This window comes from Grampus griseus (genome assembly GCF_964374135.1).
Source record: "Grampus griseus genome assembly, chromosome: 15".
In the NCBI taxonomy this organism is placed as follows: domain Eukaryota; kingdom Metazoa; phylum Chordata; class Mammalia; order Artiodactyla; family Delphinidae; genus Grampus; species Grampus griseus.
Window position 1 is genome coordinate 64,234,927 of NC_139009.1, and position 144,179 is coordinate 64,379,105.

General features: G+C 36.8%; 2 protein-coding genes across 5 annotated transcripts in view; one reads left to right on the plus strand and one right to left on the minus strand.

Moving 5' to 3' along the window:
• Nucleotides 1–4,692, plus strand: part of MRPL19 (mitochondrial ribosomal protein L19) — an 11,211-nt gene extending 6,519 nt beyond the window's left edge. Inside the window, exons 5-6 of the mRNA XM_082672513.1 lie at nucleotides 73–254; nucleotides 382–4,692. Of these exons, the coding sequence (XP_082528639.1) occupies nucleotides 73–254; nucleotides 382–603 (404 nt within the window). The 3' untranslated portion in view covers nucleotides 604–4,692. The remainder of the gene's footprint in view (nucleotides 1–72; nucleotides 255–381) is intronic.
• An 18,879-nt stretch (nucleotides 4,693–23,571) lies between these two features.
• On the minus strand, nucleotides 23,572–96,498 carry GCFC2 (GC-rich sequence DNA-binding factor 2; the record flags this gene model as incomplete). 4 transcript variants are annotated; one of them, XM_082671818.1, is made up of 17 exons in its annotated part: nucleotides 23,572–23,729; nucleotides 24,560–24,684; nucleotides 27,760–27,906; nucleotides 29,862–29,928; nucleotides 31,405–31,481; nucleotides 37,519–37,643; nucleotides 43,441–43,591; nucleotides 45,281–45,480; nucleotides 46,242–46,354; nucleotides 46,828–46,909; nucleotides 47,906–48,029; nucleotides 50,459–50,645; nucleotides 60,613–60,728; nucleotides 73,946–74,046; nucleotides 75,157–75,378; nucleotides 91,693–91,791; nucleotides 96,210–96,498. In XM_082671818.1, the coding sequence occupies 17 exons, from the start codon at nucleotides 96,496–96,498 to the stop codon at nucleotides 23,612–23,614; spliced, it is 2,343 nt and encodes a 780-aa protein (XP_082527944.1). In that variant the 3' UTR covers nucleotides 23,572–23,611. The 4 variants fall into 4 exon arrangements, with proteins under 4 accessions (XP_082527944.1, XP_082527945.1, XP_082527943.1 ...); XM_082671819.1 differs by having other exon boundaries at nucleotides 75,268–75,378; nucleotides 91,693–91,818; XM_082671817.1 differs by having other exon boundaries at nucleotides 91,693–91,818.
• Nucleotides 96,499–144,179: the final 47,681 nt, after the last annotated feature.

Genomic DNA, 144,179 nt, shown 5'->3' on the forward strand with positions numbered 1-144,179 from the left:
GCTTTTTTATAGTATGAGGTGTATGCAGGAATCTGAATTTAGATTATAAGAATATGTTTTCTTCTCTTTTAGGTGTTGAGATTTGCTTTGAACTTTATAATCCTCGAATCCAGGAGATCCAAGTAGTCAAATTACAGAAACGGCTGGATGATAGCTTGCTATACTTGCGAGACGCCCTTCCTGAATACAGCACTTTTGATATGAATATGCAGCCAATAGCACAAGAACCTAGCCAAGAAGTTCCTGTTAATCAGGTATAAGTTGTACATTTGGAACTGGAAGTTCAAGTATAAACTAAGAATCATCTTAAAGAAAACTTTTAGAAGAATTTTTGCTTGCAACTGTCAGCCTAATTTGTTCCTTTCCTTATATCTTCCTTAGCTGAAAGTAAAAATGAAGCCCAAGCCGTGGTCCAAACGCTGGGAACGTCCAAAATTTAATATTAAGGGGATCAGATTTGACCTTTGTTTAACTGAAGAGCAAATGAAGGAAGCCCAGAAGTGGAGTCAGCCATGGCTTGAGTTTGATATGATGAGGGAATATGACACTTCAAAAATTGAAGCTGCAATATGGGATGAAATTGAAGCATCGAAAAATTCCTGATCTGAGAATGAGTTTGGTTACTTGCAGAGGATATACTGACTCTCAGAGGATTTATTTAGAAACGAATTTAATCTCATATATAAGGACATAGTCATTAAATCAACCAAACATTCATTATTTTATGAATATTATTTTAAAAATTAGCACACCAGTTTATTACTTTAAAAAGAAAAATGTACATGCCAGGTGGTCTGATGTCCATTCTCTTAATGGAGGCAAAGCTACAATAGAGTCAAACTGTTACCAGAATGGTCTTCATTGAGCTTGGAATCTGAGCAAGGAAGTGGATAGGATGATTTTTTAAATTTGTGAAGTAAATTATAAATTCAAAAAGCATATGATTTAAAGAGTAATAATAAAATGAGCATTCATATACCCACCATCAGGTTAAGAAGTGAAACATTTGTAATATCTAAGAAGGTCAAGAAATAGAGCATTTACTAGAATCTAAGAAGACTCTTGTGTGTTGTAATTGCATCCCTCCCCTCTTACAGATGTAGGCACTATCCTGACTTTGTGTTAATCATTCCTTTGCATTTCTTTTATTTTATTACATATACATACACTCTTAAACAATATATTTACTTCTGAAAAATCTGTTGGCAGGTATTAAAGGGCAACATTGTCATTATTACATGAAAGCTTCAGGGAGAGCATAATGAAGTCTTGGGGTCATAGTCTGGCTTCAGCTTCCATGAGAGTTTACAAAAGTCACTTTTGAGGAAGTTCGTGGCTAAGGTCATGAGTGAGTCCTGCTAAATAGAAGGCTCACCAGAGGGTATCTGGAAGGGCCTATAGTGTGCACTGCCTAATTGATGGTCTGACAAAAATGTGGTCAGAGGGAGTAGACTTCTTTGTATTTACTGGTTCTCAGTCCATGAGGAATTAAATTCTAGCTCAAAGGAGTAGGTCAAGACAGTACTTCCGTAGGGTGATGTGAGTGTCTTTGCTGATCCTTGTAGCTGAGATGGAATGGAAAGCTGGCATGTAATCATACATGGTAAAGACCAACCTACAGATAATTAGGACCAGTTTCACCTGGGCATGCGCAGTTCCTCAAGTTTAAGAGTACAGTACTAGCACTGATCTTGATGAGTGTAACCATTAACCTGTCTCTTGAATCATTCTGCTTAAATCTATGTTCTTGTGCCTAAGCTTTTGGGATTTGCATTTACTCTTCTCCTGTGCTGATCTGTTTTCTGGATTTTTTTGTTTTCCATTTTATTGGCTTTATTGTTTTCCATTTTGGTGAAGCACACCCTTTGTTAGCTTCTAGAGAAAGTATCAATATATAGGTAAATTTTTTGACCTTGCATATCTATCATATTTGATTAATATTTTATAAAATTCTGGGTGGGAGATAATTTTCCTTCAGAATTTTGAAGGTATTGCTTCATTGTCTTATTTCCAGTTGTGTTGAGAAATCCAAAACCATTTTGATTTCTGCTCTTTGAATGTGACTTGAAAGCTTTGTAGAATACCTTGGTTCTCAGGGTAGTGCAATTTCACAGCGATGTGCCTTGGTGTGGGTCTATTTTTATTCATTATCTTAGGTGTTTGATGAACTCTTTCCATGCGATAGCTCATATCTTTCAGTTCTGGGAAACTTTCAGTGTTCATTGATTTCCTCTCCTCTGCTTCTCTCTTTCTGGAACTGATATTTTGATGTTGGATTGGATCTCTGTTTTCCTACCCTCTCTCCATCTCTTCTTTAGCTCTTTGATTCAGTCTTCCAACTCTTTGCTATATTTTTAGATCTCAAGATCCCTTTATGATTTCTGAAAGTTCCTTTTCTTATATAGTACTCAGTTCTTATTTTATATTCTTGTCTATGGATTTGTTCTGTTACCATTGACGATGTTCGTGATAGTGTTTGTGTTTGTTTTTAGTATTTATTTATCTTTATTTTTTTTGGCTGTGTTGGGTCTTAGTTGTAGCACACAGGATCTTCGTTGAGACATGCGGATCTTTCGTTGGCAGTGTGCGGGCTTCTCTCTAGTTGTGGCACAGGGTCCAGGGCCTGTGGACTCCGTAGTTGTGGTGCGTGGGCTCTGTAGTTTGTGGCACGTGGACTCTCTCATTAAGGCACACGAGCTCAGTAGTTGTGGAGCACGGGCTTAGTTGCCCCATGGCATTTGGGATCTTAGTTCCCTGAGCAGGGATTGAACCCACGTCCCCTGCATTGGAAGGTGGATTCTTTACCACTGGACCACCAGGGAAGTCCCTATGTTCTTTCTTTTGAAATTGTTTTTCTGTAGAATCTGTTAACTCCAAATTTCTTCTCATGTATTTATTTCTTTTTCTATGTTTTAGGCTTTTCTAGGACATCTGGCAATCCTTGGCTGTCTACTTATGGTAGACATACAGTGGACTATAAAGCTGATTAGAAGCCTTGGACTTGTGGAAGGGGTTTGCTTTAGGGTTATCTGGGTGGGCTTTTTTTTGGTGGGCTCCTCCACATGAATATCTTGCTTTGGTCAGATTCTCCAGAGTAGAGGTTTCCAGTTTCCTTCCTGGAGGCTAAGGGTCTGTCTGCTAGTGTTCCAGTTGCCATATTGGAGAAGAACAGGCTTTCTGGCACTCTACATTTTTATGGCCATCCTGTCCATCCCCTCCCACACATACACTTTTGGCTTAGTACCCAGTGCCTGCAGTCCAGAAAACTGCTTTAACTGCTCTAGAGAATAAACCTCTGGACTTTAGCTGGTGTGGGGGAGGGCCAGACAAGCAGTGGTGGGGAGTTGGGAACGGGGTATCAGGAATATAACCTCCAAATAGTTTTCATCAGGTTCTCATTATTTTAGCCACTGTCCAGTACCCCCTGAGGTACTGCATCTGCCGACTGGCAATTGTGAGAGGTGAATTGGGTTGATTCTCATCTTTCTCCACTGCTGGCTTGATTTGCCTTTCTTGAGTCTGCCAGTCCATGCATATGCTTTTTCAGCTTTCAAAATTTTGTTCTGCTTGTTTCTTGTTCTGTTCTCTGTTGTGGTTTTATATCTCATCCATATGTTTCTCAACATTTTGTACTACTATCATCTTGTCCTGTTTTCTCCTTCCTTGAGGGTTTGTCTTTTTCCCTGTGGTATATTCTAGTGGTTATTTGAATAATTCATCTGACAAATTAACCTATTTAGCCACTTTCCCCAGTAATAGATTTCTTTTGAGAGAAATATTCAGATATTAACGCTTGGGATTCTTAACATTCAGTGCTACCTTGCTCTTTCACTAAAAATTACACAGCCATCTAACTATTTTCAAAAAGCAATGAATATACCATCATACACTTATTTAGATTACTTGCGGAGATAGCCTCTCAAAGTAAAATTTTAACAGCCTATATCCTATATTTTTCTTCTGTTTAACTTGTCAGAAGAGAATCATTAAAGCTTGTTCATTTTTTTACCTTGATAAACACGCTGCAGTCTTCTTGGTAGAAGGGCAGATGAATGGTACATTTCGAGATCTAAAGCTGTGCAAATGTATGATTGGCTCATAAGTACATGTGCTCATAACAACAAAGCAAGTCATGTTTTTACTCTGTAAGATTCTCTTTAAAATTCTTGTGAATTTTCCCTCAGAAAAAACAAATCTTAATACATTAAATTTTTTATTGTGGTAATATATATGTATATTTTACCATAATAAAATTGTTATTAAAAATGTTTAAATAATATATATAACATAAAATTTATCATTTTAACCATTTTTAAATGTACAGCTTCAGTGTCATTAATTACATTCACGTTGCGCAGCCATCACCATTATCTTCAAAACTTTTTCATCACTCCAGAGAGGAACTCTAACCAGTAAGTAATAACTCCCTATTCCTCTCTCCCCATCAGCTCCTGGTAAGCTCTAATCTACTCAATTTCGATATGAATTTACCTATTCTGCTTCTTATAAGTGGAATCATACAATATTTGTTCTTTTGTGCCTGGCTTATTTTGTTTAATATGTTTTCAGGATTCATCCATGTTATAGCATGTATCAGAATTTCATTCCTTTTTATGTCTAAATAATATTCTATTGTATATGTATGCCATATTTTTGTTATCCATTCATCTGTTGATGAACACTTGAGCTATTTCCACCTTTTGGTTATTATGAATATGCTGCAATAAACACTGATATACAAGTTTCTCTTTGAGTTGCTTTTTTAATATTTTGAAAATATATACTCCAGATATATACATACCTTGGAGTAGAATTGCTGGATCATATATTTTGAAATTTTCCTTATACTTTCTTCTTTGACCTATTGGTTTTTAAAGAGTGTGTTGTTTAATTGCCACATTTAATATGCCACAAGTGAATTTTCCACTTTTCCGTTTGTTATTGATTTCTAGCTTCATTCCATTGTGGTCAGAGAAGATACTTAGTATGATTTCAGTCTTTTAAAATGTACTGAAAATTGTTTTGTAGCCTAACATATGGTCTATTCTGGAGAATGTGCCTTGCGCCCTTGAGAAACGTATATTTTATTGTTGTTGGGTGGAGTGTTTTATATATGTCCATTAGGTCTAGTTTGTTTATAGTGTTATTCAAGTCTTCTGTTTCCTCATTGATCTTCTGTCTAAAGGTTTTATCCATTTTTTGACAGTGAAGTATTGAAGTTTCTAACAATTCTTATAGATCTATCCAGTTTTTAATTCTATCAATGTTTGCTTCATATATTTTGTGGGGGGCTCTGTTGGTGCATAAATTATATCTTCTTGATGAAGTGACTTTTTTTATCAATATGTAATATACATTTTTGTTTCTTAAAACAAGTTTTGGCTTACAATCTATTTTATCTAATACTAATCTAATACCCACTCCAATTCTCTTTTGGTTACTATTTGCACAGAATGTCTTTTTCTATCCTTTCACTTTCAACATATCTGTGTCTTTAGAGCTAAAGTGAGTCTTTTATAGACAGCATATAGCTGGATCATTTATTTTTATTTCTCTTTTATCCATTTTGCCAATCTTTGCCTTCTGCTTGGAGAGTTTAATCCATTTACGTTTAAAGTAATTAGTATGGGACTTCCCTGGAAGTCCAGTAGTTAATAATTCACCTTCCAATGCAGAGGGTGCAGGTTCAATTCCTGGCTGGGGAGCTAGGATCCAACATGCCTTGTGGCCAAAAAACCAAAACATAAAACAGAAGCAATATTGTAACCAATTCAATAAAGACTTAAAAAAAAAAAATTGTCCACGTCAAAAAAAATCTTAAAAAAAAAAAAATTAGTATAAGGAAGAACTTCTGCCATTTTATTTGTTGTCTTTATGTCTTATGCCTTTTTTGTTTCTCATTTTCTCCATTACTGTTTCCTTCTGTGTTGATTTTTTGTGGTGAATGATTATGATTCCCTTCCCATTTCCTTTTATGCATAATTGTTAAATGTTCTTTTTGTGGTTACTGTGGGGATTATAGTCAACATTATACAGTCTAATTTGAATTGATACCAATTTGAATTCAATAGCATACAAAATTGCTACTCCTATAAAATTTTGTTCTCCCTTTATTGATGTCACAAATTATATCTTCATATATTGTGTGCCTGACAATATAGGTTTATAATTATTTTGTATGCATTATAGATTTATAATTGTTTTGTATGCATTTGTCTTTTAAGTCTTGTAGGAGATAAAAAGTAGAGTTACAAGACAAAATTACAACAATAATAGCTATATTTTCCCGTGTATTTATCTTTACTGGAGGTCTTTATTTCATCACAAAATAGATGTAGATTCAAGTTACTTCCTAGAGTCCTTTCACTTCTGCCTGAATGACTCCCTTTAGCATTTCTTGTAGGACAGTCTAATAGCAATGAACTGCCTCAGGTTTTGTTTATCTGGGAATGTCTTTATTTCTCCCTAATTTTTGAAGGCCAGTTTTGCTAATAGGGAATTCTTGGTTGACACTACTTTTCTTTCAGCAAGTTAAATATCTCATCCCACTGCTTTCTGGCCTCCATGGTTTCTGATGAGAATTGTCTGTTAAATTTTTTGAGAATCTTTTGATCATGAGGGGTTTCTCCTCCTTTGCTGCTTTCAGGATTCTCTCTGACCTTGTCTTTTGCCAGTTTGATTATAATATGTTTTGGTGTGCACCTCTGAATTTATCCTGCTTGGACATTGAGATTCTTGGATTTTCAGATTCGTGTCTTTCATCAAATTTTGGATGTGTTTGGCCATTCTTTCTTCAAATATTCTTTCTGCTCCTTTCTTTCTTCTGGGACATTCATAATGCACATGTTGGTCTTTTGGATGGTGTCCCATCAGTTTTGTAGACAGTGTTCACTTTTCTTCATTCTTTTTTTCTTTTTGCTCCACAGGCATGATCATTATAATTGTCTTGGTTTTAAGTTTGCTGATTCTTTTTTTTGCCTGCTTATACAGGTTGTTGAACTCCTCTAGTGCTTTCTTTTAATGTCAGTTATTATACTTTTCATCCTCAGAATTTGTTTCCCTTTTATAATTTCTATGTCTTTATTGATATTCTCATTTTGTTCATATATCCCTTTCCAAATTTCCTTTTGTTCTTTGTCCATGTTTTCCTTTAGCTCTTTGAGCATGTTCAAGACAGTTATTTAAAGTCTTTGTTAATTCTGATGTCTCTACTTCTGCAGCAATTGTTTCTATTTAATTCGTTCCTTTGGATGGCCATGCATTTCTGTGTCTTTGAATGTATTGTGATTATTTTTGTTGAAAATTGGACATTTAAATATTCTAATGTGATTCTGGAAATCAGATGTGCCCTCTTTCCCTAGGGTTTTCTTCATTTTGATTATTGGACTGTAGTCGTCCATTTGGTTAATGATGTTTTCAAATTATTTTTGCAAAGAACATATTCCTTGTGTGTGATCACTGAAATCTGTTTCTTACCTTGTCTTTAGATAGTGTTTTGATAGGTTTCCTTAAAATTCAGGAGCTAAAACAAACACCCCACTCCCAGTTTTTGCAGGTTGTCACTTTTCTAGGGTACTCCCTCAACACTAAACCAGGCTTGCACTAAGCCTAACAGTTAGCCTGAATTGAAGGCTTAGGATCTTTTGGGTCTTTTTAAAGCTTGCTTCTTGCCCTGTACATTTGTGGCTTTCTAAATTTCCCTATATATGTTTTTGAATATCCTAATTGCCCAAAGTAACTCCCCACCCCTAGCTTTTTCTCCCAGTCCTTAGGTGGTCTATCATGTATCTCAACTGTAATCTTTTGACCCAGGCATTTGTGGATTGTTGGTTTGCCTTACATTCTGGCCTGAGTTTCGAGTTAGGCAAAACAGAAATGAGTGCTTTGCTTCAGTCCTTAAGGAACCCCCAGAGAGGCTAGAATATAGACATATACAATAATTTGTGAATGAGATCTGCTCTGCACCATCCAGAGACAGGGACTGAGGTTCAATGAAGCTGAGAATGAAGCTGTCATTTTCAAGACAGCTGCCACATCAAGGAGGGGTGGGGGAAGGGCAAGTAAAAATGTCACAAAGTTTTCCTAACATTTGTTTTTGTTCAATTTTTTTTCTAGTTTTATTGAGATATCATTGAGCACTGTGTAAGTTTAAGGTATATAGCTTAATGGTTTTACTTTCATATATTATGAAATGATTATCACAATAAATTTAGTTAATATCATCTCATATTTATACAAAAAGAAAAAGAATTATTTCCTTGTGATGAGAACTTAGAATCTACTCTCTTAACAACTTTATAGTGTGCTATACAGCAGTGTTAACTATAGTCATCGAGTTGTATATTTCATCCCCAGTACTTATTTATCTCATAACTGGAAGGTTGTACTTTTTGGTCACCTTCATCCAGTTCCTCCACCTCCTGCCCCCTGCCTATAGCAACCATGAATCTGATCTATTTTTGAGTGTTTGTTTCAGTTTTACATATAAGTGAGATCATACACTTTCTCTGACTTATCTCACTTAGCATAATGCTCTTCAAATCCATTCTTGTTGTTGCGAATGGCAGGATTTCCTTCTTTTTTATGGCAGAATAATATACCATAACTTATCTATTTATCTGGCAATGGACACTTAGGTTGTTCCCATGCCTTGGCTATTGTAAATAATGCTAGTATGAACTTGAGGGTGTAGATAATTCTTTGACATAGTGTTCTCGTTTCTTTGGCTATATACCCAGGAGTAGAAGTTCTGGATCATATGGCAGTTATATTTTTAATTTTTTGAGAAATCTGCATACTATTTTCCATAGTGGCTGCACCAATATATATTTCCACAAACACTGCACAAGTGTTCACTTTTCTCCACATCCTCCTCAGCATTTGTTACCATGTGCCTTTTTGATGGTAGTCATTCTAGTAAGTGTGAGGTGATATCTCATTGTGGTTTTGATTTGCATTTCCCTAATGATTAGTGATATTGAGCACATTTTCATGCACCTGTTGGCATATATCTTCTTTGGAAAAATGTCAGTTCAGGTGCTTTGCCCATTTTAAATTGGATTATTTGTTTTGCTGTTGCGTTGTATGAGTTCTTTATATATTTTGGATATTAACCCCTTATCAGACTAGTGGTTTGCAAATATTCTTTCCCGTTGCGTAGACTGTTTTTTCATATGTTGATCATTTCTTTTGCTCTGTAGAAGTTTTTTAGTTTGATGTCTCAGTTGTTTATTTTTTATTTTGTTGCTTGAACTTTAGGTGTCATATCCAAAAATTCATCACCACAACTCATGTAAAGGAGGATTTTTTCTGTTTTAAGGTTTCCAGTCTTACATTTAAGTCTTTAATCCATTTCATGTTAATTTTTGTGAGTGGTGAAATACAGGGGTCTAATTTCATTCTTTTACATGTGAATATCCAATTTTCCCAGCACTATTTACTGAAGAGACTGTCTTTTCTCTTTTGAGTGTTCTTGGCTGCCTTGTCAAATATTAGTTGACATATATGCATGGATATATTTCTGGGTTCTCAGTTCTGTTGCATTAGTCTTGGTGTTTGTTTTTATGCCAGGACCATACCATTTTGGTTACTAAGCTTTTTAATATAGCTTGAAATCAGGAAGTGTGATGCTTCCTGCTTCTCCTTTCTCCGGATTGCTTTGCCTCCTGTAAAAAATGCCATTGGAAGCTTAATAGGTATTACACTGAATTGATAGATGGCTTTGGGTAGTATGGGCATTTTAACAGTATTCATTCTTCCAATCCATGAACATGGGATACCTTTCCATTTACTTACGTCTTCTCCAGTTTCTTTCATCAGCATCTTAAGTGAGAGATCTTTTACCTCCTTAAGTTTATTCTAAAGATTTTCTAATTGTTTTTGATGCTATTGTAAAGGGGATTGTTTTCTTTATTTCTTTTTCAGATAATAGTTGTTAGTGTACAAAAACACCACAGATTTTTGTTTGTTAATTTTGTATCCTGCAACTTCACTAAATTTATTGATTAGTTCTAATACATTTTTTTTTTGGGGGGTGGCATCTTTAGGATTATAAAATCACATCATCTGCAAATATAGTCAATTTTACTTCTTTCTTTCCAATTCTGATGCCTTTTATTTCTTTTTCTTGCCTGATTCCTCTGGCTAGGACTTCCAGTACTTTATTGAAGAGGAATGATGAGAGTGGGCAACATTGCCTTGTTCCTGGTCTTAGAGGAAAAGCTTTCAATCTTTCACCACTGAGTATGATGTTAGCTGTGGTCTTGTCCTATATGGCCTATATTATGTTGCTATTTGGTTCTTCTGTACTTAATTTCCTAAAAGTTTTTATCATCAACAAATGTTGAATTTTCTCAAATCCTTCTTCTGTGTCTCTTTAGGTGATTTTTTTCTTTAATTCTATTAATGTGATATATCACATTTATCCCTTTGTGGATGTTGAGCCATCCTTACAAGGATAAATCCCACTTGATCATGGTGAATGATCCTTATAATGTGCTATTGAATTCAGTTTGCTAGTATTTTATTGAGAATTTTTGCATCCATATTCATCAGGGATATTGGCCTGTAGTTTACTTGCAGTGTCCTTTCCTGGCTTTGGTATCAGGGTAATCTTGGCCTCATAAAATAATCTTGAGAGTATTGCCTCCTCTTCAATTTTGGGAAGAACTGGAGAAGGATTAGTATTAATTCCTGTTTAAATGCTTGGTAAAATTCATGAGGGAAGCCATCTGGTCCTGGGCTTTTCTTCTTTGGGAGATTTTTGATTATTTATTCAATCTCCTTACTAATAATTGGTCTGTTCAGATTTTCTATTTCTTCCTGATTCAGTCTTGTTAGGCTGCATATTTCTAAGAATGTTTCCATTTCAAGGTTTTTCAGTTTGTTGGCATATAATTGTTCATAGTAGCTTCTTATGATCCTTTGTATTTCTGTTATATCAGTTTTAAATGTCTCCTTTTTCATTTATAATTTTGTTGTTTGAGTCCTCTCTCTTTTTTCCTTGGTTGGCTAGCTAAAGTTTTGTCAATTTTGTTTATCTTTTCAAAGAATCAACTCTTTTGTTAATATTTTCTGTTGTTTTTCTGTTCTCTATTTCATTTATTTCTGCTCTGATCTTTATTATTTCATTCCTTCTGCTAATTTTGGGCTCAGTTTGTTCTTCCTTGTCTAGTTCCTTGAGGTGTAGAGTTAGGTTGTTTATTTGAGATCTTACTTGTTTCTCAATGTAGGTGTTTTTTCTGTGAACTTCCCTCATAACTTCTTTTGTTGCCTGTAACTTTTGGCATATTGTGTTTCCATTTTCTTTTGTCTGAAGATAATTTTTTTATTTCTCCTTTAATTTCTTTGATCCATTGGTTGTTCAGGAGAGTGTTGTTTAACTTCCCTGTATTTGTGAGTTTTCCAGTTTCCTCCTGTTATTTATTTCTAGTTTCATACCACTGTGGTCAGAGAAAGTACTTGGTATGACTTCCATCTTCTTGAATTTGCTTAGACTTGTTTTGTGGCCTAATATATGGCCTATCCTAGAGAATGTTCCTGTGTGCTTGAGAAGAATATGCTGTTTTGGATAGAATGTTCTATATATGTCTGTTAGGTTCATTTGGTCTCTGTTGTTCAAATTCACTCTTTTCTCTTTGATTCTTTGTTTGGATGATCTATCTATTATTGAGTCAGGTGTTAAAATTCCCAACTATTATTGTATTGCTGTTTACTTCTCCTTTTAGCTCTGCTAGTTTTTATTTTATATATTTAGTTGCTCTGATGTTGGGTGCATAAATATTTAGAATTGTTATATATCTTGATGGATTGACCTCTTTATAATTATATAAATGACCTTCTTTGTCTCTTTTACCATTCTTAGTTTAAAATCTATTTGGTCTGAAATAAGTATAGCAGCTACTGCCTTTTTTTATTATTATTATTTACTTGAAATATCCTTTTACATCCCATCATGCTCAATCTATGTGTATCTTATAGGCAGCATATCAATGGGTCTTTTTGTTTATCCTTCCAGCCATTCATTGTCTTTTGACAGAAGAAGTAATCTATTTTTGTTTAAAGTAATTATTGATAGGTGGGAATTACAATGGACTTTTCATTGTTTGTGTTCTGGCTGGCTGTCTGTTTTGTAGATACATTGTTCCTTGATTCTTTTCCTGTTTTTTTTTTGTTTTGTGGTGTTTGTTTGTTTGTTTTTCTTGTTTAATGTCTTTTGGTATCAGAGTTTTTGACTTCTTTATCTTGTTCTTTTGTGTAATCACTACAGGTTTTCCCCCTTGTAGTTATCATGAGGCCTACATAAAAATCTTAGAATTATAACACCCTATTTTATTTTATTTTATTTTATTTTTTTATAACACCCTATTTTAAACTGATAACAACTTTGATAGCATCCCTACAATTTACATTTTGACTTTTCCCCCTCATATTTTAGGTTATTGATGTTATAGTTTCTATATATTTTTTTATATTGAACAGCCAACAACAGGTTATTGTAGTTATGGTTATTTTCACTGTTTATTTTTTTAACATTTAAACTAGAGCTGTAAGTGAATTACATACCGCCATACCATATTACAGAATCTAACTATATATTATCATCAGTGAGTTTTACACTACCTTGTTTTGTGTTCTTTTAGTTCTATTCAAAGTACTCCCTTTAGCTTCTCTTGTAAGGCAGGGTAATGCTGATGAAGTCCTTAAGCTTTTGTTTGTTTGAGAAAGTTATCTCTCCTTCATTTCTGAAGGACAGCTTTTCCAGGTATAGAATTCCTGGTTGACAGTTTTTTTGTTTGATACTTTAAAAATATTATCTCATTCTCTCCTGGCTTGATAACGTTTCTGTGAGAAATCCACCGAGACTATTACGGCGTTCCCTTGTATGTTACCTTTTTTTTTTTTCTACTTTCAAAATTCTTTGTCTTTGATTTGACAATTTAATTATAATTTATCTCAGTGTTGTTGTCCTTTGGGGCTGATGGCTCTGAATAGATATGAATCTCATTTCTCTCCCAAGATTATGAAAGTTTTCAGCCATTGTTGCTTTAAATATACTTTTCCCCTTTCTCTTTTCCTTCTGGAGTTCCTGTAATGCAGATATTGTTTCTTTTGATTGTGTACATAAGTCCCATAGGTTCTTTTCTCACTCTTTTTTTCTTTCTGTTCCTCTGATTAGATAATTTCAAGTGTCTTATAAGTCATTGATTCTTCTGCATGGTTGAGTTTGCTTTTGAAGTTCTCTGTTGACTTCTTCAGTCATTGTATTTTTCAGCTCTAGGATTTCTGGGGATTTTCTTTGGCTTTGTTTTTTGATGGTTTCTATTTCTTTCTTGTACTTCTTTTTCATGTATTTCCCCCCCTAATTTCCTTTAGTTCTTGTAGTTCACTAAATTTCTTTAAGAGCATTATTCTGAAATTTTTTTTTTCTGACAGTTTATAGATCTCCATTTCTTTAGGGTCAGTTATTAGAACTTTATTAGTTCCTTTGGTGCTGTCCTGTTTACCTGATTGTGATCCTGGACTCCTTACATTGGTATCTGTGCATCTGAGTTAGCAATCTCCTGTTCCAGACTTTTTAGGTTTGCCTTGGCAGTCAGCTCCGTTGGGTTTTTGGACCTGTCAACTGGTAACATCTTAGGGCAGGTGGGTCTTGCTATCAGGGTCTATTTTGTGGTGAGGTCACAGCCTGAGATCTGAGGTTGGGGGAGTGCTGGTGGCTGAGAACAGTTGGAAAGGACTGCTGGCTTAGTCCCCTGCCCAAGCAAGGCTGTATAGGTTCTCTGGTTAGGGTTACTAGATGATCAGGACTGGGTGCTATACTCAGCAGTTAGCTTGCCTGATCTGGCAGGGCCATAGAACAGGTCCCAGGTCCTGCATGGTTTATTGTTTGGGGACCTGAATCAGGCAAGACTGTAAACTGAATTCCCTGGCCAGATGGGGCCACTCCTTTTGTTCTGCAGACAGGGAAACCACAGGCTGGCTCTGTGTTCAAGTGCCACTGTAAGCAGAGCTGTTGGATAAGCTATGCAGCTTCCCAAGTTCCCTGGTTGGGTAGGCGAGGCTACAAATTAATTTTCCTGTCAGGCAGAGTGAAATAATCAGATCCAAGGTTGGCAAGGATATTTGTGGTCTTGACTCAGGCCTACCCCTGTGCCAAGTTCCCTGGCCAAATGGGGCCACTGGATTTGCAGATGATCATCTGTGCCTGTCAGAGTCTATTGCTGGGCTACAGTTTTCCAGGTGTTCCAGCCAGGATTTGTGGTTCAGAGGGGCTGGGAGCTATACTCAGCAGTGGGTGAGGCTATGAATTAGCTCCTCTGCCTGGGCAGAGAGGGAACCAGCTCCAACTCTGGAAACGCTCTGTTTGTGGTCTTGAATCAAGCTAACCCTCACTTGCAATTCCCTGGCTGGGTGGTGTCCCTGGCTTTGCTCTGTGGATGATCAGCTCTGCCTACTGTAATCTCTGCTCGAGCATTGTTGGGTTACACAGCTTTCCAGGTGTTCCAACCATGCTTTCCCTGTGAGGTGAGGCCAGAGTGGAACTCCCAAAAAGCAGCCAACAATGCTGGCGGAGCTGGATGTCCACCCTGCGCTCTTTGTTCCCATTGGAGGAATTGTAGGCTCAGTGGAACCCTCTTGGTGTGGTGTTGCCCTTGCCTGGGGGAGGGGCAACGTGCTCCGAATGCAGTTGCTTCTCTTACCCTTCATATGCAGTCTGTCTCAGCCTCTGTGGTGCTTCAGAGATAGAAGCTTCAGTGCTTCAGCCTCACCTCCATGTTCTAAGATTTTCTCAGTGGTGTCTGGTCTATGAAAAAGTTAGTTTAAAAGTTAGTTTAACTTGTGAAGAGGAGTGAAGTCAGGAGCAAAGCCTGGCATGTCCTATGTTGCTATCTTGATGACTTCCTACCATTTAAAAGTTGTCTTTTTTTTTTTTGGATTCAGTGTTTTCTTGGCTGCTATAAAGTTTTGACTGTTTTCCAGAGTTCTGGAAAAGCTGGTTGTGAATGTTCCTCATTTTTTCAATGTTTCTCTGGGACATCAAGATCTTGGATGTGCCCAGTCCATCATTTTTCTCAATTGTGTGCTATTTTTAAACCTCCCTTTAGCACTGTGGTAGGACAATTATTATCTTAAAAGAAATAATCCCCTGAGTCTTTTGTATAACTCGGAGTTCAAAAAGTTAGGTTTTCCTATTATACATAGAAAAATGATTTATAAATTCAGTGTTCAAGGACAGGCTAGTCTGTGTCCCAGTAGAAGGGTTCCTATGTTTCAGACACTGTGCAAGGCATTTCCTGTCTCTAACATTCACAAAAACCTGGTGAGATAGGTGTCTATTTTTACAAATGAGGTAGCTTGGGAGAGGAAAGTAGCTTGTCTAAAGTGGTTCAGGAGATAGGTGATGAGGCTAATGTTAAAACACAGAAATGTCTGAGTTTTCAAAACTGTTTTAAACTCAGTTAAAAAAAAAAATCTCCAGACTATATTAGATTATGATGGGGAAGGTGAGGGATGGATATTCATTTTTTAAAAATCTCTCATTGTGACTCTAATGTACAGCTAGTTTTGAGAACCACTGCCCTTAATGTCTTGCTCCTAAGGAACAGCAGAATGCAGGTGAAATTCAAGGCAGGTCATTTTGTTCTAAATTAGGCAGCTAACCAAAATGTCCACATACTATTTTCAGTGAAGGGAGTAGAGTGGCTAACTTGTCCTCGTTTGCTGGGGACTCCCCAATTTTAGTATTGAAGGTCCTGCATCTTGGGAAATGTCTTAGTCCCAGCAAACCAAGATGGCTGGTCATCCTACCAGCCACATATTTATGGAATTTAATTATCTGTAATAGCCTTTTTTTTTTTTTTTTTTTTTTTGGCTGCTCCATGCAGCATGCAGGATCTCAGTTTCCCGACCAGGTTTCAAACCTTTGCCCCCTGCACTGGAAGCATGGAGTCTTAACCACTGGACTGCCAGGGAAGTCCCTGTAATAGCCTTTTTTTTTTTTTTTTTTTTTTGTATTTTTTTTGTAATAGCCTTTTATAATTTAAAAATCCTACACGTGTTCCTGAAAATTAAAGCACAGTAGGGAGGTGGTATTCCTATGTATTCCTTTATGATTTTGCATAAGAAACCCAAATATGTCCAGGAACATTATTTGCTTTCCAATGAACAAGATATCAGTGTTCTCACATTCTCACTTCACAGAGCCCTTAGTTTTGCAGAAATTTTAAAAGGGTGCCCCATCCCTTATCTCTCCCCACACCCCCTGCCAAAAGATACTTAGTGCCCCTTTTTAACCATTTAGGTCCAAATATTTTCTTTTTTTAAAACATGTAAATTAATTTTATTGCATCCTTAAATCATAATTACTAATTGGGGTTGTGTTCATCTGCTGGCCACTATGTAACTTGCCAAATCTTGGCATCATATTGAACACTACCAACTCATTTCCACATAGAATTTCAGGTGGTATTTGCTTTTTATCACAGCAACTTCTGAAAACCCAGCTTCATAAATACATATCATCTTCTAAAGTAATGTCACATGATCTAATGTTGAAACTGAACAACCTTGGGCTATAATCTCCAGTGGTTCTGACAGGTACTGCTGTTTTCCTTGAAAATTTAAAATGTCCCACAGGGGCTTCCCTGGTGGTGCAGTGGTTAGGAAACCACCTGACAATGCAGGGGACATGGGTTTGATCCCTGGTCTGGGAAGATCCCACATGCTGTGGAGCAACTAAGCCTGTGCACCACAACTACTGAGCCCACGTGTTGCAACTACTGAAGTTCACATGCCTAGAGCCCATGCTCCACAAGAGAAGCCACTGCAATGAGAAGCCCACACACCACAACTAGAGAAAGCCCACACACAGCAACGAAGACCCAACACAGCCAAAATAAATAAATAAATAAAAATTAAAAATAAATGTCCCACAATGCCTCTTGAGTTCACAGTGGTGTCACAGGGCATCTCAGATGACAGTTTGGGAACTGTGGATCCACAGATATTTAATTCTGTCATGCAACAACTACATGAAAATATTCAAATGAATAGTCAACCTTAATGCTCTTTTGACATTTTGTAAGAAGCCTGTAAAACCTGTGTTAACAAACATTAATTCACATTTCTCTGGACTAACTCCATGAAACTTATTCAAGTTTAAGAGAATATCATCAAAAATGTTGTGTTTATGACTATCTTACAGAATCTTCCTGGGGCACTTCTGGTTAGCAGATCATACTGAAATATCCAGGGCAGTGATTCTAAAGCACTATTTTTGATGGAAACTTGTTAGGTTTAGGTTTGGGCAGAAAAGAGGTTAAGAACCACTGGTCAAATGGACTGTGTCACGTTAAAAGCAAAAATGTCTCTGAATATCACTATCAGTTTTCCTCCATTAACTTCCACTGATGACCTTTGAAAACAGTCTCATGAAGTAAGGTCTTCAATGGTGCTCAGCCCATCTGTAACTAGAGATAGTTCACTATTCCAGACAATTGTCTAACTTAACAAGGTATTTAAAAAATTGATCCATAATTAATGTACAATGAAATACACAGATCTTGGGTTTTCTCTTTGAATTTTTAACAACTGAGTATACCCATGTATCCATCATGCAAATCAAGACATAGAGCACTTCCATCACTACTGAAAGCTACCTTGTCTTTTTTCATTCTTCCATCATTTTAATTATGGCTGTTCTTATATTTAACATACATTGAGTCATAATGTATTCTTACCTAACTGCTTTCATTTAATGATGCTTTTGAGGTTTACTTATTGTATACATTAGTTTATTTCTAATGTTGAGTAGTTTTCCATTGTATGAATCCACCACTTTATCAATTTTGGTTACAGTTTTGGGCTATTTTTAATAAGGCTCCTATCAACACTCTTGTACAAGCTTTTCTTGTGAACATATTTTTATTTTCTTAGGTAAATATGTAGGAGTGGTATTGCTGAGTTGTATGGTTAGTAAATGTTTAACGTTAATAAGAAACTGATGAACAGTTTTCCAAAGTGGTTGTTCCATTTTACACTTCCATCAGCAAACTAGGAGTGTTCCAATGGTTTCATATTCTTAGCAGCATTTGTTGATATTAGTCTTTTTCAGTCATTCTAGTGGATGTGAACTGGTGTATCATTCTGCTTTTAATTTGTACTTCCCAGCTGACCTAAGATATAGAATACTTTTGAATAAATTTAAAATTTTGATAAAGTCCAACTTATCCTTTTTTTCTTTCTTTGTTGGTACCTTCTGTGTCCTACCCCCAAAAAATCTTTACCTACTCCAGGGTCAAACACAGTTTATGTTTCTCCCTGCCAGCTTTTGTTTCTGGGCTTTACATTTAGATCTATGATTCACCTGCATGTGTGTGTGTGGAAAGTTAAGGGTTGAGGCTCATCTTATTTAATAGTTATTCAGTTGTTCCACCAATAACTGTTATACTCTCCTTTTCCCACTGTATTAACTTGACACTGTGGTCAAAAATTGATTATATATGTTTAGGTCTATTTCTGGACTCTTGATTCTGTTCCATTGATGTATTAATTTATTCTTATCCTAACATCATAGTCTTGATTACTGTAGCTTTATAGTAAGTCGTGAAACCAGAACGAGCAAGTCTTCCAACTTGTTCTTCCATTTCAAGATCGGTTTGGCTATTTTAAGGTCACTGTACATCTACATAAACTTTATTATTTTTTTTATTTTTTGGTTGCTGTGCACAGGCTTCCTCTAGTTGCGGCAAGTGGGGACTACTCTTCGTTGCGATGCGTGGGCTTCTAATTGTGGTCGCTTCTGTTGTTGCAGAGCATGGGCTATAGGCACGTGGGCTCAGTAGTTGTGGCTTGCAGGCTCTAGAGTGAAGGCTCAGTAGTTGTGGTGCATGGGCTTAGTTGCTCCGTGGCATGTGGGATCTTCCTGGACAGGGTTCGAACCCGTGTCCCCTGCATTGTCAGGCGGATTCTTAACCACTGTGCCACCAGGGAAGTCCCAGCATGTGGGCTCAGTAGTTGCAGCATGCAGGCCCTAGAGCGCGTGGGCTTCAGTAGTTGCAGCTCGCCGGCTCTAGAGGGTAGGCTCAGTAGTTGTGGTGCACGGGCTTAGTTGCTCTGTGGCATGTGGGATCTTCCCAGACCAGGGATCGATCCCATGTCCCCTGCATTGGCAGGCAGATTCTTAACCACTGAGCCACGAGGCAAGTCCCATAAACTTTTAAAATTTTTAATCAACCAGTCTTTGTTCTTTTTTTTTTTAAAGCCTGATAGAATTTTGGCAGGGACTGCATAACTGTTAATCAATATGGGGAGAAGATACCTTAAACAATAACTGAGTTTTCCAATTCATGAATATACGTCTTTTTATTTAGGTTTATTTTTGGCTGCGTTGGGTCTTCATTGCTGTGCGTGGGCTTTCTCTAGTTGTGGTGAGTGGGGGCTACTCTTCATTGCAGTGTGCAGGCTTCTCACTGCGGTGGCTTCTTGCTGCAGAGCACGGGCTCTAGGTGTGCGGGCTTCAGTAGTTGTGGCACATGGGCTCAGTAGTCATGGCTTGCGGGCTCTAGAGCTCAGGCTTAGTAGTTGTGGTGCACGGGCTTAAGTGTTGCACGGCATGTGGGATCTTCCCAGACCAGGGTTTGAATCCGTGTCCCCTGCATTGGCAGGTGGATTCTTAACCACTGTGCAACCAGGAAAGCCTTTATTTAGGTTAAACATTTTTTTTGTCCTCAGCAATTTTCGTACTCCTCAGTGCCAAGTCTTTCTATAGATTTGTTCCTAGAATTTGATGTTTTTCACTGCTACTGAAGTGTTGTTTTAAAAATTTGTTTCCAGTTAAATCACTAGCATGCCCCTGGACTTTGATATTTGTAAGATCTTGGTAAATTCACTTATTTGTTCTGATTGAATTTTTTTTTTTTTTTTGTAGAGTGCATAAGACTTTCTACGTAAACAATCTTGTCATTTGTGAATGTCGACTCTTTTGTTTTAATCTTTATGCCTTTTTCTTGACTGACTGCATGGTTAGGACCTACAGAACAAGGATGAACAGAAATGGTGAGAGCAGACATCCTTGCTTTAATATTTTACCATTAAGTATGATGTTAAGTGTGGATGGTCTTTTGCAGATGCTCTTTATTAAAGAATTTATATTCCTGTTTTTGTACTGTGGGAGGGTGTTGAATTTTGTCCAGTGCTTTTTCTGTAATCATTAAGATGATTGTATGGTTTTCCTCTTTTATTCTGTTCATAGGTGAATTATACTGATTAAATTTTTAATGTTGACCCAAACTTGCCTTCCTGGAATAAACCCTATTTGGTCATGATGTATTAGTATTTTCCTTTTTATACATTGCCGGGTTCAATTTGCTAATATTTTAAGGATTTTTATTTCTATATTCATGAGGAATATTGGTCTATTTTCTTTTCTTGTAATACCTTTTTCAGGTTTTGTACCACATACGGTATTTCTTAGGAGTCATCTATATAAATATTTCGTCACAAGCCTAACAAATCCAAAACTCAATTGTTCTGAGGTATGTTTTCATGGCCATTGAAAGGTTCCTAAAAGCCATATGAAAGAAGTAAAAACAAAAAGTCATCTGTCTGATTCTGTAAAAAATTTACATCCTTTAAGTGAAAAGCTGAAAAAATCCAGGGAGAGAATTGAGATGTGAGATAAACTGCTAACTCAAAGATTTGTTTTTGCTAGTTGTTTTCTCTCCTTTATTCCATCCATTTCACAGTAACAGGAAAAAAGTGGGGGGGGGGTGTGTTGGAAAAGGGAACTCTGCACTGAGGATTAGGCAAGCTTCACAAATGTTTTTGAATATCCTCAGATATAGTATATGATGGATAAAAATACTGAGATTCAAACTCCAAGCATAATGAAATTTAGTTGAAAACTATTGGGAATTTAAATCAATTTAGTTTTAAAAGCAGTTCTAATATTTTCCACTCTACAAAAAGCAAAAGAAATCTCTCTGCCCAAGTTAAAAATGTAAGGGATCATCTAACACACCTTTAATTACAAATGCAAAAATTATAGGGAAATTTCAAATGTACACTTTAACAATTAAAAAGTTACAAATTTCATATACAATAAAGTATCTGCCATTTATATAAAAAACAAAGGTCTTTGTGTGTGTATACACACATACCTACTTTTTAAGTAGAGAAAAGGTCTGAAAGGATAACAAAATGAAAACAGCAGTTACCTCTGGGAACATAATTGTGTAAGAATGCTAAATCCTTTTTAGCAATGGCTTGAATTTTCTAGATGAGATTCTACTCTTCATAATTTGTGTAACCAAAATAAACTTTAAAACACTGTTCATACCAGTGAATCATGAGTCTTCACTGTAGTAGAAATCACACACCAATCTGCTAAAATAAATTACATGCAGCTTCAAAACTAGGGGTGATAATGTCAGAGGCCACATGCTCAAATTCTACACGTAATCAATTTTTTCCTGATTGTCTTTTGGGCAACAATTTGCATAATACATTTAGGATGGCCCTCAAGTTATTTAAACAAATAGATTTAACAAAAATTATTTTAGTAAACTCTTTGAAAAATGTTTTTTTTTAAAATTAATTCTAATACACATAGCATGTTTCAAAGTTTTTATTTTATAGTTATTGAGAGTGCCACAAAGAATTTTTTTTTTTTTTGGCTGTGCTGGGTCTTCATTGCAGTGCGCGGGGCTCTTTGTTTAGGGGCTCTCACTAGTTGCCGCATGCAGGCCTAGTTGCCCCACAGCATGTGGGATCTTAGTTCCCCAGCCAGGATCGAACCTGAGTCCCCCGCATTGGAAGGTGGATTCTTAACCACTGGACCACCAGGGAAGTCCCTCAATTTCTTTTTGATTCAATGACCTTGCCTCACTTTCTTAATCGCACAAATTTTTTATTAGAAAATGAATCACATGTGCTGAATATTTATTTATTTATAATAAATTAATTTTATTTTTATTTTTGGCTGCATTGGGTCTTCGTTGCTGCACGCAGGCTTTCTCTAGTTGCGGTGAGCAGGGACTACTCTTCATTGTGGTGCGTGGGGGCTTCTCATTGCGGTGGCTTCTCTTGTTGTGGAGCACAGGCTCTAGGTGTGCAGGCTTAAGTAGTTGCGGCACACGGGCTTAGTTGCTCTGTGGTGTGTGGGATCTTCCCAGACCAGTGATTGAACCCGTGTCCCCTGCATTGGCAGGTGGATTCTTAACCACTGCGCCACCAGGCAAGTCCCTGTGCTGAATTTAAAATATTTGTTTCCTAAAGTGAGAGAGAGGCATGGACATATATACACTACCAAACGTAAGGTAGATAGCTAGTGGGAAGCAGCCGCATAGCACAGGGAGATCAGCTCGGTGCTTTGTGACCACCTAGAGGGGTGGGATAGGGAGGGTGGGAGGGAGGGAGACGCAAGAGGGAAGAGATATGGGAACATATGTATATGTATAACTGATTCACTTTGTTATAAGGCAGAAACTAACACACCATTGTAAAGCAATTATACCCCAATAAAGATGTCAAAAAAAAAAAATTTGTTTCCTGTCTAGGCCTACCACCAATGACAAAAAAACCACAACAAAAAATAGTAACTACCTAACAAGCGATAACTTAGTACACCAAAAACATACACAAATTTAAAGAAAATGGCAAATGAGGGAAACTATAACATAGCACATTCAAAACATGGGTATCTTTGTTTTGTTTTTGTTTTTATTTTTGGCCGTGCTGTGTGGCTTGCGGGATCTTAGTTCCCCGACCAGGGATCGAACCTGTGACCTCGGCAGTGAAAGTGCAGAGTCCCAACCACTGGATGCCAGGGAATTCCCAGAACATCAGTATCTTTAAAATATAAAGCTCTTACAAATCCATAAGAAAAAGATGAATAGATATTTCAAAAAGAATTACAAATGGCCAAAAGACAAGTAGTCACTCTCTAATAGCCAAAACAAATCATTAAAATAAGATTTTTTTCACCTATTAAGTGCAAGTGAGTTAAAAAAAAGAAAATACCTATTGCTGGTAGAGATTCATTGACCTTTCTTAGACTTTTGTTGGTACAATACATTGGTACACATTTCTGAAGAACAATTTGACAAGCATTAGTTATCAAAAGTCCTAAAATGCCTTAATCAGAATACTTAACAAGTAATTCATCCCGATTAAGATTTTCATTTAAACTCATCTGTAAACAGAGATAGTTAAAATGAAGAGAACTAAAAGAGGTTTTTATGGTTCAGGACAGAAGACCATCCAAGGCCAAAACAGCTATAACAAGCTTCCTTCAACTCCTTTCTTAAGTTGGAAAAGTCGATGGAAAAATCAAATGGAAATGGAAATACGTTAAACTCTTACTGTTCCTGTGTGTCTAATTCCTGCAAACACTGCAAAAAAAAGGGGCAGCCTTTCATGATACCAGAAGGTAGAAGGTGGAAGGAATGGAAAGACAGAGTCCTGCTTTTTGGGTGTTGCAAATCCTCCCCTCCATTACTAGGAATACAGAAGTGGCAACATTTTTTCTTTTTTTCCTTCTTTCTCCAAGCAAAAGAGCCAAGTGTGACTATATTAAAACCTCATTTTAGTACTTTCCTATAAAGTTCACTCAAACTTCTTCAATTACTGATTTAAGATGGTCTAGGTGATATTCTTCTATGAAGGATTCTGCTTGATTCAAAGCTTTTATTTTCACCAGAATAAGAATTATTTCTTTGACTTCATCCCTGAAAAAAAAACAAAAAAGCATTTTCCCTTTTAGAAATGCAATGTGTAAGGGCACAGTGAATCATAAGTAGTTAATCTGAAACAAAAACTTTACCTTATGCCAATATCTAAGATAGCATAAAATATTTAGATGCTACCTTCTCCACATAATCATGAAGTTCCAATACAGACTATTAGTGGATGTATTCTGGCAAATTTTAATGTGAATGACTATAAAAAAGGAGAAAAGCATAGATCAAATCTATCAGAAATCTGACTTGTGGTTTGCTGCTACCAGCAGCTTATATGGGCTATCCTGGCAGCAGTATTTATCCACAGATATCATCAAATGCTACAATTTGAGGTTTTAACTTTTTTTCTTTTTGGAGAGGTGGTTTACCAGAATACCACTGTATGTAAATCCTTAAACATCTAGTGCTGTGAATGAGATATCCAAAACAGAGATCTAGCTACTGCTGGGTAAATGCCAGGTTGCAGACCTGTACATAACAAATGTTAAGATTTTGAAATGGCTAGGAAAATTAAGAAGACATTTAAAACATGCTTGATAAGAGGCTTTTGATTTATAGTTTTAATTTTAAATTCCCCTGTGATACAGTTTTCTGGAAGTGCTTATTTTGGAAGAGATTTACATTTAAAAATATGAACTAATATGCATGAGGTGTGAATATAAAATATTGAGTGATTCTAAAGATCGTACATGAAAATATCTCCTAACTCTTCAGTGACAGTCTTAGATTTTTAAAAGTAAAGTACAAATCTTTCTAAAAATTGCTAAGAATGGAACCCTAAACTATGCTTATGGAGGTACAAATAAAATATGCATTACCTGATTTCACTTGTAGATAATTTACGTGCAGACTGCAGTAAAAACTGGATGAAGTTTTCTAGCTGGGGAATAGATGTTCTCATGGCAGAATTTTGGAACCATTTTTCTGGTAAACATGCTGCTATCTGATAATCGAAACACATTATTTTTAATAATGACAGTTATTATCTAAGGACTTTAGCTAACATAATTTCATTTAATCCTCATAGTACTCATGTTGGTTGAGTATTATTCTTCCATTTTATAGTTCATGGTTAAATAACTTTTGAGAATTTCCCCTTTTTCTGTCAAGGTTTTATACTTAAAAAAAAATCATATTTTGATACCGAGAGCTTAAAATAGACTACTCTTTATAAATACTTCCTAGTACTTGTAATACTTTCAATACTCTGTATTCCTGAGCGATTAAATTGTACAAAACATTTATAACTAAACACCAGAAATGTGTAGACACAAAATACTTTTAGTTAACATACCTACATTTGACCCTTAAACAATGCAGGGGGTTACGGGCAGTGACCCATTCGCAGTCGAAAACCAGTGTATTAACTTTACAGTCGGCCCTCCATATCTGTGGTTCGGCATCCAAGGATTCAACCAACTGTGGATTGTGTAGTACTCTAGTATGTACTTATTGAAACAATCCATGTAGAAGTGGACCCATGCAGTTCAAACCTGTGTTGTTCAAGGGTCAACTGTATAAAATAGGTACTTTTTTTTTTTTTTTTTTCTGCAGTATGCGGGCCTCTCACTTCTGTGGCCTCTCCCGTTGCGGAGCACAGGCTCCGGACGCGCAGGCTCAGCGGCCATGGCTCACGGGCCCAGCCGCTCCGCGGCATGTGGGATCTTCACGGACCGGGGCACAAACCCGTGTCCCCTGCATCGGCAGGCGGACTCTCAACCACTGCGCCACCAGGGAAGCCCAAAATAGGTACATTTAATATGATTTCACAGTAAGAAATTGGGTGAGTTTGTGTATAATCTACATGAAGAAATAAATCAAGGTCATTCTAAGATACACTGAGTGAAAAAAATTAATTATGGTTTTGATTTTCTTGTAATTTAATACATTTCTTTAAATGTCCATGGCAGCATAAAGAGTCAATGTATGTGCATTCATTTTTTTTCTTTTGGGGGGGAAAATAACCCCAAACAACACTTACCATCATCATGTTAAAGGTAATGCATGATTTGGGGAAAAGTTTTGGAAAAAAAGAAAAATGTTAACAAAATAAAAAAGAAAAGAAAAACGTCCTCATAGCAGAAGGAAGAATTATTTTAAAAAAGGAGAGAGAATGGGAGCAAGGAAAAATCTGAGATCATACTATTTAAAGAAATTCTTGGTTTTGCTATAGTTGGTAAGATCAAGATCAGTACGTACTTCTAGAAAGTAGAAAGTTGCACCATATATATATTATAAAATATGTTAAATGAAAGTTCTGGAATGCACTCTTTCTAAAATAAATCTGACTGGTCAACACTGAAAACACAGTTGAGGAAAATGATTTACCCTATTTTTTAATCACCTTTATCAATTATCCAGAAAAAATACAGACACACTGATTGCCTAAGGCAGAAAGTCCTATAAGTCTTATCATGCAAACTGTATCTTTTTAAAGTTTAAAAACCAGCCCTTACTGGCTTGGAATTTAATGTCATTTGCCCTTGCTTTCCCCTTGTTTTGTACCACAAGTCTCAATAAAATTCTGAAGGAACTATCTAGCTTTTCCATAAATGATCCTGGGACTTATAAACACATTGTCTTGGTCTGGTTTTCTGGCCACAAGCTGTGGAGAGAATGTCATATATCCTCTTCCTTACTTCTGCATAGTAGAGCCTACGGTCAAAGAGAACTAAACTGAAACCTGAAACACACATAGGATGGATGATGATTGAAATTTCTGGTAGATAATGTAGTTTAAAACTACATGAAATAAAAACCACAGCTAGAAAAATGGAGGTTGTCTAGGAACTGCTATCTAATATTACATATATATTTATATTTTTAAAAATTTTATTTAAGAATGTAAATATTTTCCCACATTCTTAAAATGTTTTCCTCATGACTTTTATCTTATGGATAGACACTAATGTTTTTAGACATTTAGGTTCTTTCCAACTGTCAGCTATTATAAATAACGCTACAATACTATTCTTTGTACGTAGAAACCTTTATGCACATCTGATTTTTTAACATAGGATAATTTCCTAGAAGTAAAACTGCTGAGTAAAAGGGTATAAACTTTAAAGGTTTTATATCAATCATGCCAAAATAGTTTCCAGAATTGTATTCCTCTTTCCATAGTGCAAAAACTATTTCCCAGAATTGCCACTCCATACGTTCTAGATGAATGGTATCCCTGGAATGATGTGGGGCTGTTGTTTCCCTGCGCTTACGACAATACTGGAAATTATAATGGAAATAACAGCAAAAAATTTGCCAGCATAACAGGTAAAAACAATATCCTTACTGTATTATTTGCAATTCTCTGATTATTAGTATTGTTAATATTTTCCACATGTTTAGAAGTTATCTTTGCATATTCTTGTTTTGGTGAATTAGGCAATTCACCATGTTGCATGTCTTTGGGTCATTTTCAATAAGAATATTTGAATTGTTTACTGCTTTTTAAAAATGTGGGTATTTATCCTCGTTACGCATTGTAACTTATTTTTCTGTTTTTCAACTTTCTTTTTAACTTTTCGTTATAGAAAATTTCAAACATAAACAACAGGAGAAAGAGTAAGTATAGTGAGCCCAATGAACCCATCTTCCAGTTTTAACAATAATCAAATAATCCTGATACATTTTTGGTTTACTGAAGTTTTATATTTTTGTCAAATCTATTATTTTTTCTCACCATTTTTGCTTTTAAGTTCAGAAAGGACTCCCTTAACATCAGGTATAGTCATTTATCTTCTTAGTACAATATTTTATAGTTTCATTTTTTTACACTAAATTCTTTACTTCACCTGTAATTTACATTGGTATGTAGTGAGAGGTGAGGATCTAACATTCATTTTGTAAACAGTTAACCAGTATACTTTTTTAAAATACTGGGTTCTTCTGGGTTTCTAGTCTGTTAAATTAATTTGTTGTTAATGTGAGTACCATAATTTTAATTATTTTGCTACAAAATTGATTTTAATAACTAAATTTTAAAAATGATAAAATTAGAATCAGTTTCTACACAACTTACCTGGTTGCACTTTTTAACAACATCTGGCCCAGGTATGGCATTGAGAAGAGCTATAATAAGATAACGATTCAGCAGCTTCCCTAGTCCTAGCTCTTGCAAAGTGTCTTCTGGGAGGAGTTCATTCCAAAGAAGAATATTGCGGAAGAGCTAAAACACAATAAAATGTCAAGTGAATATGTACCTTTTCTCCAAAGGAAAACTGTAATAGTATCCAACAAACATAAAAAGTTGGTCAAACTCTTTTAAACTCTCACTACAATTGGCACTGTTGGAACTGTAAATTTTAGAATCAACAGAAAACATTTCTGAATAAACACTTGATTCTTTCCAACCTCCATATATTTGTTCATCCTATTTTCATTTTTTTAGGACAACCGCTCAAAATCTATTTCAAATTACCTTGCTGGAGCCTTTCCTGATCAATAATCTTCCTTCTCAATCCATACTCTCCTGGAGGCTCGGGCCATCAGATACAAGACCACAGGACCTCAGGATTCATAAAAGCACTGCTGTTAAAGCCTGTGTTACTGTTACCAATGTGTGACCTTCAGAAATCAATCAAACCTGAGAACCTCACTGCTCTAATATAGAAAATAAGATTAATAATAACCTGTGACTTTGGAGATACCTTGGGTAAAATAACTTTTTAGAAAATCTAATAAAAGTAACATGGGTTGCATTTCCCTCCTCTAAATGCAGATCTTTCTGTGAATTTTATGGTATCTTCCACTTTCTTTCCAGTAATATATGTATCACGCTAGGTGCTAAACTACATCCAATTGTACTAATATGCAATGCCTTTTCACAATGTCATTTTTGATGTTGCTCCCTCTTCTTGAAAAGCCTTTTCCCTGACTCAACCACATGACAAGTATTGATTCACCCTATCAAAATTGTTCTTGCTGAGGTCACCCACTACCTTATCATCATCAAATCCAGTAAAAAAATTTGTCTTCTTTCTAATTCTCTTCAGTGGCATTAACGCTCTGTCTTCGTTCTTGAAGGCCCTTCACTTAGTTTCCCTGATGCCACTCTCTTATGATCATTCTTAGTTTCACAACTCATTCTTAAGGCCTCTCTGAAGACTCCACTTTCTCTGCCCACCTCTTATCTCAGTATCTCCTAAGGGTCTATCCTTAGCCTTCTTCTCATGCTTCACGCAATCTCCTCAGAGGTTGTCATTCATGACCATGCCTCCAAATATTGCCTATATGTGGTTGACTCCCAAATCTCCAGCTCAGATCTGTCCCCTGCAATTCAGAATCATATATCCAATTGCCTCCATTTGTCCCATAGATATTAAATTCACTATGTCCAAAACAGATCTTATCTCTCCTCCCAAACCTTTTCTTCTTCCTGTAACCCCTCCAAGCCCTCAAAGAATGTCATCATAAGTTACCAGGTTGCCAAAGTCAAAAACTTGACTAACACCCTACATTCTTCATACGTAATTAATATCTTTTGAATCCATCTTTTCCTTACCTGCCTTTGCCACTGACTTAGCACCAACTTCATCCTGTATCATTTAGACTAGGGGTGAGACAACTATGGCTTGTGATATAAATACAGCTTACTGTCTGTTTTCGTAGAGTTGGTGAACTAAGAATGTTTATTTATTTATTTATGTATGTATTAAAGTATTTATTTATTTGGCTGCGTCAGGTCTTAGTTGCGGCATGAGGGATCTTCATTGCAGCATGCGGGACTGTGGCACGTGGGCTCTTTAGGTTGTGGCATGCGGACTCTTAGTTGCAGCATGGGAGATCTAGTTCCCTGACCAGGGATCAAACCCCCAGGCCCCTGCATTGGGAGCGTGGAGTCTTAACCACTGGACTGCCAGGGAAGTCCCAAGAATGGTTTTTATAATTTTAAATGACAGTAAAGCTTACTGAACCAAAGACATGCGCTCATTTGTTTACATATTGTCTATGACTGTTTGTACTACAGTGGCGGAGCTGAACAGTTCAACAGAGACCATATGACCTACAAAGCCTAAAATATTTACTGTCTGGTCCTTTACAGAATTTTGCTGATCTTCACTCTATAGTAAACTTTTTAAAAAATAAAAACAATTATTTTTATTTCTGCCGTTTTCTGCTTACCTTTAGACCTGACCAGAACTGTCTTTCTTGGAACTTTGAATGTGGTGACATTCTGTTTTCTACAGCACTAATTTGAAGCAAAAGAAAGAGAAAGAAGAAAATGCAAATGACTGTTCTTCTTTCAGAAACAGAGTTTAAAAACCTGAATGGTTTTGTTTTTTTAAAATCAACCAAACTAAGCCTTAACAGAATATAAAAGGATGTGCTCTGGTGATATCTACTAAAATTACAAATGCATGCACACTTTGACTCAATAAATCCATGTCTGAGAATGCCTTCTGTAGATACATTTCCACATGTACAGAATAATATGTCCGTAAAATTATTCCCAACATTGTTAGTAATGGTTTACTGCTTACATTCTCGTCAATTACAGTACATCTATATAATGGCATATTGTGCAGCTTAAAAAAGACTGAGGAAACAACTTATGTGATGTCATAAAAAGATCTCAAAGATGTACTAAGTCAAAAAAGTAAGGTACAAAACAATGGTTATGACTACAATATACTTACTTTATAAGTAAATATATAAAAAAGGAGAGGAAAATAAGATTAATTCTAATTGCATTATAAGTATTAAAATTCTATAAGTATTTAATTCTAATTGCATAAAGAAATTCTGAAAAGGTAAAAAAAATTACCAACATTGGGCATTCTTGCATGCATGTATGTGTACAGAGAAGGAAGGTCAAAAACTGGGTGGATGGAGGTCAGGAATGGGAGGGAGTAAGACTTTTCCTTTTAAACATAAACAAAGTTTAAAAATACACATTCATACTTTTTAACCATGGGACTATATTACTTATCTAAAATATTACAAACCTTACTGGGGGGGAATTTTTACATGCAGGCATCTCTTCAGGATTCATATTAACTAGCAAGCTTAGAAGTTCCTTTCTTTTCTTTCCATACAGCTCTTCCATCCTGTAAGTACTCTGCAGCTTCAGTTCATGATCCATTACTATAACTGATGCCTTCTTAACAAATGTAAGAATATGCATCAAATACTACTTGTTTGATCATTTAAAGGTAAATACAGAATTCAAAGATGCAGTTTCTGGCCCCTCAGTGATGTTCCAGGCCTTATGCTGGGCTTTCCGTGTCAGGCATTTTTCTGAGCACACTCTTCATCTTCACAATGTCCTGTGAGGTAGGCATTAATGTAATGCCCAATTTTATATACAAGGACACTGATGCACAGAAAGGCCCAAGGTCAAATATCTAGTAATGGTGAATCTGGGCTCCAGAATCTGTGGTTCTAAGCACTCTGCCATGCCAACTGTCATGTTCTTAGGAATATCATTAACCACCACCCCCAACCAAAAAACCCCCCTAAAACCTATGTCCAAGTGCCAGACATCATACACGGCAATATAAAAGGTGACTGAAAAATATTTGTTGAAATCTCAATTTGCATCCTAATAGGTTATGTGTGTTTTGTAAACACTTAATACATTTAGTGTCTTCTACATTACATTCTTAAATGAATCTGTATTACAGGAGTAACTATTTCATAACATCTAGAAATTAGCAACTCTTACCTCTCTGGATATAGAGGAATAAAAACATCATCATCTATTGCCTTCTTCATTCTTGAAACAATGGGTTTAAGTAAATCCTATTTTTAAAAAATTTAAAAGCATCACTGATAGTTATAGGTAGAAATGTGTTTACCAAAAGAAGCAATTTTAACAGAATAGTGCAAATTTGTACACACTCACAGACTTAGGTGTTAAAATAACTATCAACTAGGTACAAGAGAACTTCTTTCATCCATGGTGTTGCATGTTGCAGTAGTTGGTGCCTTTTCACTGCAGCACAATATTCTGTTGCATGATGGAACATTTATTTAGATGGTCTTCAGTTTAGGGGTTACTATGAATCACGTTGCTATAAAAGTTCTTGTAGAACATGTCTTTTAGTATGCATGGGCATACAATTCTAATGGGCATATGTAGAGATAGAACTGCTGGAATACAGTTCATGTTTATATGTTCAACTTTGTACAGAATGCCAAATTGTTTTCTGAAATAGTGGTATGCCATTTATATTCCCACTAGCCATGTATGAGAAATCCTGTTTCTCTACACCCTTACTAAATCCTGGTATTTTTAGGGTTTTTAAATACTTGCAATTCTGGTGAGTATGTAGTCATATTTTATTATGTTTTAATTTTTATTTTCCTATTGAGTAATCTGATGTTAAGCATCTTCTCATATTCTTATTTACCATTTGGATATGTCCCTTTGCAAAGTATCCAATTAAGATGCTTGTCTACATATGTTTTTTTTTTAAATTTAAATTAGGTTCTATCTCTTATTGATTTGTAGATGCTTTATAAATATGGTTTCTTCACTGGTTTGTCAATATCCTTTGACATAGTATATTCACTTTGGCAAATTCATTTTATTGTTTGTATATCAAAAATTGAAAATAACCAAAACATTGAATCATGGGAACTTTTAAGGACATCATGTTATGTCCATCCAGTGCATGAAATATTTAGCTAAAGTTTACGAAGACTGTAGTAACATGCAAATTTAAATGTTTAATATTTAAGTGGAAGAAGTAGGATACAAGTGTACATGTCCATTAGTATTAAAATTCTGAAATAAAAGGTAGGCTGAAAATATCCTACAGCAGTATCAGTCTTTATACTAGGATAAAAATTTCTATAATAAGATACTGGTCTTACACTTAAAAAAGGAATCCATATTTGAAAAATGGAAACGGCATACTACATATTAGAGGGAAAGTTATTTTTTTAAGTCAGTGACAATGTGTGTAGCACAAATTAAGCTGTCATATACCCTATACTAAGCAAGTTACTCATAAATGTAGAATTCAACCAAATATATTTTTTCATAAAAGGTGTATCTAACTGAAGTCCTGTTTCTCTTTTCACTTAAATATCTGTAACATATTCCTCAAATGGCTGCATATCAATATTAACATTAAAAACAAAAACTCAATTTTCTTTTACTCTCTCAAACATTTTGAATTCTTTTTTTTTTTTTTTTTTTGCGGTACGTGGGCCTCTCACTGTTGTGGCCTCTCCCGTTGTGGAGCACAGGCTCTGGACGTGCAGGCTCAGCGGCCATGGCTCACGGGCCCAGCCGCTCCGCGGTATGTGGGATCTTCCCGGACTGGGGCACGAACCTGTGTCCCCTGCATCGGCAGGCGGACTCTCAACCACTGCGCCACCAGGGAAGCCCTCTTGAATTCTTTTAAAATACAATTATGCTTTGATTTTTTTCCACTTAATGTAAATGATTTTGAATCTCAGCCTTGATAAATATTTCCATATTAATTTTTGTTTCTTAAAAATAGTTCTCTAAAAAATGCTATAAAGGACTTTATTGAGTCAAATGACAGAAGTAGAATATGGATGGTAGATTAAGTACTGTTAAATTTACTGAAATTGCTAACTGTACTATGGTTATGTAACAGACTATCCTTAGCAAATATGCAACTTACTCTCAAACTGCTCAGGAGAAAAAAAATTGTGTGTGTGTGTGTATATCTAATGGGAGAGCAAACACTAATGCAAATGGGGCAAAATATTAACGACAAGTCAATCTGGGTAAAAGGCCTATGAATATGCTATTTTTAATCATGAGAGTTTTCTGTAAGTTTGCCATTATTTCTAAATAATTGTTTAAAACAAAAGAAAACTTAAATTCACATATTTTATAACTTGGAGCTCATTAACTTTTCCAAGTAGTAAAATATCTTTGGTGGAAAAACAAAGTTCTCTAAAGCGTAAAGTTTTAACAACTACAGACACTTCTGTACACAGACTTTATTTTTATTTTATTATTTTTATTTTCTTATTGAAAAGTTCTTTAAATTCTACAATGCTTTACAATTTTCAAAAGTTTCACACACATGATAAAAATATGGGATGCTTCATGAATCTGTGTGTCACCCTTGCACAGGGGCCATCCTAATCTGTGTATCATTCCAATTTTAGTATGTGTGTTGCCGAAGTGAGCACTGTATAGAGACTCTAAAACAGCTCTGAAAAGGCACTTAAAAGCTCTGGCTGGTAGTTTTTATGATGCTCTGCATATCCATAGTGATAATCCTGGGTGGCATGGGCAGATGTTGAGGCCCTCAGGGGAGAATGAGAGTAGGTGCTCACCACAGCAAGAGCAGCATTACTTTTGTGTGTGTCTGTGTACAGGGATGTGTAAGACTTTATTTGAAAAGTTTCTGTGGATAGAAAAAGAAATTTGAAAACTACCAATCTATCTAAGCATTCATCTGATGTCACTTTCACATTTCCACTAACCGGTCAACCAACCTATGCACTATCCCCTGAGGCTGTGCATAACTTCGGGCATCTTTTGACTATTAGATTTCAGTTAATGAGAAACAAACTTCTCTCCCCTACTACACCTTCCATACGTTGGTCCCGGTTACTTCTCAGGATCATGCAGAGCAAATCTAATCATCCTTCCCTATGAAAACTCTTCAGGTTTAAGATTGATATCTCACTTTTCTACATTTTCTCTTTCCCATACCATCTTAGACACTCTCCATTTAATATACTTTAACCTAAAATTAAATGCAAAATACCCAGGGAAGTCTTACTTGTGAGGAAAGCACATACAACATTTTTACTCAAAAGAGCAGACACCTAGTAGGATGAACTCCCATTAGTCTTTCTGCTACTCAAGTGACACTGTTGACTCATATTGGGTTTATGGTTGATTATAATCCCTCTCTGTTACCTATGGTTGCTTCAAAGCTTGCCTCTCCCATCTTGTATTTATGCAGTTGAATTTTTGAACACAATGGTAGGACATATGTATATTCCTTTTACATTTTATGTTTTGAGAGTCAGTCCATTTTCTCAGTATTTTGAAATTCTTTTGGATTCTAATTCTTTTATCCATAGATCTATGACAGGAGTATCCATAGATCTATGACAGGTTTATTTATTAGCATGTATTTTACATCTTCATCCAGTTCAATAAAAATACTGAACAGGACAAAGCTGAGAAGATTCTGGCCCTATGGGTCAGTATTCTTTAGGTATACTCTACCAGTTTTCTGTATATCTGACTATACCATATCTTTTCCCATTTGATCCGTAAGAAAATCTTAACATATTTAAATACATTATCTACTGTACCTGTACAGTACCTTATTTATCAGTGAAAGTAACTGAGATAATATGGAAGAATATGCTTTGATAAACAGTTGTTTGTATTTAGGAACCCCATCAATGAAAGATTACAGTAAACACTGCTTTCTTATTTTAAGTGCTCGTAATCCATCTCTGTAATAATCTATTTTAGAACATTAACCAGAATCAAAACTATTCTCACCAGACATTAGTTTACAGAATCATTTGTTTTTCACTTCAAAGTCAGGAACTATGCTGTCTGACTTGTTCTTCTGGAACCTTTCTCATTCTCTTCAATTCTTAAATATCACTGAAACAAATCACTGGCAAACTGTGTTACTAACCTGGAATATTACGTAGTACACTGACTCTCAAGTAGGGATAATTTTGCCATGCCTCAGAATATTTAAAGTCTAGAGATATTTTTGGTTGTCAAGACGGGGAAGTGCTACTGGCATCTAGTGAGTAGAGACCAGGGGATCTTAATGCATAGGACAGCCTCCCACAAAGAACTATCTGTTCCAAATGCCAAGAGTGCCAAAGTTGAAAGTCCTGATGTAGTTCTAGTCTCCTACGAATGCAAAGACCCCATTTTCAACATTCAGAGTGGGATGGCTTCCAGAATTAAAATTACCAGTATAAAGACTTCATGAGTGAATCCATAATACCACTGAAAGACTTTAGTGGTTACAAAGTGCTGGGCCTGCCACTTTAATCTTTTAAAAGTGACTTGGAACTCTGGGCCCCAGCTCCTTCACCTGTAAAATGCAATTAAAGTCAACACATTTTACAAGGTTGTGAGGATCAAATGAGAAAATGTGAAAGTGTTTAAAAAATGGCAAAGCACTATTTACATTTGGGCTATAGTTAAATAATCCCACATAGAGAGCAAATACAGGACTATATAGCTGCTTCCTTGTAGCTCTAACCTACTAATCTTGGTTCTATGCTTTATAACAACACAGAATAAATCTATTCCTTCTTCAAATATAAACACTATCTCTATGCACATCTTCTTTTTAGTTGAATCTCTCTAATTCCTGCATGATTTTCACATGTTTTTATCCTGTTGGGGTAAGTGGAAAATGCCCTTTCTCCATCAGTTGCTACTGTTCAAATCCTATTCCTTCCTTCAGGTCCCTGCTCAAATGCCACATCTAACAAAAATTCTTTCACTGCAGAAAGTAAATTCTCTCTCCTGCCTCTCTTTTGAGGTTCATAGCCCTTTATCTGGGCCACTCATGGGGAGGCAATGTGGTCAGTGAGATGAGCCTGGGCTTTAAAGACTAATAACCAAGGTACAAATCCTAGTTCTGACTCAAGGCTTTACTGTGAACAACTTTTCAAGATTCAGATTCTTCAACTGTAAGATTAAGCTATCACCGTTGTTAATAGGATTGCTGGGACTAAGTGGGATGATACAAGAATAAGACCTAACAGAGTGCCTAGTACATAGCAGGAGTTAGATAAACAAGTGCTCCTGGTCACTCCCACTTACTTCCTATTTGAAATAACAGTTTATGTACATCTTGTTTCCTCTAAGATAACATGCTTCTTAAAGGCAGAATCATGCTGGTATCCCTATTCTCCCTCTTATTTCTTACAACTTCCCTCCTTCATGACAGCAATTTCAAGTGCTAAAACTTACTGGTGTTCAGAATATGAATATGACACGTCTCCTTGCTTTTTCAACCATCTTGGTTATTCCACTCTGGGTACCCTCCAGTCTGTCAGTCTCTCTCTTAATTCTCTTAAAACTCAACGTAAAATTGGTTTACTTATTTAACTGCATGAGTATACAATATTATCAACAAACAGAATTATAAAAAAGAGTACTACAATAAGAGTAAGATTCAACACTCTCAAAAGAGCCTCTAAAAAGTTCCTTCCTCTTTATGTCTTATGTTCAGTGAAACTCAATTCTAAATTATGCTAAGATGAGAATCTATCCTATTGAAGCTTGAATCCTCAAAGAGATTACTGTTCTCAACTTTGGCAGATTATAGAAAACTAGTTAGTATAATGAATGTTAGCCTAGTTTTAAAATCATTGTTAAAGTAAGGTCATAATACTACTACACTTTTGCCAAAAAACAAAGGTAATTAGTATTTTTTTCTTTTAGAAGGAATGAACTTGCACTAATATATTTATGCCTTTTCGTCTCTGCAGGGCCAATGTATATTCACAAACCTGAAAGACAGCTGGCTGGGCCATGAGAACACAAATCAGACCACTGAACAGAGAGAAATAAGCTAATAAGAATGAAAGTAATAATCTGGATCTTATTGAATGTATGTGTATCCTTTTATAAGCATTACCATTCCTGTAAGAGTGTTCAGAAATATCAAGGTGTATTCTTTCATCTTATTAATTATAAAGAGCAAAGAATGGTCAATCCTAAATATTTTTCCCTAAATAGTTTTCTGATAATTACATCTGCATCTTCCGTAAACAAAGATTTATAATAAATTTTATTGATTTACAAATATATCAAGAAATTCATAATTCTAGAAATTATTACCTGTTTGCCTTTACTAATAACTTCATTTTCACAAGTGGAATGTTCTTCAAAAATCATTCTGCTCTGTGTTATTAAATTTGTTGTCTGTGAGGTTGACAAGGGATCCCAAATGAATTCTACAAAGTCTGAAACAAAAATTTTTGGTGGTGCACAATTTAGTTACTAGACTGAGCTTTGCTTGTCACATATAAACAATTGAGGCCTTTAGCAAACACTACTTCCCTCCTTATATGGTTTAAAATCCATGACAATCAGTACCATTATGTATCTGCATACACTCTCTGTTGTTGCAGTCTGGCTCAACTGCAACCCTAGTTAAATCACCTTGTCACAGCATCTGTGCCTGCAACCATGCAGCTAAAACATGGCTGGAAAAAAATACACTTTAAATTGATCACCATGAAACTCCAGTGAGACCTTACTGCTGCCCAGCAATCACATTCTGTTTCCCTGGCCCATTCTCCTTCCCTCTGGCCTAGACAATTATTTCCTGCCTTATCCTTCCTCTTTGCTCTCAGTTAATGGACTCTTCCAGATGACTACTTCTTATGTTTTCTTTTCTCCACACTTGCTCTCACTCTCAGCTGATTACTTCCCCATTTGATAAGAAAAATAGAATCAATCCGAAGAGAAGCTCCACAAGGTCCTCCTACAGCATGTACACAACTACAAGCACCTGTGCTCATAAACTCTAACTTGTCTCCTGTTCCTATGGACGAAGCACTACACTCCTTGCCAAGGCCAACACTTTATTTGTACAAAAGACCCCAACCCCTTTGGCTTTCTTGAAGATCCTGTTCCCGGAATTCTGCCCTCTCATTTCCACTGGATCTTTTCTATCAGTCTACAATTATTTCTCTTGTATTAAAAATAATCCCTCTCTTGACCCTACTTTCCCCTCCAGTGCTGTTTTACTTCTTTGCTTCATTTTATAACAAAATTACTTAAAAAACTTCCTATCTCCATTTTCTCTCCTCAAACTCCTGAATTCACTTCAGTTAGGCCTTACCTCCAACTATTCTCCTAAACTACTCTTACTAAGTCACAGATAACCTTCACATTTGTAAAATCTAATGGTTGATTCTACTCCCCATCTGATTTATCAGCAACAATTGCAACACTTTTCTTTACTTGGCTTCCAGGATACTACTCCCGTTTCCCACCTACCTCTCTGGTCTCCTTTACTGTCTGTTTGTCATCTTGTTGACTTTCTAAATGCTGGAGTACCTCAGGACTCTGGTCACTTACCTTCTCTTTCCTATTTATATTTATACTTTATACAGAATTCAACCACTTTCCAGCCACCTCCACTTTTAACACTCAAGCCTAAGCTACTATCATCTGTTGCTTGGATTACTGCAAAAGTTTCCTAACTGGGCTGCCTACAGTTCATTCTCAACACAATAAACAGAGTAATTCTGTTAAAATGTTAAGGCAGATCTCGTCACTTCTCTGCTCTAAACTCTCCAACTGCTTCTCACTCTTTCACTTAAGTAAAAGTCCTTACAAATGATTATAAGGCCCCATATGACACAGCCAGTCATCCTGCTCACCTCTTCTTAGTCTCCCCCTTGCTCACTCTACTAAAGTTACCCTGGCTTATGTGCTGTTTTTCAAGCAAATCAGGCTAGCTCCTGCCTCAGGGCCTTTGTACTTGCTGTTTCTGCTGCCTTGGATGCTGTTACCTCAGATATTCACATGGCCCACTTCTTTACTTCCTTTTGGAATCTGCTCATTTGTGACCTTCCCAGGAAAGCTTTCCCTGGCCAGCCTATTTTAAATTGCACTACTCTTTCATAATTTGTATCTCTTTCCCTTACTTTATTTTTCTCCTTGGCCCTTTTAACCCACATACTCTAGATTTTATTTATTTATCTTATTATCCTTTGTCTTCTTCATGGAATGTAAGCTCCATGAGAGCAGGGATTATTATTTTGTTCATTGTTGTATACACTGAAGTAACAACTGTGCTTGACCCTTGTAAAATACATGTTAAATAACTTTTTAAATTTTTCTTTGCGGTACGCGGGCCTCTCACTGTTGTGGCCTCTCCTGTTGCAGAGCACAGGTTCCAGACGCGCAGGCTCAACGGCCATGGCTCACGGGCCCAGCTGCTCCGCGGCATGTGGGATCTTTCCCAGACCGGGGCACGAACCCGTGTCCCCTGCATTGGCAGGCGGACTCTCAACCACTGCGCCACCAGGGAAGCCCTAAATAACTTTTAAAAATGTAAATAGGTTAAAAAGAAACATCCCAGGTCAAATATAAAACAGTGATTTCTCAGGCATCTAGAAGGTTAGGCTTGTAATAATCTTAGAAATATTTGGTCAACTAATACTGAGAGCCTACTATGCGCCTAACATTAACGACAGGAAACGAAGCAATAAGTAAGACTAGGTAACTGCCTCTGAACAATTCTGGCTAATGGCAAATACAAACATTTAGGTAAGCAATTATAATTTAATGCATAGATGCCACCCTAAGTATGAGTTCAGAGTGCCACAGGAACCCTGAAAGGTATGCCTAATCCAGTTCCTAGAAGTAATGTCCATACTGAGTTCTGAAAGATGAGGAGAAATTAGCTAGATGAAAGAGGTAGAGTTAGGGGATTTGTCAAGTGGATGGATGGCAGAAGGTATAAAGGCCAAGAAGAATATAGCTTAAGTCCAGTAGAGGTGGAAATGAGGGGAAGAAGGAACCGAGCATGGCAGGAGATGGGGCTAAAGCACTACTAAACAGAGACAAAATCCTGAAAGGCCTAGAAAGCATGTTAAAGAGTTTAGACTTCATCCTAAAGACAGTTAAGAATAATTAAAGTGTTTTACGTGAGGTATGACAGAATCAGACATACTTTAGATAGATCACCATGGTTTTTGTATAGAAAATGGGTTAGAAAAAGGAAAAAAAAACCAGACTTGGCAATTGCTTATATAAGGAGGTAAGAAAAAGGGAGGAGTGGATGACTTGAAAGTTCTGGTTTGAATATGTGGGTAGATGGAGGTACCATTTTCCAGACAAGGAATATAAGAGGAGCAGGTCTGCAGCAAAGATGGCAAGTATGATTTTGCATGTGGAGTTTAAGTTGTCAAGTAGATGTACTCAGAAGATACTTTGATAAGAGAGATCTGGTGCTCTAAGAAGACATCTGGACTTGTTCTTCCAGTTCTTTTTGATTTAAAATGAAGCAGAATAGTACCATCCAAAAGAACTTTCTGTGATGATGGAAAAAAACATCTTACATCTGCACTATTTAATATGATAGCCATGAGTGATATATGGCTACTGAAGATTTAAAATGTGTCTAGTGTGACTGAGAACTGAATTTTAATTTTACTAATTTGAAATTTATATTTTAATAGCTACATATTGCTAGTGGTTACCATACTGAGCAACACAGATATAGATGGCACTAGAGAAGAGTATGCCAGGGATTACCCAGGGAGCTCATGAAGAAGGTCCAGGATAGGACTTGAGAATAAATATACAGTATTAATTTCTCATAATGCTACTTATTTGAGGAACTGTTTAATTGTAAGTGAAATATTTGGAGTTTCCAGATGAGTACTTAAATGAGGCACATATATTCTATGCTATCATTAATAGTGCTTAATAGCTAAAAGCAAATAGTTAAAAGTACTATCTTTCTAAGATACCCATGATTGCACTACAAGTTATATGAAAAAAAATCTTTAAAGTATAGTCAAGTTGGCTGAGAAGCACTATAAAGTAAGTTGCTTCATCTTTTAAGAGTTCTGCAGACTTTGCTGTCAGAATTCATTCTCAGTGACACGGTGGAACACAGCCTTATCAAGTACAATTTCAGATAAAACAAGTCTTCAGACTGAAGCACAAGCATCAATGCCCAAGGGCTTCTGAGTGCTGGTGGCAGATGTGAGGGAAATGTAGTAATGTTTTTTAAAGAAAGAAGAAACACACTACACAAAAATAAACTCAAAATGGGTTAAAGACCTAAATGTAAGGCCAGCCACTATAAAACTCTTAGAGGAAAACATAGGCAGAACAGTCTCTAACATAAATTTCAGCAAGATCTTTTTTGATCCACCTCCCAGTGAAAATAAAAACAAAAATAAACAAATGGGATCTAATTAAACTTAAAATCTTTTTTTGGGCCACGCCACATGGCTTGTGGGATTTCAGTTCCCCAACCAGGGATCAAACCCAGGACATCAGAAGTGAGAACATGGAGTCCTAACCACTGGACTGCCAGGGAATTCCCTAAACTTGAAATCTTTTGTACAGCAAAGGAAACCATAAACAAAACAAAGAGACAAGGCTCAGAATGGGAGAAGATATTTGCAAATGAAGGAACCAACAAGGGATTAATCTCCAAAACATACAAACAGCTCATGCAGCTCAATATCAAAAAAACAAATAACCCAATCAAAAAATGGGCAGAAGATCTGCATAGGCATTTCTCCGAAGAAGAAGACATACAGATGGCCAAAAAGCATATGAAAAGCTGCTCAACATCACTAATTATTAGAGAAATGCAAATCAAAACTACAATGGGGTATAACCTCACACTGGTCAGAATGGCAATCAACAAAAAGTCCACAAACAGTAAGTGCTGGAGGGGGTGTGGAGAAAAGGGAACCCTCCTACACCGTTGATGGGGATGTGAATTGGTACAGCCACTATGGAGAACAGTATGGGAGGTCCCTTAAAAAACTAAAAATAGAACTACCATAAGACCCAGCAATCTCACTCCTGGGCAAATACCTGGAGAAAACCATAATTCAAAATGATACATGCACCCCAATGTTCACTGCAGCACTGTTTTCAATAGCCAGGACATGGAAGCAACCTGAATGTCCATAACAGAGGAATGTATAAAGAAGATGTGGTACATATATACAATAGAATATTACTCAGCCATAAAGAAGAACAAATAATGCCATCTGCAGCAACATGGACGGACCCAGAGACTGCCATACTGGGTGAAGTAAGTCAGACAAAGACAAATATCACATGTTATCGCTTATATGTGGAATCTAAAAATAAGGGTACAAATGAATTTATTTATAAAATAGAAGTAGAGTCATGGATATGGAAAACACACTTATGGTTACCAGGGGATGGGGGGAGGGGTAAATCAAGAAATTGGGATTGACATGTACATACTACTATATATAAAATTGATAACTAATAAGGACCTACTGTATAGCACAGGGAACGCTACTCAATACTCTGTGATGGCCTATATGGGAAAAGAATCCAAAAAGAGAGTGGATATGTATAACTGATTCACTTTGCTGTACACCTGAAACTAACACAACATTGTACATCAACCATACTCCAATAAAAATTAAAAAAAAAAAAAGAAACATAGGGGAGAAGTTACGAGAAAGAAAGAAATACATGTAGTAGTGATGAAAGTGTGCCCCTAATAAATGACTTATAAAAAAGTAACTAATGAAAGTAATGCTAGGGCTTCCCTGGTGGTGCAGTGGTTAAGAATCCACCTGCCAATGCAGGGGACATGGGTTTGAGGCCTGGTCCGGGAAGATCCCACATGCTGCAGAGCAACTAAGCCCGTGTGCCACAACTACTGAGTCTGCACTCTACAGCCCGCTCGCCACCAACTAGAGAAAAGCCTGCGTGCAGCAATGAAGACCCAACGCAGCCTAAAATAAAATTAATTAATTAAAAAAAATAAAAATAAAAGTAACGCTAATGTCACAAATACTAAAGATCCAAAAGTATCAGGAGTTTGATAGCCAATCACTTGCACAAACAAGCATTTTTTAATCAGCTTAAATTATAACATCTATTGCTTTTTACTGCATATTACAGTTGCTGTGTTCAAAAACGTCCAAAAAAATTTGTGACTATTAACAGAAATTAATGATATCACACTTTGCCAAAGAACAATTTAATTTTATCAAGATTACAAAACAGTACCTGTAAGTCGAGGAATAATTGTTTTGCTGATGACAGTAGACAAGATTTTCTTATCAGAACTATCTTCCTTCTTTGAATCTTCCATACTGCTATCTATAAATTCTTCTATAGATGTGAACCATGGCATCTGTTTTAAACCTATGGAATCAAACTTATAAATAAAATTATCTAAGTTATAAATAAATTCTTAAACATTAGTTTATTTTTAAATAGTTAACTTTTTCAGTAATTACCAGAGCTTCTCTAAGGATCAAAGGAGAATAATTCCATATTTTAACCCAATGTATACAGTACTAGACCACCAAGGCTAGGCAGGATGACATGACTAAGACATGATGTCTAGGCAGTAGGACAGAACACTGCGTTTCATGCATTCATTCATATCCAGAAATGTCCACTATGTGTTCAGAGCCTACTACATGGCAGGTACTGTTAGGAGCAAAGTATACATTTATAACAACAGCAGTTAAAATAGCCACGTAATTTATTTATAAAAATACACTTAGCTCACGCAAAATTCACTTCTGGCTCTCTCGAGTCTCACTGGCACAAATATATACTTTGCATGTGGTTTAGCTTATTATTAAACAAACAGCAGACGGCCAATTATCATTTGTTGAATAACTGAATGAACAGATCTTTGCTAGATGTAACAGAGTACTCAGTTCAGCTGGAGTGGTTAACAACTAGGCTGCTTTCCGACCAACTATCTACCACTTTCTTAGGGATAAGCTTGGCTCCTAAACTATGAACACTGCATGGCCCTAACACAGAGCCTAAAGGCATGCATGACTAGAGCGAGGAAGACAAAACGACAAGGATCCATCCTTTACTTTGTTAAATCTTTATTTTCAGCTCTCCTTTCTTCCTAGAGTTTCATTTTCTCATTTCTGTTTGCGTAACAGGCATATCCACGTGGATGTCCCATCATCATTTCATTGTCTATAAAGTTAAACTTCCATCAAAACCGTTTTCCTGTCTGAAAAGTCACCATTTTTATGAATGGAACTACCATTGTACTAATAACTCAGACTCCAAATCTTGAGGTCATCTTTCTGATATGTTGTGTTAGGTTTATTCTCAGTATTTTACTGATTCTTACTTCATAACGCCACTTGTAATCAACACTTTCTTTCTCTTCCCTTTGTCACTATCACCCCACGTGAGGAATTCTTCACCCTGCACTTGGGCTACAGCAATAGCCTTTCAGTATAGACCTTCAACTTTTTCTCCCTAGCCTCCAAGTTAGCCTGTTGCTCAGGGCTTCCTAAAACATTACCTTCATCATGTCACGCCTCCCATTATCTATCAAAACAAGTTCATATCTCTTAATTTAGGATCTATGCAGTCTCTACTAAACTAATATTTCTCCCTATGTACCTTCATAAAATATCTTTTCCTTCCTCTGTCTTCCTGTTTAAATTCTATATATCCTTCAAATCCTCATTTAAATTCCTCATCTTCATTGTAGCTTTCCTAGCCAAGTATTCCCATTATGTCATCTCCAACTTCAGAACTCTTGGTACCTATTTTGAATTTCACTCAAACAGACTCTAAAATTCTTAAGGTCTAATACTACCTTTACTTTTTTGAGTGATCTTAAACTTATCATAGAAGAAGATTTAAAAGAAAAAGTGTTTCCTTTACTGATGTTAAGTGTCACTCAGCCTTAAAAACAGAGTGAGAACCAAGAAAAGATGAGTGCAGACTATTACTCCAAAGCACAAATTATCAATTCCAACTCTAAAGGAATGGTACTTTATAGGTAACCTGATAACTAGAGGATTTAAGTAACTAAATGTGATCAGGATGATTTTTTTCACATGTTAAGCTTATGTACCTTAAGAGGATTCCAATCAATCAACTGAAATCGTATTAGGGGATTTAAAAGCTTCGGAATGCATAAACTAATGAAAGCTTCATAATAAGAATCAGGAAACTTTTCTCGCCATTGTTGAAATTTCAATAAAATATTCTGGATATTACAAAAATCATCGTGTACGTCTTCAAAAATCTTCTTATGATCCCGTAAAATGTCACCTGTGAAGAAAATGAGTCTCTGTATATTATGCATTTTAAGTTTGTGATCTTGAAGTTTGTTTCCTATAAACATAGTTATGTATAACTTATGTAATCAACTGAGCTGAAAACTATCCTTTGACGTTAACATATAAATTAGGTTTTATTAAAAAAACACTTTAGTAACAATTGACACTAATAAAGTCTGCCATTTATTGAGCCCCTGCTATATGCCAAAACATTATAAATACATTACCTCATTTCATCATCATAACTATGTTTCCTGTAAGGTAGGTGTTTCTAGCCTACCTATTTACAGACAAAGAACAAGCAAACAAACAACAATATCAGATATAGTGAAGTCAAGGAATCTGCCAATGATCACACAGACTAGATCCCCTCTTTGAACTCATCTGGTTGACTGTAAAGCCCACACTCAACTATACATATTTTACCTTCTTATAATGCTAAAACTGGGCTTTACTAAATTCAATTATTTTAAATTAAAAATTATAATATAGAAAGTATGCAGTAGAGAAATGAAGCCAAAAATGTTCATGGTTCCTTTATAACAGGAGATGAAAAGGAATACTCATCATGCTCCTCCATTTTATCCATTTTTTCAGAGGAAAGGACAAGTCTTATATGGAAAAAAAAATGTATTCCTTTTTTCCTGAATTTTACCAACTATTTTACATAGCTTAAATAATTAAGGGCAATCACAGCAAAGCATTTTCCAACATTTCAATACTTCAAGACACATTAGAAACTTGATAACTGACCTTGGCTTTTTTGGAAGTCCATCATGTCTGCTGAAGGTAGTTCATCATCACTAGATGTTCCTTCCTGATGAGTACAATTCCCAGAAAGAACCCTTGCTTGTCTTCTTTGTGCCCTATATTTTGCAATAAACCAAAAATAAATAAAAAACAAATAGCTCCTGTTGAAAAGAAATGCTTTAAAACAAAAAGTCATCATTTACTTAAAATACCCAGAAATAAACCATCACATTTGCATGCAATTTTATGCTAATATTTTTGACATTTTAGCTTCATTAATCTGAATTGGTTCTCCCTCTTTTTTCCTGTAAGACATTCCCATAGCCTACCCAGATTTGGAAGAGCAGGTAACAATGTAATTAGGACCGGCTTCTTAGGTATGAGCCATTCCCAGCCTGATAAATGCCATTTTACCCATTCCTTCTGACTGATCCAAATATACCAGTGCATCTTTAAACCATAAATTTTGGTTTTATATCATCCTCACAAATTAATATGCTAGGTTATGGTTATTTATACTATATGGTTAATTGTATTTAAGCAGTAAAAAATACTTGCTCAATGATGCTTTAAGTCTTTATATAGTTACCTTCGAGATTCAATCTCTTCTAAAATCCATTGAGTTTTTTCATCTATAGCCAAGCTTCTATTTGTTGACGTCTCAGCTTTGCCTGTTAATGAATAAAATTAATTTCATACTGCAAATTCTTAAAAGAAATACAGTGAAACACTTTGAAAACAAGTTATATCTTAGGTATATATACATATCTGTATATATAAACACACACAAATAGAATATGCTTAAATTGCATATTTCATCATGCAATGAAATTGCAATGTTACCCTATCACAATATTAACAGTCATTGAGTTTGCTAGTCTAAGAAAATATACCTTGTCTGGTGAATATAGTTCAGCACTTGAGAACAGTAACAAAATTTAATATAAAGTTTCTTTCCCTAGTATTCTTTTTCAGCAGTTTTCACCAGTTTTTTTTCTGTCCCTATAGTCAAATGCTAGAAACATTTGCATTACCAATACGTCATTCATATTATTTCCTATTTTAGCATGTACCGTAATTTATGACCAACTGAATGTCATGTATTTGAGTCATTCTGATTTTGCTTTTATCATCTACTTGATGCTATGGTCCCATTTCTTTCACTATACCCTGACAGCACCTTAACCAATGGAAGACATCTCTGAAAATACAAAACCAGTGTGAGAACTAAAGGGAAGCATCCAAATCTTTTATTAATATAATGAGATCTTACAGATGATTCTATGCTGAACCCACCAGAACTTCTTTAACCTCCACAAACAATCTGTGGACGGGCTATGGAAAATTTATAAAGTTATATTTCTGACACAGTCTATATATTTATTTCAAGTCATCTCCAAACAGTCATTAAATGGTCCTATAAATATTTTGTTTCAAATACTAAGTGATTAGAAGTTATAATTTTCATTTTTTAGTTTTAGACTGCATTTAAGACATTTTGAAGCCCTAGCTTAAATGGTTTGGGAGTTTTGGAAGGGGGTAGGTGAAAGGTTAGTGGGAAAATACTCAAAAAACATTTTTTATACAGGAATAAAAGTATTTTTATCTTTTAGCTGATAATTTAGCTTAATGAATAAAAAATCACATTGAATATGAAAAACACTAACGTGATAACTGTTGTAAATACGCTGATTCATGTTTTAATTCATCTTGCCTGCGTTTCATAAAGATCATGGCTTGTTTTACAAGGAGTGCATGCATGGCTGATTCTATTTCTTGGATGTTGATAATCTGAAATACATATATAAGTAACATTTTGTGGGTCATCCTTAATGAATTATAAAAAATAATATTTATATATAAGCATATTACATGCTCAATTCTCATATACAGAAACATTTTTTATACCATCTCATCTCAATTAAAAGAACACTGTGAGGAACAGACCTAGCTTCCAATACTTTTAATACTAATAAAACTAGAAAATCAACTTACTGTATTAAAACAGCTATAAATATCATAAATAATAAAACCTAATGGGCTGGAGTCAGGAACATGGTAAGAGTGGATAGATAAGAAGGATTCTTTTTTGAGCAAAAGAGGAGGAGGAAATAATGACTGCAGCTATTTTTCACGGACTGACGGGAGGCAGACTGTAGGGAACACTTGAGGAAACTGGTAAAATTTAAAAAAATAGAGAACGAAAGAGACCTAACCAGACAAGTAAGAAAGCTGTCAAGCAGAATTGAGTGATTAGTTGAAACCGGCATTTTTATATTTCTTGGGCAACAATCCCCCCACTCCAATGATGTTCCATAGCTAATGCTATGGATTCAAGCCTTTGACAGTGTAATTCTTCAAGGATGAATGAAGAAAGTTACATTGTAATAGATACTTCAGAAAAGTAACTACCAAGTGATATTAAAGGTAGTCAACTTAAAACAATAGGGGAGAAAATACAATTACTTGGTAATATTTTAAAAGTAAATTAAAAGTAATGCAGAAAGTAGAGTATATTTTTAAAATGATTAGTCTACTTTAAAAAAAGGACAACTTAAGACCCCAGTGTAAGGACTTAGTATGTATAAACAAAATCAGAAATTATAATGGAAAAGAATGATTCATAAATCTGATTAACACAAAAATTTCAAAACATCTGATGTCATTGCTAATTACTAGAGAAATGCAAATCAAAACTACGATGAGGTATCACCTCACACTGGTCACAATGGCCAACATCAAAAAGTCTACATGTAACAAATGCTGGAGAGGGTGTGGAGAAAAGGGAACCCTGCTACACTGCTGGTGGGAATGTAAACTGGTGCAGCCATTATGGAAAACAGTATGGGGGTTCCTTAAAAAACTAAAAATAGAGCTGCCGTATGATCTTGCAATCCCACTCCTGGGCATGCATCTGGAGAAAACTCTAATTCGAAAAGATACATGCACACCAATGTTCACAGCAGCATTATTTACAATAGCCAAGACATGGAAACAACCTAAATGTCCACTGACAGATGAATGGATAATAAGGAAGATGTGGTGTACACACGCACACGCGCGCGCACACACACACACACACACACACACACACAATGGGATACTACTCAGCCATAAAAAAGAATGAAATAATGCCATTTGCAGCAACATGGATGGACCTAGAGATTATCACACTAAATAAGTCAGAAAGAGAAAGACAAATACTAAATGATATCACTTATATGCAGAATCTAAAATATGACACAAATGAACTTATTTACAAAACAGAAACAGACACAGAAAACATATTTCTGTGTCATAGACACAGAAAACAAATTTATGGTTATGAAAGGAGAAAGGGGGTGGGGGAGGGATAAATTAGGAGTTTGGGATTAGTGGATACAAACTACTATATATAAAATAAACAACCAGGTCCGACTGTACATCACGGGGAATTATATTCAATATCCTGTAATAAACCATAATGGAGAAGAATATGAAAAAGAACATACATATACATAACCGAATCACTTTGCTGTATACCAGAAACTAACACGTTGTAAATCAACTATACTTCAATAAAAAAAATTAAAAACAAAAAAACACATCTAATGTGAAAAAACCATTGCAAACAAAATCAAAAGACAAGGCAAATTGGAATGTTTACCTACATCAAATAGGATAAAGCACTAAAATTTTTAAGCAATAAAGAACTGTTCACCATATACTGGAAAAAGAAAAAAGGAAAAAAACCCTACAAAAAACCTCCATATAAACCAAGAAGATAGCAGTGCAAAGGACACAAATAATTCAAAAGAAGAAAAACTACATTAACAAAACAAAGGGTTTGTTTGAGATCAAAATAAATATGTAAAAACAAAAACCATTTTTTAATGTAGTAAACTAGAAACTGATACAACCTTTCTGGCGGATAATTTAGCAATGTTTCGTAAGCCTTAAAAATATTTAGACCCTTTCCCTTAATAATTTACTTTCTAGGAACTTTTCTTAAACAAATGGAATTTTAAAAATTTATACTGCTATTTATAAGTTGCAAAATGATTACAAACTACACCTAACTGTCCAACATTGAGGGAATACTTAATACTCCAGTATGTCAAAAATGTGTAGGAAGAGTCCTAGATGAAATATTTATTTATGGGATTTAGACTTAAAAAAAATCACATTGTAAGGGAATTTCTCCATAAAAAGGAAATGATTACATATTTATAGACATGTACCTTTTTATCAAGACAGTCAATTAAATTCTCCACATAAACTTTCATGCTTTTATAGAATTTAAAATTTAGAACTTGATTTGATGAATTCTCTAGGTTCTGGATGGTACTCTTTGAGCGCTTGACATCTTGTATGTATTTTTCATATTCCCTCAGGTGAGAGCGGTGAGTATCCTGTAGTAATGTTAATCTAAATAAATATAAAATAAAAATAAATAAAAATCGTTTTATATTACAAACTTTTATTTCTAATATAGTAAATAGCGGTCTAATGAAAAAATTTTTCAAATCTACCTTACAAAGACCACCAAGGAAACTGACAATCATATAAACCTGGGTTTATAAGACTTGTAGAGCAAAGGAAAACACCAGGATAAAAGAGGTTTCAAAGGGAAAGGTAGGAAATGACACTTAAAGGTTTTTAGGTGCTGGAGCTAATCATAAGTTAGTCTTAGAGGAGAAGTTAGTAAGTGTGGATTGATCAGATTTTATAAACAAGGTGAGTTCCTGCAATAATCAGTGGTTTTATATTTGAAACACAGGCGTCCATGTGGAGTTACTGTTAAATCAGTCTGTGGTCTTCCTTGCAATATGGGTATCTGAGCTGGTATTAAAACCATTTGAGGGCTTCCCTGGTGGCTCAGTGGTTGAGAATCTGCCTGCTAATGCAGGGGACACGGGTTCGGGCCCTGGTCTGGGAAGATCCCACATGCCGCGGAGCAACTAGGCCCATGAGCCACAACTACTGAGTCTGCGCTTCTGGAGCCTGTGCTCCGCAACAAGAGAGGCTGCAATAGTGAGAGGCCCGCTCACTGCGATGAAGAGTGGCCCCTGCTTGCCACAACTAGAGAAAGCCCTCGCACAGAAACAAAGACCCAACACAGCTAAAAATAAATAAATAAATAAATAAGCCAAGCATTAAAAAAAAAACCATTTGAGCATGTTATGATTTGGTAATTTATAATATTATAAGTATTATAATTATTAAAATATTTAATATTAAAATTGAAATATTTAATATCAACATCAAAATATTTAATATTAAATCTAATATTAAAAATTAAAATTTCAATAACATCTAAATATTAATTAATATTAAATTAATAAATATTAATAAATTAATTAACATTAAATATTACTTTAATATTAAAATTTATAAATTATTTTGGTAATAATTTATCTGTTTCGTGACTCACAATGGTTTCTGTTTTGTCATTAGAATTTGATGTTCCGTGAGGTGGGTGCATTTCATTCCCTCTGTTGTTGCTGTAAACCCTATACTGCTCTGTTGATGTTCAGGAAGCCCAGTTTCCTTCAGCTCTTGTGAACATCACATGTATCAACTGATATAACATAAAAAAACTCTCAAATACAATTCAACATCTGCTTATCTTTTAAAATTCACTTACCCCTTACATATACATGCCAATGGAGGAATAAGAAACACACAAAAAATCTAGAATGTGTTTTACACTAATACTTGACACTGTGAGCACATTAGAATTAGAGAATTAACTAAATGAAATAACAAATTCATAGTATTTGGACTTGAATCAAACAATTAAAAAAAACTAAACTTCTGCTAACCTCCTCTAAAATGAAAACTATTAGTAAGCACTTGCTTAGGCCAAACGTCCTCTTTTCAAGTTTCCCTTGAACAATGACTACTGCATTTGTCTCTGAAAGTCTTTCCTTGCTTTATATAAAAAATAGAGGCAGTTAAGAAATAAATCAAGATAATAATGTACAGCAAGCATTATTAACAAAATGCTTTAAGTGTAGTATTACCAGTTACAGCAGTAAATGTGTAAGTACATATATGGAAAAACAAGGTATGGAACAGGGTATATAAGTGTGCTTCAATTTTGTATTAAAAATGGGGCAATATATAAGTACGTATGTGCTTATACAGACATACATATATATTACTTCTGCAAGGAAACATAAACTGGTAGAAATGGTTTCCTCTGGGGAAGATGACTTCCTTTTCTCTGTATAAGCTTTTGTACTGTTTTTTGACTTTTGTCTTTAAACCATAAAATATGTTTTCTTTTAAAATAAAGAACCCCGTTAATAAAAAAAATAAAGTACACTAAAGTTAAAAATAACATTTATCTGGATAAAGTGAAATGCTAATCTATATCAGTGGTCTGCTATTTTTTTCTGTTCTATTACTCATGCAAGACAACTCTCTCAAACACAATCTCAAAAAAAAAGGTTCTGAGTTATATGATTCTAGATGCAATCTATCTATAATTCTAGCTCTGTATCAGAAGGAGAGTAAATGATAGTGAAAACATTACAAAAATCATCTTTAATCAAGATAATCTCATCATTTAACATCACTACTGAAAAACAATGACCTAGAACAGAGGCTGGCAAACTTTTTTGGTAAAGGGCCAGATAGTAAACATTTTAGGCTTTGGAAGCTCGATGGTTGCTGTTGTAACTCCTCAATTTTATGTTGTAGCACAAAATCAGCTATAGATAATACACTGCACAAGCATGGCTATGTTTCAATAAAACCTTATATAGAAAAATGGGCAGTAGGCTGGTAGTTTGCCAACCTCCTAGAAAACAGAGATAACCTGAAATCTAAAAAATGGTACACCTAAAATTTTCATATATTTCACAATAAAATGTTACAAAAGGTCCTTTTCTGCATTAAACTATTTAAATAAACCATGACCAACATATTTTAGTTGCAATGTGATCAAGGAATGAAGCTACTGCAAACCTGATTTATACAAAAGATACAGGGGGAGAAAATTCTGAACCTATTTGAAGGTATTAGAAAAAAATTCCCAGGTATAAAAAAAAAAAGCAATGAAAATGTTCTTTAAGAATACTTGCTTTGGTGGCAGGAGAACCAAGCTCTCTCCTTGTATTAAATGTTGTAAGGACTAATTAGACTTTTACTGTCATATTTATTCTTTCATATATCTAAAGATGCACACTAGATCCTAAGTAGTAAAACAGAAAATATATAAATATTTAAAACAAAACAACCTATTACGGGGTTTGCCTTATTTTTAACAAAAAATACCATTTATAAATGTGAGATTAATACTATTTAAGAGATAACTATTAATAGCAATAGATAATGAATGGTTAGCTGTGCTTTAGAAATGTATTTGTATCAAGAACCATAAAAATATGTCTAACTTTTGCTGCAGTTAACTTTCCCCGGAAACTTATCTTAAGAAATAATATAACCATTTTGGGACTTCCCTGGTGGCACAGTGGTTAAGAATCGCCTGCCAATGCAGGGGACATGGGTTTGAGCCCTGGTCCAGGAAGATCCCACATACTGCGGAGCAACTGAGCCTGTGCACCACAACTATTGAGCCTGCACTCTAGACCCCGTGAGCCACAACTACTGAGCCTATGCGCCTAGAGTCTGTGCTCCGCAACAAGAGAAGTCACCACAATGAGAAGCCCGTGCACCACAATGAAAACCCAACACAGACAAAAATAAATAAATAAATTTATAAAAAAAATTAACAGTTTAAGTGACTTATAGGAACAAAATGTTCATAATGAACATCTGTAGCATTATTTATAATAAGACACATTTAGAAATCAAAATGTCAATGTCCAACACAGAAATACTTAAATAAATCATGATATATACTAACTGTATCGATGAACAAAATATTACTAATATACTTATTTTTTATTGTAGTCAAAAACATATAACAAAATTTACACTTAACCATTAAAGTATATTACAGTAGTATTAACGATATGCACATCGTTGTATAACAGATCTTTAGAACTTTTTCATCTTGCAGAACTGAAATTCTATACCCACTGATCAACAACTCCCCATCTCCCCCCACCCTTGGCAACCATGATTCTACTTTCAGTTCCTAAGAGTATGACTACTTTAGATACCTCATATAAGTAGAATCATGCAGTATTTATCTTTTTGTAACTGGTTTATTTCACTTAGTCCTCAAGGTTCATCCATGTTGTGGCATGACAGGATTTCTTTTTTTTTTACCACTGATAATAAATACTCCACTGTGTGTAAATACCACATTTTCTTTACCCATTCATCTGCTGATGGACATTTAAGTTACTTCTACCTCCAAGCTATTGTAAATAAGGCTGTAATGTGCAAATATCTCTTGAACTGTTTTCTTTTGAATTCTTTTGGCTATATATCCAAAAGTTGGATTGCTGGATCATATGGTAATTCTATTTTTAACTTTTTCAGAAATTGTTCTCCATAGCAACTGATCATTTTACATTCCCACCAACAGTGTATAAGAGTCCCCTTTTCTCTATATCTTTGACAATACCAGTCAATTTCTGTATTTTTCATAGTGGTCACCTTAATGGGTATGAGGTGATAGCTCAGTGTGGTTATGATTTGTTAATTCCCTGATTAGTGATGTTGAGCATCTTTTCAGGTTTGTTCACCACTTGTATGTCTTCTTTGAGAAATGTCTATTCCAGTCCTTTACCCGTTTTTCAGTTGGATAGTCTGTTGTTGAGTTACATGGGCTACTTATATATTTTGGGTATTAACCACTTATCATATATATGGTTTACAAATATTTTCTCCTATTCTGTTGGTTGCCTTTTCACTCTGTTGATTATTTCCTTTGTTAGGCAGAAAACATTTTAGTTTGATGTAGTCCCACTTGTCTATTTTTGCTTTTGTTGCCTGTGCTTTTTCTTTCTTGGGTCCTTTGAGATTCCATATGAATTTCAGGATTTCTTCCTATCTCTGCAAAAAATGCCATTGGGATTTTGATAGAGAATGCACTGCATCTATAGATTGCTTTGGGTAATATGGACATTTTAATAGTATTGTTTTCTAATCCATGAACGTGGGATGTCTTTCCATTTACTTATGTCTTCAATTTCTTTCAGCAATGTTTTGTAATTTTTGATGTACAAATCTTTTGTCTCCTTTACTAAGTTAATTCCTAAATTTTATTCTTTTTAATTCTATTGTAAATGAGTGTTTTCTAAATATATAGTTTTGGACTTTTCATTGTTAGTGCATAAAAACAACTGATTTTTATGTGTTGATATTTCATTCTGCAATTTGCCAGATTTATTAGCTCTTACAGGGTGTGTGTGTATATGTAAGTGTAGTCTTCAGGCTTTCCTACATAAGAGATCGTATCATCTGTGAACAGAGATAATTTTACTTCTTCCTTTCCTATTTGGATGTCTTTTATTTATTTATTTATCAATTTATTTTTCTTGTGTGAATTCTCTGGCTAGGACTCCCAAAACTTTGAATAGAAGGCACAAGAATAGGCATCCTTACCTTGTTCCTGATCTTACAGGGAAAGCTTTTGGTTTTCCACCACTGAATATGATGTTAGCTGTGGGCTACTCATATATGGTCTTTATTATGTTCAAGTAATTTCTTCCTATTCCTAGTTGGGTGAGGGTTTTTATCATGAAAGTGTGCTTAATTTTGTCAAAGGTGTCTTCTGTATCAATTGAGATGATCATGTGGTTTTTGCCCTTCATTCTGTTAATGTAGTATACCACACTGATTTTCTTATGACTCATTCTTGTATTCCAGGAATAAATCCCACTTGGTCATGTGTATAATCCTCTTAATGTATTGTTAATTACATTTGCTAGTATTTTACTGAGGGTTTTTACATCAATATTCATCAGGGATATTGGCTTATTAACTTTCTTTTCTTGTACTATCTTTGTCTCAGATTTTGGGATCAGGGTAATGCTGACCTCATAGAATAAGTTTGGGAATGTTATCACCTCTTCAGTTTTTTGGAAGGGTTTGAGAAGGAATGGTGTTAATTCATCTTTAAATGTTTGGTAGAATTATCCAGTGAGGTTATCTGTCCTGGGCTTTTCTTTGTTGGTAGGTTTTTGACTACTAATTCAATCTCCTTACTAGAACAGATTTGTTCAAATTTTTCATCTCTTTATAAATCAGTCTTGGTAGGTTGTATGTTTCTTGAAATTGATCCATTTCTTCTTGGTTATCTAGTTTGTTGGTGTATAATTGTTTATAGTATCTTATGATCCTTTTTGTTTCTGTGGCATTAGCTGTAACGTTTCTCTTTCTTATTTTTGTTATTTGAAACTATTCTCTTTTTCACTTAGCCTGGCTAAGGGTTTGTCAAATTTTTTTGATCTTAAAAAAAAAATCAGTTTTGATTTTTCTTCAGTTGTTCTTCTATGCTCTATTATGTTTATTTCTGCTCTAATCTTTACTATTTCCTTCCGATAACTGGGCTCAGTTTGTTCTTTTTGAAGTTTTTTGAGGTACAGTTAGGTTGTTGATTTGATACCTTTCTTCTTTTTTAATGTGTTCATTGCTATAAACTTTCCTCTTAGTACTGCTTTTGCTGCATCCCATAACTTTTGGTGTTTTTGTTTTCATTTGCCTCAAGATACTTTATAGTTTCCATTTTGATTTCTTCTTTGGTACATTGGCTGTTCAAGAGCCTGTTTAGTTTCCACACATTTGTGAATTTTCCCTTTCCCTTTCTGTTACCGATTTCTAGTCTCACTGCACTGTGCTTGGAAAAGGTATGATTTCAACCTTAAATTTGTTAAGACTTGTTTGTGACTTAATGTGGGATCTATCCTGCAGAGTGTGGTCTGTGTGGTTGAAAAGAAAGTTTATTCTGCTGCTGTTGGGTGGAACATTCCATATATTTGTTAGGTTCATTTAGCTTTGTTCAAGATCACTGTTTCCTTAAGATTCTCTGTCTATTTCATCAATTATTTGAAAGTGTGATATTGAGGTCTCATACTATTATTATATTGCTATTTCTCCCTTCAGCTCTGTCAATATTTGCTTTATACAGTTAGGTGCTCCACTGTTGGGTACATATACATATAAATAGTTGCTATATTGTCCCAATAAATTGACCCTTTTATATTACATAATATCCTTGTCTCTTGTAGTTTTAAACTTAAAATTCTTTTCTCTAAGTATTGCCACTCCTGCTCTCTTTTGTTTACTGTTTTCATGGAATCTTTTTGCAATCCTATCACTTTCATCCTGTATGCATCCTTAAATCTAAGTGAGCCTCTTGCAGATAGTATATAGTTGGCTCTTGCTTTTTAAAATTTTTTGGCTGTGCAGCTTGTGGGACCTTAGTTCCCTGACCAGGGATCAAACCCAGGTGCTAGGCAGTGAAAGCACAGAATCCTAACCACTGGACCACCAGGGAATTCCCAGATCTTGCTTCTTTTATTTTTCCCAACCTATTCAGCCACTATATGTCTTTTGATTATAGAATATAATCCATTCACATTTGAAGTAATTACTGATATGGAAGGACTTACGACTGTTATTTTTAAATTGTTTTTTGTCTGTCTTGTAGTTATTTTGTCCCTCTCCCTTTTTTTTTTTTAACATCTTTATTGGAGTATAATTGCTTTACAATGGTGTGTTAGTTTCTGCTTTATAACAAAGTGAATCAGTTATACATATACATATGTTCCCATATATCTCTTCCCTCTTGCGTCTCCCTCCCCTCCACCCTCCCTATCCCATCCCTCTAGGTGGTCACAAACCACCGAGCTGATCTCCCTGTGCTATGCAGCTGCTTCCCACTAGCTAACTATTTTACGTTTGGTAGTGTATATATGTTCACGCCACTCTCTCACTTTGTTGCTGCCTTGCGTTTTGTTGATTTTTTTGTAGTGATGTGCTCTAGATCGTTTTCATTTTCCTCTGCATATCTTCTATAGGTACTTTCTTTATGTTTACCATGGGGATTACCAAAAAACATCTTATAATTCTAGTAATCTATTTTAAACTGACAACATCTTAACTTCAATCACATACAAAAACTCTACTCCTTTATATCTCCCCCTCCACCTCTTGTTATTGATATCACAAATTACACTTAAAAATTTTGTATCCACTAACATGTTATTTTTGTGCTTTTACCTTTAAAATTCTGTATTAAAAGTGATTTTTACACCACTCTTACAGTATTACAGGATTCTATATTTATATATATATTTACCTTTACCAGAGAACTTTGTATTTTTGTATGGTTCATGCTACTGTCTAGTGTCCTTTCATTTCAACTTGAAGGATATCTTTCAGCAATTTTTGTTAAGGCAGGTCTAGTGTGACGAACTCCCTCAGCTTTGTTTACCTGAGTTTTTTATTTCTCCTTCATCCTACTCCCTTCTGGCCCCTGTAATGTTTCATCCTACTCCCTTCTGGCCCCTGTAATATTTCTGTTGAGAAGTCTCCTGTTAATCTTATGGGGCCCTCTTGTACATGATGAGGTGCTTTTATCTTGTGGCTTTTTAAATTCTTTGTATCTAGAAAGTTTGATTATAATCGTCTCATTGTAAGCCTCCTTGTGTTCATCCTTGTTGGAGTCCTTTTAACTTTTTGAAGTTGAATGCCCATTTCCTTCCTCAGACTGGTAAGTCTTTGGCCATTATATCTTCAGATAAGCTCTCTGTCCCATTCTGCTACTCTTTTCCTTCTTGGATTCCCATAATGTATATGTTGTTCTCCTTGATAGCATCATATAAATCCCTTAGGCTTTCTTCACTTTTCTTTTTTCTTTTTGCTACTCTGACTTGGTAATTTCAAATGATCACTCTTTGAGGTCTCGCTTGTTTTTTCTGCTTGATATAGTCTGCTACCTTCAGTAAATTTCCTTTTTTTTTTTTTTTTTTGGTACGTGGGCCTCTCACTGTTGTGGTCTCTCCTGTTGCGGAGCACAGGCTCTGGATGTGTAGGCTCAGCGGCCATGGCTCACAGGCCCAGACGCTCCGTGGCATGTGGGATCTTCCCGGACCGGGGCACGATCTCATGTCCCCTGCATCGGCAGGTGGACTCTCACCACTGTGCCACGAGGGAAGCCCCCTTCATTAAATTTTTTAGTTCAGTTATTACACTTTCAGCTCTAGAACCTCTGGTTCTTTCTTAGTTTCCATCTCCGTTGGTATTCCAACCTTGTTCATGTATCATTTCCCTGATTTCTTTAGTTGTCTGTGATCTCTTATGGCACATTAAGCTTCTTTAAGAAGACATTAAGCTTCTTTAAGAAGATTATTCTGAATTCTCTGTCAGGTAATTCATAGACCTCTGTTTCTTTTAGTTCTGGAATTAATTTGGGCCCTTTGATTGGGCCATGTTTCCTTGTTTATTCATGTATCTGGTTATCTTTTTGTTGTGTTCTGTGTATTTGAAAATGCACTTAAGGGGAGTTTCTCCCCCATATGAAGCTGTTTCCCTTAAGTGCATTGCAATCAGCCTGACTGGAGATTCCCAGTGGTGTTGTGTGGGGAAGAGTGTCTTCTCAAACCTTTCCTGGGGGAGGCACCTTCTCTGGGCTTCTATACGAAATTTCCTAATTATAGAGATTAGTGGGTTTCTTTTTCAGGATTCTGTAGTCTCTTGTTCCCTCTGGTGTTTGTAGTACTACAGACTTTCCGGCTCTGCAACAGGCTGCTTAGCTCTTCCTTGCCCTCTGTGGCCCTCAGGCATCTAACGTATGATGGTTCCCCATCAGTGCTCTGAGACAGACAAGACAGAAACAAGTCTCTTGGGCAGTACCTCCAAAAGACAGTGTTCCACTCTTCTTTCTCCTTCCCAATGGAAAAACTATGACTTGGGTTTTTTCTCTCCATCAAAAGCAGTGCTGGCTTGTGAGAGGGGCTAGATGCAGTTGGAATGAAATGGTTTTTCTTACCCATTACAATGTGGCTATTTTGGGCTTTGAGCTTGCCTGGGGTACTACAACTTCCTGATTTCTGGAGTACTCATAAAGGCTTTTTGGACAGTATGCTGTTGTTAAGTTGGTATCTCTGTGAGGCAACGAGGTCTAGGGCTTCTTATTCTGGCATCTTGCTGCCATCACTCCCGACATATTATTTTTAAATATTAAAGGCTATTTAACAATGCAGATAAATGCTAACAAAAATAGTAAGTGAAAAAAGCAGAACTTGATTTTATTGATTGTAACTATATGATATATACTTATCATAAACACTAAAAGACATATAAAAAAGGAAATCAGTTATATTAATGTGCTAATACAGGTGATGCTAATTTTTGCCTATAAATCTGTTTAATAGTAATATTTAATAGTTAAAAAGATTATAGTGCTAATTTTTTTCACTATTAAATGTCTATCACAAATGTAAATTTTAAAATTAATATTACTTACCTAGTATTTAGTTGCTTCTTTATAATTTCTAAATTTACTGGTGGAAATGAAATGGAAGCATCAAACTTCTTCACTGTTTGAGATTCACTGCTATGAGAAAGATCTATGTCTCGTCCCTAAAAGTAATATGAAAGTTTATATTGTTTTCAACATTCATGAGTCTTGCAAATATTAATAGCATGAAAGCAGACTGGATACACCAAGGTCTCACCAGCTCAAAATTCCATGCCTCTGACATTTTTTATGGTTGTAATAAAATGTTTTTAAAATTTGCACACAGTTTTAAAATTTAGAAATTTAAATTCACGTGCAAGAGGCAAACTACAAAATCTTATTTTTCACGAAAGCTTTGTTCTCAGTGTTTATATAGCTAGTTCTGTTTATGATCTAATATACTCTCAAAAAACCACATACTGGAGGCTCCAATCAAGGTGGCAGAATAGAAGGACATGGAGGTCACCTCCACCCACAAATACATGAAAAATACATCTCTGTGGAACAATTCTCACAGAATACCTACTGAACCTGGCAGATCTCAGAACCTAAAAGTGCAAGAAAGATCTCCATGTAATCGGGTAGGATGAAAGAAAAAAAAGGGAAGCGGGATGGGACCTGTGTCCCTGGGAGGGAGTCATGAAAGAGGAAAAGGTTCCCATATCTTGGAAGGCCCCTCAGGTGGGACAGAAAGGGAGCTTCAGAGGCTTGGAGGAGACAGCAGCAGCCAGTTTGCACAGAGAGGCCAGAACAGATGGTCTGGGCCACTGCCCTGCACTCCCCAGCCTGAGATGCACATCGGCTGGTGCACACGAGGGCTGGGTGCTGATACTCCAGCTTTAGAGGACAGACCCAAGGGGAGGACTGGGGTTGGCTGTGTGGAGACAGCAGGAAGGGGCTGGAGTGTGGTACAGCGACAACTGGTAGGTATACATGGAAGAAGCCTGGGCCCGCCATAGAAGCAAAGTGTCATTGTTAAGGGGGTGTGAGAAGGGAGGGGCGGTGCCTGCCATTAGCAGCCTCACACTTGGCATGCTCACAGAGGGAGTGGAGCTGCCGCTGAAACCCCACTGTTAATGTGCATGTGAGTGAAGGGAGGGGCGGGGCCGCCATAGCAGCCTCTTTCAGCTGGCTTGGGACCACCTCTACAAGCTCTGGGAGCACGCAAGTGCCATGGGGTTGCCCACAAGTGGAGGCGGGGCTGAAATCCAAGTTGATTACCAGGGGTCACACAACTTAGGAAGCAGGGCTGAAATCTAAGCCATCTCCCCACGACTGTGTGATCTGCAGATTTATGCCACGGCCACTGGCTTTGTAAAAACTCAGCGACTTCATGATATCTGAATGGACAACGGGTGCTCCTGCAGCTCTGATGCGTCTGGCCTTAGCATCTGTGGGCTCTGTGGGCGCATGCACATGCAGGCTGGGACAGGGTCTGGGTTGCTCCCATAGCTCCCATGGAGGGTCCAGGTGTGCAACTACTGCAGTCGTGGTACCTGACTTCAGTGGATCTGCACTGGTTGATTTGCGCTGGTGGCTTTGTTAACACAGGGCCTGAGGGACACCAGGGACTACTGCCTGCATTCCCAAAGTTGAGGTGGGGCCAAGGGCATGTCACCAACAGTACACTTTGTGAGCTTGCACAGTGGGTTTCAGGTGACACCATGGAGCGCACTTCACAGTGGATAGCTCTGGTAGAGGAACACTCAGTGGCTCCTCTCTCAGTGGGAGTGCTCCAATTCCACCTATCTCACACCGCACATCAGAAACAGATCTGAGGGTTTCTACTCCAACAACTAGGGGGTAGACGCTGCTGCCAACAGGGCTGTGACAACCACAGAGCAAAGAGGAGGCTCTGCTCAACATTCAGTTCAGGCTTGGGTCACCACGACACCAGTCACAGTCACACCCCCTTTTAAAGGTGATAACGGCCAGCACGCACTGAGGAAAGAGGCAGCCATACTAAAACAGCCCTCCCACCAAATATATTAAACCTGTGCAGGCTACACATGGATACTCCCACATAAAAATAGCCCTCCAAGACCACAGTAGTTAACTGTTTCTCCTAAACTCACAGAGTAAGAGAAATATAAGTAAAATGAAGAAGCAGAACAACCACTCCCAATTAAAAGATCAAGAGAATTGCCCTGAAAGAACAGTGAAATAGACATCTTCATCTAATAGATACTGATTTATTTCAAAAAGAAGATAGTGAAAATACTGAAGGAATTAAGAAAGGCTATAATTGAAATACATATTACTGTAAAAAGGGACTAGAAACTATATAGAGGAGCCAAGAAAAATTAGAAAACTCAGTTGCCCAGATGAAAGCTGAGCTAAAGGCAATAAATAGCAGACTGAATAATGCAGAATGAATGTGTTCTGAAAGAAAAAATAATGTAAATCCCCCAATCAGAACAGCAGACAGAAAGCCAATATAAAAGAAATGAAAAAAATGGAAGCAATATAAAAGATCTATGGGATAATATAAAGCTTGCCAGTGGTTAGAGGTTCCGCTCTGCCAACAATCAGCCTGGCAGTGGTCCTCGCTGCAGAGAGTGCAGTGAGAAGAGGATCGTAGCCTTCTCCCTGAGGCCCTCCAGGCCCTCTGGCCTCAGGCTGGAGGGTGAGCTGGGGGCTCAGGGACAGGCTGAGGGCTGTGTCCTGCAGAGCTCCAGAGCCCTCGCCAGGGCCACCCACTGGTGGGGCCCAGGCCTTGAAGCAGCCCCGAACCGCTCCCCCATCCCCACCTCTGGGACTTAACGGCAGTAGCAGTCTCCATGGGTCACAGTCCATGGAGGCCCCAGCAACTGGAGTACATGGACACTGCCGTTAAGGTAGGATACTTCCGCACTCCCATGAAGCCGGGCACAGCCACATGCCTCCTTGCAGCTAAGGAAGTCTGAGCAGAAGTGACATGTATAGCACTGAGCTGCGGTACTTGACTCAAAGGCTTCTCTTCCCTGCCGCAAGGACCTTGGATGTTCTGACTCCAGTCATGCTTGTGGAAAGTTCTATGCTCTCCTTCCTGCTCCTGCTGCCTCAACAATGTTGCTTCAATTAAAGTTACTGTCCCTTGAAGAGTGGGTTCTGTCTCCTCCAGGCCCACAAGGGCCAGGGCAGGATACAGGCTCCTCCCCAGCCCACAGCCCCACCCACACTTTGGGCAAAGATGACTTGCGCTACAGTTGCTTTTATGTACCAGGAGTGGTGACTTTTAGTATGGTCTGCTGTTTTCTCAACTTTACAATTTTCAATTAGTTCCAAGGGCTTTTTTTTATCACTTCACTGGTTCCTGGACTAAAGATTTAGAAGGCAGTTTAGATTTAGTCCAGACATTTATGGTCTTAGGGATAATTGACTCTATAAATTGTGGAATAAACAGCTTATGCTCATAGAACTGTACAACACAAAGAGTGAACTGTAATAAAAGTTATAGACTTTGGTTAATAATAATGTCTCAGTATCGGTTCATCAATTGCAACAAATGTACCACACTATTGCAAGATGTTAATAATGGGAGAAACTGGGTGAAGAGGGAGAGGTGGGAATGCTGCATATTATCTGCTTAATTTTTTGTGAACCTAAAACTTCTCTAAAAAAAAAAGTCTATTAACTAAAAAATAATAATACGGGCAGGGTGAGTATATGAGGGCATTGATGAAACAAAATTAGCCAATAGTTGGCAATTTTTGAAGCTGAATCATGGTCCACAGAGGGGGATTCATTATATTATTATATGTCCACAATAAAAGTTTTAAAACTCTTAAATATAAAGTGTGCCAATCTAAGCATAATAGGAATTTCAGAAGGGGAAGAAAGAGACAAGGGGATTGAAAATGTATTTGAAGAAATTATGGCCGAAAACTTCCCAAACCTAAAGAAGGAAACAGATATCTAGGCACAGGAAGCACAGAGAGTCCCAAACAAGATGAACCCAAGCAGACCTACGCCAAGACATATTATGATTAAAGTGGCAAAAGTTAAAGATAAAGAGAGGATTCTAAAGGCACCAAGAGAAAAAGGGTTAATTACAAGGGAACCACCATAAGGCTATTACCTGATTTTCCTATAGAAAACATTGCAGGACAGAAGGGAGTGGCAAGATATAGTCAAAGTTCTGAAAGAAAAAAATATGCAACCTAGGATACTCTACTCAGCAAGATTATCATTTGGAATAGAAGAAGAGAGACAGAATTTCTCAGAAGAGCAAAAACTAAAAGAATAACAGCAATACTAAACCTATACTAAAAGAAATAATTAAAGGCCTTCTCTAAATAGAAAAGAAGTAATCTGTATAAAAGAGAAAATAAAAAATGGAAAGTAAATCACTTAAGCCAGTATACAGATTAAAGTAAAAAACAAACATTTTTGTGAAAGGGATGATAAGCAAAATGAACAGAAAAAGGATGAACATGAAGATGTAAAAGAGGGTATCAAAATCATAAAATGCCAGGTAGGAGAGTAAAAAAATGTAGATTTTTAAATTTTAGAATGTGTTCGAGCCTATATGACTATCAGTCTAAAGCAAGTAGATATAGTAATGGTTTAACATATTTGAAAACCATATGGGTTACCACAAATCAAAAAACATACAACAGATTCACAAAAACCAAAAAGAAGAGAACAAGCATAATACAAAAGAAAATCACCAAACCACAAAAGGAAAAAGAAAGGAACAAAGAAAAAATCCAAAATCAACTGGAAAACAAGGTTAAAAATGGCAATAAATACATATCTATCAATAATTACCTTAAATGTCAATGGACTAAATGCTGCAATCAAAAAATACAGAGTGGCAGATTGGATTAAAAAACAAGAGCCTACCATATGCTCTCTACAAGAGACCCACTTAAGAGTGAAGGACACAGACTGAAAGTGAGGGGATGGAAAAAGATAACCATGCAAACAGAAATGACAAGAAAGCAGGGGTAGCACTACTCATATCAGGCAAAATGGACTTTAAAACAAAGGCCATAAAGAAAAAGAACACTATATAATGATGAAAGGATCAATACAAGAGAAGGATATTACATTCGTCAACATATATGCACCCAATATAGGAGCACCCAAAAACATAAAACAAATACTAACAGACATAAAGGGAAAAAGGGATGGGAGTACAATAATAGTAGGAGACTTAAACACCCTACTCATATCAATGGACAAATCTTCTAGACAGAAAATCAATAACGCAGCAGAGATCCTAAATGATACACTAGAGCATTTAGACTTAATTGATATTTTCAGGACATTATATCCAAAAAACCCAATACACAGTCTTTTCAAGTACACATGGAACATTCTCTAGGGTTGACCACATACTGAGGCACAAAACAAGCCTCAACAAATTTAAGAGCATAGAAATTTTTTCAAGAAGGTTTTCTAACCACAGCAGCATGAAACTGAAATCAACCACAAAAAAAGAAACGAGAAAAAAAAAGATTACCTGGAGACTAAACAACATGCTACCAAAAAACCCAATGGGTCAATGATGAAATCAAAGAGGAAATTAAAAAATACCTTGAGACAAATGACAATGAAAATACAATCATACAAAAATCCATGGGCTACAGCAGAGCAGTTCTTAGAGGGCAGTTCATTGTGATACAGGCCTCCCTCAAAGAACAAGAAAAATCTCAAATAAAAACCTACCCTAACACCTAAAAGAATTAGAAAAAGAACAAACAAAACCCAAAGTAAGCAGAAGGAAGGAAATAATAAGGACCAGAGAGGAAATAAATGAAATAGGGATTAAAAAAACAATAGAAAGAAATCAATAAAACCAAGAGCTGGTTCTTTGAAAGGATAAACAAGACAAACCTCTAGACAGGCTCACCAAGAAGAAAAGAGGGGAATCAAATAAACAAAATGAGAAATGAAAGAGGAGAAATCACAACTGATACTGCAGAAATACAAAAACCCATAAGCGAATACTATGAACAATCATATGCCAACAAATTGAACAACCTAGAAGAAATGGACAAGTTTCTAGAAACATCCCATCAAAATTGAATCAAGAAGAAATAGATACTTTGGACAGACCAATCATTGGAAGTGAAACAGAATCTGTAATAAAAAAACTCTGTACAAACAAAAGTCCAGGGCCTGACGGCTTCACAGGCGAATCCTACCAAGCACACAAAAAAGGACTCATATTTATTGATCCTTCTCAAATTCTTCCCAAAGAGTGAAGAGGAGGGAAAACTCCCAAAGACATTCTATGAAGCCGTCATCACCCTGATACCAAAACCAGACAAAGACACTACAAAAGAAGAAAATTACAGGCCAGTATCTTTGATGATTACAGATGCAAAAATTCTCAATAAAATACTAGCAAACTGAATCCAACAACACATAAGAAAGATCATACACTATGACCAAGTTGGATTCATCCCAGGGTCACAAGGATGGTTCAAAATGTGCAAATCAATCAATGTGATACACCACACTGACACAGAAAAGACAAAAACTACATGATCATCTCAACAGATACAGACAAAATTCAACATTCATTTATGATAAAAACTCATACCAAACTGGGTATAGAGAGAACATATTTCAACATAATAAAAACTATGACAAACCTACAGCCAATATAATGCTCAGTGGTGAAAAACTGAAAGCCTTCACGCTAAAATCTAGATCAACACAAGGATGCTCACTCTCACCTCTTCTATTCAACCTAGTACTGGAAGTCCTAGCCACAGCAATCAGACAAGAAAAAGAAATAAAAGGGATCCAAATTGGAAGGGAAGAGGTAAAATTGTCATTATATGACATATGTAGAAAATCCTAATGACCTACAGAAAAACTATCAGAACTGATAAACGAATTCACAAGGTAGCCAGGATACAAGATTAACACACGGAAATTGGTTGCATTTCTTTACACTAATAATGAAATACCAGAAAGGGAAAGAAAAAAAAAATCCCTTTTAAAATTGTATCAAAAAAGAAAATACTTAGGAATAAACCTCACCAAGGAGGTGAAAGATATATGCTGAGAAATATAAAACATGAATAAAGGAAACTGAAAATGATTTAATGAAATGGGAGATATCCCATGCTCTTGGATTGGAATAATTAATATTGTTAAAAAGGCCATGCTACCCAAAGCAATCTACAGATTTAATCTGATCCCTATCAAATTACCCATACCATTTTTCACCGAACTACAACAAATAATCATAAAATTTATATAGAACCATAAAATACCCAGAATTGCCAAAGCAATCCTGAAGAAAATGAACAAAGCTGGAGGTATAACCCTCCCAAACTTCAGACAATCCTAGAAAGCCACAGTAATAAAAACAGCATGGTACCGGCACAAAAACAGACATATGGATCAATGGAAAAGAAAAGAGAGACCAGAAATAAATTCACACACCTATGGTCAATTAATCTTCAACAAAGGAGGCAAGAATATACAATGGAGAAAAGACAGTCTCTTCAGGAAGTGGTGTTGGGAAAGTTGGACAGCCACATGTAAATCAATGAAGTTAGAACATACCCTTACTCCATACACAAAAAAATAAACTCAAAATGGCTTACAGACTTAAATATAAGACATGACACCATAAAACTCTTAGAAGAGAACATAGACAAAACATTCTCTGAAATAAATCATACCAATGTTTTCTTAGGTCAGTCTCCCAAGGCAACAGAAATAGAAGCAAAAAGAAACAAGTTGGACCTAATCAAACGTATAAGCTTTTGCACAGCAAAGGAAACCATAAACAAAATGAAAAGACAACCTACAGACTGGAAGAAAATATCTGCAAATGATGTAACCGACAGGGGCTTAATTTCCAAAATCTACAAACAGCTCACACAACTCAGTAACAAAAAAAACCAACCCAATAGAAAAATGGGCAGAAGACCTAAATAGAAATTTCTCTAAAAAGACATACAGATGTCCAACAGGCACATGAAAAGATGCTGAATACTGATAATTATTAGAAAAATGCAAAACAAAATCACAATGAGGTATCACCTCACACCAGTCAGAATGGCCATCATTAAAAAGTATACAAATAACAAATGCTGGAGAGGGTATGGAGAAAAGGGAACCCTCCTACACTGTTGTTGGGAAGGCTAATTGGTGCAGCCACTGTGGAAAACAGTATGGAGGTTCCTCAAAAAACTAAAAATGGAGTTGCCATATGATCTTGCAATCCCACTCCTGGGCATATATCCAGAGAAAACTGTAATTCAAAAAGATACATGCACCCCAATGTTCATTGCAACACTATTTACAATAGCCAAGACATGGAAACAACCTAAATGTCCACTGAAGATGAATGGATAAAGATGATGTGGTACATATATACAATGGAATACTGCTCAGCCATAAAAAGGAATGAAATAATGCCATTTGCAGCAACATGGATGGCCCTAGATATTATCATACTAAGTGAAGTAAGTCAGAAAGAGAAAGACAAATACCATATGATATCACTTATATGTGGAGTCTAAAATATGACAGAAATGAACGTATCTACAAAACAGAAACACACTCACAGACATAGAGAACAGACTTGTGGTTGCCAAGGGGGAGTGGGGGAGAGGTACATTGGGAGTTTGGGATTAGCAGATGGAAACTATTATATACAGAATGGATACTCAACAAGGTCCTACTCTATTCAATATCCTGTAATAAACTCTATTCAATATCCTGTGATAAATCATAATGGAAAACTCTATTCAATATCCTGTGATAAATCATAATGGAAAAGAATATGAAAAAGAATGTATATATATGTATAACTGAATCACTTTCCTGAACAGTAGAAATTAACACAATATTGTAACTCTATTCAATATCCTGTGATAAATCATAATGGAAAAGAATATGAAAAAGAATGTATATGTATGTATAACTGAATCACTTTCCTGAACAGTAGAAATTAACACAATATTGTAAATAAATTATACTTCAGTAAAATAAATTAAAACGACAAACCAAATACTGGTTTTTCATGATAGATGTTGCCACCTAACTCCAGTCTAATGAAAGGAAAGCAAATGGAAGTCTGCTGGTGGGTTTCTAGGTAAAGCTTTTAATTTTCTTTAAGCCACCATTATTTGGGTTTTCTGTTAATTGTAGAGGAATGTATTCCTAGCTAGTACATGTTGTAACTCAGTACATTTCATATTACTGTCCTCTGGCTCATCGTAACTCACTCATCACCATCATGCTTAGAATGTTGAAAAGGTTCTGAAGAACCTGTTTTAGAAAAGGATATGTGAAGAAGTGGACCAGATAATTAGTCAACTCAATGGCTAAACTATACTTTTTATATTTTCCACGAGACTCCATCATTTCTCATATCAATTCTTACCAAGTCTCCTATCCAGTTCGAATCATACCTACAAATTCCCAAATTAACCAGACCTTTTCAAACGTCATGTCTTCACCCCTGATATCCTCTTTTGCTTCAAATCCCTTACATCATAAACATCTTTCAAAGACTCATTCAAATTTGACCATTTACTTACAGGCTTTTCCAAACCTTCCCATCCACCCTCTCGCCTACAAAACTGACCACTCACTTGTTCCTTTGTGCTATTTCAGAACCCTGTACAGAATTCTGTCACAGAACCTTGTAAGATTTTACTATAATTATTTTGTTTAGCTGTCTCTCCCCTGCAAAGATTGTACATGCTTTTGTCTACCACTGTTAAGTAGTTATAGAGGCTACACGGTGATCCCCAAAAGATATGCCCAGGTTCTAAAATCCCAAACCTGTGAATGAATATTACCTTATATGGCAAAAGATGTGATTAAGTTCAGGTTCTGGAGAATAGGAGCTTATCCTGGATTATCTAAATGAGTCCTAACTGTAATTACATGTAGCCTCATAGAAAAGAAGGAGAGAGAGTTTGGGATGCAAAAAGAGGAGGTGATGTGAAGATGGAGTAGAGAGATACAGCTATATGCCAAGGAACGCCAACAGCCAACAGAAGCTAAAATAGTCAAGGAACAGATTACCCTCTAGAGCTTTTTGAAAGGAGTGTAGCCATATCAACACCTTGATTTTGGACTTCTGGCCTCCAAAAGTGTGAGAAAATAGAATTTGGTTGTTTCAAGTCATTCAGTTTGTAGTAATTTGTTAGAGCAGTCACAGGAAACGAGTACAGTGCCATGCAGTAAGTCTTTAATAAAGAAATCAGTAAATGCACCCACATCAGTAATAAAAATGCAAATCAAATAAACTTGAGATTCCATTTTCACCAAGTGAACTTATACCTAAAGCTGGCAAGATTATGGTAAAACATTCCCATAATAACAGTGGCATTACAGAGTGATCTAAATTTTCTCTAGAAGACAACAGAGAAAAATGTAGTAAGTGCCATAAAAATGTTCATCTTCTTTATTAGTAATACCATGCTTGGCCATTACCCTAAGAGAAAAGTTCAAAAAACACACATCGGAACAAAAGAAAGGAAAAAAAAAAGGAAGGAAAAAAACCAAGCAAATATTTACCAGTTCTTACTAATAGCAAAAAAATTCAGATTGCAAATAACTAAAAAAAAAAAATGGCTCAGAGACTTCTAAATTGTAACTGAAGGCTTACTTTTAGTTAGCTTTTTAGTTTTAATAACATGAAGATCGTACAATACTTTCTTGCTTAAAAGAACAAAAAATCTTTCAAAGCACTCCTATTAAAAAGATTAAAAATAAAACTTGCATTTGTTATACAATTTATAAGCACTTTGACTTAGATTAGACCATTATAACTTTGAGCCTTACAGCCACCTACTCAGGTAGGTAACATTATCATTCCCACTTTATTATTCCCAATTTATTGATGAGAAAACTGAGATTTAGAAAAATGAAATTATTTTCTCAAAGTCATACAAATAATTATTGAGCTCTCACAATATTAGGCATTATGGGATATAACACTGAAAAACGTAGTTAATAATTCTTGACTTCAGGGAGAGTGTATTTTAGTGGTAGAGCCACAACCCAAATCTAGGACTTTCTACCCCAAGTATAATACTTTTTTTTGTTTGTTAGTTTTGTTTTAACCCTCACTATTTATTTGTTTGAACTTCACATTTAGGCATCTACCATATAACTGTAAAATTAAAAGTAAAAAAGATGGTTCCCTCAAGGGACTTGCAATATGTAGAAAGTATTTATAATCTAGTGGGAAAAGAACATAATGTACATGGTATAGTGGGTTGAATGATGGCCTCCCTAGATAGGTCTATATCCTAACCCCTGGAACCTCTGAATATGACCTCATTTGGAAAAAGGGTCTTTGTGGTTATAACTAAGTGAAGAATCTCAAGATGAGATCATCCTGGATTATCCAAGTAGACCCTAAATCCAATGACAAGTATCCTCATAAGAGACACACAAATTAGAGGCATAGAGAAGGCCATGTGGAGAAGGAGGTAGAGACAGAAGTTATGTAGTCACAAAGCAAGAAATACCTGGAGCTACCAGAACTTACAAAAGCAAGAAAGAATTCTCTGCTGGAAGATTCAATGCAATCTCTACCAAAATACCAATGAAATATTTCATGGAACTAGAACAAGTAATTTTGACATTTATATGCAACTATAAAAGACCCTGAAACAGCCAAAGCAATCTTAAGAAAGAACAAAGCTAGAGATTTCAAGCTCCCTGGTTTCACATTATATATTTCAAACTATATTGTAATCAAAACAGTATGTTACTGTCACAAAAACAGACACATAGATCAATGGAACAGAATAGAGAGCCCAGATATAAACCCATACTTATATGGTCCATTAATCTACAACAAAGGTGACAAGGATATACGATGCGGGACAAGATAGTCCCTTCAATAAATGGTGCTGGGAAAACTGGACAGCTACATGCAAAAGAATGAAACTGGACCACTTTCTTATACCATATACAAAACTCATTTTTGAAACCATAAAACTAGAAGAAAACATAGGTAGTATGCTCTTCAACATGAGTCTCAGCAATATTTTTTGGATATGTCTTCTCAGACAAGGGCAATAAAAGCAAAGATAATCACATCAGACTACAAACTGAAAACCTTCTGCACAAGTAAAGGAAACCATCAATAAAACAAAAAGGCACTCTGCTGAATGGGAGGAGGTATCTGCAAATGATATATCTGATAAATTGTTAATATTCAAATTATATAAAGAACTCATACACCTCAATATCAAAAAAACAATCTGATCAAAAAATACACAGAGGATCTGAAAAGACATTTCTTCAAAGAAGATTTACAAATGGCCAACAGAAACATGGAAAGATGCTCAACATCACTAAACATCAGGGAAATGCAAATCAACACCAAAATAAGATACCTCATACCTATTAGAATGGTTATTATCAAAAAGACAACAAACAACAAGGGTTGGCAAGGATGTGGAGAAAAGGGAACCCTTGTGCATTGTTGGTGGGAATGTAAATTGGTGCAGCCACCACAGAAAACAGCATGGAGATTCCTCAAAATATTAAAAATAGAACTACCATATGATCCTGCAATTCCACTCTGGGTAATTACCTGAAGAAAACAAAAATGTTAATTTGAAAAGTTATATGCAACCCTATGCTCATTGCAGCATTATTCACAACTGCCAAGATATGGAAGCAACTTAAGTGTCCATTGATATACAAATAGATAAAGAATATGTGGTATATATACACAACTGAATATTATTCAGCCATAAAAATGAATGAAATCATGCCATTTGCAACAACATGGATGGACATAGAGGGTATTATGCTAAGTCTAACAAGACAGAGAAGGACAATCTCTTTGATCTCACTTATATGTGGAATCTAAAAAATGAAACAAACAAAACAGAAACAGACAATATCGACACAAAGAGGAAACTGGTGGTTGCCTGAGGGGAGGCGGATGGGGGTAGGGTGAAGTAAGTGAAGGGGATTAAGAGGTACAAACTTCCAGTTATAAAATAAGTCACAGGGATATGATATACAGCATAAAGAACATAGTCAATTACACTGTAATAATTTTGCATGGTGAAAGACTGTTACTAGACTTATCATGGTGATTTACTTCATAATGTATTTAAAAGTCAATCACTATCTTGTATACCTGAAACTAACATAATACTGTTATGTCAACTCTACTTCAATTAAAAAAAGAAAAAGGGGGGAAAAAAAGGAAAAAAAAAAAAAAGAATTCTTTCCCAGGGCCTTCAAAAGGAGCACAGCCCTGTCAACACCTTGAATTGAGACTTCTAGCCTCAACAACTGTGAGAGAATAAATGTCTGTTGTTTTAGCCATCAAGTTTGTGGTAATTTGTTACAGTAGCCACAGGAAACTAATACATATGGCATAAAAGATTATTACCTTTGTGATTTTAACTGCTCTTCTCATCTGCTGCTGTTCCCAAATATCTTGATATTTTTTATCTTCTTCACTATCTTCACTTGTTTCTTCATTTCTGGTTGCTTGAAAAAAAAGTTCATGTACAAATATTCCATATTTTTCCATTCTAATAGCAGCAGCAATTAGCAATTGGGGAGCTTATAAATGGCTTAGCAGCTCTTTATATGTGTTAACCTTTTCTTCACAATTCATAATTCACTCTCTCTTTATAAATAAAGAAACTAAGATAACAGGATGTTACATAACACAGTCCTCTATCTAAGGACTGTGTTGAACCTAGGACCTGAATCTAGCAATCTGACTTCAGAATCTGCATTTATCACCAAACTGTCTCACTCAAAACATGATGGTGTCACATATGAAAAAGCTTGGAATGCAACATTTGGTTTTATCAGAGATTCTCAATTCTACCTGAGAATCTAAACATGCAAAAATAATTTCTGGGTTAATAGGAACCAAAAGTCTCATTCTGAAATAGTATTATTTGAAATGACAAAAACTTGGTAAAACATTATTGTTTATAAATGAGAAATGTGAAAATAGTTCTTTGATACCTAAGGATTATTGGTTGAGGAAAACTTTTTACTAGAGCAGGGAAGATTTTAACACATGACACCAAAATCCTACCGATGTTTCCATGTTAAAAAAAAATCTTATAAAGGTGACAATAAAAGTTTTCAATATCAAAAATAGGAGGGCTTCCCTGGTGGCGCAGTGGTTGAGAGTCCGCCTGCCGATGCAGGGGACATGGGTTCGTGCCCTGGTCCGGGAAGATCCCACATGCCGCGTAGCGGCTGGGCCCGTGAGCCATGGCCGCTGAGCCTGCGCGTCCGGAGCCTGTGCTCCGCAATGGGAGAGGCCACAACAGTGAGAGGCCCACATAACGCAAAAAAAAAAAAAATAGGAAACTCTACAAATTTTTTAACCTGTCAAGAAAGATCAAGTGGAGATCAGATAACAGTAAACATTATTATTGCATGTACCCTTTGATAACATTTTGATACAGACATGTATTTTAGAAGACATGATGTCAGTAAATTGGTATTTAAAAAATAAACAACCTTTAGAAAAGGAGATACTACATTATGTTTTTATGGATATTTTTATCATAAATTATATTCTAATGAAAAATGCCTTAATGTTCATTTATTATAAATAAATTAAATATGTACCTGTTGTTTCAGCCATCTTTTGTCTAAGTGTTTGAGGCTTTGGGGTAAATGGTATTATATTTTCATGATCATCAGGCTCACTCTCAGGATATTCAGTGTTTTTCTTCACACCAGAGATGGTGAAGGCATGTTTTACATCCAAAGAAATATAGTCCTCTTGGGCCCTGGCCAATTCACGTTTTCGGTAGGCTGCCTGAATAAAAGCTGCATCAGGGATATTTACTGAAAGAAACAAAGAGGAGGACATTGAAAACAAAATACTAACAGAGAGAAATATTCCTCAAATTTAAAGGAAAAGAGCACCGTTTTTCCAATTTTTTCACTATTTTGATATAATGACTCAAAATCTGTTTCAATAGAAGATAATTATTTTGATAGAGATTAAATATAAATTAAAGAAATGAAACAAATCTAGAAGTATCAGAAAATATTGAAACGATTCCAGTTTATCTTTTTTCTACCTTCTTCATCAGGTGTTTTTGCTGACTTTTTGTTGAGGGCTACTTCTCATTTCCAGAAGCTCTGAAATTATCAGGGTAGGGATGTGGAGAGGGCTGAGCATGGAGTTACTCTTGGAGCATGGAGGGTAGAATGATAAGTGGTAGAGCAGTCTGCCTTATAAAGTAACAGGGACATTCTACTATGACCTGCCCCTCGCCTTTGGGCATCCAGGCACACAGGGAGTGAGAAACAGACTAAAACCCAGCACACATTCAAATCAGCCTCCAAGGTCCTGTGGTGATTCTCACATGAATAAACATAAGTTAAAAAGTATAAAAGAAATAATCAGGTAATTTACCAGGTTTAAAATACTTAAGGGACAACATCTTTTAATAGAGGATTGTTTTATTTTTTCTTCATTTTATTCAGTACAAACTTCATTAATATACGCTCTTCTAACTCAAAACAAGTTTCTTCATGCATGATCTAAGCTGAAATTTATCTCTACACTCTGGAAACAAATGGTTTCTTAAGCAAAATACTAAGGTAAACAAAATAGCAAGAGAAATCATTGTTTCAAGCACTTCAAGATATTAATTAGGAATACCAAGCCACTGAGTAAAATTTTCTATCCTTTCCCACAAATTGGTCCAAATCCTTTGAGAAATAAATAGAAAAGATGCCATATGCCAGGAGATACACAAATACTCTGATTTTTGAAAGAGATAGAGATTTCAGAAATTATAGATCAATATACTTGACACCAGAACTAAGGAAAACAAGTAGTACTTGAATTAATTATGAAGCAGTAAGTGATGAACACTAGAAAGCAACATAAGCTCATTAAAAACAAGGAATATTAAATAAGTGATTTACTTTTTATAGACTAGAATTTCTTGTAGAATAGTACCAGGAAAATGATGCAGGTAAGGTGTCTCTTCATCCTCCCAAAACACTCAGGATAATGGCAGCATTTCTTGACCCTGGCTATATGCATTAGAATCACCTGGGAAGGTTGATAATCTGATAACTAGTCTCCCATCCAAAACACAGGATCTAAATGCAGTTGATCTGAGGTGGAGTTGAGCAGCAGTATATTTTTATAGCCCCCTAGGGGATTTTTTTTTTTTTTTTTTTTTTTTTTTTTTTGCAGTACGCGGGCCTCTCACTGTTGTGGACTCTCCCGTTGCAGAGCACAGGCTCCGGATGCGCAGGCTCAGCGGCCATGGCTCACGGGCCCAGCCGCTCCGCGACATGTGGGATCCTCCCGGACCGGGGCACGAACCCGTGTCCCCTGCATCGGCAGGCGGACTCTCAACCACTGCGCCACCAGGGAAGCCCCCTAGGGGATTTTAATGGGTCACCAGTTAAGATGATACACTTAGGTTCAAATATTCAAGTGTATAAATACAGAAACAGAAATACTTGAAGCAATTCACCAGCAAGTGATTTGGTGGGGTTTAATTAATAAATCACAAGCAATGGGCTCACTAGTGAGATACTAGTGTTACATAAAGCTAATCCTCTCTCAAACTACAATAAAGAAATATAAGTTCAAGGAAGAGAAGAGTATTCTATCCTGTCCTGTCTATATCTAACACCTAGCTCAAGAGTTCCCACATAGCAGATGTTGGTCAGACATGAGATGAATTAATGTTAGCATATTGCTTTATAATAATAAAAACATCATGTTTTTGTAGATTTATAACTCAAAAATAATTTTCACATAGATCATCCTATCTGAGGAGTAGAGGTTATGAGGGGGATCAAGATGGCAGAGTAGGAGCTCACCTCTCCCCACGAACACATAAAAAATACATCTACATGTGGAACAATTCTCATAGAAAACCAACTGGAAACAGGCAGATCTCCCACATAACCAAAGCCACAAGAAAGATCTCCATGTAACTGGGTAGGACAGGAAAAAAAAAAAAAAAAAAAGCGACAGGACCTGTGCCCCTGGGAGAGATCTGTAAAGGAGAGAAGGTCCACACGGGCAGACCCTTGCCTGGGGAGCCCCCTGCCAGCTGGGAAATCTGCTGGGACAGACAGAGGGGCTGCGGAAGCCTAGACTATACTTGTGAGGAGTGCAGGCATGCTGGCTTCCTAACAATCAGGATGGAAAGGGACCAGTGCTGGTGGCTGATGCCTTGCTGCATTTCCCAAGCCTCACCTCACTTACCAATCCGAACCATGTGCCAAGTGGGACCACAAACACGTTAAGTGCTGAATTTTGGGCAGACAGGATGTGGGAGAGGACTCCATTTACCTGTGTGGAGACAGTGGAGACAGCCCTGATGGCCTGGGGTGTGGTCCAGGCTGAAACATGGAGCCCACTGTCAATGTACACAGGGAAGGGTGAGTCCAGCTGTGGCACACTTTGTCAGTGAGCACACCAGGTGGTATCACAGAAATGCACAGTGGCTGGGCATTGAGGTTCGGTGGAAAGGCCCTGGGCAGCAGCATGCAGTGGTTCATTTCCCGGTGAGAATGCTCCAGCCCTGCCCACTCCACACCTCAGCCTGGAGCTGGAATTGGGGTGGACAGGTCCTGGGAGAGGTGTGCCACAGAGGCAGCCCAGGTCCCAGGCAGCAGCACAACAACCTTGATCCTGCAGCCACAGCGCCCCAGCCTCCAGCCACAGCCCACTCCACAAAAGAGCCTACCACTAGGTCTGGAGTGAAACACAACAGAGAAAGGGACACAACATTGCACTGAGTCTGAGAGGAACTGCAGATGCCTGCCTAGACGGTGCATGGGCTCAATGTGACCATACAGGCCCCACTTGCACCAACAGTCGCCTCCTTTGGGGCAGGGCATGCACTCAACGGCAATGAAATCTCATCAAACACAAATTTCAGGGCTTCTACTCCAACAGTTGTGGAGCAGACCCCACTCCCAACAGAGCTGTGATAGCCACAGAGCAAAGAGGAGGTCCTGCCCACCACAGAGCCCAGGTTCTAGACGCTTCAACACCAATCACACCCCCTATCAAGGGGTTAATGGCCAGCAAATGCTAAGGAAAGACATGGCTGGCACCCACACCAAAACCAGCCCACACACCAAAAATATTTGACTCACGGAGTCTACACAGGGATGCTCCCACATAAAAACACCCCTTCAAGACCACAGTAGATAAATGTTTCTCCTAAATTCATAGAGAGAGAGAAAGTTAAGTAAAATGAAAAAGCAGAGGAACTACTCTTAATTAAAAGAACAAGAGAAATCCCCTGAAAGAACAAATAATTTCTGAAACAAACCTCACCCGTCTACTAGACCTTGAGTCCAAAAAGAAGGTAATAAAAATGCTAAAGGAATTAAGAAAGGTTATCAATAGAAATGCAGAGCACTGTAACAAGGAACTAGAAACTATGAAGATGAACCAAATCAAAATTAGACAACTCAACTGCTGAAATAAAAACCAATCTAGAAGCAATGAATAGCAGACTAAATAACACAGAACGTGGAAGTGATCTGGAAGACAGAATAATGGAAATCACTCAATCAGAACAGCAGACAGAAAGACAAATGAACAGAATATGAAGATAACATGTAAGAACTATGCGATAATATAAAGCATGCCAAACTATGCATAATAGAGGTTCCATAAGGAGAAGAGAGAGAAAAGGGGATTTAAAATATATTTGAAGAAATTATGGCTGAAAACATCCCAAACCTTGAAGAAGGAAACAGATATCCAGGCACAGGAAGCAGAAAGGGTCCCAAACAAGATGAACCCAAAGTGACCCACACCAAGATACATCATAATTAAAATGGCAAAAGTTAAAGAGAGGATTCTAAAGGTAGCAAGAGAAAAACAAAGAGTTAATTACAAGGGAACCACCATAAGGCTATCAATTGATTTCTCTGCAGAAACTCTGCAGGCCAGAAGGGAGTGGCATGATATATTCAAAGTCCTGAAAGGGAAAACCCTGCAACCTAGGATATTCTACCCAGCAAGATTATCATTTAGAATAGAAGGAGAGAGAAAGAATTTCTCAGACAAGCAAAAACTAAAAAAATTCAGTATTACCAAACCTACCCTAGAAGAAATATTGAAAGGTCTCCTCTAAATAAAAGAGAAACAAGAATCTATAGGTAAGGGAAAATCACAATGGGAAAGCCAATATATAAAAGGATTGAAGACCACTTAAATAAGCTAGTACATAGATTAAAAAATAATTACAAGTATTTTTGTAAAAGCAATTATAACTACAATGAACAGCCAAAGAATAAGCATGAAGATGTAAAATATGACATCAAAATTAAAAAATGTGAGAGAGGGGGACTCTAAAGATGTAGATTTTTTTTACAATGTGTTTGAACTTGTATGACTATCACTTTAAAGCAAGTATAGTTATGGGTCAACATACTTGAACCCCATGGTAATCACAAATCTAAAACATACAGTCGATTCACAAAAACCAAAAAGAAAGGAACTCAAGCATAATATAAAAGAAAACCATCAAACTACAAAAGGAAAAACAAAAAGAAGAACCAGGAAAGAACTACAAAAATAACCGGGAAACAAGGTTTAAGATGGCAACAAATACATACCTATCAATAATTACTTTCAATGTCAATGGACTAAATGCTCTGATTAAAAGACACAGAGGGGCAGGTTGCATAAGAAAACAAGAACCCATAATATGATGCCTACCAGAGACTCACATCAGGGTGGAAGACACACAGATAGAAAATGAGGGGATGGAAAAAGATATTCCATGCAAATGGAAACAACGAGAAAGTGGCAGTAGCAATACTCATATCAGACAAAACAGACTTTAAAACAAAGGCCATAAAGACAAAGAAGGACATTATATAATGATAAAGGGATCAATACAAGAAGAGGGTATTATACCCATTAACATATATGTACCCAATATAGGAGCACCTAAGTATATAAAGCAAATACTAACAGGCACAAAGGGAGAAATTGACAGGAATACAATAATAGTGGGAGACTTTAATACCCCACTGACATCAATGGACAGACGTTCCAGACGGCAAATCAATAAGGCAACAGAGGACCTAAATGACACAACAGACCAGTTGGACTTAATTGATTTCTACAGGATACTACAGCCAAACAAAGCAGAATACACATTCTTTTCAAGTGAACATGGAATATTCAGTAGGGTTAACCACATACTGGGGCACAAAACAAGCCTCAAAAAATATAGTATAGAAAGTATTTTAAGCATTTCTGACCATACTGCTATGAAAGTAGAAATCAACCACAGACAGAAAAATGGGAAAAGAACAAACACGTGGAGACTAAACAACACACTAATAAAAAACCAATGCATCTACAATGAAATAAAAGAAGTCAGAAAATACCTCAAGACAAATGACAATGAAAACACAACCATATAAAATCTATGGGATACAGCAAAGCAGTTCTAGGAGGGCAGTTGATAGTGATACAGTCCTTCCTCAAGAAACAAGAAATTTCTCAAATAAACAACCTAACCTACCACTTAAAAGAATCTGAAAAAGAACAAACAAAACCCGAAGTCAGCAGAAGGAAGGAAATAATAAAGATCGGAGAGGACATAAATAAAATAGAGATCAAAAAAACAATAGAAAAGATCAATAAAACCAAGAGCCGGTTTTTTGAAAAGATAAACAAAATCGACAAACCTCTAGCCAGGCTCACCAAGAAGAAAAGAGAGAGGAACCAAATAAATAAAATAAGAAATGGAAGAGGAGAAATAACACTGATACCACAGAAATACAAAAAATCATAAGAGAATATTATGAACAATTAATTATATGCCAACAAATTGGACAACCAAGAAGGAATGAACAAGTTTCTAGAAACATACAGTCTGCCGAAACTGAATCAAGAAGATACAGATACTTTGAACAGACTGATCACTAGAAGTGAAATAGAACTGGTAATAAAAAAACTCCCTACAAACAAAAGCCCAGAACCTGATGGCTTCACAGAGGAATTCTACCAAACATGCAATGAGGAACTTATTCTTATTCTTCTCAAACTCTTCCAAAAGACTGAAGACGAGGGAACACTCCCAAATTCATTCTATGAAGCCACCATCACCCTGCTACCAAAATCAGAGAAAGACACTACAAAAAAAAAAGAAAATTATAGGCCAATATCTTTGATAAACATCGATGCAAAAATCCTCAACAAAATATTAGCAAATCAAATCCAACAATACATAAAAAAGATTATATACCATGATCAGGCTGGATTCATCCCAGGGTCACAAGGATGGTTCAACATACACAAATCAATCAATGTGATACACCACATTGACAAAAGGAAAGCCCAAAATCACATGACTATCTCAATAGATGCATAAAAAAGCATCTGACAAACCTCAACATCCATTCATTATAAAAACTCTCACCAAAGTGGGTATAGAGGGAACATATCTCAACATAATAAAAGCTATTTATGACAAACCCACAGCCTATATAATACTCAATGGTGAAAAGCTGAATGCCTTCCCACTAAATTCTGAACAAGGATGTCACTCTTACCATTTTTTTTTCTTAGTCAGTATACATTCCAGAATTTATTCCAATACATTACCAAGTACATGGGTCAAAGGAGAAAAATATATTACCATCTCATAAAATAATCATGAAAGATTTAATTCTGCTTACATTTTAAAGAAATGTAATGATTCTAGGCAGCAGTGCTACGTGTACTTGATTTTTCTACAAGGAATGCAAATAAGAATTGTGTCTCTATTTATTTATTATTTTATACTGGAGTAGAGTTGATTAACAATGTTGTGTTAATTTCAGGTATACAACAAAATAATTCAGTTATACATATACATGTATCTATTCTTTTTCAAATTTTTTTCCCATTTAGGTTATTATAGAGCATTGAGCAGAGTTCCCTGTGCTATTCAGTAGGTCTTTGTTGGTTATCTATTTTAAATATAGCAGTGTGTACATGTCAATCCCAAACTCCCAATCTATCCCTCCCTCTCACCTTTCCCCCCTGGTAACCATAAGTTCATTCTCTAAGTCTGTGACTCTGTTTTGTAAATAAGTTCATTTGTATCATTTTTTTCGATTCTGCATATAAGTGATATCATATGATATTTGTGACATTTATTGAAAAGAATGAAATAATGCCATTTGCAGCAACATGGATGGACCTGGAGATTGTCATACTAAGTGAAGTCAGTCACACAGAGAAAGACAAATATCTTACCACTTCTATTCAACATAGTTTTGGCTGTCCTAGCCACAGCAATTGGACAAGAAATAAAATGTATCCAAACTCGAACATAAGAGATAAAACTATCATTATACATAGATGACATGATACTCTATACAGAAAACCATAAAGCTTCCACATAAAAACTATTAGAATAAATAAATTCAGCAAGATAGCTAGGATACAAGATTAATATACAGAAATCTTCTTTAACAATGAAATATAAGAATGAGAAAGTAAAAAAACAAACCCATTTAAAATCACATCAAAAAAAAAATTCCAAAAAAAAAAATATCCTAGGAAGAAACCTAAGGAGGTGAAAGACCTATATGGTAAGAACTGTATATAAAACAGTGATACAGGAAATTGATGATGATTCAAAGAAATGGAAAGATATCACCTGCTCTTGGATTGGAATAATTAATATTGTTAAAATGGCCATACAAGGCAATCTACAGATTTAATGCAATCCCTATCAAATTGCCCATGACATTTTTCACAGAACTAGAACAAATAATCCTAAAATTTATAAGGAACCACAAAATACCCAGAATTGCCAAAGCAATCCTGAGGAGAAAGAAGAAAGCTGGAAGCATAACTCTCCCAGACTTCAGACAGTCCTATAGAGCTACAGTAATCAAAACAGCATGGTACTGGCACAAAAGAAGATATATAGATCAATGGAAAACAACAGAGGGCCTAGAAATAAATACACACAACTACTGTCAATTAATCTATGACAAAGGAGGCAAGAACAGAACAAAAAAAGACTCACAGACATAGGAAAAAAACTTATGTTTACCAGAGGGAAAAGGGTGTGGGGGAGGGATAAATTAGGAGTATGGGATTGATAGATACAAACTACTATACATAAAATAGATAAACAACAAGGACCTACTGTAGAGCACAGGGAACTATATTCAATATCTTATAATAACCTATAATGGAAAATAATCTGAAAAGTATATATATAACTGAATCAGTTTGCTATACACCTGAAACTAATACAATATTGTAAATCAACTATACTTCAATTAAAAAAAAAGAATAAAGGTTAATATCATGCCCAATTGGTAAGCAGTCTCTGCAACAGTGCACATCTCAAGGCCGATATTCCAGTACTGGATCATTCTAATAGTTCTATCATCTGAACAAAAAAATAAATGCACTCCATCTTCTACATACCAGTCCTTACACTTATCTCATTCCTTCTTCCTCTTTTCCTCTCCAGAAAAAAAGAAAAAAAAACAAAAACAAAACACGAAGTGTTCCTTACAGGAAAAGTTTTCATCTTTCAATCAGTGTTTCTCAAAGGGGCATCAGAGGAGGGACAATTCTTCACCTTGGTAAACTGTCCCACATTCTTTATCTTTATCATCTCTTGCCTTCAGGGCACTACATGCCAGCAACACCTCAGGCACTATGATAATTTAAAACTATCCTACATATTTCCAAACACTGTATTTTCTCCTTAGGTTCCCAATGCTACCAACACTGTCTAATCTGCCATCTTCTACAGCATCACTGTTCAGTACTGTAACCACCAGCCATATGTGACTATTTAAATTTAAGTAAATTAAAAGTCCAGTTCCTTAGTCACACTAGCCACATTTCAAGAACTCTATAGACACATGTGGCTAGTGGCTAATGTACTGGACTGTGAAGATACAGAACCTTCACAGAAAGTTTTATTGGACAGCACTGTACCTAGAGTCTAGACAAAGCTTCACTTGTCTACTAGGCTTCAATTCTTAATACTGGCTTCATCACTAATTACTTCTGTAGCTTATGAACTTGTTTTAGAAAAAAAATTAGAAGAGCTTCTGGTTCCTGTTATTTCACATGTTCATAAAGCACTTACTACTATACTACAAATCTTTAAAAAAATATTTTAACAATTATATTTCAAATTAATGTTTCCTTTATAAAGCTATACATTTTACTTTGTTTTCTTCAGAAGGGGTCTTAGGCTTCATGAGACTGAAAAGAGTCCACAGCACAAGACAAGTTAAGAACCCTTGAGCTAGGTAGAAGGCCAATAAATATTTCTGGCTTTCTGGGCCATAAAGTCTCTGTTACAACTTCTCAGCTCTGCCATTGTAGTGCAAAAGCAGCCAAAGACAATACATAATTGAATGAGCATGGCTTTAATAAAATTTCATTCACAAAAGCAGATACTGGGCCACATTTGGCCCACAGGTGGTAATCTGCCAACCCCTGAACTGGATTTATCTTTCTAAAACAAAAAAATGGTCATGTCATCTATTTGCATAAAATTTTCAGTAGTTCCCTTAAAACCCTGTATTATTTGACTCCAGTCAGTCCCTCTGCTTTCTTTTTGTTCTTCTTTATTAAACTTAAACCAAGTATTTTCAGTCCAACAACTACTTTTTAGTTCTCTGCACATGTTATCTTTCCTAGAGGTTTTTTTTTTTTTGCGGTACACGGGCCTCTCACTGCTGTGGCCTCTCTTGTTCAGAGCACAGGCTCCGGATGCACAGGCTCCGGACGCGCAGGCTCAGCGGCCATGGCCCACGGGCCCAGCTGCTCCGTGGCACGTGGGGTCCTCCCGGACCGGGGCACGAACCCGTGTCCCCTGCATCGGCAGGCAGACCCTCAACCACTGCGCCACCAGGGAAGCCCTTCCCTAGAGTTTTATATATGCTACATCCTATACCTGAAACATCCTCACAGACAAATTCTTCCCATGTTTAGATACTGTCATGAATCACCCATTATAGCACAGTGGTTAAGAACCTAGGCTCTGGAGTAGATTCCCTGGGTTGGAATCCTAGCTCTGCCTCTTATAAGCCATCTGACCGTGGGCATGTTATGTAATGGAACTGAGCAGCCAATTTTGGTCCCCTGACAATCATTAGTAATGACTTATTTGCCCCACACTTCGCTAGAGTTTATTAATAATAAGTATCACTGGTATAGGAGATTGGTTCAAGATGGTGGAGTACAAGGACGTGCGCTCACTCCCTCTTATGAGAGCACTGGAATCACAACTAACTGCTGAACAATCATTGGCAGGAAGACACTGGAACTCACCAAAAATGATAAACTACATCAAAAGACAAAGGAAAAGCCACAATGAGACGGGAGGTGGGGCGCAATCACAATAAAATCAAATCCCATAACCACTGGGTGGGTGATTCACAAACTGGAGAACAATTATACCACAGAAGTCTACCCACTGGAGTGAAGGTTCTGAGCCCCACGTCAGGCTTCCCAACCTGGGGGCCTGGCAACGGGAGGAGGAATTCCCAGGGAATCAGACTTTGAAGGCTAGCGGGATTTGACTGTAGGACTTCAACAGGACTGGGTGAAACAGAGACCCCACTCTTGGAGGGCACACACAAAGTAGTAGGCACATCAGGACCCAGGGGGAAGGAGCAGTGATCCCATAGGAGACTGAACCAGACCTACCTGCTAGTGTTGGAGGGTCTCCTGCAGAGGTGGAGGGTGGCTGTGGCTCACCATGGGGACAAGGACACTGGCAGCAGAAGTTCTAGGAAGTACTCCTTGGCATGAGCCCTTCCGGAGTCTGCCATTAGCCCCACCAAAGAGACTGTAGCCTCCAGTGCTGGGTCACCTCAGGTCAAACAACTAACAGGGAGGGAACTCAGCCCCACCCATCAGCAGACAAGCGGATTAAAGTTTTACTGAGCCCTGCCCACCAGAGCAACACCCAGCTCTACCCACCACCAGTCCCTCCCATCAGGAAGCTTGCACAAGCCTCTTAGATAGCCTCATCCACCAGAAGCAAGAAGAACTACAATCCTGCCTGTGGAACGAAAACCACATTCACAGAGAGACAGAATGAAAAGGAAGAGGACTATGTACCAGATGAAGGATCAAGATAAAACCCCAGAAAAACAACTAAATGAAGTGGAGATAGGCAACCTTCCAGAAAAAGAATTCAGAATAATGATAGTGAAGATGATCCAGGGCCTCGGAAAAAGAATGAAGACAAAGATGAAGAAAATGCAAAAAATGTTTAACAAAGACCTAGAAGAACTGAAAGAACAAACACCTAGAAGAATTAAAGAAAAAACAGACATGAACAATACACTAACTGAAATGAAAAATACACTAGAAGGAATCAATAGCAGAATAACTGAGGCAGAAGAATGGGTAAGTTACCTGGAAGACAGAATGGTGGAATTCACTGCCATGGAACAGACTAAAGAAAAATGAATGAAAAGAAATGAAGACAACCTAAGAGATCTCTGGGACAACATTAAACACACCAACATTTGCCTTATAGAGGTCCCAGAAGGAGAAGAGAGAGAGAAAGGACCTGAGAAAATATTTGAAGAGATAATAGTAGAAAACTTCCCTAACATGGGAAAGGAAACAGCCACCCAAGTCCAGGAAGTGCAGAGTCCCAGGCAGGATAAACCCAAGGAGAAACATGCCAAGACACATAGTAATCAAATTGAAAAAAATTAAAGACAAAGAAAAATTATTAAAAGCAACAAGGCAAAAATGACAAATAACATACAAGGGAGCTCCCGTAAGGTTAACAGCTGATTTCTCAGCAGAAACTGTAGATAGCCTCATCCAGGGGGAAGGAGCAGTGACAATGGACAACCTGAAATACAAAGTATGCCAATAAAATGGACAACCCTCCCAGAAGGGAGGGGCACGATATATTTAAAAGTGATGAAAGGGAAGAACCTACAACCAAGACTACTCTACCTGCAAAGATCTCATTCAGATTCAACGGAGAAATCAAAAGCTTTACAGACAAGCAAAAGCTAAAAGAATTCAGCACCACCAAACCAGCTCTACAACAAATGCTAAAGGAACTTCTCTAAGTGGGAAACACAAGAGAAGAAAAAGACCTATGAAAACAAACCCAAAACAAATAAGAAAATGGTAATAGTAACATACATATCGATAATTACCTTAAATGTGAATGGATTAAATGCTCCTACCAAAAGACACAGGCTTGCTGCATGGATACAAAAACAAGATCCAAATATATGCTGTCCACAAGAGACCTCCTTCAGTCCTTGGGACACATACAGACTGAAAGTGAAGGGATGGAAAAAGATATTCCATGTGAATGGAAATCAAAAGAAGCTGGAGTAGCAATACTCATTTCAAATAAAATAGACTTTAAAATAAAGAATGTTACGAGACACAAGGAAGGACACTACATAATGATCAAGGGATCAATCCAAGAAGACATAAGAATTATAAACATATATGCACCCACATGGGAGCACCTCAATACATAATGCAAAAGCTAACAGCTATAAAAGAGGAAATCGACAGCAACACAATAATAGTGGGGGACTTTTAACACCTCATGTACACCAATGGACAGATCATCCAGACAGAAAATTAATGAGGAAACACAAGCTTTAAATGACACAATAGACCAGATAGATTTAATTGATATTTATAGGACATTCCATTCAAAAACAGCAGATTACACTTTCTTCTCAAGTGCACACTGAACATTATCCAGTATAGATCACATCTTTCATCACAAATCAAGCCTTGGTAAATTTAAGAAAACAAATCATATCAAGCATCTTTTCTGACCTCAACGCTATGAGATAAGAAATAAATTACAGGAAAAAAAACATAAAAAACACAAACACATGGAGGCTAAACAATACGTTATTAAATAACCAAGGGATCACTGAAGGAATCAAAGGGAAATCAAAAATACCTAGAGATGAATGACAATGAAAACATGACGATCCAAAACCTCTGGAATGCAGCAAAAGCAGTTCTAGGAGGGAAGTTTATAGCAATATAATCCTACCTCAAGAAAAAAAAAAATCCCAAGCAATCTAACTTTACACTTAAAAGAACTAGAAAAGAAGAACAAACAAAACCCAAAGTTAGCAGAAGGAAAGAAATCATAAAGATCAGAGCAAAATTAATTAAATAGAAACAAAAAAACAATAGCAAAGATCAATAAAAGTAAAAGGTGGTTCTTTGAGAAGATAAAATTGATAAACCTTTAGCTAGACTCATCAAGAAAAAGAGGGAGAGGACTCAAATCAAAAATAGAAATGAAAAAGGAGAAGTTACAATGGACACCACAGAAATACACAGTATGCCAATAAAATGGACAACCTGAAAGAAATGGACAAATTCTTAGAAAGGTATAACGTTCCAAGACTGAACCAGGAAGAAATAGAAAATATGAACACACCAATCACAAGTAATGAAATGGAAACTGTGACTAAAAATCTTCCAACAAACAAAAGTCCAGGACCAGAAGGCTTTACAGGTGAATTCTATCAAACATTTAGACAAGAGCTGACACCCATCCTCCTCAAACTCTTTCAAAAAATTGTAGAGGAATGAATACTCCCAAGCTCATTCTACGAGGCCACAATCACCTGATACGAAAACCAGACAAAGTTACTACAAAAAAAGAAAATTACAGACCAGTATCACTGATGAATACAGATGCAAATCTCCTCAACGAAATACTAGCAAACAGAATCCAAAAACACATTAAAAGGATCATACACCATGACCAAGTGGGATTTATCCCAGGGATGCAAGGATTCTTCAATACATGCAAATCAACCAATGTGATACACCACATTAACAAACTGAAGAACGAAAACCATATGATCATCTTAATAGCTGCAGAAAAAGCTTCTGACAAAATTCAACACCCATTTATGATAAAAACTCTCCAGAAAGTGGGCATAGAGGGAACCTACCTCAACATAATAAAGGCCATATACGAAAAACCCACAGCAATCATCATTCTCAATGGTGAAAAACTGAAAGCATTTCCTCTAAGATCAGGAACAAGACAAGGATGTCCACTCTCACCACTATTATTCAACATAGTTTTGTAAATCCTAGCCACGGCAATCAGAAAAGAAAAAGAAATAAAAGGAATCCAAATTGGAAAAGAAGTAGTAAAACTGTCACTGTTTGCAGATGACATGATACTATACATAAAGGATCCTAAAGATGCCACCAGAAAACTACTAGAGCTAATCAATGAATTTGGTAAAGTTGCAGGATACAAAATGAATGCAGAGAAATCGCTTGCATTCTATAAACTAACAACAAAAGATCAGAAAGAGAAATTAAGGAAATAATCCCATTCACCATTGCAACAAAAAGAATAGAATACCTAGGAATAAACCTACCTAAGGAGGTAAAAGGTCTGTACTCAGAAGACCATAAGACACTGATGAAAGAAATCAAAGATGACACAAACAGATGGAGAGATATACCATGTTCTTGAATTGGAAGAACCAATATTGTGAAAATGACTATACTACCCAAAGCAATCTACAGATTCAATGCAATCCCTATCAAATTACCAAGAACATTTTTTATAGAACTAGAACAAAAAATCTGAAAATTTGTATGGAGACACAAAAGACCCCAAATAGCCAAAGCAATCTTGAGGGAAAAAAACGGAGCTGGAGGACTCAGACTCCCTGACTTCGTATTATACTACAAAGCTACACTAATTAAGACAATATGGTTCTGGCACAAAAACAGAAATACAGAATAATGGAACAGGATAGAAAGCCCAGACATAAACCCACGCACCTATGGTCAACTAATCTATGACAAAGGAGGCAAGGATATGCAATGGAGAAAAGACAGTCTCTTTAATGAGTGGTGCTGGGAAAACTGGACAGCTACATGTAGAAGAATGAAATTAGAACACTCCCTAACATCACACACACAAAAAAACTCAAAACGGATTAAAGCCCTAATGTAAGACGGGAAACTCTTAAGAGGAAAACATAGGAAGAACACTCTTTGACATAAATCACGGCAAGTTCTTTTTTGATCCACCTCCTAGAGTAATGGAAATAAAAACAAAAATAAACAAAGGGGACCCAATGAAACTTAAAAGCTTTTGCATAGCAAAGGAAACTGTAAACAAGATGAAAAGACAGCCCTCAGAATGGGAGAAAATATTTGCAGATGAATCAATGGACAAAGGATTAATCTTCAAAATATATAAACAGCTCATGCAGCTCAATATTAAAAAAAAACAAAGAACCCAATCAAAAAATGGTAGAAGACGTAAACAGACATTTCTCCAAAGAAGACATACAGATGGCCAAGAGGCACATGAAAAGCTGCTCAACATCACTAATTATTAGAGAAATGCAAATCAAAACTACAATGAGGTACCACCTCATGCCAGTTACAATGGGCATCATCAGAAAATCTACAAACAACACATGCTGGAGAGGGTGTGGAGAAAAGGGAACGCTCTTGTACTGTTGGTGGGAATGTAAACTGATACAGCCACTATGGAGAACAATATGGAGGTTCCTTCAAAAACTAAATATAGAATTACCATATGACCCAGCAATCCCACTACTGGGCATATACCCAGAGAAAACCATAATTCAAAAAGACACATGCACCCCAGTGTTCACTGCAGCACTATTTACAATAGTCAGGTCATGGAAGCAACCTAAATGCCCATCGACAGATGAATGGATAAAGAAGATGTGGTACATATATACAATGGAACATTAGCTATAAAAAGGAACGAAACTGTGTCATTTGTAGAGACGTGGATGGACCTAGAGACTGTCATACAGAACGACGTAAGTCAGAAAGAGAAAAACAAATATTGTATATTAACGCATATATGTGGAATCTAGAAAAATGGTACAGATGAACCGGTTTGCAAGGAAAACAGTGACACAGATGTAGAGAACAAACGCAAGGGGGAAAAGTGGGGTGGGTGGGATGAATTGGGAGATTGGGATTGACATATATACACTAACATGTATAAAACAGATAACTAATAAGAACCTGCAGTATAAAAAAATAAATATTAAAAAAAATCACTGCTATAGAAAAATACTAATATTAGAAATAAAGTTCTTAAACAAAATTCAAAAGTTACCAACCTAGTGATGTAAACTCTTCTTCCAGAGAGCTAGAGCTATTGGAAGATGAACTCTGATCATCTTTACTTTCTGAAGAACGATGTGTTCCATCCTCTTCGTCTGTTGAAAGATCAACCGCTCTGGATTCTAACAGGACGTTTTTTGAATATAACAAGAAAGAGTCAAGATGTTGGAATCAATAATTGAAATTATGAACAACACATGGCATATGTAAAATATGGTGTTTTAATTTTACTCCACATATTTAAAGTAGATATGCAGACCTTTCCTAATTTCCATTCTTTCTGAAATCAATGGATGGTCTAATAAATGTACAAGGACGTATTCTATTTGTGTTATCTACTTAACTAGTAAAATACTCTCTTCATTAAAGAATGAAATGAAAAGAGGAAAGGGAACATAAGAGAAAAAAGAAAATGACAAAAAGTGAAAGGATATTTAAATGAAAAAAGAAAAACAGTGATAGTGAATAAGTAGAAAAAGAAAAGAATACTTAACGTACATTTCCTATATGCTAGAACGTACATTTCCTATATGCTAGCATATATTTCCTATATGCTAGACATACTGAAGTTACGAGATTTATTTCATTTAACATTCACAACGCTATAAAGTAAATGCTATTACTGATGAGAATATTAAGGACTGGAAAGGCTAAATAACATGTCCAATGTCACAAAGTTACTAAATGAAGAAGCTGGGCTTTCAGTCAAATTTCATCCAATTCTGGAATTTAGGCTCTTGTAATATAAATACTAAGTTACATTTCAATGGCTGGTGGTAAGAAGTACTATAATGAGTACTGTAGCCTCAAACCAAATCATGGATCTATTTCCATTGTGTGATTCTGGAAAGGACATAGTCAATTAATCTATTAAACAAAGACAGCATTAAGAGAGAACACCCACAGAGGTATTGTGAGAATCGAATGAGCAAAGTGTAAAGGAATTTATGGTATTATTGACAAAAAAGGACTTGTTAGTTCACAAATATTTTGTAATAGTTGTGAATAACCTTAAGATTTAAGATTACATAAATAAGTACTCTTATATTAAGAACGTTCCTTAATTAGAAAACCTATATAAATTTCAAAAAAGCTGGAGTAAAATCAAGAATTAAAAGACAAAGTAATATATCGCTTCTTGGCCATTTGGCTAAGATCAAGTGTAAAAGACAAGGAATATAGCTGTAGCTTACATCTTTCTTAGCTACTGCTATTTATAACAACTCCTACATCTTCTTAAAGTGAAGTAAAGTTACACCAGAGCAGTGGTTCTCAGAGTATGATCCATCAACGCTTGGAGGTCCCTCAGACCCTTTCAGCGGGTCTGAGGGAAAAGCCAAACTACTTTCATCACAACATTAACTTGTTACTTGCCCTTTCTACTCCGTTGGTGGGTAAAACTGCAAATCTTTTAGTATGAATCATAACAGTGATACCAATCTGCAGAAGCATCCACTGTATTCTTTTCCACCTTGTACTAGCAAGAAAAATAGTCAGTTTCACTTATTGTCCTTAATGAAACAATAAAAAAATAATTTGATTAAATTTTGGCCCTGAGTACACATCTTTTTAATATTCTGTGGATCAAAATAGAAGCATGCATAAAGCACTTCTGGCTCATAATGAAATGCAATGGTTGCCTCAAGGAAAAGCACTTGTGTGATGAGCTGCAAGTTGAACTTAACCACTGTCTTTGAGGAGGAAAACCTTTCTACTTGAAAGAATGACAGACAAACTCTAGTTATTCAGACATGGGTATCTGACAAACATTTTCTTAAAAACGAGCAAAGTTGTGCCTATCACTTCAAGAATTAGAAGTTTCAAGTGAAGTCTATAATTTTGGGAATTATACTACTGTGAACTTGATAGCTTTCCTCTACTGTGAACTTGATAGCTTTCCAATACTTAAAGACTGATGATGTCAGTAGTAGCATTAAGAGAGTTTTTCTTTTGACATTGTAATAAATTGTACCAACACTTGCAAGAACTGCAACTCGGTGAACTACTACTTTCCAAAGAGTCAATGCATGATGTTACCAGTCATGCATGGGTAAAAGAGCCATTCAAAGTGCAAAACACACCGACAGATTTTAATCTAGTGGAGTACAAAAAAATTGACTGATATGGTTTCAGCTTCCTCATGCCAACTAAAAATTGGCACTTGCCTTCTGCATCTACAAGGATTAAGTCACAAACTACTGTAGCTGCTGATTTTCAATACACCCTGAAAGGAGTTCAGGGCAGAGATGAGGAATGAGGTACTCTGTGCTTTGGGAAAAACTGGCAGAACAGGCCTTCAGACAGATATTTTCAGAAGATTTTATGAGCTCAATCCTTACATCTCCTCATATCTGGAAAAGCACTAAAATCATTAATGGTGATGTCTGCTCCTCATGACTAGCAGCAAGCCTGCCAAAATGTGTGTTTGACCGCACAAACCCCTCTTCACTAATATCATATGTAATACTGACCTCTCCCCTACCTCTGTGGAGCAGTTTCTCAAAGCTACCTGAAACGCTGTCTCCTGGGCTATAGTTCTCATTTTGCCCCAAATAAAACTTAACTCACAAACTTTCACATTGTGCATTTTCTTCAGTCGACACACATTGCAAACTAACCTTTAAGAACCTATTACTTTTTGAGCTTCATTGTAATATTAAAGCAGAATACCTTCAATGAACTAAAAAGGCTCTTAAGTACTCCTAATCATCTATCTGTGGTTTTCTTCATACATTCAAACAAAACAACATATTTCAATAGACTGAATGCAGAAATATCTGTGAGAATTCAGCTGTCTTCCATTAAACCAGACATTAAAGAGATTTGCAAATTGAAAACGTCACTCTATTTTTCAGAAAACAGTTATTTTTCATTAAAAAGGTTTATCTGTACATATAATGAGTTAATTTTAAAAAAGAATTAATAAAAGTTTATCTTAATTCCTAAGATGGTAAATATTATAGATATAATCCACAGAATTATTATAGATATAATCCACAGAAACAAAAGCTCTTTGGGATCCTTAATTATTCTTAAGAGTATAATGGGTATGTACACCTTTAAGACCAAAAGGGTACTCTTAAGACCAAAAAGTTTGAGAACCACTGTTTCACTGTTTTAGAAGGCAAGAGAAGAGGCAACTCCTGGGACCCCCCCTCCCATTAAAGTTTAACCAGATGACTCTTACATAAAGCAAAAAATATTTTAAAAGTCATCAGAACTTCAGATAAACAGGTGATTATAACAATGACTAAGAAATCACCAAAATCACTTGGACTAAAAGTGGGAGAAAATTTTTTTACCTCAAGACTAACCAAAAACTATATATTTTTTTACAGATACTTTTTTATTTATTGAAATTATACCATGTATACTGTCTTGAAAATAACAATAAATTACGTAACATATCATTAGCAACATAGGTTTGTTTTCTACATGGTTATTTCATCCTGTGACAAGCCAGAAATGCTGAATCATCACTCTATTGGTGGCATCATCCACAGGTGACAAACTGGAGATTCTACTCATGTCAACAGGCCAGGGATTACCTCAGTTCATTAAACCTGAGTGTTAGGTATCCTGGAGAAACATGGTTTGCAGACAAAAGTAGGTAAAAAGTGCCATTTATCTGGAGAAGCTAGTTGCTTTTAGGGCCTTTACTACGAGCTTCACTACTGAATTTTTTTAGAAGTTCCATTTAGAATGAAACATAATCTCAAATATTTTTATGTGTGTCTGAGTCAGAAGTTAATGTATTTAAACTTCAAGACCCTATTTATACAAGTTCCTTCCAAGTCCTTGTTCCTGTGTTTTTATTTCTAACTTTTCCCAACTATATAGTTTTATTTTTAACTATATTATTATTAAACTCCAATTCAAACTAGAACACATCTTATGTAAACAAGTTTATGCTGCTTGAATTCTATTTTTAAGAACGCAAAGGTACTTCAAAATTACTACACTGTATTTAACACCATTATTGGTACTCTACAGGGTCACCAATCTGTTGTTAGTGGCATATATTGCTATTTTTATCTTTTCTTTAAATAACCGCTTAAAAAACAAAACGCAAAAGAAAATGTCCCAAAGCCTGTCACCTAAATTTTTCTAGTGTATCGTTTTGCTTGTTTTCGAGGAAAAGAATTGGGGACAGAAAGTACCTTCACCTACCTAGGAGTATTAGGAATTTTTAAACTCTTCTGTGACGATTTAGGTTCTTCATAAGCATAAAGTGCAGCGCTAAAGCTATATATAATTAGTGAGGGTTTATCTGACAGTGCAAACACGGACAAGCCCAAACCTTGCAGTATTCTTTCTACTCCCCCAAGGGGCCCAATACGGAGATACAGGCAGCAGGCCAGTGATCGCAGGCAGGTATCATCGTTGTTCGTGGTTGGCAAAGGGTTGTAGAAACCTCTAGAGAATCCCGCGGCCTCTTTCCCCATCCTCCCCACACCCCGCCCCGGGCATCCACCCTGCTGCCCCAGGCACCCATCCTGCTGCCCCGCGTCACCTGGGACGTCCGAGCCTCCGTCCAAACGCGAAGCCGCTCTCGCGGCGTGCCGGGAACTGGCCCAGACCCGGCCGCGGCCCCGGCCCCGGCCCCGGCCCCGACCCCGGGCCCGGCGGGGTAGTTCCGCCGCTTCCGCGCGGCCTCCTCCAGACTGCAGCCCTTCCTCCGCAGGGCCCAGGTCTGCCTGCTCCCCCGGCGCGCCGGGTTCAGCAAACGGCTCCTGGGTGCTGTCGCTGTCACTAGAGTCCGCTCGGCGCTGCCGGAAAGTCCTTTTCGGCCTGTGAGCCATAGCAGGTTCACTTCCTGCTCTGGCTAACCCAGGCCTACAACAGTCACCCAGGCGCGCGCTCCCGCCTCCCGCCTTTCCGCCGCATGCGTGCGCCCTACCGGCGCGTCTTCGACTCCAGCTTCGCCATGCGCATGCGTGCTTTGTTCCCTTCGATCTGTTCGACCGAGTTCGGTTCCCAGGGCTGAGGCATGTAGAGCGTTTTTACTTTGCAAGGCCAGATTGTGCAGATGGTCGCAGAGAATCTCGCTGACTTCCGGAGGTGAGTTCCATGGAAAGCTGCACTCACAGGCTCTTGTGCAAACCCTATCTGGGAATCAGGTGTTATGCCCACATCCTGGACTGGGACTGGATCTGCTCTTCTACTTTCTGGAGAGAGTGAAGTTCTCTCCAACCAAGAATTAAAACAGAAAAAAAAAAAAAAAAAAAAAAAACCAAGCAAAAAAACCGCAGGTGTGTGTGTGTTTGAGATTGTCTCTGAAAGCTAAACAGTAAAATCTACACAGTAAAATCTGCACATAAATGATAGGTGCACAAATAAGCAAAAATCAAATGATTGCTTCCAAGTATCAAGGCTTCAGTAGAACCTGGTTAAATACGTTGGTCCATAAGAAAAAAAAATGTATTTGAAAAATGGGGATGTTATTTAAAAAGATGCACAGAGATAACAAGGACAGCCCCACAGAATTACCTTTAGAAACAGGTAAAGAGCAACAAGAGAGCAAGAAGCCTTTTTAGGTACCCATAATCATCACTACTTTATATTATTTGCTCTTTCTTATGAATACGAGGAATTTCTTCCCCCAAGATGACATGAATAATGCCATATATCTTATTTGCCCCCACTATACTAATTTACAATACTAGCTTATTAAATTAATCAACTGGTTATTAGGAAACTTTGCATTATTCATATTTTATATAATTTAAAATTGCAGAGGTTAATAATTGAAAGAAAATTGGCATATGAAATATTTCCAGCTTTTGGAAATCGTTTATCCCCTAGTGAAGTGACATTTTATTCTGCTTCTCTAGCCATTGATCAGTGGGTTCTGAGCTCCCTCTAGTGAGAAATGTGCTACTTACAGAAGGATTGTGTCAATCTTGGAAATTACCTCCTTTCTCATAATAGAGCTACTTTTCATTCTCTGTTGTTATAAGTAATAGATATATTTTCATTTTTAAGCCAAACCTACATCAGATTTTCTCAGAGAACAAATATTGAGAAATCTTATTAATAAGTTATCACTCTCTCCTTCGGGAATTAAAAACACTTATTGTGGAAATAGATCCACAAAAGTATGGACCTAATTTTGTTTTCATTTTTTCAGTATCTATTTTTGAGCACTTACTATGACGGTCTCTTGTCCTGGGCCCAAAGGGTCATGATATACATGGGGGTCATGCTCCCGGTGGTCAGGTGCTATTAGCCAAATTATCCCTACAGTTTGGCTTGTTGGAAATTACTTTAAAAAAATGATGCTCAAAATACTTAATGTAAGATCTACACTCTCAACAAATTTTTAAGTGTACAGTACAGTATTGTTAATTATAAACACAATGTTGTACAGCAGATCTCTAGAACTTTTTCCTTTTAACCAAAGCTTTTTACTTGTTGTACTTTAACTCCCCATTCCTCCTCCTCCCTGCCCCTGGCAATCACCATTCTCCTTTTTGCTTCTATGAGTTTGGCTATTTTAGGTACCTCATGTAAGTGGAATCATGCAGTATTTACCCTTCTGTGACTTAGCATAATGTCCTCAAAGCTCATCCATTTTGTCACATATAGTGGGATTTCCTTCCTTTTTAATGATGAATGATATTCCATTGTCTCTATATACCACATTTTCTTTATCCATTCATTGGACAATAGACATTTAGGTGGTTTCCATACCTTGGCTATTGTGAAGAATGTTGCAATAAACGTGGGAGTGCAAATATGTCTTCAAGATCCTGATTTCAATTCTTGTGGATAAATACCCAGAAGTGGGATGGCTGGATCATATGGTAGTTTTATTTTTAATTTTTTGAGGAACTTCCCTACTGTTTTCCATAACAACTGCACATTTCACATTCCCACCAACTGTGTGCAAACATTCCAGTTTCTCCACAACTTTGCCAACACTTGTTGACTATTGATTGATTGACTGATTGATACCGGCCATCCTAGCAGATGTGAAGTGATATCTCATTGTGGTTTTGATAGGCATTTCCCTGATTAGTGATGTTCAGCATCTTTCACATAGCTGTTGGCTTCTTTGGAGAAAGTCTATTCAAATCCTTTGCCCATTTTAAAATTGGGTTATTTGGTTTTGTTGTTGTTGTTGGTTTTGTTTTGTCATTGAGTTGTAGTACTACCTTATATATTTTGGATATTAATCTCTTATCATATATATGGTTTGTCAATATTTTTCTCCCTTTCCATAGTTTGCCTTTTCAGTCTGTTGATCATTTCCTTTGCTGGGCAGAAGCTTTTTAGTTTGATGTAATCCTACTTGTCTATTTTTGATTCTGTTGCCAGTGCTTTTGGCATCATATCCAATAAATCATTGCCAAGACCAATGTCATGAAGATTTTCCCTTAAATTTTCTTTTAAGAATTTTACAGTTTAAGATTTTATGTTTAAGTGTTTAATATATTTTGAAATGATTTTTGTATATGGTGTAAGATAAGCATACAATTTTGTTCTTTTGCATGTGGATATCCAGTTTCCCCAACACCATCTGTTGAAGAGACTATTCTTTCCCATTGTGTGTTCTTGGTATTTCTGTCAAAGATTAGTTGACCGTATATGTGTGTGTTTATTTCTGGGTTCTCTATTCTGTATCATTGTTCTACATGTCTGTCTTTATGGCAGTACCATACTCTTTTTTTTTTTTATCTTACTTGAAACTTCTGTGTGTTCTTTTATTTTTTTTTAACATCTTTATTGGGGTATAATTGCTTTACATGGTGTGTTAGTTTCTGCTTTATAACAAAGTGAATCAGTTATACATATACATATGTTCCCATATCTCTTCCCTCTTGCGTCTCCCTCCCTCCCACCCTCCCTATCCCACCCCTCCAGGTGGTCACAAAGCACTGAGCTGATCTCCCTGTGTTATGCGGCTGCTTCCCACTAGCTATCTACCTTACGTTTGGTAGTGTATATATGTCCATGCCTCTCTCTCGCTTTGTCACAGCTCACCCTTCCCCCTCCCCATATCCTCAAGTCCGTTCGATAGTAGGTCTGTGTCTTTATTCCTGTCTTACCCCTAGGTTCCTCATGACATTTTTTTTCTTAAATTCCATATATATGTGTTAGCAAACGGTATTTGTCTTTCTCTTTCTGACGTACTTCACTCTGTATGACAGACTCTAGGTCTATCCACCTCATTACAAATAGCTCAATTTCGTTTCTTTTTATGGCTGAGTAATATTCCATTGTATATATGTGCCACATCATCTTTATGCATTCATCCGATGATGGACACTTAGGTTGTTTCCATCTCCGGGCTATTGTAAATAGAGCTGCAATGAACATTTCGGTACCTGACTCTTTTTGAATTATGGTTTTCTCAGGGTATATGCCCAGTAGTGGGATTGCTGGGTCATATAGTAGTTCTATTTGTAGTTTTTTAAGGAACCTCCATACTGTTCTCCATAGTGGCTGTACCAATTCACATTCCCACCAGCAGTGCAAGAGGGTTCCCTTTTCTCCACACCCTCTCCAGCATTTATTGTTTCTAGATTTTTTGATGACGGCCATTCTGACTGGTGTGGGATGATATCTCACTGTACTTTTGATTTGCATTTCTCTAATGATTAGTGATGTTGAGCATTCTTTCATGTGTTTGTTGGCAGTCTGTATATCTTCTTTGGAGAAATGTCTATTTAGGTCTTCTGCCCATTTTTGGATTGGGTTGTTTGTTTTTTTGTTATTGAGCTGCATGAGCTGCTTATAACTTTTGGAGAGTAATGCTTTGTCAGTTGTTTCATTTGCAAATATTTTCTCCCATTCTGAGGGTTGTCTTTTGGTCTTGTTTATGGTTTCCTTTGCTGTGCAAAAGCTGTGAAGTTTCATTAGGTCCCATTTGTTTATTTTTGTTTTTATTTCCATTACTCTAGGAGGTGGGTCAAAAAGGATCTTGCTGTGATTTATGTCATAGAGTGTTCTGCCTATGTTTTCCTCTAAGAGTTTGATAGTTTCTGCCCTTACATTTAGGTCTTTAATCCATTTTGAGCTTATTTTGGTGTATGGTGTTAGGGAGTGATCTAATCCCATACTTTTACATGTACCTGACCAGTTTTCCCAGCACCATTTATTGAAGAGGCTCTCCTTTCTCCACTGTACATTCCTGCCTCCTTTATCAAAGATAAGATGACCATATGTGCATGGGTTTATCTCTGGGCTTTCTACCTGTTCTATTGATCTATCTTTCTGTTTTTGTGCCAGTACCATACTGTCTTGATTACTGTAGCTTTGTAGTATAGTCTGAAGTCAGGGAGCCTGATTCCTCCATCTCCGTTTTTCGTTCTCAAGATTGCTTTGGCTATTCGGAGTCTTTAGTGTCTCCATACAAATTGTGAAATTTTTTGTTCTAGTTCTGTGAAAAATGCCAGTGGTAGTTTGATAGGGATTGCATTGAATCTGTAGATTGCTTTGGGTAGTAGAGTCATTTTCACAATGTTGATTCTTCCAATCCAAGAACATGGTATATCTCTCCATCTATTTGTATCATCTTTAATTTCTTTCATCAGTGTCTTATAATTTTCTGCATACAGGTCTTTTGTCTCCTTAGGTAGATTTATTCCTAGATATTTTATTCTTTTTGTTGCAATGGTAAATGGGAGTGTTTCCTTCATTTCACTTTCAGATTTTTCAACATTAGTGTATAGGAATGACAGAGATTTCTGTGCGTTAATTTTGTATCCTGCTACTTTACCAAATTCATTGATTAGCTCTAGTAGTTTTCTGGTAGCATCTTTAGAATTCTCTATGTATAGTATCATGTCATCTGCAAACAGTGACAGCTTTACTTCTTCTTTTCCGATTTGGATTCCTTTTATTTCCTTTGCTTCTCTGATTCCTGTGGCTAAAACTTCCAAAACTATGTTAAATAAGAGTGGTGAGAGTGGGCAACCTTGTCTTGTTCCTGATCTTAGTGGAAGTGCTTTCAGTTTTTCAACATTGAGGATGATGTTGGCTGTGGGTTTTTCATAGATGGCCTTTATTATGTTGAGGAAACTTCCCTCTATGCCTACTTTCTGTAGTGTTTTTATCATAAATGGGTGTTGAATTTTGTCAAAAGCTTTCTCTGCATCTATTGAGATGATCATATGGTTTTTCTCCTTCAATTTGTTAATATGGTGTAACACATTGATTGATTTGCGTATATTGAAGAATCCTTGCATACCTGGAATAAACCCCACTTGATCATGGTGTATGATCCTTTTAATGTGCTGTTGGATTCTGTTTGCTAGTATTTTGTTTAGGATTTTTGCATCTATGTTCATCAGTGATATTGGCCTGTAGTTTTCTTTCTTTGTGACATCCTTGTCTGGCTTTGGTATCAAGGTGATGCTGGCCTCATAGAATGAATTTGGGAGTGTTCCTCCCTCTGCTATATTTTGGAAGAGTTTGAGAAGGATAGGTGTTAGCTCTTCTCTAAATGTTTGATAGAATTCGCCTGTGAAGCCATCTGGTCCCGGGCTTTTGTTTGTTGGAAGATTTTTAATCACAGTTTCAATTTCAGTGCTTGTGATTGTTCTCTTCATATTTTCTGTTTCTTCCTGATTCAGTCTTGGCAGGGTGTGTATTTCTAAGAATTTGTCCATTTCTTCCAGGTTGTCCATTTTATTGGCATGGAGTTGCTTGTAGTAATCTCCCATGATCTTTAGTATTTCTGCAGTGTCAGTTGTTACTTCTCCTTTTTCGTTTCTAATTCTATTGATTTGAGTCTTCTACCTTATTTTATTGATGAGTCTGGCTAATGGTTTATCAATTTTGTTTATCTTCTCAAAGAGCCAGCTTTTAGTTTTATTGATCATTGCTATCGTTTCCTTCATTTCTTTTTCATTTATTTCTGATCTGATTTTTATTATTTCTTTCCTTCTGCTAACTTTGGGTTTTTTTGGTTCTTCTTTCTCTAATTGCTTGAGGTGCAAGGTTAGGTTGTTTATTCTAGATGTTTCCTGTTTCTTAAGGTGGGCTTGTATTGCTATACACTTCCCTCTTAGAACTGTTTTGCTGCATCCCATAGGTTTTGGGTCGTCGTGTCTCCATTGTCATTTGTTTCAAGGTATTTTTTAATTTCCTCTTTGATTTCTTCAGTGATCACTTTGTTATTAAGTAGTGTATTATTTAGCCTCGATGTGTTTGTATTTTTTACAGATCTTTCCCTGTAATTGATATCTAGTCTCATGGTGTTGTGGTCAGAAAAGATACTTAATACAATTTCAATTTTCTTAAATTTACCAAGACTTGATTTGTGACCCAAGATATAATCTATCCTGGAGAATGTTCCATGAGCACTTGAGAAAAATGTGTATTCTGTTGTTTTTGGGTGGAGTGTCCTATAAATATCAATTAAGTCCATCTTGTTTAATGTATCGTTTAAAGCTTGTGTTTCCTTATTTATTTTCATTTTGGATGATCTGTCCATTGGTGAAAGAGGGGTGTTAACGTCCCCTACTATGAATGTGTTACTGTCGATTTCCCCTTTTATGGCTGTTAGAATTTGCCTTATGTATTGAGGTGCTCCTATGTTGGGTGCATAAATATTTACAATTGTTATATCTTCTTCTTGGATCGATCGCTTGATCATTAGGTAGTGTCCTTCTTTGTCCCTTTGAATAGTCTTTATTTTAATGTCTATTTTGTCTGATATGAGAATTGCTACTCCAGCTTTCTTTTGGTTTTCATTTGCATGAAATATCTTTTCCATCCCCTTACTTTCAGTCTGTATGTGTCTCTAGGTCTCAAGTGGGTCTCTTGTAGACAGCATATATATGGGTCTTGTTTTTGTATCCATTCAGCCAATCTGTGTCTTTTGGTGGGAGCATTTAGTCCATTTATATTTAAGATAATTATCCATATCTATGTTCCTATTCCCATTTTCTAAATTGTTTTGGGTTCGCTATTGTAGGTCTTTTCCTTCTCTTGTGTTTCTTGCCTAGAGAATTTCCTTTAGCATTTGTGATAAAGCTCGTTTGGTGGTGCTGAACTCTGTCAGCTTTTGCTTGTCTGTAAAGATTTTAATTTCTCCATCAAATCTGAATGAGATCCTTGCTGGGTAGAGTAATCTTGGTTGCAGGTTTTTCTTCTTCATCACTTTAAATATGTCCTGCCACTCCCTTCTGGCTTGCAGAGTTTCTGCTGAAAGTTCAGCTGTTAACCTTGTGGGGATTTCTTTGTGTGTTATTTGTTGTTTTTCCCTTGCTGCTTTTAATATGCTTTCTTTGTATCTAATTTTTGACAGTTTGATTTATATGTGTCTTGTCATATTTCTCCTTGGATTTATCCTGTATGGGACTCTCTGTGCTTCCTGGACTTGAATAACTATTTCCTTTCCCATATTAGGGAAGTTTTCAACTATAATCTTTTCAAATATTTTCTCAGTCCCTTTCTTTTTCTCTTCTTTTTCTGGAACCCCTATAATTCTAATGTTGGTGTGTTAAATGTTGTCCCAGAGGTCTCTGAGACTGTCCTCAGTTCTTTTCATTCTTTTTTCTTTATTCTGCTCTGCAGTAGTTATTTCCACTATTTTATCTTCCAGGTCACTTGTCCGTTCTTCTGCCTCAGTTATTCTGCTATTGATCCCATCTAGAGTATTCTTAATTTCATTTATTGTGTTGTTCATCGTTGTTTGTTTCATCTTTAGTTCTTCTAGGTCCTTGTTAAACATTTCTTGCATTTTGTCTATTCTATTTCCAAGATTTTGGATCATCTTTACTATCATTATTCTGAATTCTTTTTCAGGTAAGCTGCCTATTTCCTCTTAATTTGTTAGGCCTGGTGGGTTTTTGTCTTGCTCCTTCATCTGCTGTGTGTTTTTCTGACTTCTCATTTTGCTTATCTTACTGTGTTTGGGGTCTCCTTTTTGAAGGCTGCAAGTTCATAGTTCCCATTGTTTTTGGTGTCTGTCCCCAGTGGCTAAGGTTGGTTCAGTGGGTTGTGTAGGCTTATGGTGGAGGGGATTAGTGCCTGTGTTCTGGTGGATGAGGCTGGATCTTGTCTTTCTGGTGGGCAGGTCCACGTCTGGTTGTGTGTTTTGGGGTGTCTGTGGACTTATTATGATTTTAGGCAGCCTCTCTGTTAATGGGTGGGGTTGTGTTCCTGTTTTGCTAGTTCTTTGGCATAGGGTGTCCAGCACTGTAGCTTGCTGGTTGTTGAGTGAAGCTGGGTGCTTGCGTTGAGATGGATATCTCTGGGAGATTTTTGCCATTTGGTATTATGTGGAGCTGGGAGGTCTCTTGTTGACCAGTGTCCTGAAGTTGGCTCTCCCACCTCAGAGGCACAGCACTGACTCCTGCCTGCAGTTCCAAGTGCCTTTCATCCACACGGCTCAGAAAAAAAGGGAGCAAAAGTAGAGAGAAAGAATTAGTAAAATTAGGAAGAAAGAAAGGAAGAAAGAAAGAAAGGAAGGAAGGAAGGAAGGAGAAAAGAAGGAAAGAAAGAAAGAAAGGAGAGAGGGATGGAGGGAAGGAGGGAGGAAGGAAGGAAGGAAGGAAGGAAGTAGGGAAGGAAGGAAAAAAGAAAGAAAGAAAGAAGATAAAGTAAAATAAAATAAAGTAAAATATAATAAAGGTATTAAATTAAAAAAATAATTATTAAGAAAAAAATTAATAAAAAAAACAACGGATGGATAGAACCTTAGGCCAAATGGTGGAAACAAAGCTATACAGACAAAATCTCACACAGAAGCATACACATACACACTTACAAAAAGAGGAAAAGGGGAAAAAATCATAAATCTTGCTCTCAAAGTCCACCTCCTCAATTTGCGATGATTCGTTGTCTATTCATGTATTCCACAGAGGCAGGGTACATCAAGTTGATTGTGGAACTTTAATCCGCTGCTTCTTAGGCTGCTGGGAGAGATTTCCCTTTCTCTTCTTTGTTCTCACAGCTCCCAGGGGCTCAGCTTTGGATTTGGCCCCGCCTCTGAGTGTAGGTCGCCAGAGGGCGTCTGTTTTTCACTCAGACAGGATGGGATTAAAGGAGCCGCTGATTCGGGGGCTCTGGCTCACTCAGGCCGGGGGGAGCCAGGGGCATGGATTGCGGGATGACCCTACGGCGGCAGAAGCTGGCGTGACGTTGCACCAGCCTGAGGCTCACCGTGCGTTCTCCCGGGGAAGTTGTCCCTGGATCCCGGGAACCTGGCAGTGGCGGGCTGCATAGGCTCCCCGGAAGGGAGGTGTGGATAGTGACCTGTGCTTGCACACAGGCTTCTTGGTGGCGGCAACAGCAGCCTTATCGTCTCCTGCCTGTCTCTTGGGTCCGCGCTTTTAGCCACGGCTCATGCCCGTATCTGGAGCTCCTCCAAGCAGCGCTCTTAATCCTCTCTCCTCGCGCACCAGGAAACAAAGAGGGAAGAAAAAGTCTCTTGCCTCTTCGGCAGGTGCAGACTTTTCCCTGGACTCCCTCCCGTCTAGCCGTGGCGCACTAACCCCCTTCAGGCTGTGTTCACGCTGCCAGCCTCAGTCCTCTCCCTGCACTCTGACCAAAGCCCGAGCCTCAGCTCGCAGCCCCGCCTGCCCCAGCGGGTGAGCAGACAAGCCTCTTGCGCTGGTGGGTGCCAGTCGACACCGATTCTCTGTGCGGGAATCTCCCACTTTGCCCTCCGCATCCCTGTGGCTGCACTCTCCTCTGCGGCTCCGAAGCTCCCCACCTCCGCCACCTGCAGTCTCCGCCCGCGCAGGGGCTTCCCAGTGTGTGGAAACCTTTCCTCCTTCACAGCTCCCTCCCACTGGTGCAGGTGCCATCCCCATTCTTTTGTCTCTGTTTTTTCTTTTTTTCTTTTGCCCTACCCAGTTACGTGGGGAGTTTCTTGCCTTTTGGGAGGTCTGAGGTCTTCTGCCAGTGTTCAGTAGGTGTTCTGTAGGAGTTGTTCCACGTGTAGATGTATTTCTGGTGTATCTGTGGGGAGGAAGGTGATCTCCGCGTCTTACTCTTCCGCCATCTTCCCCTCGTCCAGTACCATAGTCTTTTGATCGTTGTAGTTTTGCAATAGGTTTAAAAATCAGGAGATGTGATGCCTTCAACTTTGTTTTCTTTCATAGAGTTGTTTTGGCTATTCAGGGTGTTTTGTGCTTCCAGATGAATTTTAGGATTTTTTTCCTATTTCTGTAAAAATTGAGATTTTAATAGGGATTGCTTTGAATATGTAGACTCTTTGGAGGTAGTATGGACGTTGTAACAATATTGTCTTCCAATTCATAAACACAGGATGTCTTTCCCTTTATGGTATTTTCTTTAATTTCTTTCATCAATGTTTTGTAGTTTTCAGTGCAGAAGTCTTTACCTCCTTGGTTGAATTTATTCCAAAGTATTTTTTCCTGTTTGATGCTATTGTAAATGGGATTGTTCTCCAAATTTCCATTTTTGATTGTTCATTGTTAGCGTGTATAAATGCAGCTGATTTTTGTGTGTTGATTTTGTATTCTGCAATTTTGTTGAGTTTACGTATTCTTTCTAATAATTTGTGTGTGTTTGAATGTGTGTGCATGTATAGTTTTTAGGGTTTCCTATATATAAGGTCAAATAATGACAATTTTACTTCTTCCTTTCTGATTTGGATACCTTTTATTTCTTTATCTTGTCTAATTGCTCTAACTAGGAATTTCACTACTGTGTTGAATAAGAGGTGAGAGTGGGCATCTGTCTTGTTTGTGATCTTAGAGAAAAAGCTTTCACTCTTTCACCATTGAGTATGATGTTAGCTGTGGGTTTGTTGTACATGGCCTTTATTATGTTGAAGTATGTTCCTTCTATACCTAATTTGTTGAGGACTTTTTTTATCATGAAAGGATGTTGTATTTTGTCAAATGCTTTTTCTGCATCTACTGAGAGGATCATATTGTTTTCACCTTTTATTCTATTTAATGTGTTGTATCACATTTTTGATTTGCATATGTTGACTCATCCTTGCATCCTGGGGATAAATCCCACTTGATCATGGTGCATGATCTCTTTAATATGTTGTTGAATTCAGTTTGCTAATATTTTGTTGAGAATTTTTGTATCTATATCCATCAGGGATATTGGTCTATAGTTTTCTTGTAGTGACCTTAGCTGGATTTGGTATTAGGGCCTCTTAAAATGAGTTTGGGATGGTTCCCTCTTCTTCATTTTTTTTGAAATAGTTTGAGAAGGATTGGCTTTAATTCGTCTCTAAGTGTTTGATAGAATTCATTAATGAAACCATCTCATCCTGGACACTTCTGTGTTGGAAGGTTTTTGATTACTGATTCAATCTCCTCACTTATTATTGGTCTGTTCATATTTTCTATTTCTTCATGATTCAGTCTTGGTAAGGTATATGTTTCTAGGAATTTATCCATTTATTCTAGGTTATCCAATTTGCTGGTGTATAATTGTTCATAGTAGTCTTTTATGATCTTATGTATTTTTGTGGTACCTTTTGTAATGTCTCCTCTTTCATTTCTGATTTTATTTATTTGAGTCTTCTTTCCCCCACCCTGTGGTTAGTCTAGCTAAAAGTTTGTCAATTTTGTTTATCTTTTCAAAAAAACAACTCTTAGTTTTGTTAGTATTTTCTATTTTTTCCTGTCTCTATTTCATTTACTCTGATTTTTGTTATTTCCTTCCTTCTGCTTATTTTGGGGTTTAGTTTGTTCTCTTTTTTTAGTTCCTTGATATGTAGTTTATTTGGGATCTCTCTATTTTCTTAATATATTCGTTTATAACAATAAAATTTCCTCTATTAACTGCTTTTGCAGCATGCTGTAGGTTTTGGTGTGTTGTATTTCCATTTCCATTTGTTTTGAGATTTTTTTAAATTTTTATTTCTTATTTGAACTATTGGTTGTTTAGGAGTGTATTGTTTAGTTTCCACTTATAAATTTTCCAGCTTTCCTCTTGTTGGTTTCTAGTTTCATACCACTGTGGCCAGAAAAGATACTTTATATGATTTCAATCTTCTTGAGCCAGCTGTTAATCTTGACAAGTAAGCTGTTTTTAGTTGGCTTACAGTCTTAACTTCCAGGAGCAGGTGCTTCTGGTAACAAATATCTTTGTTCAGCCCAGTATTATTTAGCATGAAAAACAGGAAAATATAATTCTTTCAGAATTGTTTAACTTAGGGACCAGAGAGCCTATTTGATCTCAGTAGGGAATTATTTTAGTTTCACTTCTTATAAGAGTGAGATCTTAAAAGCACTAATTTTTGGTAGGCAATAAAATAATAATAGCAGCCAAAATTTATTGAGCAACTACTATGTGTCAGGTATTATGACAAGCACTTAACATATATTATTTCATTTTATACTTATAGCATTCTTACTAGTTGGAGCATTATCCCTGCTTTCTTGGACGAGGAAACAGAGTAACAAAGAGAAAAATTAAGAAAAGCTCCCTAGGACAGATGTCAGCATCATGGTGGTGTGAGATGCTCTTTTAATCTTCCCCCTTTAATATACAACAATAAAACATCCCTGACTCAACAAATGTTTCTTTGCCCAACACACCAAGATGCTGGAGAGTTCCACACATCTGTACATCTAAAGGTGGTTGGACTGGAACACATAGAAGAGACAGAACCAGGGAAAAGTAGAGGTGTTGCTTGTAATCCTGGCCCTCTGGCCATGGAGACTGAGCCCCAGGGAGCCTGGTAGCAGCAGGGGAGGTAGCATATGTGACTCCAGCATCCTGACCACAGTGACATCTGTGGCCACAGGGAACCAAGAAAAAGCAGCAGTGGGGCCTGTGACCTTGTCCTTCCAGCTGTGGAGGTGCCCAAAATTCTGGCTCCCTGCCCACAGCATTAGAACCCCCAAACCTAAAAACCCTGGATATGGCAGAGGTGCCTGTGACCATGGCTCTACCTGCCACGCTTCATCTCCCTCTGTGTGACCCAGGCAAACTTGGATGTGATGGAGGCATCTGCCATCCCGGTGCCCTAGGTGGTGATACCATTGACAGCAGCAACACTGGCAGCAGCAAGACACCAGTGACCCTGGAGACACAAACAGTGACAATGAGGCCATTGGCAACACCTCTGGAAGTGGAGATGGAGGGTAGAAAGAAGGTGGATTCTCAAATATAGCCAGAGGCAGCTCAGGTAAGAGATATCAAAAGCTTGTGCTCTAGTGCCACTTACTGAAAAGGAAAATAAAGACCTCTAATTACTAACTTGTTGAGTTGTTAGAATCCAGTAGAAAATACTTTACCTAAAGAAGAAAAGTGTTCACTACTTCAAATGCTCTGGCAGAGGAACAACTCATCAAGCACCATGAAAAAACACAATAACAGAGTATTGCAAAAGAAAATGACAATTCTCCAGAATTCTGATCTAATTGATAACATGAAGAAACTCAATGAGCTCTAAGAAAACTCAGAAAGGCAGTTCAATGAGCTCAAGAATAAAATTAATGAACAAAGGAATACTTTATCAAAGAGACTGAAACTCTGAAAAAGAACCAAACAGAAATTCTGGAGATGAAAAACTCAAAAAATGAGATTAAGAATGCATTAGACAGCACTGAAAATCAAACAGACCATATGGAAGACAGAATTTGCAAGAACAAAGATAGATATCTAGAAATGATACAGGTAGAAAAGGAGAGAGAGCTAAGATCAAAAAAATGAAGAAATTCTTCAATAACTATCTGACTCCATTAAGAAGGACAACATAATGATAATAGGTATCTCAGAAGGAGATTAGAGTGAGAAGGGAGCAGTGAGTTGATTTAAAGAAGTAATAGCTGAAAAATTCCCAAACCTGGGGAAGGAAATGGGTATATAAGTCAATGAAACTAAAAGAACACTTAATTGCCTTAATGAAAAAATACCTTCTCCAAGACACATATTCAAACTGTCAGAAGTCAATGACAAAGAAAGAAGTTTAAAGGCAGCTGGGTGGGGTGGGGGTAACCTACAAAGGAACCCTCATTAGGCTATCAGCAGATTTCTCAACAGAAACTCCACAGGCTAAGAGAATGGAATGACATACTCAAAATATTGAGAGATAAAAACTGTTAGCCAAGAATACTCTATCCAGCAATGTTATCCTTCAGATATGAAAGAGAAATAAAGGCTTTCCCAGACAAATAAAAGCTGAGCAAGTTCATCACAACTAGATCTGCCTTGCATGACATGTTGAAAGGAGCTCTTCTACCTGAAATGAAAAGGCAAAAAAGTACACAAAACTTTGAGTAGGGTGATAAATAGACAGAGTCAGAAACTTGCAACTCTGTATCCAAATAGGTTGTTAAACAATTATAGGATAAAGGGAGAAAGCAGGAAAAAATAACTATAGCTACTTCAATTTGGTAATGAACTCACAACGTAAAAAGGGATAATTTGAAACAACAAAAACATAAAAGAGGCAGAAGAAAAGGACAGAACCAGTAAAGGCAAATGAAGATGCCAGCAGCAGAAAAATGACTATTTTATCTATGAGAAATTTTATACAAACCTCATGGTAATCACAAAACATAAATCTGAAGCAGTGACATGCAATATAAAAAGAGAGGAAACAGAAATATCACCAAACCAAAATGGCAGACAAAAACACAAGGAAAAAGAAACAACAGAGATATAGAGTAACCAGAAGACAAAAGATAAAATGGCAGTACTAAGTCCCCATTTATCAATAATCACCCTAAATACTAATGAGTTGAATTCATTAATCAAGAGACACAGAGCTGATAGATGGATTAAAAAACAAGCTCCAACTATGTGCTGCCTCCAGGAGACTCAGCTCTAAAAGCAAACATAAGTGCATAGTAGAAGGATGAAACATGATACTCGAAGCAAATGGCAGCCAAAAGAAAGTGAGTGTAGCCATACTCATATCAGATAAAATAAACTGCAAGCCAAAAAATGTAGCGAGAGACAAAGGTAGACATTATATTATGATAAAGGGGACAATTCATCAAGAAGACATAACAGTTGTTAATATATATGCATCTAACACAGGAGCACCATAATATATAAAGCAATTATTAACAGACTTAAAGGGTGAAATTGACAGCAACACAATAATAGTAGGGGATTTTAAAACCCCACTTCCATCAATGGATAGACCATCCAGACAGAGAGTCAACCAGAAAACAATGGCCTTAAATCTAGAACATTCCATCTAAATACAGCAAATACAAATTCTCCTCAATGGAACCTTGAGAATCAAGGTGAGACCATATGTTAGGACATAAAACAAGTCTCAATAAATTTAAGAAGACTGAAATAATATCAGCATCTTTTCCAATCACAATGGTAGGAAACTACGTATCAACTACAAAAAGAAAGCTGGGAGAATCACAAATATGTGAAGACTAAACAACAGCCTATTGGGTCAATGAAGATATCAAAGGAGAAATTGAAAAATACCTGAAGACAAATGAAAATGAAAATACAACATACCAAAATCTGTGGGAGGCAGCAAAAACAGTTCTAAGAGGGAAGTTCATAGTGATAAAGGCCTACCTCAAGAAATAAGAAAAATCTCAAATAAATAATCTAATTTTACACCTAAAGGAACTAGAAAAAGAAGAACAAATGAAGCCCAAAGTCAGCAGAAGGAAAGTAATAATAAAGATCAGAGTGAAAATAAATGAAATAGACACTACAAAAACAATAGAAGAGATCAATATAACTAAGAGCTAGTTCTTTGAAAAGGTAAACAAAATTGACAAACCTTTAGCTACACTCACTAAGAAAAAAGGAGAGAAGTTTCAGATAAAATCAGAAACAAAAGAGGAGAAATTACAATGGATACTACAGAAATACAAATGGTTATAAGAGAATACTATGAATAGCTACACAACAACAAATTGGACAACCTAGAAGAAATAGCTAAATTCATACAACCTTCCAAGACTAAATCATGAAGAAATAGCAAATTTGAATATACCAATCACTAGTAAGAGTAAGTAAGTAAGTAAGTAAGTAAGCAGATTGAAACAGTAATCGAAAACCACCCACAAAACAAAAGTTCAGGATCAGGCAGCTTCACAGGTAAATTATGCCAAACATTCAAAAATTTAATGTCTATCCTTCTCAAATTCTTCCAAAAAATTGAAGAACAGGGAATGCTTTCTAACTCATTTTATGAATCCAACACTCCCCTGATACCACAACTACCAAGGACAACACACAGAAAGAAAATTACAGGCCAACGTCTCTAATGAACATGGGTGCAAAAATCCTCAGTAAAATATTAGCAAACCAAATACAACAATGCATTAAAAGGATCATACACTGTGAGCAAGCGGGATTTATTCCAGGGATGCAAGGATATTTCAACATCTGCAAATCAATCAACATGATATACCACATTAACAAAATGAAAGGTAAAAACCACATGATTATCTTAATAGTTGCATAAAAAGCATTGACAAAATTCAACACACATTTATGATAAAAACTCTCAATAAGATGGGTATAGAAGGAATGTACCCCAACATAATAAAGGCCATATATGTTAAGCCCACAGCTTACATCATACTCAATGGTGAAACTGAAAGCTATCCCTCTACAATCAGGAACAAGTCAAGGATGCCCACTCTCACCACTCTTATTCAACATACTATTGGAAGTCCTCATCAGAGCAGTTAGGCAAGAAACAGCAATAAAAGGCATCTACATCAGAAAGGAAGAAATAAAACTATCACTATTTGTGGATGACATGGTTTTATATGTAGAAAACCCTAAAAACTCCACCAAAACACCATTAGAAATAATAAAGAAATACTGTAAAATTACAGGGTACAAAATCAATATACAAAATATGTTGTATTTCTATACATTAACAACAAACTGAAAGTAAAAGAAATCAAAACAATCCCATTTTCAACTACATAAAAAAATAAAATACCTAGGAATAAATTTGACCAAGGAGGTGAAAGATCCATACACTGAAAATTATAAAACATTGTTGAAAGAAATTGAAAAAAAAACACTAAGAAATGAAAAGATATTCCATGCACATGGATTGAAAGAATTAACATTGTTAAAATGCCTATAACTATCTAAAGCAAACTACAGATTCAGTACAATTCCTGTCAAAATCCCAATGACATTTTTCACAGAAATAGAACAAAAAATCCTAAAATCTATGTGGAACCGTAAAAGACCCTAAATAGTGAAATCAATCTGAAAGAAAAAGAACAAAGTTGGGGGTATCATACTCCCTGATTTCAAATTATACTACAAAGCTATAGTAATCAACACAGCATGGTATTGGCAGAAAAACAGATACATATATTAATGGAGAATTGAAAGCCCAGAAATAAATTCATACATATATTTTCAGTGAATTTAGCACAAAGGAGTAAAGAACATACGATGGAAAAAGGATAGTCTCTTCAAATGGTATTGGGAAAACTGGACAGAGTGAAAACGAATGAAACTAGATCACTATCTTACAGCATACACAAACATCAATTCAAAATGGATTAAAGGCTTGAATGTAAGACCTGAAACCACAAAACTCCTAGAAGAAAACATGGTCAGTATACTCTTTGACACTGGTCTTAGCAATGTCTTTCTAGATATGTCTCCTTAGGAAAGGGAAACAAAAGCAAAAATAAACACATGGGATTACATCAAACTGAGAAACTTCCGCCCAGAAAAGGAAACCATTAACAAAATGAAAAGCAATTTACCAAAAGGGAGAAAATTTTGCAAATCACATAACCAGTAAGGAGTTAATATCATATATATTTATATAATATATAACATATATAATATAGCTATTTAGAAATAACCTAAGTGCCCATCCATGGACAGTGGATAAGGATGGACAGTGAAATACTACTCAGCCATAAAAAGATAAAATCTTGCCATTCACAGCAACATGTGTGGACCTTGAAGGTATTATGTTAAGTGAAATAGGTCAGACAGAGAAAGACAAATACCATATGATTTCACTCATATATGGACTGTAAAAAAAGAAAAGAAAATCAATGAACAAACCAAAACAAACAAACAACCCCCCCCATATAGATACAGAGAACAGAATAGTAGTTACAAGGGGGCAAGAGAGGTAGGAGGAAGGAGAAATTGGTAAAGGGGTCAACTGTATTCTGATGAATGGAAAAACTTTTTTTGGTGAGCATGCTGTAGTGTATACAGAAGTTGAAATATAATGTTGTACACATGAAACTTATGTAGTGTTACAAACCAGTGTTACCTCAATAAAAGACTTACATTAAAAAAGAAAAGTTCCCAAGTTAAAGTACTAGCTAGAAAGTCATGGGACAGTGATTTAAATCCAGGCAGCATAATCTGAAGCCTTTTGTTTCAACTACTACATGACACATCACAAGGGCAACTTTCCTCAAGGAAATGTAGCAATGTGAAATAGCTCATGCTGTGGTGACCACAGCCTGTTCATGCATTGCAATCAATTTAAGATCAATATACATGGCAATTTAGTAAGATGAAAAGATATAACAAAGAACAGTGTCAAGGGTGATCATGAGTGACTTTCTTCATTTTGAATCTTTTGCCCCTTAATTCTAGACAAAAGATTCTAGAACTTTGCTTCTATTCCAACAATCAGTTTTCTAAGTCCAAGCTTCTTTTCAGTGCCTCAACTGGAGTTTTTTTAAATTGAGTTTTTATTCCCTACTATGAACTGTGAAATACGTCCATAAAAATACACAAAACAAAAATGTACAGGTCATGGACTTATTGCAGAGCAAATCCCTCTGTAACCACCATCAAATTAAAGAGACAAAACATTGCTAGCACTCTAGCAATCTCTTTTATGCCCCCCTTTCAGTCCCCATTTCCCTCTCACTGCTTCTCAAAGTAATCATTATTATGATTTTATAGTAATCACTTTCTTGCTTAAAAGACGTTTTACCACCTAAGCATGCGTCTTTAAACACTATGGTGTAGTTTTGTCTGTGTTTTTGAACTTTACATAAATGGAATCACCATGTGTTTATCGTTTTGGGCCTGGACTTTTTCTCTTTTTTGCTTAATAGTGTTTGTATTATATTTCCACATTTCTCTGTGTAACTGTAAACCCAAAATGGTTTTTATTGCTGTGCAGTACTTCATTGTATGAGCATACCACAGTTTATTATAATGTTGATGCTTGGTAGTTTTTAGGTTTTCACCACTGTTTTAAGGAAAAGAGCCCAGTCCTTCCCTCCTGTGTAAGGAAGAACACAGTTATCCTCCTGTATTTCCCTTTACTCTCACATTACTACCACACTTACAATGCTCTGACACTAAGTGTTTGGGAGTTTCTCCCACCAAACAATTTTGTGATACCAGTTGGATATTCTACAATTAAACCAAATGGTGACACTGTTTACCTGGGGATAGCATCAGATCCACTGGTTAAGGGCCCAGTCCCATGAGACTATCCCCCACTTCAGATGCCAATCTCAAGTAGTAGGTCTCCAGGTTACCCACAACTTCTGTATGACCTGGCTTAAGATCTAAGGTTCTCATGGATTTCTCCCTATTGGATTCAATTATTTGCTAGAACAGCTTACAGGGAAAAACTTACCAGTTTGCTAAAGGATATGATAAAGGATACAGATGAACAGCCAGATGAAGAGATACGTAGGGAAATGTCTGGCAGTGTTTTGAGTACAGGAACTTCTGTCCCCTTGGAGTTGGGGTGTGTCTCTCTCCTGGTACTTGGATGTGTTCACTAACCTGGAAACTCTCTCAACCCCATATAATTGGGATTTTTATGGAGGCTTCATCACATAGGTACAATGGATTATTAACTCCATTTTCAGCCATTCTCCTTTCTCAAGAGAATGAGGAGAGCAGGGCTAAAAATTTCAAACTTCTAATCATGGCTTGGTCTTCCCTGTGACTGACCCTGATCCAGCAGCCCATCCAGAGTCACCTCACTAGAACAAAAGACACTCCTATAACCCAGGAAATTACAAGGTTTTCAGGAGCCCTGTGTCAGGAACTGGGGTCAAAGACCAAATATTAGAACAAAAGATGCTCCTCATGCTCTTATCACTTAGGAAAGTACAAGGATTTCAGGAGCTCTGTGCCAGGAACCAGGAGCAGAGACTGTTACTGAACCAAACTTGAGTCCACTCGCCCAACACCCAGCAAAGCCTATTTACCAACACTGGGTTGTAGTGAAGGAAAGTACAGCATTTACTGCAGGGCCAAGAAAGGAGAATGGGAGGCACATACACAGAAGACCCAAAATCCCTGTTGGTTTTCAGGGAAAGGTTTTAAAATGCAAGGTGAGGAAGAGGGTTTCAGGGTGCTTGATCAGCTCATGGATATTCTGATTTGTTGGTGATGAGGTAACTGAGTGGTGTTTCAGAGTCAACATCATCAACCTTCTAGTTCCAGCTGGTCTGGGGTCTACATGCTGGTGGTCAGCAGTTAACTTCTTTCACCTGTTGGGGGTTTTAGTATCTGAAAAATAACTCAAGGATATGGCTCAGGATATTATCTATAACCTTTAAGAAGGAACTAGAAGTGCTTGACTTTGTCTTATGGCTAAACTACTATTATTGTTTCTTGCTTGACTGTTTTCCTTAGTTTCTGCATTTCTTTGATTAAATTTGCTCATTGGCATTCAGGGAAGATTTTAGGAGGCTAAAGCTCTCCTAAAAACAAGAGGCAGTGGACTTGGGGATCTGTTCCTGGGAAGGCTCCATAGGGACCTATAATAGAAATATATATATATCTATCATCTCACAGCCATATTGCAAATAATATAGTCATTAAAACTTATACCTGTCTCGGGGTAATGTTCACACAGTTCTGTTGAGTATTGTCCTATGAGTGAAATATTGGGATCATGGATTATGCATATCTTTAATTTCAGTGGAAAATGCCAGCTTTCCAAGGTAGTAGCCACCTAAATTTATACTTCCATAAATTTACATGTATAAAAGTTTTCATGATTCTTTATCCTTGCTAACACTTGGTATTGTCAATTGTCTTACTTTTAGTCCTCTGGGTCCTAATGGCTTTAATTAGAATTTCCTTGATTACTAATGAATAAGAGCCCTTATTCATATATACATATAAATAATATATATAATATATATGTATGTATTACACATACACACACACACATACATCCTACCTAAAGGTCCTCTTTTGTGACTTTCCTATTCAAGTCTCATCCATTTTCTATTGCTTGCTTTTTTCTTAACGGCACATAGCTATTTGTTATGTTTTATGTATATGAGCCCTTTGACTGTTACACATATTGCAAATATGTTCTACCACCTTGTGTTTGGCTTTTTCACTCTCTTAATGGTTTTTGGTTTTTTGTGTGTGTGAAGAGAAATTCTTAAATTTTTAATGTTAATGTAAAGCAATTTATTTATCATTTCCTTTATCTTTTGTGCTTTTTGTGTCTTATTTTAGAAATCTTTCTATATACCCCAAGGTCAAAAATATAGTCTCTGATAGTATATTATGGATATAGATCTATAATGTACCTGGAGTTGATATTTTTTGGGTATGGAGTGAGATGACAGTCAAATTTATTTTTATATGGCTATCCAATTGACCTAATTTAATTAAAAATTATATAATGGAAAATTTCCAAACATATATAATAAGTACACAGAAGAATTTAATGAACTCTTATTATTCAGCTTTGATAATTTTCAACTCATGGGCAACTTGTTTCATCTCTACTCCCATCTAGTCTTTTTACACATTATTTGAAAATATGTCACACACATGGTGTTTCATCCAAAATATTTCAGGTATGACTAAAACATAAAGACTACATTATTAAAAAAATAGTCACAATAAAATTATCACACTTACAGTTGGTAATACTTTAAATTTTTTTTATTGAACTATAGTGGATTTACAATGTTGTCGTAGTTTCAGGTGTACAGCAAAGTGAATCAGTTATACATATACATATATCCACTCTTTTTAATATACTTTTCCCATATAGACTATTGCAGAGTATTGAGTAGAGTTCCCTGTGCTATACAGTAGGCCTTTATTAGTTATCTATTTTACATATAGTACTGTCTATATGTCAGTCCCAATCTTCCAATTTATCCTTCCCCCTCTTACATCCTGTAACCATAAGTTTGTTTTCTATATCTGTAACTCTATTTCTGTTTTGTAGATAAGTCCACTTGTACATTTTTTTAGATTCACTTATAAGCGATATCATATCATATTTGTCTTTGTCTGACTTACTTCACTCAGTATGACAATCTCTAGGTTTATCCACGTTGCTGCAAATGGCATTATTTCATTCTTTTTTATGACTAATATTCCATTGTATATATGTACCACATCTTCTTTATCCATTCCTCTGTTGATGGACATTTAGGTTGCTTCAATGTCCTGGCTATTGTAAATAGTGCTGCAATGAACATTGTGATACATGTCTCTTTTTGAATTATGTTTTTTTCAGGGTATATGCCCAGTAGTGGGATTGCTGGGTCATACAGTAGTTCTATTTTTAGTTTTTTAAGGAAACTCCATACTGTTCTCTATAGTGGCTGTATCAATTTACATTCCCACCAACAGTGCAAGAGGGTTTCCTTTTCTCCACACCCTCTCCAGCATTTATTGTTTGTAGAGTTTTTGATAGTGGTCATTCTTACCAGTGTGAGGTGATACCTCATTGTAGATTTGATTAGCATTTCTCTAATGATTAGTGATGTTGAGCATCCTTTCATGTGTTCATTGGCAATCTGTATTTCTTCTTTGGAGTACTGTCTATTTAGGTCTTCTGCCCATTTCTGGATTGGGTTGTTTTTTTTTTTGGATATTGAGCTGCATGAGCTGCTTGTATATTTTGGAGATTAATCCTTTGTCAGTTGCTTCATTGGAAAATATTTTCTCCCATTCTGAGTGTTTTCTTTTTGTCTTGTTTACAGTTTCCTTTGCTATGCAAAACTCTTAAACTTCATTAGGTCTCATTTGTTTATTTTTGTTTTTATTTCCATTTTTCTAGGAAGTGGGTCCAATAGTGATTTATGTCATAGAATGTTCCGCCTATGTTTTCCTCTAAGAGTTTTATAGTGTCTGGCTTACATTTAGGTCTTTAATCCATTTTAAGTTTACTTTTATATATGGTGTTAGGGAGTGTTTTAATTTCATTCTTTTACATGTAACTGTCCAGTTTTCCCAGCACCACTTATTGAAGAGACTGTCATTTCTCCATTGTATATTCTTGCCTCCACTGTCATAGATTATGTGACCATATGTGTGTGGGTTTATCTCTGGGCTTTCTATCCTGTTCCATTGATCTATATTTCTGTTTTTGTGGCAGTACCATACTGTTTTGATTAATGTAGCTTTGTAGTATAGTCTGAAGTCAGGGAGCCTGATCTTTCTTTCTCAAGATTGACTTGGCTATTTGGCGTCTTGTGTGTTTCCACATAAATTGTGAAAATTTTTGTACTAGTTCTGTGAAAAATGCAATTGGTAGTTTGATAGGGATTGCATTGAATCTGTAGATTGCTTTGGGTAGTATAGGCATTTTCAGAATGTTGATTCTTCTTATCCAAGAACATGGTATATCTCTCCATCTGTTTGTATCATCTTTAATTTCTTTCATCAGTGTCTTATAGTTTTCTGCATACAGGTCTTTTGTCTCCTTAGGTAGGTTTATACCTAGGTATTTTATTCTTTTTGTTGCAGTGGTAAATGGGAGTGTTTCCTTAATTTCTCTTTCAGGACTTTCATCATTAGTGTGTAGGAATGCCGGAGATTTCTGTGCATTAATTTTGTATCCTGCAACTTTACGAAATTCATTGATTAGCTCTAGTAGCTTTCTGGTAGCATCTTTAGGATTCTCTATGTATAGTATCTTGTCATCTGCAAACAGTGACAGTTTTACTTCTTCTTTTCTGATTTGGATTCCTTTTATTTCTTTTTGTTCTCTGATTTCTGTGGCTAAAACCTCCAAAACTATGTTGAATAAGAGTGGCACAAGTGGACATCCTTGTCTTTTTCCTGATCTTAGAGGAAATGTTTTCAGTTCTTCACCATTGAGAATGATGTTTGCTGTGGGTTTGTCATATATGGCCTTTATTATGTTGAGGTAGGTTCTCTCTATGCCCCACTTTCTGGAGAGTTTTTATCATAAATCAGTGTTGAATTTTGTCAAAAGCTTTTTTTGCATCTATTGAGATGATCATATGGTTTTTATTCTTCAATTTGTTGTTGTAGTGTATCACGTTGATTGATTTGCAGATATTGAAAAATCCCTGCATCCCTGGGTTAAATCCCACCTGATCACATTGTATGATCCTTTTAGTGTGTTTTTGGATTCAGTTTGCTAGTATTTTGTTGAGGATTTTTGTGTCTATGCTCATCAGTGACATTGGTCTATAATTTTTTTTGTGTGATATCTTTTTCTAGTTTTGGTATCAGGATGATGGTGGCCTCGTAGAATGAGCTTGGGTGTCTTCTTTCCTCTGCAGTTTTCTAGCAGAGTTTCAGAAAGGTAGGTGTTAACTCTTCTCTAAATGTTTGACATAATTCACCTGTGAATCCATCTGGTCATGGACTTTCGTTTGTTGGAAGATTTTTTATCACAGTTTCAATTTCAGTACTTACGATTGGTCTGTTCATATTTTCTATTTCTTCCTACTTCAGTCTTGGAAGGTTGTGCCTTTCTAAGAATTTGTCCATTTCTTCTAGGTTGTCCATTTTATTAACGCATAGTTGCTTGTAGTAGTCTCTTATGATCCTTTGTATTTCTGTGGTGTCCATTGTAACTTCTCCTTTTTCTTTTCTAATTTTATTGATTTGAGCTCTCTGCCTTTTTTTTCTTGATGATTCTGGCTAAAGGTTTATCAGTTTTGTGTTCTCAGTGAACCAGCTTTTATATTCATTGATCTTTGCTATTATTTTCTTTGTCTCTATTTCATTTATTTCTGCTCTAATCTTTATGATTTCTTTCTTTCTACTAACTTAGGGTTTTGTTTGTTTTTCTTTCTCTAGTTCCTTTGGTGTAAGGTTAGGTTGTTTATTTGAGATTTTTCTTGTTTCTTGAGGTAAGATTGTATTGCTATAAACCTCCCTCATAGCTCCTTTTGCTGCATCCCATATGTTTTGGATCATTATGTTTTCATTGTTATTTGTCTCTAGGTATTTTTTGATTTCCTCTTTGATTTCTTCAGTGATCCACTGGCTGTTTAGTAACATATTGTTTAGTCTCCATGTGCTTGTGGTTTTTTTCCTATAATTGATTTCTAATCTCATAGAGTTGTGTTCAGAAAAGATGCTTGATATGATTTCAATTTTCTTAAATTTACCAAGGCTTAATTTGTGATTCAGGATGTGATCTATCTTGGAGAATGTTCCATGTGCACTTGACAAGAGTGTATTCTGCTGCTTTCAGATGGAATGTCCTATAAACATCAATTGAGTCTATCTGGTCTAATGTGTCATTTAAGACTTGTGTTTCTTTATTGGTTTTCTGTCTTGATGATCTGTCCATTGGTGTAAGTGTGGTGTTAAAGTCCCCCACTATTATTGTGTTACTGTTGATTTCCTCTTTCATGGCCGTTAGCATTTGCCTTATATATTGTAGTACTCCTATGTTGGGTGCATATATATTTACAACTATTATGTCTTCTTCTTGGATTTAGTCTTTGATCATTATGTCATGCCCTTCCTTGTGTCTTGTTAACAGTCTTTATGTTAAAGTCTATTTTTTCTGATATGTGTATTGCTACTTCAGGGTTCTTTTGATTTCCACTTGCATGGAGTATCTTTTTCCATCCCCTCACTTTCCATCTTGTAGTGAGTTGTCTTGTAGACAGCATATATATGGGTCCTGTTTTTGTATCCATTCAGCCAGTCCATGTCTTTTGGTTGGAGCATTTAATCCATTTACATTTAAGGTAATTATTGACATGTATATTCCTATTGCCATTTTCTTGTTTTGGGTTTGTTTTTGTAGGTCTATTTCCTTCCCTTCACCTTTTGTTCTCTTCTCTTGTGTGTCTCACCTAGAGAAGTTCCTTTAGCATTTGTTGTAAGCTGGTTTGGTGGTGCTGATTTCTCTTAGCCTTTGCTTTTCTGTAAAGCTTTTGCTTTCTCTGTTGAATCTGAATGAAAGCCTTGCTGGGTAGAGTATTCTTCATTGTAGGTTTTTCCCTTTCATCACTTTAGATATATCATGCCACTCCCTTCTGGCCTGCAGAGTTTCTGCTGAAAAATCAGCTGATAACCTTATGGAGTTCCCTTTTTTGTTACTTGTTGCTTTTCCCTTGTTGATTTTAATATTTTTTCTTTGTATTCCTGGACTTTATTAACTATTTTCTTTCCCATGTTAGGTAAGTTTTTGACTATAATCTCTTCAAATATTTTCTCAGACGGTTTCTCGTTTTCTTCTTTGGGACCCCTATATTTTGAATGTTGGTGCATTTAATGTTGTCCCAGAGGTCTCTGAGGCTGTCCTCATTTCATTTCATTCTTTTTCTTTATTCTGTTTCATGGCAGAGATTTCCACCATTCTGTCCTTCAGGTCTTATTCATTTTTCTGCCTCAGTTATCCTGCTATTGATTTCTTCTAGTGTATTTTTTATTTCAGCTATTGTATTTCTTACCTGTTTCTTGTTTAGTTCTTCTAGGTCTTTGTTAAATATTTCTTGTATCTTCTCTATCCATGCCACCATTCTTTTTCCAAGATCTTGGATCATCTTAACTATCATTACTTTGAATTATTTTTGGGGTAGATTGCCTACCTCCTCTTCACTTAGTTGTTCTTGTAGGTTTTTTATCTTGCTCCTTTATCTGCAACATATTTCTTTGTCTTCTCATTTCGTCAAACTTACTGTGTTTCTGGTCTCCTTTCCTACTACTGCTGGTGTCTGAACCCTGGTGAGCAAGGTTGGTCCAGAGGCTTGTGTCTTTATCCCCTTGATAGGGGGTTTGATTGGTGTTGTGGTGACCAGATCCTGCCGTAGATATTGAGTGGGGCCTCCCATTTGTTCTGTGGTTGTCACTGCCCTCTCAGGGGTGGAGTCTGCTCCCGAGTTGTTGGAGTAGAGGCCACCAGATCTGTTTCTTTGCTGTGATTCTGATCTGTGGTGTGAGGTAGGTGGGATTGGAGCATTCCTACTGGGAGAGAAACTACTGAGTATTCCTCCTCTGGAGCTGTGCACCTCTGAATATTCTGTGTTGTGTCCCCTCTGCCTGCTGTACAGGCTCACAAAATACACTGTGCTGGCACTGCTCTTGGTCCCATCTTAACAGTGGGTATGCCGGCAATTGGCCCTGGTGACTCTCAGGTATTGTTTTCACCAGGCCACCAGTGCAGATCCACTGAGGTCAGGTCCCAGGACTGCAGTAGCTGTGCACCTGGACCTGCTGTGGGAACTATGGAGGCAGCTCAGACTTTGGCCTGGCCCAATTCCCGTGCGTACGTGCCCACAAAGCCCATAGCTGCTAAAGCCAGACCCTGACCAAAAGGGCAGGAGCAATTGCCCTTTTGGATGTTTTGCAGGTGCTGAATTTAGGAAGCCCTAAATTCAGTGGAGGTGTAACTTTGTGCAGCTGTGAGGAGTGACTTCAGTTCTTCTTCCTTAGTCACATGGCCCCTGGGTCTCAGTTGTGGTTTCATCCCCACCTCAGAGGGGATGCATGTGCTCCTCCCTCTAGAGTCTGTTCCAGAGGTTGCCAGGGCACATGAGCCAGTCAGGCAGGAAGGAGCTGATGAGGCGATTGGAGTGAGCAGGCTGCCCAGGGAGGAGGGTGCTGGTGTAACGATTGGAATGCACAAGCCCTTCAGGCGGCCACTGGGGCAAGTGAGCAGCCCAGGCGGGAGAGTGTGGGGGTAGGGATTGGAATGTATGCGCCCGTTAGATAGTGATAAGGGCGAGCGTGTTGCCCAGGCTGGGGGTTGGGGGAGAGGAGGAGGCAATAGCAGGTGTGTGTGAGCTGGCTTTGGTGGGAACCCTCCCTAATGCCCATAGAGGAAGGGGCTGGTGCATGAAGAGAGAGGCTGCAATGACGGCTCTGCCCTTTGTATGTCACTCAACAGTGGTGCTTTGCTTCTGTGGTGATCTGGGATTCCTCCACAAGCATTCCTGGTTGTGGAACTCCTCACTCCCATCCCCTCAGGTTGCATCCTCACAGCAAACAGCAGTCACCTCCCGGGGTCTGCTTTCCAAACCCCACGTTCCAGCACCTAGTCTTAGTGCACACTGGCAGACACCGTCTCAGCCTGGGGTGCACAGGGCTGTGGCATGGACCATCTGTGTAGGTGTCACTCTATCCTGCCTGCCACAGACCAGTTGCTGGGCTATCCTCCAAGCCCCTGAGGCTCCCCTTCTGTCCCAGCTGATCTCTCCACCAGTGAGGGTGCTTCCTCAGATGTGGGAACTGTCCTCACCATCAGCTCCCTGCAGGTCTCATCTTGCTTCCTATCCTCTTCCTTTTCCCTTCTTGTTTCTTTTGTCCTACCTTGTTATGTGGGGATATTTCTTGTCCTTTTAGGTGTCTGAGGTTCTCTACTAGTGTTCAGCAGGTGTTCTGTGAGAATTGTTCCATTTGTTCATGTATTCTTGTTGTGTTTGTGGGGAGAGATGAACTCCATGTCCTCCTAATCCTCCACCATCTTGGAAAGTTCTCACTATCACACTGATTGATGTGCAGATATTGAACCAGCTTTACATCTCTGGGAGAAATTCCACTTGATCATGATGGATGATCCTTTTAATGTGTTATTGAAATCATTTTGCTAATATTTTATTGAGGATTTTTGCATCTATGTCCATCAGTGGTATTGGCCTATAAATATTCCTTCTGAGATGTGTTTGAGGATGGAGGGAACAGAAAGTGCCCACCAAACTCAGAAGGCGTCTTGAGACCAAAAAATGAGGCATGCAGCTCCACATAATCAATGGATCAGTTTATTATAGGATAATTTACTCACAGGGTGGATTAGGGATTAGGCAGACAATGATCTGGAAGCATTTGCAGCTGTTCTCCACACTGTTGAGAGGTCACTGGGACAATTTTTTAGTTAACCTAGGGAATGTGGGTAGGTTCTTTCATATAGAGTGTGTTGCCCTAAGACAAGATTTATGAATAGGTAACTAGTTTCGTAGGGGCTGGTGATACATAACGGAAGGTTTTCATCATTGCTTGGGGACAAACAGAACATAGAGGCTACCTGGTCCTAATGATTATTGAATAATATCTATTAACTACAAAGCTCTTGGTGACAGAGAAGTGATTTGCCACACAGCACAGTCCTGGATAGAGTCCACAAAAGGACAGGAGAAACTGTAAGGGCCCAAAAAGGCATCAGTTATGCTGATAGCCATAGAAGGTATCTTTGTCTGGTCTTTGTGTCAGGCTGATCCTGGCCTCATATAATTAGTTTGAAGGCATTCCTTTCTCACTTGTTTTTAGTTTTTTTCTTTTTTTGGAATAGTTTGAGAAGAATAAGTGTTAACTCTTCTTTAAATGTTTGTTAGAGTTCACCTTGTGAAGGTGTCCTGTCTTGGCCTTTTGGATAGGAATTTATCCATATCTTCTTGGTTGTCCAATTTTCTGGCATATAACTCTGGCTCTTATGATTTTTTTTTTTTGTATTTCTGTGGTGTTGTTTGTACTTTATCCTCTTTCATTTCTGATTTTATTATTTGGACCCTTTCTTTTTTTTTCTTGATGAGCCTGGCTAAAGTTTTATCAATTTATTTTTTTCAAAGAAAAATTTCATAGTTTCATTGATATTTTCTAGTGTTTTTTTAGTCTATACTTTATTAATTTCTAATAAGGTTAGATTCTTTATGTGAGATATTTACTTCCAGAGGCAGGTGTGTATTCCTATAATCTTCTATCTTAGAACTGCTTTTGCTGTGCCCCATAGATTTTGGATTGTTGTGTTTCTATTTTTATTTGTCTTCAGGTATTTTTTGATTTCTCCTTTAATTTGTTCAGTTACCTATTGCTTGTTTAGTGGCACATTATTTAGCCTTCACATGCTTGTGGGGTTTTCTTGTAGTTTTTTTCATTGTGGTTGATTTCTAATCTCATAGTGTGTGACTGGAAAAGATGCCTTGTATGATTTCAATCTTCTTAAATTTATTGAGACTTGTTCTGTGGCATAACGTCTGATCTACCCTGGAGAATATCCCATGTACAATTGAAAAGAATGTGTATTCTGCTGCTTTTGGATGGAATGTTCTATGTATATTTACTAATCCACCTGGTTTAATGTATCATTCAAGGCCAGTGTTTCCCTGTTAATTTTCTGTCTGGATGATCTGTCCATTGATGTAATTGAGCTGTTAAAATCTCCTACTATTATTGTGTTACTGTCAATTTCTCCCCAAATATTTGCTTTATATTATTAGTTTTGCCTATGTTGGTTGCACACATATTTAGAATTGTTATACCTTCTTGAATGGTTGATCCTTTTATCATTTTGTAATGTCCTTCTTTGTCTCTTATTATAGTCTTTGCATTAAAGTCTAATTTGTCTGATATAGTTACTGCAACTCCAGCTTTCTTGTTGTTTCTATTTGTATGGAGTACCTTTTTCTATCCCCTTACTTTCAGTCTGTGTGTGTCTTTAGATCTGAAGTGAGTGACTTACAGGAAACATATAAATTAAAAAAAAAAACACCATTCAGCCAATCTTTCATTTGGTTGTAGAATTTAGTCCATTTACATTAAAGTAATTATTAATAGATTGTACTTATTGCCATTTTGTAAATAGTTTTCCAGCTGTTTTTGTAGTTCTTTTCTCCCCTTTCTTCATTTTCTTCCTTCCCTCATGATTTGATGACTATTTTTATTGTTATTTTGCATTTCTTTCTCTTTACTGTGTGTGTATCTATTATAGATTTTTGGTTTGTGGGTACCATGAGGTTTATTTATAGCAATCTATATATATGTGGTTATTTTAAGTTACTGATCTCTTAATTTCAAAAGCATTTTAACAATCCTGCTTTTTTACTCCTCTCCCCCACATTTATTGTGTTTTACATCATATTTTGCATCTTTTTGTTTTGTGTATTCTTTAACTGTGTATTATGGATATAGATGATTTTACTACTTTTGCCTTTTAACCTTAGTACTTGGATTATATGTAGCTGATTTACTATCTCTATTTGCCTTTACCAGTGAGATTTGTCCTTTTGTAATTTTCATGCTTCCACTTGTGGCCTTTTCTTTATCGTTTGGAAAAGTCCCTTCAAGATTTCTTATAAAGCTAGTTTTGTATGCTGAACTCTTTTAACTTTATTTGTCTGTATAACTTTTGGTCTCTCCATCAAATTTGAATAAAAGCCTTGCAGATAGAGTATTCTTGGTTGTAAATTTTTTCCTCTCATCACTTTGAATATATTGTTCCACTCCCTTTTGCTTGCAATGTTTCTGCTGAAAAGTCACTAATAGTGTCACGTGAGCACTCTTTTCCTTTTCTTTTCTCCTGCTGCTTTTAAGATTCTCTTTATTTTTATCATTTTAATTATAATGTGTCTTGGTGTGTACCTCTTTGTGTTCATCTTGTTTGGAAATGTCTGTGCTTCCTGGACTCTGATGTCTGTTTCCTTTCCCAGGTAAGGGAAGTTGTCAGCTATTATTTTTTTCAAATAAGTTCTCTGCCCTCTTCTTGCTCTATTCTCCTTTGTGGACCCCTATCATGCAAATGTTAGTGTGCTTGATATAGTCCCAGAGATCTCAAACTATCCTTTAAGAAAATCCTCTTTTTTTTTTCTGCTCAGCTTAGGTAATTTTCACTATTTTGTCTTCCAGTTCACTGATCTATTTATCTATACCATCTAATATGCTGTTGATTCCTTCTATAGTATTTTTAATTTCAGTTTAATTTAGATCTGTTTGGTTCTTTTCTAACTCTGTGTTAAACTTCTCACTGTGGCACCTGTTTTTCTTCCAAATTCATTAAACACTTTATGATTATTACCTTAATCCCTTTATTGAGTAGATTGCTTATTCTCCTTCACATAGTTCTTCTGGGATTTATATCTTGTTCCTTCATTTGGAACATGCTACTCTTTCTTCTGATTTTGCTTAATTCTCTGTATTTATTTCTATTAATTAGATAGTTTGGTTATATTTAACAATCTTGTAGAAGTGACCTTGTGTAGGAGATGTCCTATGCAGTCCGACAGCACACTTACCTCTGGTCACCAGAGATATATGTTCTAGGTATTCCCCCTATGTGGGCTCCATAGGCCCTTTTGTTGTTTCATTTTTTAGATTCCACATATAAGTGAAAACATACAGTATTTATCTTTCTCTGTCTGACTTATTTCACTAAGTGTAATACCCTCCATGTCCATCTGTGTTGTTGCAAAAGGCAAAATTTCACTCCTTATTATGGGCAATATTCTATTTCATATCTATATATCTATATCTCCATCTATGTTTAGATCTATACCCTACATCTTCTTTATCCATTGATGTGTTGATGGACATTTCAATTGCTTCCATATATTGGCTATTGTAAATAATGCTGTTATGAACACTGGGGTGCAAATGTATCTTTCTAATTAGTGTTTCCATTTTCTTTGGATATTATCCAGGTGTGAAGTTTCTCGATCATATGGTAGCTCTATTTTTAGTTTTTTGAGGAATCTCCATACTGTTTTCCATAGTGGCTGCACTAATTTACATTCCCACCAACAGTGTACAAGGGTTTCCTTTTCTCTGCATCCACATCAACACTTGTTATTTCTTGTCTTTTTGGTGATAGCCATTCTGACAGGTATGAGGTGATATCTCACTGTGTTTTTTTTTTTTTTTAATTTAGTTTTGGCTGCTTTGGGTCTTCATTGCAGCATGTGGGCTTTCTCTAGTTGTGGTGAGTGAGGACTACTCTTTGTTTCAGTGTGTGGGCTTCTCATTGCAGTGGCTTCTCTTATTGTAGAGCACAGGCTCTAGGCACATGGGCTTCAGTAGTTGTGGTGGCTCACGGACTCTAGAGCACAGGATTAGTAGTTGTGGCACATTGGCTTAGCTGCTCCATGGCATGTGGGATCTTCTTGGAACAGGGCTCGAACCCATGTCCGCTGCATTGGCAGGCCAATTCTTAACCACCAGGGAAGTCCCTCACTGTGGTTTTGGTTCACATTTCCCTGATGAAATGTTGTGGAGGATCATTTAATGTGCCTGGTGACCATCTGCATGTCTTCTTTGGAAAAAATGCTTATTCAGGTCTTCTGCCCAATTTTTAATTGCGTTATTTGATTTTTTGATATTGAGTTGTATGAGTTCTTCATATAATTTGAATATTAACCCCTTATCAGACACATCATTCAGTAGGTTGCATCTCTGTTTTGTTTCCAGATTCCTTTGCTATGTAAAAGCTTCTAAGTTTGATCAGGTCCCATTTGTTTATTTTTGTTCTTTTTTCCCTTGCCTGATGAGATGGATCCAAAAAAATATTGCTAAGACCTATGTGAAAGAGTGTACTGTCTATGATTTTTTTCCCAGAAGTTTTATGGTTTCATATTACATTTATGTCTTTAATCCATTTTGAGTTTAGTTTTGTATATGCTGTGAGAAAATATTCTAATTTAATTCTTTTACATGTAGCTGTCCAGTTTTCCCAACACCACTTATTGAAGAGACTGTGTTTCTTTGTTTTATATTCTTGCCTCCTTTGTCATACATTAATTAAACGTATGTGTATGGGTTTGTTTCTGAGCTCTCAATTCTATACCTTTGGTCTATGTGTCTGTTTTTGTGCCAATACCATACTGTTTTGATTAATGTGAATTTGTAGTATAATCTAAACCCAGGAGGTAGGAAACCTCCAGCTTTGGTCTTTTTTCCCAAGTTTCCTTTGGCTATTCTGGGCATTTTGTGGTTCAGTACAAATTTTAGAATTATTTGTTCTAGTTCTGTGAAAAATGTGATGTGTATTTTTTTCTTAACATCATATGGGAGTAGAATTGCTTTCCAATGGTGTGTTAATATCTGCTTTATAACAAAGTGAATCAGCTATACATATACATATATCAACATATCTCCTTCCTCTTGCATCTCCCTCCCACCCTCCCTATCCCACTCCTCTAGATGGTCACAAAGCACTGAACTGATCTCCCTATGCTATGCAGCTTCTTCCCACTAGCTATCTATTTTAAATTTGGTAGGATATATAAGTCCATGTCACTCTCTCAATTCATCCCAGCTTACCTTTCCCCCTCCCCGTGTCCTTAAGTCCATTGCCTAGGTCTACGTCTTTATTCCTCTAAGTTCTTCATAATCATTTTTTCTTTTTTCTTTTTTAGATTCCATATATATGTGTTAGCATATGGTATTTGCTCTTTCTGACTTACTTCACTCCGTATGACAGACTCTAGGTCCATTCACCTCACTAAAAATAACTCAATTTCATTTCTTTTTATGGTTGATTAATATTCCATTGTATATATGTGCCACATCTTCTTTATCCATTCATCTGTTGATGGACACTTATGTTGCTTCCATGTCCTGGCTATTATATTTTATTATTATTTTATTTATTTATTTATTTGTTTTACTTTTTTGTGGTACGTGGGCTTCTCACTGTTGTGGCCTCTCTCATTGTGGAGCACAGGCTCCAGACACGCAGGTTCAGCGGCCATGGCTCACGGGCCCAGCCGCTCCATGGCATGTGAGATCTTCCCGGACTAGGGCACGAACACGTGTCCCCTGCATTGGCAGGCAGACTCTCAACCACTGCGCCACCAGGAAAGCCCCTGGCTATTGTAAATAGAGCTGCAATGAACATTTTGGTACATGACTCTTTCTGAATTTTGGTTTTCTCAGAGTATAGGCCCAGTAATGGGAGTGCAGGGTCATATCGTAGTTATACTTTTAGTTTTTTAAGGAACCTCCATTCTGTTCTCCATAGTGGCTGCATCAATTTACATTCCCACCAACAGTGCAAGAGTGTTCCATTTTCTCCACACCCTCTCCAGCATTTATTGTTTCTAGATTTTTTGATGATGGCCATTCTGACTGGTGTGAGGTGATATCTCATAGTAGTTTTGATTTGCATTTCTCTAATGATTAGTGATGTTGAGCATCCTTTCATGTTTTTGTTGGCAATCTGTATATCTTCTTTGGAGAAATGTCTATTTAGGTCTTCTGCCCACTTTTGTATTGGGTTGTTTGTTTTTTTGATATTGAACTGCATGAGCTGCTTATAAATTTTGGAGATTAATCCTTTGTCAGTTGCTTCATTTGCAAATATTTTCTCCCATTCTGAGGGTTGTCTTTTGGTCTTGTTTATGGTTTCCTTTGCTCTGCAAAAGCTTTGAAGTTTCATTAGGTTCCATTTGTTTATTTTTGTTTTTATTTCCATTACACTAGGAGGTGAGTCAGAAAGGATCTTGCTGTAATTTATGTCATAGAGTGTTCTGCCTATGTTTTCCTCTAAGAGTTTTATAGTGTCTGGCCTTACATTTAGGTCTTTAATCCATTTTGAGCTTATTTTTGTGTATGGTGTTAGAGAGTATTCTATTTCATTATTTAACATGTCTCTGTCCAGTTTTCTGATAACTACTTATTGAAAAGGCTGTCTTTTCTCCATTGTATATCTTGGCTTCGTTTATTAAAGGTAAGATGACCATATGTGCGTGGGTTTATCTCTGAGCATTCTATCCTGTTCCATTGATCTATATTTCTGTGTTAGTGCCACTGCCATACTGTCTTGATTATTGTGGCTTTGTACAATAGTCTGAAGTCAGGGAGCCTGATCCCTCCAGCTCCGTTTTTCGTTCTCAAGATTGCTTTGGCTATTCGGGGTCTTTTTGTGTTTCCATACAAATTGTGAATTTTTTTTGTTCTAGTTCTGTGAAAAATGCCATTGGTAGTTTGATAAAGATTTCATTAAATCTATAGATTGCTTTGGGTAGTATAGTCATTTTCAGAATGTTGATTCTTCCAATCCAAGTACATGGTATATGTACATGGTATATCTCTCCATCTGTTTGTATCATCTTTAATTTCTTTCAACAGTGTCTTATACTTTTCTGCATACAGGTCTTTTGTCTCCTTAGGTAGGTTTACACCTAGGTATTTTATTCTTCTTTTTGCAATGGTAAATGGGAGTGTTTCCTTAATTTCTCTTTCAAATTTTTCATCCTTAGTGTATAGGAATGGAAGAGATTTCTGTGCATTAATTTTGTATCCTGCTACTTTACCAATTTCGTTGATTAGCTCTAGTAGTTTTCTGGTAGCATCTTTAGGATTCTCTATGTATAGTATCATGTCATCTACAAACACTGACAGCTTTACTTCTTTTCTGATTTGGATTCCTTTTATTTCTTTTTCTTCTCTGATTGCTATGGCTAAAACTTCCAAAACTATGTTGAATAATAGTGGTGAAAGTGGACAACCTTGTCTTATTCCTGGCTTTAGTGGAAATGGTTTCAGTTTTTCACCATTGAGAATGATGTTGGCTGTGTGTTTGTCATCTATGACCTTTAGTTTGTTGAGGTTAGTCCCCTCTATGCCTACTTTGTGGAGGGTTTTTTTGCATAAATCAGTGTGGAATTTTGTTGAAAGCTTTTTCTCTACCTATTGAGATGACCATATGATTTTATCCTTCAATTTGTTAGTATGGTGTATCACATTGATTGATTTACATATATTGAGAATCCTTGCATTCCTGGGAAAAAGCCCAGTTGATCATGGTGTATTACCCTTTTAATGTGCTGTTGGATTCTGTTTGCTAGTATTTTGTTGAGGATTTTTGCATCTATTTTCATCAGTGATATTGACATGTAGTATTCTTTCTTTGTGATATCTTTGCCTGGTTTTGGTATCAGGGTGATGGTGGTCTCATAGAATGAGTTTGTGAGTGTTCCTCCCTCTGCTATATTTTGGAAGAGTTTGAGAAGGATAGGTGTTAGCTGTTCTCTAAATGTTTGATAGAATTTGCCTGTGAAGCCATCTGCTCCTGGGCTTTTGTTTGATGGAAGATTTTTAATCACAGTCTCAATTTCAGTACTTGTGATTGGTCTGTTTATATTTTCTATTTCTTCCTGGTTTAGTCTCGGAAGGTTGTGCTTTTCTAAGAAATTGTCCATTTCTTCCAGGTTGTTCATTTTATTGGCGTAGAGTTGCCTGTAGTAATCTCTCGTGAACCTTTGTCTTTCTGCAGTGTCAGTTGTTACTTTTCCTTTTGCATTTCTAATTCTGTTGATTTAAGTCTTCTCCTTTTTTTCCTTGATGAATCTGGCTAATGGTTTACCACTTTTTTTTATCTTCTCAAAAAAACAGATTTTAGTTTTATTGATCTTTGCTATTGTTTTCTTCATTTCATTTTCATTTTCTTCTGGTCTGCTCTTTATGACTTCTTTCCTTCTGCTAAATTTGGGTTTTTTTTGTTGTTGTTGTTGTTCTTTCTCTAATTGCTTTAGGTGTAAGGTTACATTGTTTATTTGAGATGTTTCTTGTTTCTTAAGGTAGGATTGTATTGCTATAAACTCCCCTCTTAGAACTGCTTTTACTGCATCCCATAGGCTTTAGTTCGTGATGTTTCCTTGTCATTTGTTTCTAGGTGTTTTTTTTTAATTTCATCTTTTATTTCTTAAGTTATCTCTTGTTTATTAAGTAGTGTATTATTTAGCCCTCCATGTGTTTGTATTTTTTGCAGATTTTTCTCTGTAATTCGTATCTAGTCTCATAATGTTGTGGTCGGAAAAGATACTTGATACAATTTCAATTTTCTTAAATTTACCAAAGCTTGATTTGTGACCCAAGATATGATCTATCCTGGAGAATGTTCCATGAGCACTTGAGAAGAAAGTGTATTCTGTTGTTTTTGGTTTTTTAATTTTACTTTTTTATACAGCAGGTTTTTATTAGTTATCCATTTTATACATATTAGTGTATATGTTGTTTTTGCTTGGAATGTCCTATAAGTATCAATTAAGTCACTTTTGTTTAATGTATCATTTAAAGCTTGTGTTTCCTTATTTATTTTCAATTTTGGATTATCTGCTCTTTGGTGAAAGTGGGGTGTTAAAGTCCCCTACTTTGATTGTGTTACTGTCAATTTCCCCTTTTATGGCTGTTAGCATTTGCCTGTGTATTAAGGTGCTCCTATGTTGGATGCATAAATGTTTACAATGTTATGTCTCTTATTGGATTGATCCATTTATCATTACGGAGTATCCTTCTATGTCTCTTGTAATAGTCTTTATTTTAAAGTGTGTTTTGTCTGATACGAGAATTGCTACTCCAGCTTTCTTTAGATTTCCATTTGCATGGAATATCTTTTTCCATACCCTCACTTTCAGTCTGTATGTGTCCCTAGGTCTGAAGTGGGTCTCTTATACACAGCATATATATGGGTCTTGTTTTTGTATACATTCAGCCAGTCTATGTCTTTCGTGTAGAGCATTTAATCCATTTACATTTAGGATAATTATTGATATATATGTTCTTATTCCCATTTTCTTAATTGCTTTGGGTTTGTTATTGTAGGTCTTTTCCTTCTCTTGTGTTTCATGCCCAGAGAATTTCCTTTAGCATTTGTTGTAAAGCTGGTTTTGTGGTGCTGAATTCTCTTAGTTTTTGCTTTGTATAAAGGTTTTAATTTCTCCATCGAATCTAAATGAGATACTTGCTTGGTGGAGTAATTTTGGTTATTGGTTTTTCCCTTTCATCACATTCAATAGGTTCTGCCACTCCCTTCTGGCTTGCAGAATTTCTGCTGAAAGATCAGCTGTTAACCTTATGGGGATTCCTTTGTATGTTATTTGTTGTTTTTCCCTTACTGCTTTTAATATGTTTTCTTTGTATTTAATTTTTGATTGATTAACCTGTGTCTTGGTGAAAGTCTGGCCTGAAGTGCAGGGGATGAGGCCTTCGAATGCAGACCCATATGAGCAAGTGGAACTAGACTGAGCACAGAGGAAAAGAAAAAAAGGTAATTGAATGTCTTAAAATCTGTTGTGGCTTTCTTATCCGTTAAAAGATGGCATATGTTTAAGCTGTATGGATGAAAGGCTGTTGGTGCTGCAGCCAGGAGTCAGTGCTGTGGCTCTGAGGTGGGGGAGCCAACTTCAGGACACTGGTCCACAAGAGACCTCCCAGCTCCACATAATATCAAATGGCGAAAATCTCTCAGAGATCTCCATCTCAACACAAACACCCAGCTTCACTCAATGACCAGGAAGCTGCAGTGCTGGACACCCTATGCCAAACAACTAGCAAGACAGGAACACAACCCCATCGATTAGCAGAGAGGGTGCCTAAAATCATAATAAGTCCACAGACACCCCAAAACACACAACCAGATGTGGACCTGCCCACCAGAAAGACAAGATCCAGTCTCATCCACCAGAACACAAGTGCTAGTCCCCTCCACCAGGAAGCCTACACAACCCACTGAACCGACTTTAGCCACTGGGGACGGACACCAAAAACAACGGGAACTACAAACCTGCAGCCTGCAAAAAGGAGACCCCAAACACAGTAAGATAAGCAAAATGGGAAGACAGAAAAACACACAGCAGATGAAGGAGAAAGATAAAAACCCACCAGACCTAACAAATGAAGAGTAAATAGGCAGTCTACCTGAAAAAGAATTCAGAATAATGATAGTAAAGATGATCCAAAATCTTGGAAATAGAATAGAGAAAATGCAAGAAACATTTAACAAGGACCTAGAAGAACTAAAGATGAAACAACCAATGATGAACGACAAAGTTAATGAAATTAAAAATACTCTAGAAGGGATCAATAGCAGAATAACTGAGGCAGAAGAACGGATAAGTGACCTGGAAGTTAAAATATTGGAAATAATTCTGCAGAGCAGAATATTCTGCTCTTAATTCTGCAGAGCAGAATAAAGAAAAAAGAATGAAAAGAACTGAGGACAGTCTTAGGGATCTCCTGGACAACATTAAATGCACCAACATTCGAATTACAGGGGTCCAAGAAGAAGAAGAGAAAAAGAAAGGGACTGAGAAAATATTTGAAAAGATTATAGTTGAAAATTTCCTAATATGGGAATAGAAATTGTTAACCAAGTCCAGGAAACACAGAGAGTCCCATACAGGATAAATCCAAGGAGAAACACGCCAAGACACATATTAATCAAACTGTCAAAAATTAAACACAAAGAAAACATATTGAAAGCAGCAAGGGAAAAACAACAAATAACACACAAGGGAATCCCCATAAGGTTAACAGCTCATCTTTCATCAGAAACTCTGCAAACCAGAAGGGAGTGGCAGGACATATTTAAAGTGAGGAAGGAGAAAAACCTGCAACCAAGATTACTCTACCCAGCAAGGATCTCATTCAGATTTGATGGAGAAATTAAATCCTTTACAGACAAGCAAAAACTGAGAGAGTTCAGCACCACCAAACCAGCTTAACAACAAATGCTAAAGGAACTTCTCTAGGCAAGGAACACAAGAGAAGGAAAAGACCTACAATAACAAATCCAAAACAGTTTAGAAAATGGGTATAGGAACATACATATTGATAATTACCTTACATGTAAATGGAGTAAATGCTCCCACTGAAAGACACAGATTGGCTGAATGGATACAAAAACAAGACCCATATATATGCTGTGTAAAAGAGACACACTTCAGACCTAGGGACACATACAGACTGAAAGTGAGGGTATGGAAAAAAATATTCCATGCAAATGGAAATCAAAAGAAAGCTGGAGTAGCAGTTCTCATATCAGAAAATAGAGACTTTAAAATAAGGTCTATTACAAGGGACAAAGAAGGACACTACATAATTATCAAGGGATAGATCCAAGAAGAAGATATAACAATTATAAATATTTATGCACCCAACATAGGAGCACCTCAATACATAAGGCAAATACTAACAGCCATAAATTGGGAAATCGACAGTAACACATTCATAGTAGGGGGCTTTAACAACCCACTTTCATCAATGGACAGATCATCCAAAATGAAAATAAATAAGGAAACCCAAGCTTTAAATGGTACTTTAAACAAGATGGACTTAATTGATATTTATAGGACATTCAATCCAACAACAACAGAATACACTTTTTTCTCAAGTGCTCATGGAACATTCTCCAGGATAGATTATATCTTGGGTCACAAATCAAGCCTTGGTAAATTTAAGAAAATTGAAATCGTATCAAGTATCTTTTCTGACCACAACGCTATGAGACTAGATATCAATTACAGGAAAAGATCTGTAAAAAATACAAACACATGGAGGCTAAACAATACACTACTTAATAACGAAGTGATCACTGAAGAAATCAAAGAGGAAATCAAACAATACCTAGAAACAAATGACAATGGAGACACGATGACCCCAAACCTATGAGATTCAGCAAAAGCAGTTCTAAGAGGGAAGTTTACAGCAATACAACCCTACCGTAAGAAACAGGAAACATCTTGAATAAACAACCTAAACTTGCACCTAAAGCAATTAGAGAAAGAAGAACAAAAAACCCCAAAGTTAGCAGAAGGAAAGAAATCATAAAGATCAGATCAGAAATAAATGAAAAAGAAATGAAGGAACCAATAGTAAAGAGTAAAACTAAAAGCTTTTTCTTTGAGAAGATAAACCAAATTGATAAACCATTAGCCAGACTCATCAAGAAAAAAAGGGAGAAGACTCAAATCAATAGAATTAGAAACGAAAAAGGAGAAGTAACAACTGACACTGCAGAAATATCAAAGATCATGAGAGATTACTAGAAGCCAGTATGCCAGTATAATGGACAACCTGGAAGAAATGGACAAATCTTAGAAATGCACAACCTGCCAAGACTGAATCAGGAAGAAATAGAAAATATGAACAGAACAATCACAAGCACTGTAATTTAAATTGTGATTAAAAATCTTTCAACCAACAAAAGTCCAGGACCAGATGGCTTCACAGGTGAATTCTATCAAACATTTAGAGAAGAGCTAACACTTATCCTTCTCAAACTCTTCCAAAATATAGCAGAGGAAGGAACACTTGCAAAGTCATTCTACGAGGCCACCATCACCCTGATACCAAAACCAGACAAAGATGTCATAATGAAAGAAAACTACAGGCCAATATCACTGATGAACATAGATGCAAAAATCCTCAACAAAATACTAGCAAACAGAATCCAACAGCACACTAAAAGATCATACACCATGATCAAGTGGGGTTTATTCCAGGAATGTAAGGATTCTTCAATACACAAAAATAAATCAACATGATACACGATATTAACAAATTGAAGGAGAAAAACCATATGATCATCTCAGTAGATGCACAGAAAGCTTTTGACAAAACTCAACACCCATACATATTAAAAACCCTGCAGAAAGTAGGCATAGAGGGAACTTTCCTCAACATAATAGGCCATATATGACAAACCCACAGCCAACATCATCCTCAATGGTGAAAAACTGAAAGCATATCCACTAAGATCAGGAAAAAGACAAGGTTGCCCACTCTCACCACTCTTATTCAACTTAGTTTTGGATGTTTTAGCCACAGCAATCAGAGACGAAAACAAAATGAAATGTATCCAAGTTGGAAAAGAAGAAGTAAAGCTGTCACTGTTGGCCAATGACATGATGCTATACACAGAGAATCCCAAAGATGCTACCAGAAAACTACTAGAGCTAATCAATGAATTTGGTAAAGTAGCAGAATACAAAATTAATGCACAGAAATCTCCGACATTCCTATACACTAATGATGAAAAATCTGAAAGTGAAATCAAGAAAACACTTCCATTTACCATTGCAACAAAAAGAAGAAAATATCTAGGAATAAACCTACCTAAGGAGACAAAAGACCTGTATGCAGAAAATTATAAGACACTGATGAAAGAAATTAAAGATGATACAAATAGATGGAGAGATATACCATGTTCTTGGATTGGAAGAATCAACATTGTGAAAATGACTCTACTACCCAAAGCAATCTACAGATTCAATGCAATCCCTATCAAACTACCACTGGCATTTTTCACAGATGTAGAACAAAAATTTTCACAATTTGTATGGAAACACAAAAGACTCCGAATAGCCAATGCAATCTTGAGAACGAAAAATGATGCTGGAGGAACCAGGCTCCCTGACGTCAGACTATACTACAAAGCTACAGTAATCATGACAGTATGGTACTGGCACAAAAACAGAAATATAGATCAATGTAACAGGATAGAAAGCCCAGAGATAAACCCATGCTCATATGGTCACCTTATCTTTGATAAAGGATGCAGGAATGTACAATGGGGAAAGGAGAGCCTCTTCAATAAGTGGTGCTGGGAAAACTGGTCAGGTACATGTAAAAGTATGAGATTAGAACACTCCCTAACACCATACACAAAAATAAGCTCAAAATGGATTACAGACCTAAGTGTAAGGGCAGAAATTATCAAACTCTTAGAGGAAAACATAGGCAGAACACTCTATGACATAAATCACAGCAAGATCCTTTTTGACCCACCTCCTAGAGAAATGGAAATAAGAACAAAAATAAACAAATGAACCTAAAGAAAGTTAAAAACTTTTGCACAGTAAAGGAAACCGTAAACAAGACCAAAAGACAACCCTCAGAATGGGAGAAAATATTTGCAAATGTAGCAACTGACAAAGGATTAATCTCCAAAATTTCCAAGGAGCTCATGCAGTTCAATACCAAAAAAACAAACAACCCAATACAAAAGTGGGCAGAAGACCTAAATAGACATTTCTCCAAAGAAGATATACAGATTTCCAACAAAAACATGAAAGGATACTCAACATCACTAATCATTAGAGAAATGCAAATCAAAACTACAATGAGGTATCATCTCACACTGGTCAGAATGGCCATCATCAAAAAATCTAGAAAAAATAAATGCTGGAGAGGATGTGGAGAAAAGGGAACCCTCTTGCACTGCCGGTGGAAATGTGAGTTGGTACAGCCACTGTGGAGAACAGTATGGAGGTTCCTTAAAAAACTACAAATAGAACTACCATATGACCCAGCAATTCCACTACTGGGCATATACCCTGAGAAAACCATAATTCAAAAAGAATCATGTACCAAAATGTTCATTGCAGCTCTATTTACAATAGCCAGGAGATGGAAGCAACCCTAGTGCGCATCATCGGAAAAATGCGTAAAGAAGATGTGGCACATATATACAATGGAATATTACTCAGCCATAAAAAGAAACAAAATTGAGTTATTTGTAGTGAGGTGGATGAACCTAGAGTCTGTCATATAGAGTGAATTACGTCAGAAAGAGAAAGGCAAATACCGTATGCTAACACATATATATGGAATTTAGGAAAAAAAATGTGTTGAAGAACCTAGGGGTAAGACAGGAATAAAGACACAGACCTACTAGAGAATGGACTTGAGGATATAGGGAGGGGGAATGACGAGCTGTGACGAAGTGAGAGAGTGTCATGGACATATATACACTACCAAATGTAAAATTGATAGCTAGTGGGAAGGAGTCGCATAGCACAGGGAGATCAGCGTTGTGTTTTGTGACCACCTAGAGTGGTGGGATAGGGCGGGTGGGAGGGAGGGAGACGCAAGAGGGAAGAGATATGGGAACATATGTATATGTATAACTGATTCACTTTGTTATAAAGCAGAAACTAACACACCATTGTAAAGCAATTATACTCCAATAAAGATGTTAAAAAAAAAGAATTTCAGGTGTGCCATAAAAATCATATATTTGAAAAAAAAGAATTTCAGGTGTGCAATAAAAATTATGTATTTGAAAAATAAAAAAAATAAAGTGGTGTGATGTGTAAAAATATATATATATATATATATATATATATATATGTCTTGGTGTGTTTCTCCTTGGATTTATCCTGTATTTGACTCTCTGTGATTCCTGGACTTTATTAACTATTTTCTTTCTCATATTTTGGAAGTTTCCAAATATAAACTCTTCGAATATTTTCTCAGTCCCTTTCTTTTTCTCTTCTTCTTCTGAGACCCCTATAATTTGAATGTTGATGCATGTAATATTTTCCCAGAGGTCTCTGAGACTGTCCTCAATTCTTTTCATTCTTTTTTCTTTATTCTGCTTTGCAGTAGTTATTTCCACTATTTTTTCTTCTAGGTCACTTATCCGTTCTTCTGCCTCAGTTATTCTGCTATTATTCCTTCTAGAGAATTTTCAATTCCATTTATTGTGTAGTTCATCATTGTTTGTTTGCTCTTTATTTCATCTAGGTCCTTGTTAAATGTTTCTTGTATTTTCTTCATTCTATTTTCAAGATTTTGGATCATCTATACTATCACTACTCTGCAATTTTTTCAGGTAGACTGCCTATTTCCTCTTCATTTTTGTGGTCTGGTGGGTTTTTAGCTTGCTCCTTCATCTGCTGTGTTTCTCTGTCTGCTCATTTTGCTTAACTTACTGTGTTTGTGGTCTCCTTTTCACAGGCTGCAGGTTCGTAGTTCCTATTGTTTTTGTTGTCTGCCCCCAGTGGCTAAGGTTGTTTCATAGCATTTTGTAGGCTTCCTGGTGAAGGGCACTAGTGCCTGTGTTCTGGTGGATGAGACTGGATCTTGTCTTTCTTGTGGGCAGGACTGTGTCTTGTGGTGTGTTTTGGTTTGTCTGTGACCTTATTATGATTTTAGGCAGCCTCTTTGCTAATTGGTGGGGTTGTGTTCCTGTCTTGCTATTTGTTTGTCATAGGGTGTCCAGTACTGTATCCTTCTGGACTTTGAGTGGAGCTGGGTCTTAGTGTGAAGATGGAGATCTCTGGGAGAGCTTTTGCCATTTGATATTACATGGAGCTGTGAGATCTCTGGCGGACCAACGTCCTGAACTCAGCTCTCCCACTTCAGAGGCATAGGCCTTGCAGCTGGCTGGGGCACCAAGACCCTGTGAGCCACATGGCTCAGAAGAAAAGGGAGACAAAAAGAAAGAAAGAAAGAAATATATAAAATAAGATAAAGTTATTAAAATAAAAAATAATTATTAAAAATTAAAAAGTAATAATAAAAAGAAAGAAAGAAGAGAGCAACTTAACCAAAAAACAAATCCACCTATGATAACGAGCACTGAAAAGTATACTAAAAAAAAAAAAATGGACAGACAGAACCCTAGGACAAATGGTAAAAGCAAAGCTATACAGATAAAATCACACAAAGAAGCATACACATACACACTCACAAAAAGAGAAAAAGGAAAAATATATAGATTTCATTGCTCCCAAAGTCCATTGCCTCAATTTTGGGATGATTCATTTTCTATTCAGGTATTCCACAGATGCAGGGTACCTCAAGTTGATTGTGGAGATTTAATCCACTGCTCCTGAGGCTGCTGGGAGAGATTTCCCTTTCTCTTCTTTGTTCGCACAGCTCCTGGGGTTCATCTGTGGATTTGGCCCCGCCTCTGTGTGTAGGTAGCCTGAGGGCATCTGTTGTTCGCTTAGACGGGATGGGGTTAAAGCAGCAGCTGATTAGGGGGCTCTGGCTCACTCAGGGCGGGGGTAGGGAAGGATATGGAATGCAGGGTGAGCGTGCAGCAGCAGAGGTGTGACGTTGCAACAGCCTGAGGCATGCTGTGTGTTCTCCCAGGGAAGTTGTCCCTGGATCATGGGACCCTGGCAGTGGCGGGCTGCACAGGTTCCTGGGAAGGAAGGTGTGGATAGTGACCTGTGCTTGCACACAGGCTTCTTGGTGGCTGCAGCAGCAGCCTTAGCCTTTCATGCCCATCTTTGGGGTCCAGGCTGAAAGCCGTGGCTCGCACCCGTCTCTGTAGCTCGTTTAGGCGGTGCTCTGAATCCCCCTTCTCGTGCACTCTGAAGCAATGGTCCCTTGCTCTTAGGCATTTCCAGACTTTTTCCCAGACTTCCTCCTGCCTAGCTGTGGTGCACTAGCCCTGCTCATGCTGTGTTCACACAACCAACCCCAGTCCTCTCCCTGAGATCTGACGTTTGAAGTTGCCGGAGCCTCAGGTCCCAGCCCCCACCCGTTTTGGCCGGCATGTGAGCAGACAAGCCTCTCAGGCTGGTGAGTGCTTGTCGGCACTGGTCCACTGTGTGGGAATCTCTCCGCTTTGCCCTCTGCACCACTGTTGCTGTGCTCTCCTCCATGGCTCTGAAACTTCTTCCCCACCACCCCCCGTCTCCTCCAGTGAAGGGGCTTCCTAGTGTGTGGAAACTTTTCCTCCTTCACAGCTCCCTCCTAGTGGTGCAGGTCCCCTCCCTATTCTTTTGTCTCTATTTTTTCTGTTTTCTTTTGCCTTACCCAGGTACGTGGGGAGTTTCTTGCCTTTGGGGAAGTGTGAGGTGTTCTGCCAGCGTTCAGTAGGTGTTCTGTAGGAGTTGTTCCACATGTAGATGTATTTCTGATGTATTTGTGGGGGAGAAGGTGATCTCCACGTCTTACTCTTCTGCCATCTTGAAGGTCTCTTCTGTCATGTATATTTTGATATGGATTGCATGTAATTTGTATTTTTCTTGGAATAGTATGGATATTTTAACAATATTAATTATTCCAATCCTCGAACTTGGGATATCTTTTCATTTACTAGTATCATCTTCATCATTGATATCTTATAGCTTTCAGAGTGTAGATCTTACACATCACTGGTTAAATTTATTGCTAAATTTATTCTTTTTGA